We start from the raw sequence: 144179 nt of genomic DNA, 5'->3' as shown, positions 1-144179 counted from the left end.
CAAGTTGATTATTACAGAAATGAGTACCCCGATCACTTATTAAAGCTTTCGGTGTTCCAAACCTTGCAAAAAGACGTTTTAAAAAGTTGACTACAACTCGTGCATCGTTAGTTGGGAGAGCTTGTGCTTCCGCCCATTTAGATACATAATCAATGGCTACGAGTATATATAAATTATTATGAGATTTTGGAAATGGACCCATAAAGTCAATACCCCAAATGTCAAATACTTCACATACTTGGATGACATTTTGCGGCATTTCATCACGTTGACTTATTTTTCCGGCCCTTTGACCTGCATCACAGGATTTGCAAAGAAGGTGTGCGTCTTTGTAAATTGTAGGCCAATAGAATCCAGCTTCATAAACTTTTCTTGCTGTTAGTTGAGGCCCATAATGCCCTCCTGTTGGTCCTGTGTGACAATGGTTTAATATTTTACTAGCTTCATCTCCAAATACACATCGGCGTATTATTCCATCGGGACAACTTTTAAACAAATGTGGATCTTCCCAGAAATAGTGTTTTATATCACTGAAGAATTTCTTTCGTCTTTGGTACGATAATCCTTTTTCAAGGAATCCACAAACTAAGTAGTTTGCATAGTCTGCAAACCATGGGATTTCTTTATAATCTATCTTCAATAGATATTCATCAGGAAAGTTGTCTTGTATGGACGATTCATTTAGAACTTCTAATTCGGGATTTTCAAGACGAGAAAGATGATCAGCGGCGAGATTTTCTGCTCCTCTTTTATCTCTGATTTCAATATCAAACTCTTGTAAGAGTAAGATCCAACGGATTAATCTTGGTTTAGCATCTTGTTTTGAAAATAGGTATCTAAGAGCAGAATGGTCGGTATAGACCACCGTTTTTGCTAGAACGAGATATGATCGAAATTTGTCAAAAGCAAAGACAATAGCAAGGAGTTCTTTTTCAGTAGTTGTATAGTTTGTTTGTGCTCCTTGTAATGTCTTACTAGCATAATATATAGGTTGAAATCGTTTTTCAATCCTTTGTCCTAAAACGGCTCCCATTGCAAAATCACTTGCATCGCACATTAGTTCAAATGGTAGATTCCAATTTGGTGTTATCATGATCGGTGCATTAGTGAGTTTCTCTTTAAGAATATTAAAAGATTTGATACATTCATCTGAAAAGATGAATGGCGCATCCTTTTCTAGGAGTTTATTCATAGGAGTGGCAATTTTAGAAAAATCTTTTATGAAACGTCGGTAAAAACCGGCATGCCCTAGAAAACTCCTAACTCCTCTAACATTTGTGGGATGTGGAAGTTTAACAATTACATCTACTTTAGCTCTATCCACTTCAATTCCTTCTTTTGAAATTTTATGTCCAAGAACGATGCCTTCTTTAACCATGAAATGGCATTTCTCCCAATTAAGTACTAGATTTGATTTTTCGCATCTAATTAGCATTCGTTCCAGATTAACTAGACATGATTTAAATGTATCACCGAAGACTGAAAAGTCATCCATGAATACTTCCATGCATTCTTCTATCATGTCATGAAAAATCGCCATCATGCACCTTTGAAAGGTTGCAGGGGCGTTACAAAGTCCAAATGGCATGCGTTTGTTAGCAAAAGTACCATAAGGGCACGTGAATGTGGTTTTCTCTTGATCCTCGGGTGCTATTGGAATTTGAAAATATCCGGAAAATCCATCTAGAAAACAATAGTAACTATTTCCGGCTAATCTTTCCAACATTTGATCTATGAAAGGTAAGGGAAAGTGATCTTTTATGGTGGCGTCATTTAATTTTCTATAATCAATACATACACGCCATCCTGTTACAGTCCTAGTAGGAATAAGCTCATTTTTCTCATTTATAATGACAGTCATGCCACCCTTCTTAGGTACGCATTGAACTGGGCTTACCCATGGACTATCAGAAATTGGATATATCAAACCTGCATCTAGCAGTTTAATAATTTCCTTTTTAACAACATCTTGCATATTAGGATTTAGTCTTCGTTGGCATTGCACATACGTTTTATGACCTTCTTCCATAAGGATTTTATGTGTGCAATACGAAGGACTTATTCCTTTAATATCATGAATCTTCCATGCAATGGCTGGTTTATGAGCTTTCAACACAGAAATGAGTTGTGATTTCTCATTTTCAGTAAGAGAAGACGATATTATTACAGGTAATTCAGATTCACCATGTAAATAAGCGTATTCCAAATGGTTTGGAAGTGGCTTTAACTCTAATTTCGGAGGTTCTTCTATCGATGATTTATATCGATATCTGTCTTCTTCTTTTAGCATTTGAATTTCTTCTGTTGTTGGTTCATATCCATTAGCTATAAGTGTAGCTAACATTTCAGCTTCATCAATTGGTTCATTACCTTCTCCTAAAGAACATTCTCCTGTTCCTTGTAATTCTGGAAATTCTTCTAATAATTCTGCATGTGCATCTATAGTTTGAATATAATAACATGTATCATCTGCAGATTGTGGTTGTTGCATTGCTCTATCAACTGAAAAGGTAACACTCTCATCCTCTATACTTAGGGTCAGTTTCTTACCGAACACGTCTATCATTGCTTTAGCCGTGTTTAAGAATGGTCTTCCTAATATGAGAGGAACTTGAGAATCTTCTTCCATGTCCAAAACAACAAAATCTACTGGAAATACTAAAGTACCAACTTTAACTAGCATGTTCTCCATTATCCCTCTAGGATATTTTATTGATCTATCGGCTAGTTGTATGCTTATTCTGGTTGGTTTCAATTCTCCAAGGTCTAGTTTAGCGTATAGTGAATACGGCATTAGATTTATACTAGCACCTAAGTCTGCCAATGCTTCTATTGAACTAAGACTACCCAGAAAACATGGAATTGTGAAACTTCCTGGATCAGATAATTTTTCTGGTATCTTATTCAACAGCACTGCTGAACAATTAGCATTCATAGTGACAGCCGAGAGTTCTTCCATTTTCTTTCTATTTGTGATTAGATCTTTCAAGAATTTAGCATATCTAGGCATTCCTGAAATCACATCAATGAAAGGAAGATTTACATTTATCTGTTTAAACATATCCAAGAATTTGGATTGCTCGGCTTCAAGTTTCTCTTTCTTCATTTTACTCGGATAAGGAAGTGGTGGTTGGTATGGTTTAACATAAGGTTTATCCTTAACTGTGTTATCTTCATTAACCTTTTCAACTACCGGTTCTTTTTCCTTATCTTGATCAGGTTGTGGTTCTTGTGGAGTAGGAATAGTTTCATCAGAAGTTACAGGTATTTCAGGTGGTTTAAGTGTTGTACCACTTCTTGTGGTAATAGCTTTAGCTGTTTCATTCCGGGGGTTAGCATTTGTATCACTAGGTAAACTTCCCGGTTTTCTTTCACCTATTAACCTTGCTAGGTTACTTACTTCTTGTTCCAGATTTTGAATAGAAGCTTGTTGATTTCTAAATGCTTGAGCATTTTGTTCATTAGTTTGTTTTTGAGATGTGAAAAATTGCGTTTGAGTTTCAACTAGCTTCGTCATCATATCTTCTAAATTCGGCTTTTTATCATCGGTTTGTTGTGGTGGTTTGTTTTGAAAATTCGGTCTTTGCTAATTGTAAGTATTATTGGATACTTGTTGATTGCTAGGACCTTGTTGGTTATTGTATGGAATATTTCGGTTATAATTCTGGTTTTGATTGTAAATCGGTCTTGGCGGTTGATAATTATTCTGATAATTATTTCCAGGCCTTTGGTTTATGTATGAAATATTCTCTCTTTGTTCCATTGTTAATTCAATACTGAGACAATCTTTTGTCAAATGTGGTCCTCCACACTGCTCACAACTAATTCGTATAGCATGAATATCTTTAGTCATCTTTTCCATTCGTCTCTCGAAAGCATCTATCTTTGCCGAAATGGAATCTAAGTCATGGCTAGAATCGGCTCTAGCTGCTTTAGATGATCTAATGATATCTTTTTCTTGGTGCCACTCATGTGAGTGGGAAGCAGTATTATCAATAATTTTGTAAGCATCAGTTTCAGTTTTCTTCATAATAGAACCACCAGCTGCTATATCTATGTCTTTTCTTGTAGTGATGTCGCATCCTTGGTAGAATATTTGTACTATTTGGCAGGTGTCTAAACCATGTTGCGGACATCCTCTTAACAACTTTCCATATCTTGTCCACGCCTCATATAGAGTTTCATTTGGTTTCTGTGTGAACGTAACAATTTCTGCTTGAAGTCTTACGGCTTTAGATGCAGGAAAAAATTGTTTAAGAAATTTGTCAACTAAAACGTCCCATGTATCGATCGCCCCTTCAGGTAACGATTCCAACCAATCTTTGGCTTCTCCCTTTAAAGTCCAGGGAAATAACATGAGATATATCTGTTCATCCTCCACTTCTCGGATTTTAAATAGTGTGCAGATCCTATTAAAGGTACGTAGATGTTCATTTGGATCTTCCTTCGGCGCACCACTAAACTGGCATTGATTAGTCACCATGTGTAGAATTTGTCCTTTGATTTCATAATCTGGCGCATTAATGTCTGGATGAGTAATTGCGTGACCTTGGCCAGTGCGTTTAGCTCTCATTCGGTCTTCCATACTTAAAGGTTCCAGATTCTCCATAATTGAATTTGTTGAATCGGTATCACTAGATGATTCTGATTTAATGGTTCGTTCCTCAACAATCTCTGTTTGAATGATTGGTGGTTCCGGAGGAAAGTTTAATGGTTCAGGATCTACGAACCGTTCCTGAATATTTTCCGGATTCTCAATTGTGAGGTCGGGTTCAAAAAATGGATTATCGGAAATTTGAACTGAAGTACTTGGTCGACTGGATGACGATTCTAAAGAAAAATCAACGGCGGTTATATTTGTTAAACGATGTCTTGATCGAGTTACAGGTGGTGAACGTACAAAAGGTGATGAACGTCTTGCTCGGTGCATTCACTGAATATCCTATTAGTTTTAAAAAAGAAAGAAAAATTATAATAAGTTATCCAATCAATAGACTTTTCTGATTTTGCCCACGTTTCGAATAGCCAAAAGATGCAGCAGAGGGGCAGGATTCGTTTGGTCTCAATATAATTGAGGACTGTTTGGCTCCAATAACCCGGTCCACGTACAAATCCAACTATTACTACGAACCAGAAAATTTTGATGTCTATTAATTTAACCACTTAAAATAAATTTTCGTAATTTTAAGAAATTTAGATAAGAAGTAGAAAAAATTCTAAGTCCTAAAAACTAGAATGGCGAGAAATAAGAGAGAAAAAGAGTTCGTCGCAAAAGGTCGAAAAAGAAAAATGGTTGAAAAATAAAAGGTGTCGGAAAAATAAAAGAAACTTATAAAAACTTAAAAATACTTAACTAATTTAACCTTATTACTACAACTAACTTAAAATTATAGTCGCAAATTGAAATTACTAATTGGAATGATAATTGGTACATAGTAAAAGGTCTAAAAATATTAAAGCTTACAAGGAAAAACTAAATCCCAAATGGAAATAACTTATGTAACAACCCAAACCAAACCACGACAATTCCCGTTAAATTTCACAACATAAAAAAAATTTTCTGGTGCAGTTCATTTGCGCGGCGCGCCAGGTGGGTGCGCGGCGCGCCAAACCACCTGGACAGCCCGCTGTCCCCGGAAGTCAATTTAACGAAAATGTTTGACTAGTTCCCGACATTTTTAGCCAAAACGCTTTTAACCATAAATTCATATATATAAAACTAGCACGTTTAATTAATAAAATTGAGTTTACGAAGCGGGTCCCACAACGACCCATTTTACCACCTTAAGTACCGAAATACAATATTTGACCAAAAGACTTTTAATACAACAAAGCCGAGCATGGCGATTGGGAATACGCTACCCAATCCTAAATGATCCAAAAGTAAGTCACTAAAGCAACTATGCACGTCTTCTAGTCCTCGCGCTTACCCGAGCCACCAATCCACATGCGATCTATAAAAAGAGTCAACAACGAGAGGGTAAGCTAACGCTTAGTGAATGATAATATACTACATACATATATATGCATAAAATGGACACGCCACATAAATAAACAAATACCGCATACCGGAGCGTCCAAGCCTAAAGGCAAGCTAATCTAAGTATACCATACGATCACTAAGCAACAAGCTAATAATACCATCAATAAGGTAAGTTCACCAACGTCAATGTGAACAACGCCAATAACTACCCCCGGAGGGTTAACTACATCACGACAACACAACATTAATCACGAATTAGCAATTCGACAATCATGCAACATATCGTGCATATACCAATAACCGCAAGTCCACAATAGCTAGCAATACCAAAAGCATATAGTTCATAATTAAATATGCCAATACATAACTCATACAACCATGGTTAACCAAGTACACAAGAGAACGGTACATGAAAGTCCGTTGGATGTTCATAACATCCACTAGTGTTACTTACACACCGCGTAATCACTAGTCCCCCGGGTGATGTCTTAAACACCGCGACTAACTCACCCTTACAACAATGTGGCGTCTTAAACACCGCGACGAATCCACACTTCATTCAATACAATGAGTGGTGTCTTGAACACCGCGACACTTCCACTCCCATGACATTGTGGTGTCTTAAACACCGCGACAATACCACAAGTCAATTACACAATGAGTAGTGTCTTAAACACCGCGACAATACTACTCGTCAATTCCACAATGAGTAGTGTCTTAAACACCGCGACAATACTACTCGTCAATTCCACAATGAGTAGTGCTTTAAACACCGCGACAATACTACTCGTTTCATAGAACGTGGTGTCTTAAACAACGCGACAATACCACATTCGTACAACACAATTAAATACATTACATACATACACGCATAATTATTCCACTCACAACCACGTGTGATAACGTACACCCAAAATGTGTACTTTGCCAAAGGTAGTCAACCAAAACGCACAACCGTGCCAATTGGACCTATGCACAAGTCCATCAAATCCACCTATATGTGAAGTGAGCTCTATAGCCGAGAATCACTTCACCCGACCCGCACCCATCCTACACATACATATGCATATAGGATATTAACACTCACCTTGAAGTCTTGATGAAAGCTTCCAAATAATCTGCAACTCGCCAATGGAAAATACCTATTCCATTATCATAATTACAACAATACACTTAGAATGGATTCACAAATCAACCCAAATTGACACTTAGTGCAAATTTGACCCAAATGCACTTCCAAGTACAAAACGCGCCCAAAATTAACCAATAATCACTAACACAAGTGAGAATGGTCTTAATACGCCAATTAAACCCGATCATAGGTGTTAAACACCTATCTTGCCCAAAATGACACTTAAACCCTAGTTTGACCCATAAGAAGTCAATATCACGCTATTAGCAAGTTTTGACACCAAAACATATTTAACTCGGTTTAACACTTCAACTTAATCCATTTTAAGTTTATAAACTTTGTTAAATCGCCAATTGGGTCATAATCACCACCAAACCCTAATTTGACCCAAAGTCAAAGTTAGTCAACCAAATAACCCTAAATAGGTTTCAATACTTCCACAATCACAAAACCTAGTGATTAAACCCAATTTCAAGTTCTAAACATAACCAATTTGTTCACCAAACCGAAATCCACCAACAATAACAATAAACCCGATTACTAGCATCACTAAAGTCACTTCATGAGTCTAAATGGGTTTATCAACAAATCAAGTTCAAACCCTAACTTTGAATAGCAAAATCAACAATGAAATTCGGAGTTAGAACTTACCAATACCGCCAAAATGATGCCGTTGACGAGTGGAACAACTTTGATACCCGAGCTTTGGTGAGAATCCAACTCCTTCTTCTCCAAATCAAGCTCTCTCTCACTAAAAGTGGGTTTCTCTCACTAGGGTTTGAAGAGAGTGTTTGTGGTGGGTGAGAATGTGATCCAAACTGATCAAAGGATCAGTTTTGATGACCCCAAACCGTCCCCAAGTGAAAAGACCAAAGTACCCTTCATTTAAAGCCTTTAAAAAGGCTGAAAATTGCTTCTGACCCATTCGGCGCGCCGCGCCACATTGTGGAGCGCCGCTCCACTCTGCAGGTCAGATTTCAGAAACTTGTTTTGGCCATAACTTTTTGACCGTAGCTCCGTTTTCGATGAATCAAATATCGTTGGAAACGTAATAAGATTTTCTTTCCAATGGTAAGGCTTTGAAACATCAACACAAACTTTATTTGGGGTTGAAAAGGTACGTACACACCTTGTACCTCAAACAACGTCCAGTTTTCCTTCGACGGTCGAGCAAGCAACACCTACATGTTGTGCACACTCCATACACACATAGTACACCTTAAATACATTATGTACAATAAATATTTGGGTCTTACAACTCTCCCCCACTTAGAATCGATCACGTCCTCGTGATCCTCGTCACTTAACCAAACGGACCACACTCCACGGTCCTCAACATAAGTCCCAATCCGACTTTTCTAAGCAATTCTTCCCGACGAATCGCCTTCCACAACTAAATCGTCATCCACGATTTTTCTCAAATCCACAATCCGAGCACTAAAACTATACTCATTCCCTCGCATCGGGAAACTCATCCCATCTCTAACCGAGATATCACTCCTCTAGCGTACCATTACCAAGTACCGTGCTAAAGCAACCAAGTCTCAACCTAAGGTCAACAACCCGAAACGATGAAGACCGAACCAAACGAATCCTTACGGATAACACCAATCACTAAACATCCCTTGTAGCGCATAATACAACCAATACGCAACTACCGTAACATCATAAGCGAACGACTAGAACCGCTAGCGTCCAATCGACTATAACAACTTAAAACCCTAGGCGTACAAAATCGACCATTGTCACGCCCGTAACGACATGTGAGCGAAATACGGCTATCGCATCAGTAATCACACAATACGGTCCTCACGATCCCACCATAGGAGTATAAAACAACTGATAGATCACTCAACACCGGATGAAGTCAGCGGACCCGAAAGTCATGCTTCACCGATATAACAATACCTCATGATGAAGTCAGCGGACCCCGAAAGTCATGCTTCACCACTATAACAATACCTCACACAACGAGTAGTGCAACATCGCGCTCCGCTACACTATAGTGAACCCTAACGGATACCGCTAACCGTCTACACTATCGAGCAAGAACCACCTATATCAAACATAGGCACAAAACAATATTTCTCTAGAAGAGAATCCGATACGCACATCCCTTAACCGAGGGATTTCACCTTGCTTGCCAAAACACGTCCATTATCTCTCGAAGAGATTCACCAAACTTACCACCTCGGTGGTAATTTACAAATCCAATATCATCAGTACCAATGAGCCAAAAATTGTACTCTACCACCAATTGACCAAAACTAGGTCTCGACCAAATTTCCGGATCTAACAAAAGCATCATCCGAAATCTCACACTAAAACCTCCTCGTGCGGGAGTGCCACTCCCTCACTTGGAACTACGTTCCATATCCACAACTCGTACAACCGTACAATGCTACCAAAGGTAGACTTTACAAACAATTGGGTTCACACGACCCGTTACCATACCTTGCTCCAAACCTTGAGCACACGAAGGACTTGACCAATCCTTAAACACTTCGAACGAAAAGTGTACCACAAATACCCAAACTATACCCTCGCAATCATCCAATTTCATTAGTTTGTCAAATTCCACCTAGTCACTCATGTATCTAAGGGTTTTACTCCGGTACCCTAAGTACAATGCAACCACAACCATAACCTAGTCGGAGTCGAACACCACGCTAGTGGGTATAAAAGAGGCACCTAATGTCGCGTCATAATGACTCCATTACCAACATACATCGAGATTTCAAACACTCGATCTCAAGGGTTCCAATCACCCGGCGAACCTCATGGTTCATCACTTCAACATAAAAGCGAACACGCGCTTAACAATCGGACACCAAAACCATTTCCGTGGCTTGGTAGAAACATTTCCCAAACAATAAGGAATGCTTGGTTGCACCAAGTCTTACGCCCTTCACCAATCAATTAAAACGTCACCATAGGGTACTTCCATTAGGAACGTCACCCATAACAACAATATGCACAAACCAAGGCATTTAACAACTCACTTCCAAACGGCACTCGATAAACAATCAAAAGACATATTTATTAAAATGAAACGTGCCTTAACGTCTCCTCGCCGTACCCGTCCCCGCTAACTTAGGACGTTCCGACTTACGATGTCCTTCTTTTTGGCAATTAAAGCACACCATACTACCACCCTTTGGTACCGAACATTCCCAATATTTGTGACCCCTCACGCCACAATTGTAACACCTAGGCGCACTAGAATCCGATATACCCGTCCGTGTACCACCCGTGCTCACGCTCGGACCCTTAGTCCTCTTACTCGGAGCACCATAAGAAACAACCCTTATCTCCCTTGAAGGTTCACCCTTCTTCGATCGTGTATGCGACTCGAAACCCCTAGCCAAGTCGAATAATTCCGAAAACGATTTCGCTTGACCACGACTAATTTTACTTTTCAAGTCGTCATTCAAAGTCCAATAGAAATCCCCCATTAACAAACGATCACTTCCCAAATACTCCGGACAAAAACGAGCCTTCGCCATAAAGGTCGTCTTGAGAGTACTCAAATCCATAGATCCTTGTCGCAAGTTTCGCAACTCATTACGCAATTCCCACAAATCGGCCGAAGTCCGGAACTCCTCGAAGAATTCCTCCTTAAACTCGTCCCACGATAAGACCATAGACGTTTCACCACCAACAAGATCAATCTTACCATCCAACCAATCCCTTGCCCTACCCCGCAACAAACTAGTTGCGAGCCTCGTCTTCTTCTCGGGAGGGCAATCAATCGTGCGAAAACGCCCTTCGACATCCGAAATCCAAGTTGTGCTTACCAATGGATCCGGTTTCCCGTCGTACATCGGTGGTTTAGTCCTCATGAAGCTCTTAAGATAACGCTTCATTTCGCCACTACTTTGAAGTTTGGAATACTTCCTATCCATTTCTTCTCGAAACGCTCTCATTTGCTCCGCAACGGCGGCCGCAACTCTAGCGTTAAACTCCACGTTATTCGCCTCGATCTCATTTCGCGTCGTCAATCTCAAAATGCAAAACGATTAGATCACGAACGTATAAAATCGCACGCACAACTCCGTCCCATCTTGCTAAACACTCGTCGTACATCACTCGTTAGACGTGATTTGCACCCGTAATAAGGTTTGCAAGTTCTTATTACGCACGCACGCCGCATCGACTTGTTAGTACAACGACCGTCTCGCTCGATCACATAAACAAACACATCAAGATTCTACGCGATACAAACATACGCGAGAATTATTTTCACAACACAAATAACATATTAATAATATCCGCATTACTAATACAAATGTTAGTCAACCTATAACAAGGCACTAACTAAACCTATTCCTGACCCGTAATCCTACAAGTCCCGCAACAAAGTAAGCACACACAAAGTCTAAGTCTAGGCACCTATCTCAAGTCACCTAAATCCCTTAGACCATGCTCTGATACCACTTGTAACAACCCAAACCAAACCACGACAATTCCCGTTAAATTTCACAACATAAAAAAAATTTTCTGGTGCAGTTCATTTGCGCGGCGCGCCAGGTGGGTGCGCGGCGCGCCAAACCACCTGGACAGCCCGCTGTCCCCGGAAGTCAATTTAACGAAAATGTTTGACTAGTTCCCGACATTTTTAGCCAAAACGCTTTTAACCATAAATTCATATATATAAAACTAGCACGTTTAATTAATAAAATTGAGTTTACGAAGCGGGTCCCACAACGACCCATTTTACCACCTTAAGTACCGAAATACAATATTTGACCAAAAGACTTTTAATACAACAAAGCCGAGCATGGCGATTGGGAATACGCTACCCAATCCTAAATGATCCAAAAGTAAGTCACTAAAGCAACTATGCACGTCTTCTAGTCCTCGCGCTTACCCGAGCCACCAATCCACATGCGATCTATAAAAAGAGTCAACAACGAGAGGGTAAGCTAACGCTTAGTGAATGATAATATACTACATACATATATATGCATAAAATGGACACGCCACATAAATAAACAAATACCGCATACCGGAGCGTCCAAGCCTAAAGGCAAGCTAATCTAAGTATACCATACGATCACTAAGCAATAAGCTAATAATACCATCAATAAGGTAAGTTCACCAACGTCAATGTGAACAACGCCAATAACTACCCCCGGAGGGTTAACTACATCACGACAACACAACATTAATCACGAATTAGCAATTCGACAATCATGCAACATATCGTGCATATACCAATAACCGCAAGTCCACAATAGCTAGCAATACCAAAAGCATATAGTTCATAATTAAATATGCCAATACATAACTCATACAACCATGGTTAACCAAGTACACAAGAGAACGGTACATGAAAGTCCGTTGGATGTTCATAACATCCACTAGTGTTACTTACACACCGCGTAATCACTAGTCCCCCGGGTGATGTCTTAAACACCGCGACTAACTCACCCTTACAACAATGTGGCGTCTTAAACACCGCGACGAATCCACACTTCATTCAATACAATGAGTGGTGTCTTGAACACCGCGACACTTCCACTCCCATGACATTGTGGTGTCTTAAACACCGCGACAATACCACAAGTCAATTACACAATGAGTAGTGTCTTAAACACCGCGACAATACTACTCGTCAATTCCACAATGAGTAGTGTCTTAAACACCGCGACAATACTACTCGTCAATTCCACAATGAGTAGTGTCTTAAACACCGCGACAATACTACTCGTTTCATAGAACGTGGTGTCTTAAACAACGCGACAATACCACATTCGTACAACACAATTAAATACATTACATACATACACGCATAATTATTCCACTCACAACCACGTGTGATAACGTACACCCAAAATGTGTACTTTGCCAAAGGTAGTCAACCAAAACGCACAACCGTGCCAATTGGACCTATGCACAAGTCCATCAAATCCACCTATATGTGAAGTGAGCTCTATAGCCGAGAATCACTTCACCCGACCCGCACCCATCCTACACATACATATGCATATAGGATATTAACACTCACCTTGAAGTCTTGATGAAAGCTTCCAAATAATCTGCAACTCGCCAATGGAAAATACCTATTCCATTATCATAATTACAACAATACACTTAGAATGGATTCACAAATCAACCCAAATTGACACTTAGTGCAAATTTGACCCAAATGCACTTCCAAGTACAAAACGCGCCCAAAATTAACCAATAATCACTAACACAAGTGAGAATGGTCTTAATACGCCAATTAAACCCGATCATAGGTGTTAAACACCTATCTTGCCCAAAATGACACTTAAACCCTAGTTTGACCCATAAGAAGTCAATATCACGCTATTAGCAAGTTTTGACACCAAAACATATTTAACTCGGTTTAACACTTCAACTTAATCCATTTTAAGTTTATAAACTTTGTTAAATCGCCAATTGGGTCATAATCACCACCAAACCCTAATTTGACCCAAAGTCAAAGTTAGTCAACCAAATAACCCTAAATAGGTTTCAATACTTCCACAATCACAAAACCTAGTGATTAAACCCAATTTCAAGTTCTAAACATAACCAATTTGTTCACCAAACCGAAATCCACCAACAATAACAATAAACCCGATTACTAGCATCACTAAAGTCACTTCATGAGTCTAAATGGGTTTATCAACAAATCAAGTTCAAACCCTAACTTTGAATAGCAAAATCAACAATGAAATTCGGAGTTAGAACTTACCAATACCGCCAAAATGATGCCGTTGACGAGTGGAACAACTTTGATACCCGAGCTTTGGTGAGAATCCAACTCTTTCTTCTCCAAATCAAGCTCTCTCTCACTAAAAGTGGGTTTCTCTCACTAGGGTTTGAAGAGAGTGTTTGCGGTGGGTGAGAATGTGATCCAAACTGATCAAAGGATCAGTTTTGATGACCCCAAACCGTCCCCAAGTGAAAAGACCAAAGTACCCTTCATTTAAAGCCTTTAAAAAGGCTGAAAATTGCTTCTGACCCATTCGGCGCGCCGCGCCACATTGTGGAGCGCCGCTCCACTCTGCAGGTCAGATTTCAGAAACTTGTTTTGGCCATAACTTTTTGACCGTAGCTCCGTTTTCGATGAATCAAATATCGTTGGAAACGTAATAAGATTTTCTTTCCAATGGTAAGGCTTTGAAACATCAACACAAACTTTATTTGGGGTTGAAAAGGTACGTACACACCTTGTACCTCAAACAACGTCCAGTTTTCCTTCGACGGTCGAGCAAGCAACACCTACATGTTGTGCACACTCCATACACACATAGTACACCTTAAATACATTATGTACAATAAATATTTGGGTCTTACAACTTAAAAAGAAACTAAAACTTCAAAAGGCGTCGCAAAATTCTAAAGCACCTAAATCTTAGTCTAAAGAAAAAGCACTTAAGGAATTCTACGGCAAAGCCTAAAAATCTAGGAGTAAAAATAACTATAGCAAAAACTAAGTTTAAAATTAAATATGAGAGAAAAATTCAAATATTACGCTACAACGATTAAAAAGGGACAAAATATAAAAATATACAAAAAGTTGTAAAAAGTACAATTTTTATAAAAATATTATTTTTATATTATTTATTTTATAAAACTACTAATTTTACAATTTAATAAAACTAATTAATACTACATAAAACAAATTAAATAAAAATAAAAAGTAAATCTAAAAATAAAACTAATTATAATAATAATACATAATTAGGGTTTAATAATAATTAAAATTAATAATTTCCGTAATTAATGCTGAATTAGGGCTTCCTGTGCGCGTGTCAGATGATCTACGCGAGTTGCGGCAATTAAAGAAGAAAACCCCGCGAGTCGCGGGGTTCAGAATTTCAGCTGACAGATTTATCTTTTTACGCGTTTTTCTTTATTTATTTTTTTTTTATTTTCTGTTTATTTTATTTATATCTGTTTTCTGTTTTTTAATTAAATAAAAGATATTAAAACTTATATTTTTATAAACTAAAATAAAAATAAAGAAACTTATAAAACTTAAATATTTAACAAAATCTTAAAAATACTTATATTTTTGTTTTTCTTTTTATATTTTTCGAATAATTAAAACGTATTTTTACAAAAACGACTTTTAATAAAAGTAACTAAAAATCTTTTTTTTTTTATATTAGCGTTGCGCTTCCGGCGTTTAAGAGTGTCCCCGGCAGCGGCGCCAAAAATACTTGATGTTATGCGAGGTGTATATAAAATAGTTATTATTTTACTAGGAAATACTATTAAATACGATACAATTTTACACAAGATATTTATTTATTTATAGAATGGATATACTTAAACCTTGCTACAACACTTATAGGCAGTGTACCTAATCGTACAGTAGTGTAGTTTTTAGTAAGTCCGGTTCGTTCCACAGGGAAATCTTTAAACAAAGCTCAACGCTATATTAGTTTACTTTTATAAAAATACAAATATATATATAAGTAATATTATTATTATAAAGGGGGGTTTTTACCGTTTAATGACCGGTTTGTCGATTTTAAAACTTTAGTCGCAGTTAAAACCTAATGTAAAATATAAAATAAATACAAGACTTAAATTAAAGTGTAAAGTAAATAACGATAATGAAATTGCGAATAATAAAAAATGCGATAAAATAAAATTGCGATAATTAAAAAGTACGATAATTAAAAGTGCAATTAAATAACAATAAATAAAAGTGCGATAATTAGAAGTGCAATTAAATATAAAATAAAGGAAATTAAATATGAAATAAAAGAATTATGCTTATTTAAACTTCCGTAATCATGATGTTTGACGTGTTGATTTTAGTTTTATGCCCATGGGTTAATTGTCCTTTGTCCTGGATTATTTAATATGTCCGTCTGGTTTTTGTCCATAACAGTCCATCAGTCATAAATATAAATTGCAAGTGTCCTTGTCAAATTATTATTATACCCGAAGATAAATATTCCAACTAATTGGGGATTCGAATTGTAACAAGGTTTTAATACTTTGTTTAATGAATACACCAGGTTATCGACTGCGTGTAAACCAAGGTTTTACTACTTTGTTAACAATTACACCAATTACCCTTGAATGTAATTTCACCCCTGTTTTAATTATTCTAGTGGCTATTAATCCATTCCCGTGTCCGGTTAAATGAACGATTATTCGTACATATAAATACCCCGCCCATCGTGTCCGATCGAGTGTATATGGTAATTTATAGGGACGCCCAATTGTAAATCTTTATATTAACATTAACAAACTTTCATTTAGTTAAACAAATATAAAGCCCATTAATAGCCCATAGTCTAATTTCCACAAGTGTCGTTCTTTTGTCCAAACCCCAATTATGGTACAAAGCCCAATTACCCAATTTTAGTAATTAGCCCAACATCATGATTACTTCGTTTTAAATAAGCATAATAATAACTTAGCTACGAGACATTAATGTAAAAAGGTTGAACATAACTTACAATGATTAAAAATAGCGTAGCGTTACACGGACAGAATTTCGACTTACACCCTTACAACATTCGCTAACATACCCTTATTATTAGAATTATAATTAAAATTAAAATATAAATTATAAATATAAATATAAATTTTACGTATGAAGATAAAGAAAAAGATATGAAATTTGATCAGAATTCGGTTGGCTTTATAGCCAGAGTTGAAAATTGGGGCTCCGCGACTCGCGGCAAAAGCCTCTCCAAACTCCGCGACTCGCGGAGATAGAAATTACAGCTCAGTCCTTGGAGTTTTCTCTGCCGACGGTTTTTAATATATATATATAATATATATATAATTAATATAATTAATTATATATTATATTATATTTATATACATAGTTAACTTGTAATTTTTAGTCCGTTGCGTCGAGCGTTAAGAGTTGACTCTGGTCCCGGTTCCGGATTTTCGAACGTCCTCGCGTACAATTTTATATTTTGTACTTTACGTTTTGAATCTTGTACTCTTGTAATTTCGAGACGTTTCTTATCAATAATTGGAACCTTTTTAATTGTCTTTTGTACTTTTGAGCTTTTTGGTCGTTTGCGTCTTCAATTCGTCGAATCTGTCTTTTGTCTTCACCTTTTATTATTTAAACGAATATCTCTTGTAAATAGAACAATTGCAACTAAAAGCTTGTCTTTCTTTAGGAATAATGCTATGAAATATATGTTCGTTTTTAGCATTATCAATATACATATCTATATACTCATAATTGTTAGTGAATCGTCGAACACGGTCAAAGGGTAATTGATTACATGAATGTAGTTCCAAACTTTTTGAGATTCAACATTACAAATTCTGCTTATCGTGTCGGAAACATATAAAAGTTAGGTTTAAATTTGGTCGGAAATTTCCGGGTCGTCACACGGGGTGTTACAACTCTCCCCCACTTAGATTCGATCACGTCCTCGTGATCCTAGTCACTTAACCAATCCGAACCTACACCTTACTCATTAACCCGAAGGTTAATCCACTAACTAAAACCACACTTGCACGCATTCCGAGCCGTGCAATACACACACCATCCGAAGTCTATAACGATCACTTAGGATACGCGAAATCGCCACGTATTCTTCCAACTTCTCTAGGCAATTCTTATCAAAGAGTCACCTTAACCGCTAAATCGTCGCCCGCGATTTATTAAAATCCATAAATCCGAGCACAAGAACTTGCTCAATCCCTCGCATCGGGAAAAACTCAACCAATCTCGTACCGAGATATCAACTCCTAGCGTACCATATCAAGTACATCGCTAGTAACAACCACATACCACAATAAAGTCAACACCCAAACCGATGAAGACCGAAATGAAAGTGAATCCTAACGGATAACACATACCACTTAACACCCTTTGTAGTGCGCAACACGACAAATACGCAACTACCGCAAACACGTGAGCAAAATACGACTATTGCATCACAATTCACATCAACATGGCCGAAACAACCCGAGCCTAAACACATATGGAGGATGGTCGAAGCAACCCGAACCTTAGTGAATTCGCAACAACCCGAAATTCACCAACCCAATCCATATTTCCCACAACAAAATGACCGCACAACCCGAGTCATTGTGAATACGCGCAAACCGATATTCACTACCTCCACCACATAGTATAACCGAGGATGTCCATACAACCCGAGCCTTAGTGAATCCGAACTACCCGACATTCACTACCTCAAACTATGAGTCCAACCAACATGGACAATCGTACTACCCGAAATATTGTGAATACGAACAACCCGATATTCACGTCCCAAATCACAACGCAATGAATGGTACTCCCATTCCCCATCGGTACTCGAATTTCCCGATAACGTTATATCATGCCGATATAACACTATTCTCAATACAAACGTCCATTAGTGTACTTAACACCGCTTAACACTAATCCCCCGGGTGATTTCTTAAACACCGCGACTAACTCACCCCATGACGATGTGGTGTCTTAAACACCGCGACTATCTCACATTTCACGCTTCACAAATAAATACATTATATACGTACACGCATAATTATTCTACTCACGAATCATATACACACGCGAACATCGCTATCACAATCGAGCAAGAACCACCTATATCGCACATAGGCTCAAAACAATAGTTCTCTAGAAGAGAATCCGACACACACATCCCTTAACCGGGAATCCCACCTTGCTCGTCAAACACATCCATTTATCTCCCAACGAGATTCACCATATTACCACCGCGGTGATAATTCAAATCCAAAACCTTAAGTACAAATTACCCGAAATTGTACTCTACCACAAATCGACCAAATCTTGGTCTCGACACTAATTCTGGATTTACTATGAGCATTATCCAAAATCTCACACTAAAACCACCTCGTGCGGGAGTGTAACTCCCCCACTTAGAACTACGTTCCATAACCGCATTGCCGTGGCAACATCATCCATGATAATTACCACTCTCTGACATACGTGGTCAATCTCTCCATTGGTCATAACACTCGAATTCTCATGAATTCCTTTCGCACACTAGGAATTGACGCACACCGTCCCCCGTTGGCTTTATTTAAACAACGACACAAAACCAATACAACACGCACCTTGTACAACCGTACAATGCTATCGAAAGGTAGACCTTTCTTCAATTGGGTTCACACGACCCATCACCACATCTTGCTCCAATCTTGAGCACACGAAGGATTTTAACCGATCCTTGAACACTTCGATCAAAAAGCGTACCACAATTACATAAACTCTGCTCTCGCAATCATCCAATTGCTATAGTTTGTCAAATTTCCCACCTAGTCACTCATGTGCCTAAGGGTTTCTCTCCGGTACCCTAAGTACAATGTAACCGCAACACCATCGGAGTCGGACACCACGCTAGTAGGTATGAAAGAGGCACCTATCTTTGCGTTCCGTATGAAATGTCCTGTTCATATTTATTATAAACGTTCCATATTAATTGATTTCGTTGCGAGGTTTTGGCCTCTATATGAGACGTTTTTCAAAGACTGCATTCATTTTAAAACAAACCATAACCTTTATTTCATCAATAAAGGTTTAAAAAGCTTTACGTAGATTATCAAATAATGATAATCTAAAATATCCTGTTTACACGCGACCATTAGATAATGGTTTACAATACAAATATGTTACAACGAAATAAGTTTCTTGAATGCAGTTTTTACACAATATCATACAAGCATGGACTCCAAATCTCGTCCTTATTTAAGTATGCGACAGCGGAAGCTCTTAATAATCACCTGAGAATAAACATGCTTAAAACGTCAACAAAAATGTTGGTGAGTTATAGGTTTAACCTATATATTATCAAATCATAATAATAGACCACAAGATTTCATATTTCAATACACATCCCATACATAGAGATAAAAATCATTCATATGGTGAACACCTGGTAACCGACATTAACAAGATGCATATTTAAGAATATCCCCATCATTCCGGGACACCCTTCGGATATGATATAAATTTCGAAGTACTAAAGCATCCGGTACTTTGGATGGGGTTTGTTAGGCCCAATAGATCTATCTTTAGGATTCGCGTCAATTAGGGTGTCTGTTCCCTAATTCTTAGATTACCAGACTTAATAAAAAGGGGCATATTCAATTTCGATAATTCAACCATAGAATGTAGTTTCACGTACTTGAGTCTATTTTGTAAATCATTTATAAAACCTGCATGTATTCTCATCCCAAAAATATTAGATTTTAAAAGTGGGACTATAACTCACTTTCACAGATTTTTTACTTCGTCGGGAAGTAAGACTTAGCCACTGGTCGATTCACGAACCTATAACAAATATGTACATATATATCAAAGTATGTTCAAAATATATTTACAACACTTTTAATACATTTTGATGTTTTAAGTTTATTAAGTCAGCTGTCCTTGTTAGTAACCTACAACTAGTTGTCCACAGTTAGATGTACAGAAATAAATCGATATATATTATCTTGAATCAATCCACGACCCAGTGTATACATATCTCAGCATTGATCACAACTCAAACTATATATATTTTGGAATCAACCTCAACCCTGTATAGCTAACTCCAACATTCACATATAGAGTTTCTATGGTTGTTCTGAAATATATATAGATGTGTCGACATGATAGGTCGAAACATTGTATACGTGTCTATGGTATCTCAAGATTACATAATATACAATACAAGTTGATTAAGTTATGGTTGGAATAGATTTGTTACCAATTTTCACGTAGCTAAAATGAGTAGTTTTTACCAATTTTGTTTTGATCGCCATTTCTTCGTTTCTAATCCGTTTTGAGTGATTTAAGCGGCCACGGTTTCGTATTGAACTTGAATTTATGAAACTAAACAGAAAAGGTATAGGTTTATAGTTGGAAATACAAGTTACAAGTCGTTTTTGAAAGAGGTAGTCATTTTCGTCGAAAGAACGACATCTTGATGACTGTTTTGAAAAACATACTTTCACTTTGAGTTTAACCATCATTTTTGGATATGGTTTCATGTTCATAAGAAAAATCATTTTCCCAGAAGTATAGCTTTTAAATCAAAGTTTTTCATAGTTTTTAATTATCCAAACCAAAACAGCCCCCGGTTGTAACTACGACGACGTAAATCCGATTTTATGGTGTTTATCATGTTTCCGGGTTTTAAATAATTAAGTTAGCATATTATATAGATATAGATCATGTGTATATTTGATTTTAAAAGTGTAGTTAGAAGGATTAACTTTATTTGCGAACAAGTTTAGAATTAACTAAACTATGTTCTAGTGATTACTAGTTTACCACTTCGAATATGATAGCTTTTTATGTATGAATCGAATGATGTTATGAACATCATTACTACCTTAAGTTCCTTGGATAAACCTACTGAAAAATAAAAAAATGGATCTAGCTTCAACAGATCCTTGGATGGCTCGAAGTTCTTGAAGCAGAATCATGACACGAAAACAAGTTCAAGTAAGATCATCACTTGAAATAAGATTGTTATAGTTATAGAAATTGAACCAAAGTTTGAATATGATTATTACCTTGTATTAGAATGATAACCTACTGTAAGAAACAAAGATTTCTTGAGGTTGGATGATCACCTTACAAGATTGGAAGTGAGCTAGCAAACTTGAAAGTATTCTTGATTTTATGTAACTAGAACTTGTAGAATTTATGAAGAACACTTAGAACTTGAAGTTAGAACTTGAGAGAGATCAATTAGATGAATAAAATTGAAGAATGAAAGTGTTTGTAGGTGTTTTTGGTCGCTGGTGTATGGATTAGATATAAAGGATATGTAATTTTGTTTTCATGTAAATAAGTCATGAATGATTACTCATATTTTTGTAATTTTATGAGATATTTCATGCTAGTTGCCAAATGATGGTTTCCACATGTGTTAGGTGACTCACATGGGCTGCTAAGAGCTGATCATTGGAGTGTATATACCAATAGTACATACATCTAAAAGCTGTGTATTGTACGAGTACGAATACGGGTGCATACGAGTAGAATTGTTGATGAAACTGAACGAGGATGTAATTGTAAGCATTTTTGTTAAGTAGAAGTATTTTGATAAGTGTCTTGAAGTCTTTAAAAAGTGTATGAATACATATTAAAACACTACATGTATATACATTTTAACTGAGTCGTTAAGTCATCGTTAGTCATTACATGTAAGTGTTGTTTTGAGACCTTTAGGTTAACGATCTTGTTAAATGTTGTTAACCCAAAGTTTATAATATCAAATGAGATTTTAAATTATTATATTATCATGATATTATGATATATTAATATATCTTAATATGATATATACATTTAAATATCGTTACAACGATAATCGTTACATATATGTCTCGTTTCGAAATCCTTAAGTTGGTAGTCTTGTTTTTACTTATGTAGTTCATTGTTAATACACTTAATGATATATTTAATTATCATATTATCATGTTATATATAATATAAAAATGTATTAATATGCTTCATATATATTTATTAAGACGTGGTTATAACGATAATCGTTATATGTATCGTTTCGAGTTTCATACGTCAATAGTCTCCTTTTTAAGTATATAACTTATTGTTACTATTTTTAATGAGATACTTGATGATCATTATATCATGTTAAACATATATATTTATTCATTTATATATCATCATGTCATATACAACTTATAGCGTTCGTGAATCATTAGTCAAACTGGGTAATCAGACGTTTACAAAATTTCCGTTTCAATTAACCAAGTCTTAACAAGTTTGATTGCTTAATATGTTGGAAACATTTAATCATGTAAATATAGTTTTTATTAAACATATAATCATAGAAAGGTTCGGAAAAGTTCGGGTCACTACAGTACCTACCCGTTAAATAAATTTCGTCCCGAAATTTTAAGCGATTGGAGGTGTTGGCTCATCTTCTGGAAATAAGTGCGGGTACTTCTTCTTCATCTGATCTTTTCATTCCCAGGTGAACTCAGGTCCTCTACGAGCATTCCATCGAACCTTAACAATCGGTATCTTGTTTTGTTTAAGTCTCTTAACCTCACGATCCATTATTTCAACGGGTTCTTCAATGAATTGAAGTTTTTCATTGATTTGGATTTCGTCCAACGGAATAGTGAGATCTTCTTTAGCAAAACATTTCTTTAAATTCGAGACGTGGAAAGTGTTATGTACAACCGCGAGTTGTTGAGGTAACTCAAGTCGGTAAGCTACTGGTCCGACACGATCAATAATCTTGAATGGTCCAATATACCTTGGATTTAATTTCCCTCGTTTACCAAATCGAACAACACCTTTCCAAGGTGCAACCTTAAGCATGGCCATCTCTCCAATTTCAAATTCTATATCTTTTCTTTTAATGTCGGCGTAGCTCTTTTGTCGACTTTGGGCGGTTTTCAACCGTGTTGAATTTGGATGATCTTCTCAGTAGTTTCTTGTATTATCTCCGGACCCGTAATCTGTCTATCCCCCACTTCACTCCAACAAATCGGAGACCTGCACTTTCTACCATAAAGTGCTTCAAACGGAGCCATCTCAATGCTTGAATGGTAGCTATTGTTGTAGGAAAATTCTGCTAACGGTAGATGTCGATCCCAATTGTTTCCAAAATCAATAACACATGCTCGTAGCATGTCTTCAAGTGTTTGTATCATCCTTTCACTCTGCCCATTAGTTTGTGGATGATAGGTAGTACTCATGTCTAGACGAGTTCCTAATGCTTGCTGTAATGTCTGCCAGAATCTTGAAATAAATCTGCCATCCCTATCAGAGATAATAGAGATTGGTATTCCATGTCTGGAGACGACTTCCTTCAAATACAGTCGTGCTAACTTCTCCATCTTGTCATCTTCTCTTATTGGCAGGAAGTGTGCTAATTTGGTGAGACGATCAACTATTACCCAAATAGTATCAAAACCACTTGCAGTCCTTGACAATTTAGTGATGAAATCCATGGTAATGTTTTTCCATTTCCATTCCGGGATTTCGGGTTATTGAAGTAGACCTGATGGTTTCTGATGCTCTGCTTTGACCTTAGAACACGTCAAACATTCCCCTACGTATTTAGCAACATCGGCTTTCATACCTGGCCACCAAAAATGTTTCTTGAGATCCTTGTATATCTTCCCCGTTCCAGGATGTATTGAGTATCTGGTTTTATGAGCTTCTCTAAGTACCATTTCTCTCATATCTCCAAATTTTGGTACCCAAATCCTTTCAGCCCTATACCGGGTTCCATCTTCTCGAATATTAAGATGCTTCTCCGATCCTTTGGGTATTTCATTCTTTAAATTTCCCTCTTTTAAAACTCCTTGTTGCGCCTCCTTTATTTGAGTAGTAAGGTTATTGTGAATCATTATATTCATAGATTTTACTCGAATGGGTTCTCTGTCCTTTCTACTCAAGGCATCGGCTACCACATTTGCCTTCCCCGGGTGGTAACGAATCTCAAAGTCGTAATCATTCAACAATTCAATCCACCTACGCTGCCTCATGTTCAGTTGTTTCTGATTAAATATGTGTTGAAGACTTTTGTGGTCGGTATATATAATACTTTTGACCCCATATAAGTAGTGCCTCCAAGTCTTTAATGCAAAAACAACCGCGCCTAATTCCAAATCATGCGTCATATAATTTTGCTCGTGAATCTTCAATTGTCTAGACGCATAAGCAATTACCTTCATTCGTTGCATTAATACACAACCGAAACCTTGCTTTGAGGCGTCACAATATATCACAAAATCATCATTCCCTTCAGGCAATGACAATATAGGTGCCGTAGTTAGCTTTTCCTTTAATAACTGAAATGCCTTCTCTTGTTCATTCTTCCATTCAAATTTCTTCCCTTTATGCGTTAATGCAGTCAAGGGTTTTGCTATTTTGGAGAAATCTTGGAAGAATCTTCTGTAGTAACCAGCCAATCCTAAAAATTGACGTATATGCTTCGGAGTTTTTGGGGTTTCCCACTTTTCAACGGTTTCGATCTTTGCCAGGTCTACCTGGATACCTTCTTTGTTCACTTTGTGACCGAGGAATTGAACTTCTTCCAACCAAAATGCACACTTTGAAAACTTAGCGTATAGTTTTTCTTTCCTCAATACTTCTAGCACTTTTCTCAAATGTTCTTCGTGCTCTTGATCATTCTTTGAGTAAATAAGTATGTCATCGATGAAAACAATGACAAACTTGTTAAGATATGGCCCACACACTCGGTTCATAAGGTCCATGAACACAGCTGTTGCGTTAGTTAATCCAAATGGCATAACCATAAACTCGTAATGACCATAACGAGTCCTAAAAGCAGTTTTTGGAATATCATCCTCCTTTACTCGCATTTGATGATATCCAGAACGTAAATTGATCTTCGAATAAACCGACGAGCCTTGTAGTTGATCAAATAAGTCGTCAATTCTCGGCAGTGGATAACGGTTTTTGATGGTAAGTTTGTTCAACTCTCTGTAGTCAATACACAACCTAAATGTACCATCTTTCTTCTTGACAAACAAAACAGGAGCTCTCCATGGTGATGTGCTTGGTCAAATGAAACCACATTCTAATAGTTCTTGCAGTTGGCTTTGCAGTTCTTTCATCTCGCTGGGTGCGAGTCTGTAAGCAGCACGAGCTATTGGTGCAGATCCTGGTACAAGATCTATTTGAAATTCAACAGATCGATGTGGAGGTAGTCCCGGTAATTCTTTCGGAAATACATCGGGAAATTCTTTTGCGACAAAAACATCATTGATGCTCTTTTCTTCAGTTTGTACTTTCTTGACATGTGCTAGAACAGCATAGCAACCTTTTCTTATTAGTTTTTGTGCCTTCAAATTACTAATAAGATGTAGCTTCGTGTTGCCCTTTTCTCCGTACACCATTAAGGGTTCTCCTTCTTCTAGTACAATGCGAATTGAATTTTTTATAACATACGATCTCTGCTTTCACCTTCTTCAGCCAGTCCATGCCAACTATTACATCAAAACTCCCTAACTCTACTGGTATCAAATCAATCTTAAATATTTCGCTACCCAGTTTAATTTCTCAATTCCGGCATATATAATCTGCTGAAATTAATTTATCGTTTGCTAATTCGAGTAAAAATTTACTATCCAACGGCGTCAATGGATAACTTAATTTAGCAAAAAAATCTCTACTCATATAGCTTCTATTCGCACCCGAATCAAATAAAACGTAAGCAGATTTATTGTCAATAAGAAACGTACCCGTAACAAGCTCCGGGTCTTCCTGTGCCTCTGCCGCATTAATATTGAAAACTCTTCCACGGCCTTGTCCATTCGTGTTCTCCTAGTTCGGGCAATTTCTAATAATGTGGCCCGGTTTTCCACATTTATAACAAACTACATTGGCATAACTTGCTCCGACACTACTTGCTCCACCATTACTCGTTCCGACACCATTTGTTCCTTTCGTTCTGTTAACCCCTGGTCCGTAGACCTCACACTTCGCCGCGCTATGACCATTTCTTTTACACTTGTTGCAAAATTTGGTGCAGAACCCCGAGTGATACTTTTCACACCTTTGGCATAGCTGCTTCTGATTATTGTTGTTGTTGCAGTTGTTATTGTTGTTGGGATGATTGTTGTAGTTGTTGTTGTTGTTGTTGTTGTTATTGTTGTTGTTGTTGGGCTGTTTGTTGTAGTTGCGATTGTTGGGATAGTTGTTGCGATTATTGTTGTAATTGCTGTTGTTGTTGTGTTGGTGATTCTTATCACCGTTTTCCTCCCACTTTCTTTTGACTTGCTTCACATTGGCCTCTTCAGCCGCCTGTTCTTTAATTCTTTCCTCAATCTGGTTCACTAGTTTGTGAGCCATTCTACATGCCTGTTGTATGGAGGCGGGTTCGTGTGAACTTATATCTTCTTGGATTCTTTCCGGTAATCCTTTCACAAACGCGTCGATCTTCTCTTCCTCATCTTCGAACGCTCCCGGACACAATAGGCACAATTATGTGAATCGTCTTTCATACGTGGTAATATCAAATCCTTGGGTTTGTAACCCTCTAAGTTCTGTCTTGAGCTTATTGACCTCGGTTCTGGGACGGTACTTCTCGTTCATCAAGTGCTTGAATGCTGACCACGGTAGTGCGTAAGCATCATCTTGTCCCACTTGCTCTAGATAGGTATTCCACCATGTTAACGCAGTACCTGTGAAGGTATGCGTAGCGTACTTCACTTTGTACTCTTCAGTACACTTACTTATGGCAAACACCGATTCGACCTTCTCGGTCCACCGTTTCAATCCGATCGGTCCTTCGGTTCCATCAAATTCCAAAGGTTTGCAGGCAGTGAATTCTTTGTAGGTGCATCCTACACGATTTCCTGTACTGCTAGATCCAAGGTTATTGTTGGTATGTAGCGCAGCCTGTACTGCGGCTATGTTTGAAGCAAGAAAGGCACGAAATTCCTCTTCGCTCATATTCAAGGTGTGTCGAGTAGTTGGTGCCATTTCCTTCAAAATAGTCAAATGAAACAAGTTAATCATACAGAATATTAAGAGTAGTCAATAGTATCTCGTAGCATAATATGAACTCATTTATAAAAGCTTTTTCTTCATATTAGCGTTTTATAAGTTTAAATTCGGGTAGTACCTACCCGTTAAGTTCATACTTAGTAGCTAATATACAATTCAACTACTACAATTCTATATGAAAAACTGATTATAATAATATTTCGCGTTCAAACTTTTACACAATATTTTACAAACTTACAATACCGCTTATTTTACATATAGCATGAAATATAGCACACAATAAATTTGATACAAGATGGTTGTGAAGATAATTCTAGCTAGTACACAAGTCGTTCAGCAAAGGCAATAAAGACACGTAATTCATACGTCCAGAAACAAGTCATGCATTCTGGTTTTACTAGGACTACTTCCCATCCTTGGTCTTGTGGAACATAACCGTTATGGTCGTTGATAAGATAGCGTGTTGTAACGTCGTCAAAGGGACGAGGGTTACGTAATGTCCAACAGTCCCGTAACAATCTAAAAACCTCATTTCTTACCCCAATTACCGACTCCGTCACTTGTGGTAACGTTTTGTTTAATAGTTGTAGCCCGATGTTCTTGTTCTCACTTTGGTGAGAAGCGAACATTACTAATCCGTAAGCATAACATGCTTCTTTATGTTGCATGTTAGCCGCTTTTTCTAAATCACGAAGTCCAATATTCGGATATATTGAGTCAAAATAATTTCTTAACCCATTGCGTAAAATAGCATTTGGGTTCCCCGCAATATATGCGTCAAAGTAAACACATCGTAACTTATGGATTTCCCAATGTGATATCCCCCATCTTTCGAACGAAAGCCTTTTATAAACCAAGGCATTCTTGGAACGTTCTTCGAATGTCTTACAAACTGATCTCGCCTTAAATAGTTGTGCCGAAGAATTCTGACCGACTCTAGACAAGATTTCATCAATCATGTCTCCGGGTAGGTCTCTTAAAATATTGGGTTGTCTATCCATTTTGTGTTTTTATACTGTAAAATAGACAAGAGTTAGATTTAAAAAAAAATACTTATTAATACAAGCAATTTTTACATATATCATAAAGCATAAGCACACTATATTACATATATTACACCACACGAATACAACTATCTTATTCCGACTCGCTTGTTTCTTCTTCTTCGGTTTTGGTTCGTTTTGCCAAGTTTCTAGGGATATATTATGTTCCCCTAATACGAGCCGTCGTTTTCCACATTGGTTTAGAAAAACCTGGTGGTTTAGAGGTTCACGGGTCATTGTTACAACTTAAGGACTTCGGGGGTTGACGATACATATAAAGTTCATCGGGGTTGGAATTAGATTTCTCTATTTTTATGCCCTTTCCCTTATTATTTTCTTTTGCCTTTTTAAATTCAGTTGGGGTAATTTCTATAACATCATCGGAATTCTTGTCGGAATCCGATTCATCGGAGAATTGGTAATCCTCCCAATATTTTTCTTCCTTGGCGGAAACACCATTGACCATAATTAACCTTGGTCGGTTGGTTGAGGATTTTCTTTTACTTAACCGTTTTATTATTTCCCCCACCGGTTCTATTTCTTCATCCGGTTCCGATTCTTCTTCCGGTTCCGATTCTTCTTCTGGTTCCGACTCTTCTTCCGGTTCCTCTTCGGGAACTTGTGAATCAGTCCACGAATCATTCCAATTTACATTTGACTCTTCATTATTATTAGGTGAGTCAATGGGACTTGTTCTAGAGGTAGACATCTATCACATAATATCAAACACGTTAAGAGATTAATATATCACATAATATTCACATGTTAAAAATATATAGTTTCCAACAAAAATGTTAAGCAATCATTTTTAAAGAAAACACGGTCGAAGTCCAGACTCACTAATGCATCCTAACAAACTCGATAAGACACACTAATGCAAATTTTCTGGTTCTCTAAGACCAACGCTCTGATACCAACTGAAATGTCCTGTTCATATTGATTATAAATGTTCCATATTAATTGATTTCGTTGCGAGGTTTTGACCTCTATATGAGACGTTTTTCAAAGACTGCATTCATTTTAAAACAAACCATAACCTTTATTTCATCAATAAAGGTTTAAAAAGCTTTACATAGATTATCAAATAATGATAATCTAAAATATCCTGTTTACACGTGACCATTAGATAATGGTTTACAATACAAATATGTTACAACGAAATAAGTTTCTTGAATGCAGTTTTTACACAATATCATACAAGCATGGACTCCAAATCTCGTCCTTATTTAAGTATGCGACAGCGGAAGCTCTTAATAATCACCTGAGAATAAACATGCTTAAAACGTCAACAAAAATGTTGGCGAGTTATAGGTTTAACCTATATATTATCAAATCATAATAATAGACCACAATATTTCATATTTCAATACACATCCCATACATAGAGATAAAAATCATTCATATGGTGAACACCTGGTAACCGACATTAACAAGATGCATATTTAAGAATATCCCCATCATTCCGGGACACCCTTCGGATATGATATAAATTTCGAAGTACTAAAGCATCCGGTACTTTGGATGGGGTTTGTTAGGCCCAATAGATCTATCTTTAGGATTCGCGTCAATTAGGGTGTCTGTTCCCTAATTCTTAGATTACCAGACTTAATAAAAAGGGGCATATTCGATTTCGATAATTCAACCATAGAATGTAGTTTCACGTACTTGTGTCTATTTTGTAAATCATTTATAAAACCTGCATGTATTCTCATCCCAAAAATATTAGATTTTAAAAGTGGGACTATAACTCACTTTCACAGATTTTTTACTTCGTTGGGAAGTAAGACTTGGCCACTGGTCGATTCACGAACCTATAACAAATATGTACATATATATCAAAGTATGTTCAAAATATATTTACAACACTTTTAATACATTTTGATGTTTTAAGTTTATTAAGTCAGCTGTCCTTGTTAGTAACCTACAACTAGTTGTCAACAGTTAGATGTACAGAAATAAATCGATATATATTATCTTGAATCAATCCACGACCCAGTGTATACATATCTCAGTATTGATCACAACTCAAACTGTATATATTTTGGAATCAACCTCAACCCTGTATAGCTAACTCCAACATTCACATATAGAGTGTCTAAAGTTGTTCTGAAATATATATAGATGTGTCGACATGATAGGTCGAAACATTGTATACGTGTCTATGGTATCTCAAGTTTACATAATATACAATACAAGTTGATTAAGTTATGGTTGAAATAGATTTGTTACCAATTTTCACGTAGCTAAAATGAGTAGTTTTTACCAATTTTGTTTTGCTCGCCATTTCTTCGTTTCTAATCCGTTTTGAGTGATTTAAGCGGCCACGATTTCGTATTGAACTTGACTTTATGAAACTAAACAGAAAAGGTATATTTTTATAGTTGGAAATACAAGTTACAAGTCGTTTTTGAAAGAGGTAGTCATTTCTGTCGAAAGAACGACATCTTGATGACTGTTTTGAAAAACATACTTTCACTTTGAGTTTAACCATGATTTTTGGATATGGTTTCATGTTCATAAGAAAAATCATTTTCCCAGAAGTATAGCTTTTAAATCAAAGTTTTTCATAGTTTTTAGTTATCCTAACCAAAACAGCCCCCGGTTGTAACTACGACGACGTAAATCCAGTTTTATGGTGTTTATCGTGTTTCCGGGTTTTAAATCATTAAGTTAGCATATCATATAGATATAGATCATGTGTATAGTTGATTTTAAAAGTGTAGTTAGAAGGATTAACTTTATTTGCGAACAAGTTTAGAATTAACTAAACTATGTTCTTGTGATTACTAGTTTACCACTTCGAATATGATAGCTTTTTATGTATGAATCGAATGATGTTATGAACATCATTACTACCTTAAGTTCCTTGGATAAACCTACTGGAAAATAGAAAAATGGATCTAGCTTCAACGGATCCTTGGATGGCTCGAAGTTCTTGAAGCAGAATCATGACACGAAAACAAGTTCAAGTAAGATCATCACTTGAAATAAGATTGTTATAGTTATAGAAATTGAACCAAAGTTTGAATATGATTATTACCTTGTATTAGAATGATAACCTACTGTAAGAAACAAAGATTTCTTAAGGTTGGATGATCACCTTACAAGATTGGAAGTGAGCTAGCAAACTTGTAAGTATTCTTGATTTTATGTAACTAGAACTTGTAGAATTTATGAAGAACACTTAGAACTTGAAGTTAGAACTTGAGAGAGATCAATTAGATGAAGAAAATTGAAGAATGAAAGTGTTTGTAGGTGTTTTTGGTCGTTGGTGTATGGATTAGATATAAAGGATATGTAATTTTGTTTTCATGTAAATAAGTCATGAATGATTACTCATATTTTTGTAATTTTATGAGATATTTCATGCTAGTTTCCAAATGATGGTTCCCACATGTGTTAGGTGACTCACATGGGCTGCTAAGAGCTGATCATTGGAGTGTATATACCAAGAGTACATACATCTAAAAGCTGTGTATTGTACGAGTACGAATACGGGTGCATACGAGTAGAATTGTTGATGAAACTGAACGAAGATGTAATTGTAAGCATTTTTGTTAAGTAGAAGTATTTTGATAAGTGTCTTGAAGTCTTTAAAAAGTTTATGAATACATATTAAAACACTACATGTATATACATTTTAACTGAGTCGTTAAGTCATCGTTAGTCGTTACATGTAAGTGTTGTTTTGAGACCTTTAGGTTAACGATCTTGTTAAATGTTGTTAACCCAAAGTTTATAATATCAAATGAGATTTTAAATTATTATATTATCATGTTATTATGATATATTAATATATCTTAATATGATATATACATTTAAATGTCATTATGTAACACCCCGTTTTCCCCGTATATGATTTATAGGTGTATGGTGTACGTACGATAGGCGTATGAAGGGTTTGAGACATGTTCGGGTGTTAAAGTCTTGTGTATGAGACAAGGAGTCAGATCACGCCTTGTGTCGCGGCGCGACAAAGGAGGCCGCGGCGCGGCAAACAACTGAAATCTGGATCAGAAGTTGGACAAAAAGGGATCCCAGAACTAGTTAAATGTCGCGGCGCGACAACTTAGGCCGCGACGCGGCATACTGGGCAAACTGGTGCCGGATCCTTGTAAATTTAAATGAAGTTCAAGGGCATTTTGGTCTTTTCACGTTTGAGCCAGATTTGAGGCTTTAACCTCATCCACCCATTTCATTTCTCATTTTAATTTCCCTTTTTCTTTCATTTTCTCTCAAGAAAACTCAAACACCCAAGTGATTCAAGTGGGATTTTGGAAAGGAAGAAGCGGGTTTTGATCTTTGGCGTAGTTGACAAGTGTGTTCTCCTCGTTCTTAGCTACGCGGTGATACTAGTGGTAAGCTCTAACTCCGAAATTCATTTTTGTGTTCTTCATTCAATTTTGGGGCTTTTGATTGTATGATTCATAGATAGAACTCATTTAGTTGTTAATTGGATATTAACACCAATATTCGGATTTATTGTGGTTAATGTCGGGTTTTGGGTTGGTTAATGATTTAACCTTGTTTAAGACTTGTAAATGGTGTATAATCACTAGCATTAGTGATTATTGGTGTTTTGGAGACGTTTAGGGTTCTTGGAGTTGACTAGTTTTGACTAGAGTCAAAATTAGGGTTTGTTGATGATTATGACCCCGAATGTCGATCCGATGAGGTTTATAAACTTAAAATGGATTAAGTTGAAGTATAAAACCGAGTTAACTATGGTTTGATGTCAAAACTTGTAATTGGTGAGATTTTGACTTTATGGGTCAAAATTAGGGTTTATGGACGATTTTAAGAACGATAAGTGTTTAACACTTGTGTTTGGGTTTAATTGGCATATTAGGACCATTATCACTTATGTTAGTGATTATTGGTTAGATTGGGCACGGTTTGTGCTTGGAAGTGCAATTGGGTCGAAATTGCACTAAGTGTCGAATTGGGTTGGTTTGTAAATCCATCCTAATTGTGTTGTGGCATTTATGATAATGGAATAGGTACATTCCTTCGGCGAGTTGCGGATTATTCGGAAACGTTCATCAAGGCGACAAGGTGAGTGTTAATATCCTATATGCATATGTATGTGTAGGATGGGTGCGGGTCGGGTGAAGTGATTCTCGGCTATAGAGCTCACTTCACATATAGGTGGATTTGATGGACTTTTGTATGAGTCCAATTGGCACGGTTGTGCATTTTGGTTGACCTCCTTTTGGCAAGGCGTACACTTGTGTGTACGTTATCACATGTATTGTGATGTGGTTTTGGATAACCCCGATGTGGTGGATTTTATAATCCCGTGACCGTGGGTTTTGATGTTGAGAAGTGAATCGCGTGTAGTTCGGATTCACGATGACTCGTGTAGTTCGGTCATCTTATTGAGGTAGTAATCTCGTGTGGTTTCGGATTACTAAGGCTCGTGTAGTTCGGCCAACCTCGATGTTGTAAAGATAGTAATCTCGTGTGGTTTCGGATTACTAAGGCTCGTGTAGTTCGGCCAATCTTCATTGTGGTGTTCGGTATTCGGTAATGGGTTAAGGGGTTAACCTTATTCGTTTATATATTGTTATATATATATATTGTTGTATTGTCGTGATGTAGCTAACCCTCCGGGTGTAGCTTCTTGGCGTTGTTCACATCGTCGTTGGTGAACTTATATTTGTTGATGCATATTTAGCTTGTTGCTTAGTGATCGTACGGTATGCTTAGATTAGCTTGCCTTTATGCTTGGATGCTTCGGTATGCGGTAATTGATATTGGTGTGGCGTGTCCATTTTATACATATATATGTATGTAGTATATTATCATTCACTAAGCGTTAGCTTACCCTCTCGTTGTTGATATTTTTATAGGTTCGCATGCTTGGCGGCTCGGGTAAGCTTGGGAATTAGAGATCTCGGCTAGGTTGCTTTAGAAGATCTTGCTTTTGGACTCGATTAGGATTTGGGTAGCGTAGTCCCAAATCACCATGCTCGGTTTTGTGTAAACATAACTAGTCGGGTCATAATGATTATAACTGGTTTACGATTTAATTAATGAACCATTGTATTAAGGAGTTTAAATTATTAATGTATGTTTTAAGTTCGATGAACTTACTTTGGTAACAAATATGTTTTGGAATTAGTGTAATGGGACCTAAAGTATTATTTAACGCATATTAAAAAGGAAAAATTTTTATGGGCCGGTTTTAATACGGGTTGGGTTGTTTCAAGTGGTATCAGAGCATGGTCTAAGGGATTTAGGTGACTTGAGATAGGTGCCTAGACTTAGACTTTTGTGTGTGCTTATTTGTTGCGGGACTTGTAGGTGTACGGGTCGGAATGGGTTATAGTTAGTGCCTTGTTTATAGGTGGACTAACGTTTATATTAGTAATGCGGATATTATTAATATATTTTTGTGTTGTGGTGTAATTCTTGCGTGTGTTTATATCGCGTAGGATTTCTGTTGTGTTGGTTATATCATCGAGCGAGGCGGTCGTTGTACTAACAAGTTGATACAGCGTGCGTGCGTAATAAGGACTTGCAAACCTTATTACGGGTGCAAATCGTGTCTAACAAGTGATGTACGACGAGTGTTTAGCAAGATGGGGCGGTGTGGTGCGTGTGATTTTATACGTTCGTGATCTAATCACTTTGCATTCCTTAGAATGGCGACGGGAGGTGGGATCGAGACGAACGAGTTGGAGTTTAACGCTAGAGTTGCGGCCGCCGTTGCGGAGCAAATGAGTGCGTTTCGAGAAGAAATGGATAGAAAGTATTCCGAATTTCGAAATAGCGGAGAAATGGAGCATTGTCTTAAGAGCTTCATGAGGACTAAACCTCCGATGTATGACGGGAAACCGGATCCTTTGGTAAGCACCACATGGATTTCGGATGTCGAAGGGTGTTTTCGTACTATTGAATGCCCTCCCGAGAAGAAGACGAGACTCGCTACTAGCTTGTTGCGGGGTAGAGCGAGGGATTGGTTGGATGGTAAGATTGATCTTGTCGGTGGTGAGCCGTTTATGGCTTTATCGTGGGACGAATTTAAGAAGGAATTCTTCGAGGAGTTCCGGACTTCAGCCGATTTGTGGGAGTTGCGTAATGAGTTGCAAAATTTGCGACAAGGATCTATGGATTTGAATACTCTCAAGACGACCTTTATGGCGAAGGCTCGTTTTTGCCCGGAGTATTTGGGGAATGATCGTTTGTTGATGGGGGATTTCTATCGGACCTTGAATGACGACTTGAAGAGTAAAATTAGCCGAGGTCAAGCGAAATCGTTTTCAGAATTTTTCGACTTGGCTAGAGGTTTTGAGTCGTATTCACGATCAAAGAAGGGTGAACCTTCAAGTGAGAGAAGGGTTGTTTCGTATGGTGCTCCAAGTAAGAGGACTAAGGGTCCGAGTGTGAGCACGGGTGGTACGCGGACGAGTATTTCGGACTCTAGTGCGCCTAGGTGTTACAATTGTGGCGTGAGGGGTCACAAGTCGTGGGAATGTTCGGTACCAAAGGGTGATGGCATGGTGTGTTTCATTTGCCAAGATGAAGGACATCGTAAGTCGGAATGTCCCAAGTTAGCGAGGACAGGTGCGGCAAGGAGACGTTAAGGTACGTTTCGTTTTAATAAATATGTCCTTTGATTATTTATTATGTGCCGTTGAGTTTGAGTTGATTAAATGCCTTGTGTTGTGCATATTGTTGTTATGGGTGACGTTCCTAATGGAAGTACCATATGGTGACGTTTTTTGGTTGTCGGGCGAAGGGCGTAAGACTTGGTGCCACCAAGCATTCCTTAGTAATTGGGAAGCGTTTCTACCAAACCACGGGAATGGGTTTTGGTGTTCGGTTGTTAAACGCGTGTTCTTTTTTGTGTTGAAGTTGATGAACCATGAGGTTCGTCGGGTGGTTGGAACCCTTGAAATCGAGTGTTTTGAATCTCGATGTATGTTGGTAATGGAGTTTATATGACGCGACATTAGGTGCCTCTTTTATACCTACTAGCGTGGTGTTCAACTCCGATTGTGTTGCGGTTACATTGTACTTAGGGTACCGAAGTGAAACCCTTAAGTACATGAGTGACTAGGTTGAGATTGACAAACTAAAGCAATTGGATGATTGCGAGGGTGTGATTTGTGTAATTGTAGTACACTTTTCGTTCGAAGTGTTGAGGATTGGTTGAAATTCTTCGTGTGCTCAAGGTTGGAGCAAGATATGGTGATGGGTCGTGTGAACCCAATTATTGGTAAAGTCTACCTTTGGTAGCATGGTACGGTTGTACATGATGCGGTTATGGAACGTAGTTCCAAGTGGGGGAGTTACACTCCCGCACGAGGAGGTTTTAGTGTGAGATTTCGGATGAAGCTTTTAGTAGGTCCGAAATTTGTGTCGGGACCTAGTTTTGGTCGACTTGTGGCAGAGTACAATTTCGGTTAAGTTGTACTTATGATTTTGGATTTGAAATATCACCGAGGTGGTAATGTGGTAAATCTCGTTGAGGGATGATGGACATGTTTGACGAGCAAGGTGAAATCCCTCGGTTAAGGGATGTGCGTGTCGGGTTCTCTCTTGGGGAATTGTTGTTTTGTGCCTATGTGCGATATGGGCGGTTCTTGCTCGTTTGTGTTGGCGTTGTGTATGCGTACGTATGGTGATGGTTAGTGTTATCCGTTAGGATTCACTATAGTGTAGCAGTGCGCGATGTTGCACTACTCGTTGATCGAGGCCAAAAGAGCGTGTGTTGATGGTTAGTGTATTCCGTTAGGATGCACTATGGTGTAGCAGTGCGCGATGTTACACTACTCGTCGTGATGGAGGCCAAAGAGCGTGTGTGATGGGAGTAGTGTTATATCCGCATGGTATAACATTATCGGGAAATGCGAGTACCGGTGGGAAATGCGAGTACCATTCCTGTGTTGAGTTTTGGAGGTGGATCACGTGTAGTTCGGATTCACGATGACGCGTGTAGTTCGGTCATCTTATTGTGTAAGTGAGTCGCGTGTAGTTCGGATTCACAAATGACTCGTGTGGTTTCGATCATTGTATTGAGGAGTGAGTCTCGTGTAGTTCGGATTCACAAATGACTCGTGTAGTTCGGTCATTCCTTTGGGATAGTGACTCTCGTGTAGTTCGGATTCATTATGGCGCGTGTAGTTCGGCCATTCCCGATTGTTGTTGTGGTGAAGGTAGTGAGTCGCGTGTAGTTCGGATTCACTAAGGCGCGTGTGTTTTCGGTCAGCCTTCTTGATGTTTGATCTATTGGTTGTTTGATACACCAATGGTGGGGTCGTAAGGACCATGTTGCGGGAACTATCGGTTGTTTTATACGCCGATGGTGGGGTTGCGAGGACCATGTTGTACGTTTAGTGATGTGTTAGCCGTGTTTCGCTCACATGTTGTTACGGGTGTGACGATAGTCGATTTTGTACACCTTTGGATTAGCGTAGCCATAGTCGTTTTGGGCGCTATCGGTTTTAGCCGTTTGATATGATATTACGGTAGTTGCGTATTGGTCGTGTTGCGCACTACAAAGGATGTTTAGTAATTGGTATTATCCGTAAGGATTCGTTTGGTTCAGTCTTCATCGTTTCGGATGGTTGACCTTAGGTTTAGACTTGGTTGCTTCTAGCGTTGTACTCGGTAAGGGTATGCTAAGGGGTTGATATTTCGGTACGAGATTGGTTGAGTTTTCCCGATGTTAGGGAATGAGCATGGTTTTAGTGCTCGGATTGGTGATTTGATAAATCGCGGGTGACGATTTTAGTTGTTAAAGACGATTCATTGGGAAGAATTGCCTAGGAAAGTCGGTTTGAGACTTATGATTGAGGACCGTTGAGTGGGTCCGGATTGATTAAGTGGTGAAGATCACGAGGACGTGATCGAGTCTAAGTGGGGGAGAGTTGTAACACCCCGTTTTCCCCGTATATGATTTATAGGTGTATGGTGTACGTACGATAGGCGTATGAAGGGTTTGGGACATGTTCGGGTGTTAAAGTCTTGTGTATGAGACAAGGAGTCAGATCACGCCTTGTGTTGCGGCGCGACAAAGGAGGCCGTGGCGCGGCAAACAACTGAAATCTGGATCAGAAGTTGGACAAAAAGTGATCCCAGAACTAGTCAAATGTCGCGGCGCGACAACTTAGGCCGCGGCGCGGCATACTGGGCAAACTGGTGCCGGATCCTTGTAAATTTAAATGAAGTTCAAGGGCATTTTGGTCTTTTCATGTTTGAGCCAGATTTGAGGCTTTAACCTCATCCACCCATTTCATTTCTCATTTTAATTTCCCTTTTTCTTTCATTTTCTCTCAAGAAAACTCAAACACCCAAGTGATTCAAGTGGGATTTTGGAAAGGAAGAAGCGGGTTTTGATCTTTGGCGTAGTTGACAAGTGTGTTCTCCTCGTTCTTAGCTACGCGGTGATACTAGTGGTAAGCTCTAACTCCGAAATTCATTTTTGTGTTCTTCATTCAATTTTGGGGCTTTTGATTGTATGATTCATAGATAGAACTCATTTAGTTGTTAATTGGAGATTAACACCAATATTCGGATTTATTGTGGTTAATGTCGGGTTTTGGGTTGGTTAATGATTTAACCTTGTTTAAGACTTGTAAATGGTGTATAATCACTAGCATTAGTGATTATTGGTGTTTTGGAGACGTTTAGGGTTCTTGGAGTTGACTAGTTTTGACTAGAGTCAAAATTAGGGTTTGTTGATGATTATGACCCCGAATGTCGATCCGATGAGGTTTATAAACTTAAAATGGATTAAGTTGAAGTATAAAACCGAGTTAACTATGGTTTGATGTCAAAACTTGTAATTGGTGAGATTTTGACTTTATGGGTCAAAATTAGGGTTTATGGACGATTTTAAGAACGATAAGTGTTTAACACTTGTGTTTGGGTTTAATTGGCATATTAGGACCATTATCACTTATGTTAGTGATTATTGGTTAGATTGGGCACGGTTTGTGCTTGGAAGTGCAATTGGGTCGAAATTGCACTAAGTGTCGAATTGGGTTGGTTTGTAAATCCATCCTAATTGTGTTGTGGCATTTATGATAATGGAATAGGTACATTCCTTCGGCGAGTTGCGGATTATTCGGAAACGTTCATCAAGGCGACAAGGTGAGTGTTAATATCCTATATGCATATGTATGTGTAGGATGGGTGCGGGTCGGGTGAAGTGATTCTCGGCTATAGAGCTCACTTCACATATAGGTGGATTTGATGGACTTTTGTATGAGTCCAATTGGCACGGTTGTGCGTTTTGGTTGACCTCCTTTTGGCGAGGCGTACACTTGTGTGTACGTTATCACAAGTATTGTGATGTGGTTTTGGATAACCCCGATGTGGTGGATTTTATAATCCCGTGACCGTGGGTTTTGATGTTGAGAAGTGAATCGCGTGTAGTTCGGATTCACGATGACTCGTGTAGTTCGGTCATCTTATTGAGGTAGTAATCTCGTGTGGTTTCGGATTACTAAGGCTCGTGTAGTTCGGCCAACCTCGATGTTGTAAAGATACTAATCTCGTGTGGTTTCGGATTACTAAGGCTCGTGTAGTTCGGCCAATCTTCATTGTGGTGTTCGGTATTCGGTAATGGGTTAAGGGGTTAACCTTATTCGTTTATATATTGTTATATATATATATATTGTTGTATTGTCGTGATGTAGCTAACCCTCCGGGTGTAGCTTCTTGGCGTTGTTCACATCGTCGTTGGTGAACTTATATTTGTTGATGCATATTTAGCTTGTTGCTTAGTGATCGTACGGTATGCTTAGATTAGCTTGCCTTTATGCTTGGATGCTTCGGTATGCGGTAATTGATATTGGTGTGGCGTGTCCATTTTATACATATATATGTATGTAGTATATTATCATTCACTAAGCGTTAGCTTACCCTCTCGTTGTTGATATTTTTATAGGTTCGCATGCTTGGCGGCTCGGGTAAGCTTGGGAATTAGAGATCTCGGCTAGGTTGCTTTAGAAGATCTTGCTTTTGGACTCGATTAGGATTTGGGTAGCGTAGTCCCAAATCACGATGCTCGGTTTTGTGTAAACGTAACTAGTCGGGTCATAATGATTATAACTGGTTTACGATTTAATTAATGAACCATTGTATTAAGGAGTTTAAATTATTAATGTATGTTTTAAGTTCGATGAACTTACTTTGGTAACAAATATGTTTTGGAATTAGTGTAATGGGACCTAAAGTATTATTTAACGCATATTAAAAAGGAAAAATTTTTATGGGCCGGTTTTAATACGGGTTGGGTTGTTTCACATTACAACGATAATCGTTACATATATGTCTCGTTTCGAAATCCTTAAGTTGGTAGTCTTGTTTTTACTTATGTAGTTCATTGTTAATACACTTAATGATATATTTAATTATCATATTATCATGTTATATATAATATAACAATGTATTAATATGCTTCATATATATTTAGTAAGACGTGGTTATAACGATAATCGTTATATGTATCGTTTCGAGTTTCATACGTCAATAGTCTCCTTTTTAAGTATATAACTTATTGTTACTATTTTTAATGAGATACTAGATGATCATTATATCATGTTAAACATATATATTTATTCATTTATATATCATCATGTCATATACAACTTATAGCGTTCGTGAATCATTAGTCAAACTGGGTATCAGACGTTTACAAAATTTCCTTTTCAATTAACCAAGTCTTAACAAGTTTGATTGCTTAACATGTTGGAAACATTTAATCATGTAAATATAGTTTTCATTAAACATATAATCATAGAAAGGTTTAGAAAAGTTCGGGTCACTACACCGTAGACTCCATTACCAACATTCATCGAGATCCAAGACACTCGATCTCAAGGGTTCGATTCCACCCGACGAACCTCACGGTTTACCGTCTTCAACACAAAAGCGAACACGCGCTCATAACCGAACACCAAAGCCCATTCCCATGGCTTGGTAGAAACATTTCCCAACACTAAGGAATACTTGGTTGCACCAAGTCTTACGCCCTTCACCCGTCAATTCAAACGCCACCATAGGGTAATTCCATTTGGAACATCACCCATAACAATAACATGCACAACACAATACATCTAACAACCCGAACGCATCGGTACATAAGTAAATATTCAAAGGACATTGATAATGTTAAAAACGAACATATATTTCATTGCATTACACCTCAAGAAAGACAAGCTTTTAGTTGCAATTGTTCTATTTACAAGTGATATTCGTTTAAATAATAAAAGGTGAAGACAAAAGACAGATTCGACGAATTGAAGACGCAAACGACCAAAAAGCTCAAAAGTACAAAGTACAATCAAAGAGGTTCCAATTATTGATGAGAAACGTCTCAAAATTACAAGAGTACAAGATTCGAAACGCAAAATACAAGATATTAAATTGTACGCAAGGACGTTCGAAAATCCGAAACCGGGACCAGAGTCAACTCTCAACGCTCGACGCAACGGACTAAAAATTACAAGTCAACTATGCACATGAATATAATATAATATATAATTAATTCTTAAAATTAATATATATAATATATTATATTATAAAAACCGTCGGCAGAAGAAAACAACAACATGTGAGCCTCCCCAGCTGGCCATGCGATCGCATGGCCTGGAGGAGCAAAACTCATGCGATCGCATGAGCCCCTTTTCCAGCACACATGCCTATAAAATTCGCAGTTTGGTGAACATCAAACACATCTTTTTCCTTCTTCTTACTCAACGTATAATATATATATTATAATTTTAATTTTAATTCTAATAATAAGGGTATGTTAGCGAATGTTGTAAGGGTGTAAGTCGAAATTCTGTCCGTGTAACGCTATGCTATTTTTAATCATTGTAAGTTATGTTCGACCTTTTTACATTAATGTCTCGTAGCTAAGTTATTATTATGCTTATTTAAAACAAAGTAATCATGATGTTGGGCTAATTACTAAAATTGGGTAATTGGACTTTGTACCTTAATTGGGGTTTGGACAAAAGAACGACACTTGTGGAAATTAGACTATGGGCTATTAATGGGCTTTATATTTGTTTAACTAAATGATAGTTTGTTAATTTTAATATAAAGATTTACAATTGGACGTCCCTATAAATAACCATATACACTCGATCGGACACGATGGGCAGGATATTTATATGTACGAATAATCGTTCATTTAACCGGACACGGGAATGAATTAATAGTCTATGGAATTATTAAAACAGGGGTGAAATTATGTACAAGGACACTTGACATAATTGATAACAAAGTATTAAAACCTTGGGTTACACGCAGTCGATATCCTGGTGTAATTATTAAACAAAGTATTAAAACCTTGTTATAGTTTAAGTCCCCAATTAGTTGGAATATTTGACTTCGGGTATAAGGATAATTTGACGAGGACACTCGCACTTTATATTTATGACTGATGGACTGTTATGGACAAAAACCAGACGGACATATTGAATAATCCAGGACAAAGAACAATTAACCCATGGGAATAAACTAAAATCAACACGTCAAACATCATGATTACGGAAGTTTAAATAAGCATAATTCCTTTATTTTCATATTTAATTGCACTTCTAATTATTGCACTTTTATTTATTGTCATTGTATTTAATTGCACTTTTAATTTTCGTACTCTTTAATTATCGTAATTTTATTTTATCGCACTTTTATTTATAGCAATTTCATTATCGTTATTTACTTTACGCTTTAAATTAAGTCTTTTATTTATTTAATATTTTACATTAGGTTTTAACTGCGACTAAAGTTTTAAAAATCGACAAACCGGTCATTAAACGGTAAAAAACCCCCTTTTTATAATAATAATATTACTTATATATATATTTGTATTTTTATAAATTAAAACTAATATAGCGTTAAGCTTGTTTAAGTGTATCCCTGTGGAACGAACCGGACTTACTAAAAACTACACTGCTGTACGATTAGGTACACTGCCTATAAGTGTTGTAGCAAGGTTTAGGTATATCCATTCTATAAATAAATAAATATCTTGTGTAAAATTGTATCGTATTTAATAGTTTTTCCTAGTAAAATATAAGCTATTTCATATACACCTCAACGCACATCAAGTATTTTTGGCGCCGCTGCCGGGGAACATTCTTGCTTAAACGCCGGAAGCGCAACGCTAATTTAAAAAAAAGATTTTTTTTAATTTTTAGTTTACTTTTATAAAAATAAGTTTTTGTAAAAATACGTTTTAAATATTCAAAAATATAAAAAGAAAAACAAAAATATAAATATTTTTAAGAGTTTGTTAAATATATAAGTTCTATAAAAGTTTCTTTATCTTTATTTTATAAAAAAAATAAGTTTTATTTAATTTATATAAATATATTATAATTATATAAAACAGAAAATTTAAAACAGAAAACTAAAAAAAAAAATATTAAAACTCGAGGCCCGTACTGTAGCAGCCCGTAACCTGGCCCAAAACCCTGGCTCATGCGATCGCATGAGCCCGAAGGCAATCTCTCATGCGATCGCATGAGTGTGTCTGACACGCCAACAGGAAACCCTATTCTGCATTAATTACGGAGTATATATTATTATTATTATCTAAACCCTAATTAGGGTTGTTTTTTTATATTAATATTTAGTTTAAGTTTTTATTAATTAATTTATATATTTAGTTTAATTAGTTTTAATAAATTACAAAATTAAAAGTTTTATAAAATAAATAATATAAAAATAATATTTTTATAAAAATTGTACTTTTTACAACTTTAAATATATTTTTATATTTTGTACCCCTTTTTATCGTTTTAGCGTAATTTTTGTATTTTTTGCTCGTATTTAATTTTAAGATATAGTTTTTACCATAGTTATTTTTACTTCTAGATTTTTAAGATTTGCCGTAAAATCCCTTAAGTGCTTTTTCTTTAGACTAAGATCTAGGTGCTTTAGAATTATGCGACGCATTTTTAAGTTTTAGTACCTTTTTAAGTTATTGCCATTTGAGATATAGTAGTTCTTTTAAGCTTTAATATTTTTTTTAGACTCAACTTTTAATTTTTAGTTTATTAGTTCCTTTTTAAGTTTCGACGCGCTACTTTCTTATTTTTATTTTTCGACGCCTATTATTTTTCGCCTTTTTTATTTTTCGACGTTTTTCGACGCGCTCTTTTTCTTTCTTATTTCTCGCCATTCTAGTTTTAGGACATAGAATTTTCTACTTCTTCTCTAAATTTCTTTAAATTCCGAAAATTTATTTTAAGTGGTTAAATTGATAGACATCAAAATTTTCTGGTTCGTAGTAATAGTTGGATTTGTACGTGGACCGGGTTATTGGAGCCAAACAGTACTCAATTATATTGAGACCAAACGAATCCTGCCCCTCTGCTGCATCTTTTGGCTATTCGAAACGTGGGCAAAATCAGAAAAGTCTATTAATTTGATAACTTATATAATTTTTCTTTCTTTTTAAAAACTAATAGGATATTCAGTGAATGCACCGAGCAAAACGTTCACCACCTTTTGTACGTTCACCACCTGTAACCAGATCAAGACATCTAGCAAATATTGTCGCCGTTGATTTTTCTTTAAAATCGTCATCCAGTCGACCAAGTACTCCAATTCAAATTTCCGATAATCCATTTTTTGAACCCGACCTCACAATTGAGAATCCGGAGAATATTCAGGGACAATTCATAGATCCTGAACCACTAATCTTTCCTCCGGAACCACCAATCATTCAAACAGAGGTTGTTGAGGAACCAACCATTAAATCAGAATCCTCTAGTGATTCAGATTCAACAAATTCAATCATGGAGAATCTGGAACCTTTAAGTATGGAAGACCAAATGAGAGCTAAACGCACTGGCCAAGGTTACGCAATTACTCAACCAGACATTAAAGCGCCAGATTATGAAATCAAAGGACAAATTCTACACATGGTGACTAATCAATGCCAATTTAGTGGTGCGCCGAAGGAAAATCCAAATGAACATCTTCGTACCTTTAATAGGATCTGCACTCTATTTAAAATAAGAGAAGTGGAGGATGAACAAATATATCTCATGTTATTTCCGTGGACTTTAAAGGGAGAAGCCAAAGATTGGTTGGAATCGTTACCTGAAGGGGCGATTGATACATGGGACGTTTTAGTTGAAAATTTTCTTAAACAATTCTTTCCGGCATCTAAAGCCGTAAGACTTCAAGGAGAAATTGTTACGTTCACACAGAAACCAAATGAAACTCTATATGAGGCATGTACCAGATTTGGAAAGTTATTGAGAGGATGTCCGCAACATGGTTTAGACACCTGTCAAATAGTACAAATATTCTACCAATGATGTGACATCACTACAAGGAAAGAGATAGACATAGGAGCTGGTGGTTCCATTATGAAGAAAACAGAAACTGATGCTTATAAAATTATTGATAACACTGCTTCCCACTCACATGAGTGGCACCAAGAAAAAGATATCGTTAGATCATCTAAAGCAGCTAGAGCCGATTGTAGCCGTGACTTAGATTCCATTTCCGCAAAAATAGATGCTGTCGAGAGACGAATGGAAAAGATGACTAAAGATATCCACTCAATACGAATTAGTTGTGAGCAGTGTGGAGGACCACATTTGACAAAAGATTGTCTCAGCATTGAACTAACAATGGAACAAAGAGAGAATGTTTCATACATAAACCAAAGGCCTGGAAATAATTATCAGAATAATTATCAACCGCCAAGACCGACCTACAATCGAAACCAAAATTATAATCGAAATGTTCCATACAACAACCAACAAGGTCCTAGTAATCAACAAGTATCCAATAATACATACAACCAGCAAAGACCTAATTTTCAAAACAAACCACCACAAACTGATGATAAAAAGCCGAATTTAGAAGATATGATGACGAAGCTAGTTGAATCTCAAACTCAGTTTTTCACATCTCAGAAACAAACCAATGAACAAAATGCTCAAGCATTTAGAAATCAACAAGCTTCTATTCAAAATTAGGAACAAGAAGTAAGTAACCTAGCAAGGTTAATAGGTGAAAGAAAACTGGGAAGTTTACCTAGTGATACAAATGCTAACCCCCGGAATGAAACAGCTAAAGCCATTACCACAAGAAGTGGTATTACACTTACACCACCTGAAATACCTGTAATTTCTGATGAAGCTATTCCTACTCCACAAGAACCACAACCTGAACAAGATAAGGAAAAAGAACCGGTAGTTGAAAAGGTTAATGAAGATAACACAGTTAAGGCTAAACCTTATGTTAAACCATACCAACCACCACTTCCTTACCCGAGTAAAATGAGAAAAGAGAGACTTGAAGCCGAGCAATCCAAATTCTTGGATATGTTTAAACAGATAAATGTATATCTTCCTTTCATTGATGTGATTTCAGGAATGCCTAGATATGCTAAATTTCTGAAAGATCTAATCACAAATAGAAAGAAAATGAAAGAACTCTCGGCTGTTACTATGAATGCTAATTGTTCTGCAGTGCTGTTGAATAAGATACCAGAAAAATTATCTGATCCAGGAAGTTTCACAATTCCATGTTTTCTGGGTAGTCTTAGTTCAATAGAAGCATTGGCAGACTTAGGTGCTAGTATAAATCTAATGCCGTATTCACTATACGCTAAACTAGACCTTGGAGAATTGAAACCAACAAGAATAAGTATACAACTAGCCGATAGATCAATAAAATATCCTAGAGGGATAATGGAGAACATGCTAGTTAAAATTGGTACTTTAGTATTTCCAGTAGATTTTGTTATCCTGGACATGGAAGAAGATTCTCAAGTACCTCTCATATTAGGAAGACCATTCTTAAACACGGCTAAAGCAATAATAGACGTGTTCGGTAAGAAACTGACCCTAAGTATAGAGACGAGAGTGTTACCTTTTCAGTTGATAGAGCAATGTAACAACCGCAATCTACAGATGATACATGTTATTATATTCAAACTATAGATTCACATGCAGAATTGTTAGAAGAATTTCCAGAATTATAAGGAACAGGAGAATGTTCTTTAGGAGAAGGTACTGAACCAATTGATGAAACTGAAATGTTAACTACACTTATGGCTAATGGATATGAACCAACAACAGAAGAAATTCAAATGCTAAACGAAGAAGACAGATATCGATATAAATCATCGATAGAAGAACCTCCGACATTAGAGTTAAAGCCACTTCCAAACCATTTGGAATATGCTTATTTACATGGTGAATCTGAATTACCTGTAATAATATCGTCTTCTCTTACTGAAAATGAAAAATCTCAACTCATTTCTGTGTTAAAAGCTCATAAACCAGCTATTGCATGGAAGATTCATGATATTAAAGGAATAAGTCCTTCTTATTGTACACATAAAATCCTTATGGAAGAAGGTCATAAAACATATGTGCAACGCCAAAGAAGACTAAATCCTAATATGCAAGATGTTGTTAAGAAAGAAATTATTAAACTACTTGATGCATGTTTAATTTATCCCATTTCTGATAGTCCATGGGTAAGCCCAGTTCAATGCGTACCTAAGATGGGTGGCATGACTGTCATCACAAATGAGAAAAATGAGCTTATTCCTACTAGGACTGTAACAGGATGGCGTGTTTGTATTGATTATAGAAAATTAAATGACTCCACCAGAAAAGATCACTTTCCCTTACGTTTTATTGATCAAATGTTGGAAAGATTAGCCGAAAATAGTTACTATTGTTTTCTTGATGGTTTTTCCGGATATTTTCAAATTCCAATAGCACCCGAGGATCAAGAGAAAACCACATTCACGTGCCCTTATGGTACTTTTGCTTACAAACGCATGCCATTTGGACTTTGCAACGCCCCTGCAACCTTTCAAAGGTGCATGATGGCGATTTTTCACGACATGATAGAAGAATGCATGAAAGTTTTCATGGATGAATTTTCAGTCTTCGGTGATACATTTGAATCATGTTTAGTTAATCTTGAACGAATGCTTATTAGATGCGAACAATCAAATCTAGTTCTTAATTGGGAGAAATGCCATTTCATGGTTAAAGACGGCATCGTTCTTGGACATAAAATTTTAAAGGAAGGAATTGAAGTGGATAGAGCTAAAGTAGATGTAATTGCTAAACTTCCACATCCCACCAATGTTAGAGGAGTTAGGAGTTTTCTAGGGCATGCCGGTTTTTACCGACGTTTCATAAAAGATTTTTTTAAAATTACCACTCCTATGAATAAACTCCTAGAAAAGGATGCTCCATTTATCTTTTCAGATGAATGTATTAAATCTTTTAATATTCTTAAAGAAAAACTCACTAATGCGCCGATCATGATAACACCAAATTGGAATTTACCGTTTGAACTTATGTGCGATGCAAGTGATTTTGCAATGGGAGCCGTTTTAGGACAAAGGCTTGAAAAACGATTTCAACCTATTTATTATGCTAGTAAGACGTTACAAGGAGCACAAACAAATTACACAACTACTGAAAAAGAACTCCTTGCTATTGTCTTTGCTTTTGACAAATTTCGTTCATATCTCGTTCTAGCTAAAACGGTGGTCTATACCAACCATTCTGCTCTTAGATACCTATTTTTGAAACAAGATGCCAAACCAAGATTAATCCGTTGGATCTTACTCTTACAAGAGTTCGATATTGAAATCCGAGACAAAAAGGGAGCAGAAAATCTCGCCGCTGATCATCTTTCTCGTCTTGAAAATCCTGAATTAGAAGTTCTAAATGAATCAGCCGTACAAGACAACTTTCCTGATGAATATCTATTGAAGATAGATTATAATGAAATTCCATGGTTTGCAGAGTATGCAAACTACTTAGTATGTGGATTCCTTGAAAAAGGATTATCGTACCAAAAACGAAAGAAATTCTTTAGTGATATAAAACGCTATTTCTGGGAAGATCCACATTTGTTTAAAAGTTGTCCCGATGGAATAATACGCCGATGTGTATTCGGAGATGAAGGTAGTAAAATCTTAAACCATTGTCACACAGGACCAACAGGAGGGCATTATGGGCCTCAACTAACAGCAAGAAAAGTTTTCGATGCTGGATTCTATTGTCCTACAATTTTCAAAGACGCATACCTTCTTTGCAAATCCCGTGATGCTTGTCAAAGGGCCGGAAAAATAAGTCAACGTGATGAAATGCCACAAAATGTCATTCAAGTATGTGAAGTATTTGACATTTGGTGTATTGACTTTATGGGTACATTTCCAAAATCTCATAATAATCTATATATTCTCTTTGCCATTGATTATGTATCTAAATGGGCGAAAGCACAAGCTCTCCCAACTAACGATGCACGAGTTGTATTCAACTTTTTAAAACGTCTTTTTGCACGGTTCGGAACACCGAAAGCTTTAATAAGTGATCGGGGAACTCATTTCTGTAATAATCAACTTGAGAAAGTTCTTAAAAGATATGGAGTAACTAATAAAATCTCCACTGCTTATCATCCACAAACAAGTGGACAAGTTGAAAATACCAACCTAGCTTTAAAACGTATTCTAGAGAAAACCTTAGGATCAATGTTTGGATCATTTAGCTACCTAAGGTTAATGGTCACAGAGTTAAACATTACATAAATAGTCCAATGGAAGTCGACAATGAAGTTAATCACAATTTCGACACCACTGCTAACTAAGTGTGGGGAGAATCAAGTCTTTAAAGGATAATATGTATTTCTGTTAGAGTTAGATTTTCTGTTTTCGTGTAGTTCTCGAGAATGGAACCCGAATGGTCTTTCCCTAGCAGACCCTAAAGAACTAGTCTTCTCCCCTCATTCTGAATTTTTATTTTTTTAGGTTTTGCGAGATGAAGACTTCCTGTGAATTAAACCATGGTCTAATGCTACACGCTTTGATCACTAAACGTAATAATGACACCCTTCCAAGTGAAATAGTATCATTAATCAGAGGTAAATTGGACGGAGTAAGAAAAGAATCCAGATGCGAAAATAATAAGTTACAATTTGGTAAAGGAAAATCAAAATCCGCAGTGAAAAGGAGAGCTCGACACCTGTCACAAATGCGGAAAATGGTCACACGAAGGAAAATGTTCGACGAATCAGACATATTCCAATACCGAATTTGTTACTTTATGCAGAGATGGACCGTTCATAGGTAAGTATGTACAGTTTTTATTTTTATTTTTATTTTTAACCTTTTGATAATAAACGCTAAATCGTTCGCTATAAAGTATTAAATTGGTATTCAATAAAATTAGGTCTTGCGACCGAAATTATTGATATCATACAAAAATTTACTACATCACTGCGAAATTTACCGTTTATTCGTAAGGTATAAATATCTTTAATCAATCAACCCAAAATATTTCAAAAATTCGTCATGAGTTAAACTAGGTCATGGAACCGAAATTACTTTACCGAAAAGAGGGGCGTATATTTTTGATAATATTTGATTGATTAAAGTGGGATAAAAGACCAAAAAGATTTTTAATTTTATTTTTACTTTGTTTTTAAAATTAATATATAAATATTAAATTAATATTGTAAACTTCTTTAAAATTGTAAATATTTGGAAAATTAATATTTATAATATAAGTTTGTATGTATAAAAACAAAATATAAGTTTAGTGTGAATTTTTAAATTTTATTAATATGAATTTTTAATTTTATGCATCTTAAATTTAAGTTTGGTGTGAATTTAAAAACAAAAATTTACTTTATTTTGCTAAATTAAAAATATGATTTTTAAAATTCGTCGTGAGTTGAAGACTAGGTCGTTGAACCGAAATTGCTTTACCCGAGGGAGGGACGAGAACTTTTATTATCATTATTTTTAATCTTATTGAATTAAAGTATACCAAAAACATTAAAAAAAAATCTTTACTTTTAAAACCACGCTTTAAATTGACAAATTTTAAAATTTTGTCGAGGGACGGACTAGGACATCGATCCGAAACGCCCTCACTCCTAAAAAGAAACAAAATTTTAATTTTTAATTAACTCTATGTTTTATTAAAGTATAAGGTTTTTATAAAAAAAAAAAACAATTTTCACTGTACCCGGACCCCCATGCGATCGCATGGGGTTTACACTTCAACTCCATACGATCTCATGGAGCTGAAAATCAGGACAGATAGAAAAAGAACCAGCGAGCTGTTCTTCAACCACAACACACACACATACACGAAACTCTCTCAAAACTTCACCAAATTTTACCAAATTTTCACCGTAATTCGTCAAATTTCTTGCTCTAATCATGCCTAGATTCGTATTCTTCAGCAAAAAGGTAAAAATTACACCCCTAAACTCATAAATTTGCTAGTTTTTGTGAAAATTACCAATATTTTACCTAATGCAATTTTGTTAATTTCTAGTGTAATTAGTGTTAAATTGTTAGTATTTTATGCATGTATAACCAAGATTGATGCTATTTAACATGATTTGAAGCCGAAAACTTCAAAATTTTTAGAAATCTAGGGTTTGTGTTCTTGAGCAATTTGGGGCTTTTTGATATAAACAGGTTATGGCCGATTTTTGTCATGAATTATTGCTAAATTGAGTAGTGTAACATGTTTAGGTAGCTAAATGATCCAAACATTGATCCTAAACATGATTTTTGAAGATTAAAGTGGACTTTTTAGGTGCAAAATTCATGAACATGATTAATTTAATATATTTGCCATTTGAAACTTGTTTAATTGCTAGTAATGACTATTTTGACATGTTATTTGAGTTAAATGCTTATGAACTTTGTCTACATTTTCATATGTGCTTATTTGAAAAAGTGTAGAATTGTAAAAATTATGAAAATGCGTATAAGTTTAAGTTTGATTTAACATGTTATTGTGGTTAATACAAGTTGTTATTTTGCTAACACTAATGCATATTTGAATGCACAAATTTTGTGTTTAATGTGTTTTGCAGAAAGCCGATACTGGAGGTTCAGGATCATCATCATCTAGACGAGCTGCTCCAGCTCAAGAACCAGAACCAGAAATGCAATACGAGCCAGAACCCGAACAAGTACCACAACAGGAACAACAACACCAGCCTGATCAACATGTGCCTTATTATGATCCACTACAGTTACCTAATGAATTCATAGTATTTTCGATGCATCCGCCTGTAGAATACCCAACGATTCCTGAACACACGTTGCATCATAATCTGAGATTCGATAGACGATGGAGAGATTACCCGGCATATCAAAGTAATAAATTTAAATTGGTAACAAAAGAGGTAGAGGTGCCGAGGGTAATTGATTGGAATCCTTTGGAAACGGTCCATCTAGCTGATCGTGTTAGACAGCATTTGATTCAAAGGTATGGCAGTTCTTCTATTACAGATTGGGAACGTCTTTTCACCATTCGTAGACATGTATATAAGGAATGGTGTGTTGAGCTGATGAGTACTATAGCGTTAAATGTAGATGTAGATAGGTTAGATGATAGAAGTTTTCTTAGATTTATCCTTAGCGGTAGGATGTACAGAATGTCCATGATGGACATGGCCAGGGCATTACAGATTTACACTCCTAGTGAATTTCTACTACCCGATTGTATGAATTTGATTTATCGTGGTGAAAGGGTAGATAGGAATTTTTACGCGAACGCCGTTTGGAGGCGTATGTCAAACTATAATGTTTTTACACTGGGAGAAAAACACTCCTACTTACATATTAACAAAGCCGAGCTTCGTGTAATTCATAGATTTTTGGCTAACTCGATTACACAGAGAGGTTACAATAAGGAGAAAATGACCTTACATGATTTATTTTACCTAAAGTGTATTCGAGACCCGAGAAGCTTTGTTAATATCCCTTACTGTGTTGGTTTTTATTTATCTAAAATGGTAGAAGGAATGCAGGATGGGAGTATAACAGGAGGAGGTATTTTTGTTACTCTCATTGGAGAGTATTTAGGTGTTGATAGGAACCAAGGGGGTCCATTACAGGTTTGTAGAGAACTGTGATGACCCGGGAATTTCCGACCAAATTTAAACTTAATCTTATATGATTTCGACACGATAACCAAAGTTTGTAATGTTGAAGTCTCAAAAACTTTGAACTGTGTTTATGTATACATTTGACCTTTGACTAATCCCGATGATTCACGAACATTTGTGTATAAATATATATATATATATATATATATATATATATATATATATATATATATATATATATATATATATATATATATATATATACTATATATACAATTAATGTTAGATGTATATTGTAATATGTCTAAAAGATATAAATAGATAAATTATTCAGATATATAAAATAAGTGTTACATAATTAATGAAATGTAAGGTTAATATACTAAATTAAATTACAAGTTAGAATATAATTTTCATAACAATATTATTACTACTTTCATCACTAGTGTTATTAATACTATTATTGTTACAATAATAAATATTAAAGTTCTAAAGAGATGGTTATAAAAAAAATATTAAATATAAATATTAGTTTTATAATAATGACTAAGATTATAAATTTGTTGTAATTCAAATATTATTAGTTATTATTACTAATATTATTTTCATAATTATTATTACTATTATCATTAAAAATCATTATTATTATTATAGTTATCATTAGTATTAATTATTACTAAACCTGTTATTTTTATTAAAGAGATCCTTATTGTTAGTATTAATATTACCATATTATTATTATTATTCATCCTTATCAATAATATTATTATAAATATTATTAGTATTGTAATTATTATTATTACTAATAACATAGTTATATGTATAAGTATTAGAAACATTATTATCATTAATATTATTATCATTATTATTTTATTATTACTAATATTAAAAGTATTATTATTATTATTACTAATATTATTAATATATTTATATTTATTAATTATTAATATGAATTATATATAAATTATAAAAAAAAGGAAAAGAAACAGATACGTAAAGCAGAATCTGTTTCACCTCACTATCAGATTTATTTTTTTGTTTTCTATCTCTGATCTTGTTATTTGTCAAAGATCAATCCAATACAGTTAAATTCCAAAATCCGTTTCCCATCCCTTTCTGCTTTTTTATTTTTTTTTTATATATTTCCTTATTACTTTTCTTGAGTGATTCTGTCGATTATACCTGGTTATATAACGAACGATTCTTTATAATATTAGATAAGTTATGCAATGTACCACTACCATTATCAATTTTAAACCCCTTAGCTGTAGCTGATGAATTTTAAACCGAATACACAGAAATAAAGCAAAACCGTCCCTGTTCTTCAACTTTTTGGTAAGATTTTGATTTCGTATCATATTTAAAAATCTATAAATACAGAGTTGTTTGAAATATCCTACTCAATCTATCTGGAAAGTTTCAATCTTCAATTCATTAAATTGAGATCGAATTTTGAGGTCAATGTTTTAAAATCAAAAAGTCAAAATTTGTTCTTCAGCCAAATTCTATTTTTCTGTTTAAAAATAAATTAAATTAATGGTTCCTTTAGTTTCTAGGAGGGATTTGAGATATATTTCATGTTATGCTCGTGGTCTAAAACACTCTAGATTCGAAAATGGATTTTGAGTCAAGGTCGTGTTCATCAAATGGCTGTACAGCCATTTTTTTTTTTTTTATAAATTCAACTCAGTCACAACCTGATTGTTTACACCTTAGTTTCATATTCAAATTAAAACTTTAATCTAGCTTTTGTCAAATGTTGAGAGTCCCTGGTCAATTAGTTTTAAATAGATGAAGAAGAAGGAAGTTTAAGCAGAATGAATTAAATAAAATTTGAATCTATACTAAAACAGAAATGCGAGATTAGAGGGATTGGTTAAGGCATGTGTCGGGTGTTCGAAAGGTCACGGGTTCAAGTCTCGTATGGGACAATCCTTTTGGAAAAGGCTTTAAAGAGGGTATACTTTCTTAATTTCATTTTTATTATTAGTAATTATTATGATTATTATTAATGTTATTTGTATTATAAATATAATTATTATTGTTATCATTATAAGCATTATTATTGTTAGAATTTGTATTATAATTAGCATTATAGTTGGTGTTACAAGTATCATAAATGTTGTTATTATTATAAGTATGATATTATTATTAAATTTAAAACTATAATATTATTATCATGGATAGGATTATTATTATTATTAGTATGAAAATAATACAAATTATTATTTTCATAAATATTAATATCGGTATCACCTTATAAATATTAGTATTATTATTATAATTAAAATTTGTAATATCATTATTATCATTATTATCATTATTATTGTTATATGAACCATCTTAATATTATCACTTTTATTATTATTATTAAGATTATCATTATTAGTGCTATTATGATTAAAATTTATTATCACTACTAATAATTTATTTAAAGTTATTGTTAAAATAAAAAGTATTATGATTATTAATAATATCAATATCATTATTATTATTAAAAGTATTATGTATATAAAAACAGGAGTTTAAAAATATTATTATTAAAATTATAAGTATATATTAACTATATTAACAAATTATTTTAGAAATATTCATATATAACAATTTAGGTATCTTTAATATAACATTAGACAGATATACATATATATTAAAATATGAATATAATTATATAAATAATAATCATTTGAATGTATATACAACTTAAAAATATATTTTATTAAGATAAAAATGGTATAACTAATAAGTTATATATATATATACTCATTTGATTACGATTATATGTATTAATGAATATACAAATTATATAGGTTCGTGAATCCGAGGCCAACCCTGCATAGTTCAGTATTGTCATATGTATTTTTACTACAAAATGCAGTATTGTGAGTTTCATTACTCCCTTTTTAAATGCTTTTGCAATATATATTTTTTGGACTGAGAATACATGCGCTGTTTTTATAACTGTTTTACGAAATACACACAAGTAATCGAAACTACATTCTATGGCTGGATTATTAAACTGAATATGCCCCTTTTTAGTTTGGTAATCTAAGAATTAGGGAACAGACACCCTAATTGACGCGAATCCTAAAGATAGATCTATCGGGCCCAACAAGCCCCATCCAAAGTACCGGATGCTTTAGTACTTCGAAATTTTATATCATGTCCGAAGGAGGATCCCGGAATGATGGGGATATTCTTATATGCATATTGTGAATGTCGGTTACCAGGTATTCAATCCATATGAATGATATTTTTGTCTCTATGCATGGGACGTATGTTTATGAGAAATGGAAATATGAAATCTTGTGGTCTATTAAAATTATGAAATGATTATTTATGTTAAACTAATGAACTCACCAACCTTTTGGTTGACACTTTAAAGCATGTTTATTCTCAGGTACGAAAGAAATCTTCCGCTGTACATTTGCTCATTTTAAAGATATTACTTGAAGTCATTCATGACATATTTCAAAAGACGTTGCATTCGAGTAGTTGAGTTCATCAAGATTATTATTAAGTCAATTATAGTTAGATATATTATGAAATGATATGCATGCCTGTCAACTTTTGATGTAATGAAAGATTGTCTTTTCAAAAACGAATGCAATGTTTGTAAAATGTATCATATATAGGTCAAGTACCTCGCGATGTAATCAACTGTTGTGAATCGTTTATAATCGATATGGACGTCATCCGGATGGATTAGGATGGGTCCTTTCAGTTGGTATCAGAGCGATGATCTTAGCGAACCAGGTCTACATTAGTGTGTCTAACTGATAGTCGTTAGAATGCATTAGTGAGTCTGGACTTCGACTGTGTCTGCATGTCAAAAGTTTTGCTTATCATTTTGTCGGAAATTATCTGCTTATCATCCTTAGGAAATTACCTGCTCATTATTCTTAGTCTAGACACATCTTATTGCATTGACTGCATGAATAGTGTATAGACAAAAATTCATATCTTAGAGTATCTGACAATTCATATCTTAGCGTATCTGTTACTGTAGACCTTGCCTGATATCTCTCGTAAATTTCTCCTTAATTTAAGGGATCCTGGTACTATATATATCTATGTAAATTATGCATTGAGAATACCATCCAACTATCAATTACCATTACTAAACTCTTCATATCAAAAATCTTTCCTGAGATAGCGTAAGATGGCCTCTACGAATCGACCAAGTTCCTCTGACTCCGAAGACAGCGTGACAGGAGCACATCAATCAATCAACTATCGTGATTACTGGAGAAAATGGGGGTAGGTTCACGACATACTCACCCTATGGAGAAGGGAAGAAGGTATTTCGTATCATGAACCGAATCTACCACCTAACCTTGGAGTACTCGACCCGCTCACCGGTGAACCTGTTCGCAACACCGTTTATACCCTTTTTGCCAGAATTTTTCGTCTTGAGACTACCATTAATGGAACTAGAGAAGATATCCGATCTCTACCTCACACTGATAACCAACCAGGGTTAGTGGAAGAAGTTAAAGAACTCCGAGCTCGAGTGTTAACTTTAGAGAGCACGGTACACAATTTGCAAGCATCAGCCGTATCACCAACACCAGTAACATCACCAACCTTAGCACCAACAGCATTAGTACCACCAACAACAACATCCGCATCACCAGCTTCGACATCTCATTCTGTACCTCGAGTATAATCATCGTTCTACGTATCGTTCTATCTATGTTATTTTCGTTCGACATAGCAATTATGTAATCTCTAATGCTTTAGAAGATTATATATTCTTGTTCTAATGGTAAATCAAATGGGATTAATAGCACATTAACTCATTAAATCCGTGATTATACCTGAAGAAAATATATGTATATATGTTTTCATAAAGTTTGTAATTAAAAATTCTTTCATACAAACTGTTAATGATGAAAATATTTTAACGGGTAGGTAATACCCGAGGAATATTTAAGATTTCACATTAATAAATTATACTGTACATTCTTCAAATCTGATTCAACAGTCATTTCCTATCCTACTTACATTCACAGATATATGAATCCGTTCACCACAGAATAACCATTTCCATTCAAATTTCATATTGGGATTTTTACCTATCAGAATCCAACAAGTGGCATAATGAAGAAAACATTTGACGGAATAAAATTTGTTAGAAACAAACAGATTAACTATGAGAAATTTTGTTAAGAATCCACGCTAACAAAAATCTTAGCTAACTGTTCCTAGCTAACTGTGGACTAATCAACTGAGGACTACCAACAGTGGACAATTAAAATGAATTAAAATATTGATTATAACATATGAAACAGAACAATTCTTCAAGTTTGCCACTTGATTTCATCTTAAACCCCATTTGTATCTTGACAATTACACTCTGCGTTCAAACCTTTCATGATTCTTGAAAACACCTCAATCGATAGGATGAATCAACCACACTTTATCTACAGAAGGAAAGATTTATGCATAAAGTTATATACCTGAGAAACTTTCGGCAAATGAGTAAAAGTTTAATACGTAGCCGCGTTAGATCCTTTGGCATTTATTACCAAAAATAATTTTGTGATCCCTTTTCAAAGTAGCCAATTTTGTCACAGCTCCAGCAAGTCAACTTCGACTTTTCATTCGAAGTAGCTTTACTATAATCCTGATATATATACGATTACCCTTTTGATACCGGAGAATTCTTTTATATTCCACCATATTACCAGCAAACGTACCAACAACCTCGTTGATTCTTGGGTTAGGTCTCTCTGACAAATCATTATATTATTTCATTGAAACCCTATCATATACTCATCTGCATTTTGTAACGAGAACTGCCAAACCAATTACCAGGAATCAGCAATCAGTACTTTGAAAACTCACAGCATATCTACATCAACAGTTATATGTATGACATTTATCTCTTAGAATTATGATCTCTCATTCTGAAATTCTGAAAAGCACTCAGTCACAAATCAATATTATGAATGTTGAAAAAGTTGAATTAAGCAACAGAAACCATAGACAACCGTAAATGACCTTAATCATCGGAAGTTTGTTGATAAAGAATAGTATGTTGGAAAAGCTCATAAACGTTGGAACTGGAAACGGATTGAGCTAACCATGAAGGAGACCAAGGACAAATACAAGGACCATACCCTATATTCAAAGAATCCAGATAATTCTGGATCCGTTGAAATCTTTAGAGAATATCTTGCTCCGAAGTCATGTTAAAATCTTGCGGAAAATCTTTCTCCATCAACCATCGAACTTAGAAATTCCAAAATATCATCATCAATATCTTCGATATTTCTGAGGATATTTTCATAAATATTCTCGTCCGAAATTATATACCTCTTCGTGCTTCCTGTGTTTCATTATATTGGAAACTTCTGTAAAATCTAAGTTTAATTTATGAATAAATTCAGGAGAAATGTAAAGAAATTGATGCATGAATTAGTATAATATAATGACACTTGATCAACGTGATTATATTACAGTAAGTCATGCTGAGTTTCTAATGAAATGTGATGATTCACAGATCATAACGTCATCATGTGCCATGTTACATGACTCTTTCATTCTGCTTAACTTCTGAACATATCAAGAAAGTATATTCTTGATAGTTCTATTCTCAATGATTCTAATAATTTGACAAATCAAATCGTACGATTTCATTCTTTCTTGGTTAGAACATTAAGTTCATTCGAAACTCCGTACATACGAATTCTGGACCGTTGCTCACTTTACTAGAGGTCGGGAAGCGAATAAAAAGGCAAAGAGCTCCGATATATAAGTGAAAATATAAAGCCTAATGACAACACGGAGGTTACAAACCGTAGATATTAATACGAATAGCAATATAAAGACACAGTAGAATTAAGAATAGTATCATCCCTAGGTAATAGTAGAAATAAATAGATTCTTCTGGTGGAAGATTAAAAAGAAGGATGATAGAAAGGATAATTAGGAAAATATCAATGATTAGAACTGGATGAAGCATTTTCATAATCTTTTAGAAGTAAGAATTAAGAATGAAAGTATAGAAAGTATAGGAATGGTGAAAATAATGGAACGGAAAAAGTTTAATTTATAATGGGAATATCAGACAGTGTAACGATGCAGATCACCGTATTTAATTATAGAGATCTTAATTTCCTTACTCGCCGAAGAGTCAAATATGTTAGATTTCGAAGATTTTCTTTAAATCCTTTGAATTTCGGAATTCAATCAAGACGACGTCAAAAGTTAAGACGAACCTTATTTTTCTAAATTCAACCCTGACTCTGTCAAAAGTTAAGATGAATCTTTACTTTCCTATTTCACTCTTTGGTGATAGCTTCATTCGTACGCTTCGAATAATCGAATTATTTTTATCCATATTACTCAATGGTGATAAAACTCAATTTATCAACTCATATTCGTCATGAAAACATTTTTATTGTTAGCCATGACCATTTCACTCAAATTTCGGGACGAAATTTCTTTAACGGGTAGGTACTGTGATGACCCGGGAATTTCCGACCAAATTTAAACTTAATCTTATATGATTTTGACACGATAACCAAAGTTTGTAATGTTGAAGTCTCAAAAACTTTGAACTGTGTTCATGTATACATTTGACATTTGACTAATCCCGATGATTCACGAACATTTGTGTATATATATATATATATATATATATATATGTACTATATATACAATTAATGTTAGATGTATATTGTAATATGTCTAAAAGATATAAATAGATAAATTATTCAGATATATAAAATAAGTGTTACATAATTAATGAAATGTAAGGTTAATATACTAAATTAAATTACAAGTTAGAATATAATTTTCATAACAATATTATTACTACTTTCATCACTAGTGTTATTAATACTATTATTGTTACAATAATAAATATTAAAGTTCTAAAGAGATGGTTATAAAAAAAATATTAAATATAAATATTAGTTTTATAATAATGACTAAGATTATAAATTAGTTGTAATTCAAATATTATTAGTTATTATTACTAATATTATTTTCATAATTATTATTACTATTATCATTAAATATTAAAGAGATCCTTATTGTTAGTATTAATATTACCATATTATTATTATTATTCATCCTTATCAATATTATTATTATAAATATTATTAGTATTGTAATTATTATTATTACTAATAACATAGTTATATGTATAAGTATTAGAAACATTATTATCATTAATATTATTATTATTATTATTTTATTATTACTAATATTAAAAGTATTATTATTATTACTATTATTATTAATATATTTATATTTATTAATTATTAATATGAATTATATATAAATTATAAATAAAAAAAGGAAAAGAAACAGATACGTAAAGCAGAATCTGTTTCACCTCACTATCAAATTTATTTTTTTGTTTTCTATCTCTGATCTTGTTATTTGTCAAAGATCAATCCAATACAGTTGAATTCCAAAATCCGTTTCCCATCCCTTTCTGCTTTTTTTATTTTTTTTATATATTTCCTTATTACTTTTCCTGAGTGATTCTGTCGATTATACCTGGTTATATAATGAACGATTCTTTATAATATTAGACAAGTTATGCAATGTACCACTACCATTATCAATTTTAAACCCCTTAGCTGTAGCTGATGAATTTTAAACCGAATACACAGAAAATAAAGCAAAATCGTCCCCGTTCTTCAACTTTTTGGTAAGATTTTGATTTCGTATCATATTTAAAAATCTATAAATACAGAGTTGTTTGAAATATCCTACTCAATCTATATGGAAATTTTCAATCTTCAATTCATTAAATTGAGATCGAATTTTGAGGTCAATGTTTTAAAATCAAAAAGTCAAAATTTGTTCTTCGGCCAAATTCTATTTTTCTGTTTAAATATAAATTAAATTAATGGCTCCTTTAGTTTCTAGGAGGGATTTGAGATATATTTCATGTTATGCTCGTGGTCTAAAACACTCGAGATTCGAAAATGGATTTTGAGTCAAGGTCGTGTTCATCAAATGGCTGTACAGCCATTTTTTTTTTATAAATTCAACTCAGTCACAACCTGATTGTTTACACCTTAGTTTCATATTCAAATTAAAACTTTAATCTAGCTTTTGTCAAATGTTGAGAGTCCCTGGTCGATCAGTTTTAAATAGATGAAGAAGAAGGAAGTTTAAGCAGAATGAATTAAATAAAATTTGAATCTATACTAAAACAGAAATGCGAGATTAGAGGGATTGGTTAAGGCATGTGTCGGGTGTTCGAAAGGTCACGGGTTCGAGTCTCGTATGGGACAATCCTTTTGGAAAAGGCTTTAAAGAGGGTATACTTTCTTAATTTCATTTTTATTATTAGTAATTATTATGATTATTATTAATGTTATTTGTATTATAAATATAATTATTATTGTTATCATTATAAGCATTATTATTGTTAGAATTTGTATTATAATTTGGATTATAGTTGGTGTTACAAGTATCATAAATGTTGTTATTATTATAAGTATGATATTATTATTAAATTTAAAACTATAATATTATTATCACGGATAGGATTATTATTATTATTAGTATGAAAATAATACAAATTATTATTTTCATAAATATTAATATCGGTATCACCTTATAAATATTAGTATTATTATTATAATTAAAATTTGTAATATCATTATTATCATTATTATCATTATTATTGTTATATGAACCATCTTAATATTATCACTTTTATTATTATTATTAAGATTTTCATTATTAGTGCTATTATGATTAAAATTTATTAACACTACTAATAATTTATTTAAAGTTATTGTTAAAATAAAAAGTATTATGATTATTAATAATATCAATATCATTATTATTATTAAAAGTATTATGTATATAAAAACAGGAGTTTAAAAATATTATTATTAAAATTATAAGTATATATTAACTATATTAACAAATTATTTTAGAAATATTCATATATAACAATTTAGGTATCTTTAATATAACATTAGACAGATATACATATATATTAAAATATGAATATAATTATATAAATAATAATCATTTGAATGTATATAAAACTTAAAAATATATTTTATTAAGATAAAAATGGTATAACTAATAAGTTATATATATATACTCATTTGATTACGATTATATGTATTAATGAATATACAAATTATATAGGTTCGTGAATCCGAGGCCAACCCTGCATAGTTCAGTATTGTCATATGTATTTTTACTACAAAATACAGTATTGTGAGTTTCATTACTCCCTTTTTAAATGCTTTTGCAATATATATTTTTGGGACTGAGAATACATGCGCTGCTTTTATAACTGTTTTACGAAATACACACAAGTAATCGAAACTACATTCTATGGCTGGATTATTAAACTGAATATGCCCCTTTTTAGTCTGGTAATCTAAGAATTAGGGAACAGACACCCTAATTGACGCGAATCCTAAAGATAGATCTATCGGGCCCAACAAGCCCCATCCAAAGTACCGGATACTTTAGTACTTCGAAATTTTATATCATGTCCGAAGGAGGATCCCGGAATGATGGGGATATTCTTATATGCATATTGTGAATGTCGGTTACCAGGTGTTCAATCCATATGAATGATATTTTTGTCTCTATGCATGGGACGTATGTTTATGAGAAATGGAAATATGAAATCTTATGGTCTATTAAAATTATGAAATGATTATTTATGTTAAACTAATGAACTCACCAACCTTTTGGTTGACACTTTAAAGGATGTTTATTCTAAGGTACGAAAGAAATCTTCCGTTGTGCATTTGCTCATTTTAAAGATATTACTTGGAGTCATTCATGACATATTTCAATAGACGTTGCATTCGAGTAGTTGAGTTCATCAAGATTATTATTAAGTCAATTATAGTTAGATATATTATGAAATGATATGCATGCCTGTCAACTTTTGATGTAATGAAAGATTGTCTTTTCAAAAACGAATGCAATGTTTGTAAAATGTATCATATAGAGGTCAAGTACCTCGCGATGTAATCAACTGTTGTGAATCGTTTATAATCGATATGGACGTCGTCCGGGTGGATTGGGATGGGTCCTTTCAAGAACAGGATGAGACCATAGGATTGCGAGTTTATGCGGGTGCTAAGGTATTGAAGAGTAGACGCAACCAGGCAGTTCCCTATGAAGGTAATCATCCTCAGGTAGAGAGAGGCTCAGATGAGGAAATGGAGGAAGTGGAAGACATTAGGGATGTCTTTCGAGATGCTATTCTTGACGTCCACGTTCGTATAAATGAGGAAGCAATGACGAACGCGGTCAGACATAGTATGTACGAGCAGTGGAACTCCGAGCGAGTATACGAGGACTATAGGCGACGCCAACACGATAGCTGGTTAGTTCATCAGTACCAAATCATGAGCCAGCTATCATATCAGGTACCAAATAACTACGTGCCTACTCGACCTGCTCATTTTCCACCACACAGCCCCGACATCCGACCACCCTTTAGCCGGTATGACTATAACCAAGCCTATCAGAACACCTATAACCAACAATGGAACCCACCTGACGAGATGAACTGGAACCCCTATCCAGACTGATTTGGTTCCATTGGTTATTTTTATGATTTTTATGTTTTTATCTTTTTACTTATTCATGTTTAAACTTATGTTATTGGATATATTTATGTAATTTTTATCATTTTTATTATTATTGTGTACTAATATTTCACATTTAGGATTTGAAAGTGGGATATTAAGTCCCATTTCAAATTATCATGCATGTTTATATTTATATTGTATGTATATTGTCAATTGTACAAAACAGGGTAAAACAGCGCATTTTCAAAGACTGGCATTAAGTTCAGTAAAAGCTAGTACTTTTGACGACAAAACGAAAAACAAATGTGATGAAACAACAAGACTGAATGAACAAATAATGTGCACCATTTATCATTCAGTAAACAAACGCCAATATGTTTGGAAATTTTGGTAAAATTTAATTATTTTTCTACGCTAATCACCCTCAATAATTTAAATTGTTACCGATTTCTTACAAATGAGGGCATTGCAAGATCTTAAGTGTGGGAATGGGTTAAATTATTTCGAATTTTAAAAATTTTTGATTGAAACACTTGGTTACCATTAAAAATACTAGTAATGTAGTAGTTGTATTAGAATCTAGTGCTCTCTGATAACAAAGAACAGCCCTAGTCTTATATACTGACTACCCACTTCTAGTAAAATTTTTCAAAATTTTCAATTAAATGAATTCAAAATCATGTTTATACATATTTATGAACGATAAAACTAGGTGTTAACACCGAAATTATTGTTACCTCGGAAAGGACATAAATTGAGAAACAAACCAAAATGTTAGAATTCATTTAAAATGAAATAGAGGACAATAAAAAGGCAAATAAAAGAAAATAAAAGCCAAGTGTGGGAAAATTTACCAAGTTATTTAAAACATAAGTCACATATTTTTGTGACAAATAACTGAAGATACTTTTGTTTTGGACGATTTTAATCAGTTTTACCCGATTTACTGTAATATATTTGAAAGAAAGATGGATCTACACGATGAATTAATTCCATCATTAAAAGGAAGTAAAGTCTTCCAAAAAAGAAACGCGCTTCTTGATTTAGGTCATGAAGTTGTCGTCCAGACCAGCTGTAGGTTGACGAAAAATCTAGAAAAGTCATCTCTAAAATCAGCAGGAAATCCACGGACCTCAGCATCAAACAGGGTAGCCAAGTGGTTAGACTTATCCTAACCATGAGAGGATCTATCTCGTAAAATTGGGAGGACGCCGTGCAAATTAGCAGGATAAGACTAATGAATCAGATCCCCAGAAAAGGATAATCTCCTTAAAGATCAAAAATCAGCTTTTAAGCCTGATATTACTCAATCTTAGAGATTGACCTTAAAGATTGAGAATTACAAACTCATGGAATTCGATGATATCTAAACTCGAGCTTGAACGAGAAAATATTTTGATCAAATTAAAACCGATTTGTTTTCTGAAAACCCATTTTTAATGCGTTCATTACCATTGAACGTAAAATCCTAGGAATTCACCTGGAATTCATTAGGTCACCTGAACCAAATCGGGTATCAACCGTAAGAACGGTGGTTGCATAGCATGGTCAAAGATAGGACCTTGTGCCAGACCGAAAAATTATAAGGGTGAGCTTTACTATTGCTCCTACCAAGGATAGTAATTGCATCCGACACATTATAGACCATAATTAAAAGCATGTCAGGGGACATTGCCTTAACAGTTGCTTGTTTAACGCTTTCCTTTACAACCGGACGGTAGTTTATCGAAAGGTAATATACGGAGCAAGTATACTGGACTTGTTGCTTTCCCAATACAAGGTTAGCAAGTGGGTGACACAAAACCTTAAGTTTTGAGCTAAAAAATTCAAATATGAAACCCACCAAACCCACAAAAAGAATTTGCAAACACCGGTGAAGGGTTATCCCGAAAAACTTATCTGGGGTAAAAGCTAGATTTAAATTTCAAAAGATCAAATGTTTTCATAAAGATCCAATTTCCTTAATGGTTCTAAACTTTTATAGTCATGTGGGACTGTAACCACATCGTTACTACCATTGTCTATACCGCCGTATAGAAATCACTGATGTACAAAGTGTGAAGAATAAAGAAGTGATTCTAGTATATTTCAAGACTATATTGCTTGAGGACAAGCAACGCTCAAGTGTGGGAATATTTGATAATGCTAAAAACGAACATATATTTCATAGCATTATCCCTCAAGAAAGACAAGCTTTTAGTTGCAATTGTTCTATTTACAAGTGATATTCGTTTAAATAATAAAAGGTGAAGACAAAAGACAGATTCGACGAATTAAAGACGCAAACGACTAAAAAGCTCAAAAGTACAAAGTACAATCAAAGAGGTTCCAATTATTGATGAGAAACGTCTCAAAATTACAAGAGTACAAGATTCGAAACGCAAAATACAAAATATTAAATTGTAAGCAAGGACGTTCGAAAATCCAGAACCGAGACCAGAGTCAACTCTCAACGCTCGATGCAACGGACTAAAAATTACAAGTCAACTATGTACATGAATATAATATAATATATAATTAATTCTTAAAATTAATATATATAATATATTATATTATAAAAACCGTCGGCAGGAGAAAACAACAACATGTGAGCCTCCCCAGCTGGCCATGTGATCGCATGGCCTGGAGGAGCAAAACTCATGCAATCGCATGAGCCCCTTTTCCAGCCCACATGCCTATAAAATTCGCAGTTTGGTGAACATCAAACACATCTTTTTCCTTCTTCTTACTCAACGTATAATATATATGTATTATAATTTTAATTTTAATTTTAATTTTAATTCTAATAATAAGGGTATGTTAGCGAATGTTGTAAGGGTGTAAGTCGAAATTCTGTCCGTGTAACGCTACGCTATTTTTAATCATTGTAAGTTATGTTCAACCTTTTTACATTAATGTCTCATAGCTAAGTTATTATTATGCTTATTTAAAACAAAGTAATCATGATGTTTGGCTAATTACTAAAATTGGGTAATTGGACTTTGTACCATAATTGGGGTTTGGACAAAAGAACGACACTTGTGGAAATTAGACTATGGGCTATTAATGGGCTTTATATTTGTTTAACTAAATGATAGTTTGTTAATTTTAATATAAAGATTTACAATTGGACGTCCCTATAAATAACCATATACACTCGATTGGACACGATGGGCGGGATATTTATATGTACGAATAATCGTTCATTTAACCGGACACGGGAATGGATTAATAGTCTATGGAATTATTAAAACAGGGATGAAATTATGTACAAGGACACTTGACATAATTGATAACAAAGTATTAAAATCTTAGGTTACACGCAGTCGATATCCTGGTATAATTATTAAACAAAGTATTAAAACCTTGTTACAGTTTAAGTCCCCAATTAGTTGGAATATTTGACTTCGAGTATAAGGATAATTTGCCGAGGACTCTCGCACTTTATATTTATGACTGATGGACTGTTATGGACAAAAACCAGACGGACATATTGAATAATCCAGGACAAAGAACAATTAACCCATGGGAATAAACTAAAATCAACACGTCAAACATCATGATTACGGAAGTTTAAATAAGCATAATTCCTTTATTTTCATATCTAATTGCACTTCTAATTATTGCACTTTTATTTATTGTCATTGTATTTAATTGCACTTTTAATTTTCGTACTCTTTAGTTATCGTAATTTTATTTTATCGCACTTTTATTTATAGCAATTTCATTATCGTTATTTACTTTACTCTTTAAATTAAGTCTTTTATTTATTTAATAATTTACATTAGGTTTTAACTGCGACTAAAGTTTTAAAAATCGACAAACCGGTCATTAAACGGTAAAAAACCCCCTTTTTATAATAATAATATTACTTATATATATATTTGTATTTTTATAAATTAAAACTAATATAGCGTTAAGCTTGTTTAAGTGTATCCCTGTGGAACGAACCGGACTTACTAAAAACTACACTACTGTACGATTAGGTACACTGCCTATAAGTGTTGTAGCAAGGTTTAGGTATATCCATTCTATAAATAAATAAATATCTTGTGTAAAATTGTATCGTATTTAATAGTTTTTCCTAGTAAAATATAAGCTATTTCATATACACCTCTACGCACATCAGACATATTTATTAAAATGAAACGTACCTTAACGTCTCCTTGTGGCATTCGCCGCCGCCAACTCGGGATAATCCGGCTTGCGATGTCCCTCCTTATGATAATAGTAGCACATCCCGTCATCACTTCTCGGCATTGTGCACTCCCATAACTTGTGGCCCCTAACACCACAATTGAAACATCTAGGTGCACGAGAATCCATCGTGCCTTTACCCACATTACCCGTACTCGCACTTGCACCCTTATTTTTCTTACTTGGGGCCCCGTACGAATCAACCCTTCTCTTACTTGAAGGCTCACACATCTTTGATCGCGAATATCATTCGAACCCCTAGCCACCGCGAATAACTCTACAAATGACTTCGATTGACCCCTGCTAATTTTATTCTTCAAGTCATCATTCAGGGTTCGATAGAAATCTTCCATCAACATACGATCATTTCTCATATACTCTGGGCAAAAACGAGCCTTTGCCATAAAGGTCATCTTGAGAGTATTCAAATCCATAGATCCTTGTCACAAATTTCGTAACTCATCATGCAATTCCATTAAGTCAGCTCCAGTCTGGAACTCCTCGAAGAATTCCTCCTTAAATTCGTCCCACGATAACGCCATAAACGGCTCACCACCGACAAGATCAATCTTACCGTCTAACCAATCCTTCGCCCTACCCCGTAACAAGCTAGTAGCGAGTCTTGTCATCTTCTCGGGAGGGCAATTAATAGTACGAAAACACCCTTCGACATTGTAGTGACCCGAACTTTTCCATGTTATATATTAAATGAAAACTATATTTGTATGATTAAATGTTTCCAACATGTTAAGCAATCAAACTTGTCAAGACTTGATTATTTGAAATGTGCTTCATATAGACAATTGACCACCCAAGTTGACCGGCGATTCACGAACGTTAAAAATTTGTAAAAACTACATGATGATATATATATGGATATATATATATGGTTAACATGAGACTATGATAAGTAAGCATCTCACTAAGTATATTAACAATGAGTGATATACATAAAAATGAGTTTATTGAATTAAGAAACTCGAAACGATATATATAATGATTATCGTTATAACAACGTCTTACTAAATACATATGAATCATATTAAGATATTGATACACTATGTTTAACATGATAAAATGATAATTAAGTATATCATTAAGTGTGTTAACAATGAACTACATATGTAAAACAATACTACTAACTTAAGAATTTCGAAACGAGGCATATATGTAACGATTATCATTGTAACGACATTTTAATGTATATATATCATATTAAGATATATTCATACATTATAATATCATGATAATGTAATAATTTAACATCTCATTTAAGTATAATAACAATGAATTAATTACATTTAACAAGATCGTTAACTTAAAGGTCTTAAAACAACACTTACATGTAATGACTAACGGTGACTTAATGACTCAGTTAAAATGTATATACATGTAGTGTATTAAGATGTATTAATACACTTTTTAAAGACTTCAAGACATATATCAAAGTATTTCTACTTAGCAAAAATGCTCAAAATTACATTCTCATTCGTTTCCATCAACAATTCTACTCGTGTACACCCGTATTTGTACTCGTACAATACACAGCTTCTAGATGTATTTACTATTGGTATATACACCTTTAATCATTCATTCCTAGCAGCCATCTTAGAGTCAAAAACATGTGGAACCATTATTTAACAACTTGTATGACTAATGAGATAAAAACAAACTTAAGGATCTTTTTTTTCTTTATAACAAGTAATTTCGTTTTTATGGTTTCACCCCATTTTTCCATTCCATTTTCTCATACTTACACTCCAAATTCTCTCTCTAAATACTCCTAACATCATACTTGATCATCTCCAAGCATTTTCACCATCTATTAGCTTCAATTACAAGCTTTAATCATCATAAAAACAACCATTCAAGAACACTTCAAGAAATCTTTCTAGCTTACTTCCAATCTTGCAAATCCATTTCAAGTGATCATCCAATCTCAAGAAATCTTTCTTATTTACAGTAAGATATCTTTCTAATTCAAGGTAATACTCATATTCAAACTTTGATTCAATTTCTATAACTATAACAATCTTATTTCGAGTGGAAACCTTACTTGAACTTGTTTTCGTGTCATGATTCTGCTTCAAGAACTTTCAAGCCATCCAAGGATCCTTTGAAGCTAGATCCATTTTTCTCTTTTCTAGTAGGTTTATCCATAAAACTTGAGGTAGTAATGATGTTCATAACATCATTCGATTCATACATATAAAGCTATCTTATTCAAAGGGTTAAACTTGTAATCACTAGAACATAGTTTAGTTAATTCTAAACTTGTTCGCAAATAGAAGTTAATCCTTCTAAACTTGACTTTGAAAATCAACGAAACACATGTTCTATATCTATATGATATACTAACTTAATGATTTAAAACCTGGAAACACGAAAAACACCGTAAAACCGGACATACGACGTCGTAGTAACACCGCGGGCTGTTTTGGGTTTGATAACTAAAACCTATGATAAACTTTGATTTAAAAGTTGTTCTTCTGGGAAAATAATTTTTCTTATGAACATGAAACTATATCCAAAAATCATGGTTAAACTCAAAGTAGAAGTATGTTTTTCAAAATGGTCATCAAGACGTCGTTCTTTCGACTGAAATGACTAACTCTTACAAAAATGACTTGTAACTTATATTTTCGACTATAAAACTATACCTTTTATGTTTATATTCATAAAATAGAGTTCAATATGAAACCATAGCAATTTAATTCACTCAAAACGGATTTAAAACGAAGAAGTTATGGGTAAAACAAGATTGGATATTTTTTGATTGTTGTAGCTACGGGAAATATTGTAACAAATCTATATTAATCATATCCTAGCTAACTCATATTGTATTATATATGTATTCTAATATATTATGTAATCTTGGGATACCATAGACACATATGCAAATGTTTTGACATATCATATCGACCCATGTATATATATTATTTGGAACAACCATAGACACTCTATATGCAGTAATGTTGGAGTTAGCTATACAGGGTTGAGGTTGATTCTAAAAATATATATACTTTGGTTTGTGATCTAGCCTGAGACGTGTATACACTGGGTCATAGATTGATTCAAGATAATATATATCTATTTATTTCTGTACATCTAACTGTGGACAACTAGTTGTAGGTTACTAACGAGGACAGCTACCTTAATAAACTTAAAACAGTAAAACGTATTAAAAATGTTGTAAATATATTTTGAACATACTTTGATATATATGTACATATTTGTTATAGGTTCGTGAATCGACCAGTGGTCAAGTCTTACTTCCCGACGAAGTAAAAATCTGTGAAAGTGAGTTATAGTCCAATTTTTAAAATCTAATATTTTTAGGATAAGAATACATGCAGTTTTATAAATGTTTTACAAAATAGACACAAGTATGCGAAACTACATTCTATGGTTGGATTATTAAACCGAATATCGCCCTTCACGTCTAGTAGCCTAAGAATTAGGGAAATGGCCCCTAATTGACGTGAATCCTAAAGATAGATCTATTGGGCTTAACAACCCCCATTCAGGTTATGGATGGTTTAGTACTTCGAGATTATTATACAGACAAGAGGTTCTGTTTTGGGGATATTCTATGCATTAAGTTAACGTCGGTTACCAGGTGTTCAACATATGAATGATTTTTATGCACTTGTGAGTGTAATGATATTTATGAAAATGAGAAATCTTGTGGTCTATTATTATGATTTGATAATATATAGGTTAAACCTATAACTCACCAACATTTTTGTTGACGTTTTAAGCATGTTTATTCTCAGGTGATTATTAAGAGCTTCCGCTGTTGCATACTAAAATAAGGACAAGATTTGGAGTCCATGCTTGTATGATATTGTGTAAAAACTGCATTCAAGAAACTTACTTTGATGTAATATATTTTTATTGTAAACCATTATATAATGGTCGTGTGTAAACGGTATATTTTAGATTATCATTATTTGATAATCTACGTAATACTTTTTAAACCTTTATCGATAAAATAAAGGTTATAGTTGTTATAAAAATGAATGCAGTCTTTGAAAAACGTCTGATATAGGGGTCAAAACCTCGCGACGAAATCAATTAATATGGAACGTTTATAATCAATATAAACGGGACATTTCAGTTGGTATCCGAGCGTTGGTCTTAGAGAACCAGAAAATTTGCATTAGTGTGTCTTATCGAGTTTGTTAGGTTGCATTAGTGAGTCTGGACTTCGATCGTGTTTTCTTTAAAAATGATTGCTTAACATTTTTGTTGGAAACTATATATTATTAACATGTAAATATTATGTGATATATTAATCTCTTAACGTGTTTGATATTGTGTGATAGATGTCTACCTCTAGCACAAATCCCATTGACTCACCTAATAATAATGAAGAGTCGAATATATATTGGGAAGATTCACAAATTTCTGAAGAACTGGAAGAAGAAGAAGAACTGGAAGAAGAAGAACCGGAAGAAGAAGAACCGGAAGAAGAGGAACCGGAAGAAGAAGAGGTTCCGGAGGGGGAAATATTAGGAACCACAGAAAAACGGTCAAATAAAAGAAAATCCTCAACCAATGGACCAAAGTTAATAATGGTCAATGGTGTTTCCGCTAAGGAAGCAAAATATTGGGAAGATTACCAATTCTCCGATGAATCGAATCCCGATGAGGATTCCGATGATGTTATAGAAATTACCCCGACCCAATTTAAAGAGGCAAAAGAAAATAATAAGGGAAAAGGTATAAAAATAGAGAAACCTGATTCCAACCCCGATGAACTTTATATGTATCGGCAACATCCGTATTTTCTAAATTGTAACAATAACCCGGGAACCTCTAAACCACCAGGTTTTTCTAAACCATTGTGGAAAATGACAGCTCGTATTAGGGGAGCACCATATATCCCTAGAAAATTAGCGAAACGAACTAAGTCCGAAGAAGAAGAAACAAGCGAGTCGAAATAAAGGGTTGTAATCATGCGGTTTAATATATGTAATATAAGTATGCTTGTACTTTTATGTTGTATGTAAAAAAAAAATTGCTTGTATTATTTGATAATTATCTTTTACAAATCTAATCCTCGTCTGTTTTACAGTATAAAAATACTATGGACGTTAAGGATAGACAACTAAAAATTTTAGAAGACCTACCCGGGGACATGATTGATGAAATCTTGTCTAAAGTTGGTCAGAATTCGTTGGCACAATTATTTACGGCGAAATTAGTTTGTAGAACATTTGATGAAAATTCCAAGAATGCCTTAGTTTATAAAAGGCTTTCCTTTGAAAGTTAGGGTATATCACATTGGAGAGACCATAAGCTACACCGTGTTTTCTTTAAAGCATTAAATGCAGGGAACCCAAGTGCAATTTTACGCTATGGATTAAGAACCTATTTTGACTCAACTTATCCCAACATAGGACTTCGTGAATTAGAAAGAGCTTCTAACATGTAACATAAAGAAGCATGTTATGCTTATGGGTTAGTGATGTTCGCTTCTCACCAAAGTGAGAAAAAGAACATCGGATTACAACTATTAAACAAAACATTCCCACAAGTAACGGACTCAGTAGTTGGGGTGAGAAACAAGGTTTTTAGATTGTTACGGGCTGTTGGGCATTACGAAACCCTCGTCCCTTTGACGATGTTACAACATGCTGTCTTATCAACGGCCACAACGGTTATGTTCCACAAAACCAAGGATGGGAAGTAGTCTTAGTAAAACCAGAATGCATGATTTGTTTCTGGACTTATGAACTACGTGTTTTTATTGCCTTTGTTGAATGATTTGCGTATTAACTAGGATTGTCATCGAAACTGCTTTGTATCAATGTTATTGTGTGCTATATCTTATGCTATATAGCGGTATTGTAAGTTTGTAAAATATTGTGTAATAGTTTGAACGCGAAATATTATTATAATCAGTTTTTCATATAGAATTGTAGTGGTTGAATTGTATAGTAGCTACTAAGTATGAACTTAACGGGTAGGTACTACCCGAATGGAAAAAAAAAACTATAAAACGCTAATATGAAGAAAAAGCTTTTATAAATAAGTTCATATTATGCTACGAAATACTATTGACTACTCTTGATATTCTATATGATTAACTAAATTCTTTTGGCTATTTTTGAAGGAAATGGCACCAACTACTCGACACACCCTGAATATGAGCGAGGAGGAATTCCGTGCTTTCCTTGCAGCAAACATAGCCGCAGTACAGGCTGCGATGCAAAATAACAATAACTCTGAATCCAGCAATGGAACTAACGTCACGAGAACTCGTGTAGGATGCTCCTACAAAGAATTCACTGCCTGTAAACCTTTGGAATTCGATGGAACCGAGGGTCCAATCGGATTAAAACGGTGGACTGAGAAGGTTGAATCGGTGTTTGCCATAAGCAAGTGCACTGAAGAAGACAAAGTAAAGTACGCTACGCATACCTTCACGGGTACTGCGTTAACATGGTGGAACACTTATCTAGAACAGGTGGGACAAGATGCTGCTTACGCACTACCGTGGTCAGCATTCAAACACTTAATGAACGAGCAGTACCATCCTAGAAACGAGGTCAATAAGCTCAAGGTAGAGCTTAGAGGGTTACGAACACAAGGGTTTGATATTACCATGTACGAACGACAATTCACAGAGTTGTGCCTATTGTGTCCAGGAGCGTTCGAAGATGAAGAAGATTCGACGCATTTGTAAAAGGGTTACCGGAAAGGATCCAAGAGGATATAAGTTGTAATGACCCGGAATTTTCTGACCAAATTATACTTATGAGATTAATATTTACATAAATTAAACCATACCAACATGATAAGCAATCCAAATTGTTGAGACTTGTGTTTTTTAAAAGAGTTTTACACAACGTTTGACCGTCCAATATGACCGATGATATCACGAACTATATAACATACGATAATTATACGTTTGTGTATATATATGTATTTATATATATTTAACATGATCTAAGGATGGTTTAACATCTCATTGTGTACTAATGACAATGAGTTATAAGTATATTTTGAAACTACTAACTTAAGTTTTCAAAACGATAACTATACGTAACATTCTTTGATATATATACTTATAATCTATAATGCTTATACATGTATCGTATATATAATGTATTTAATCACGTTTTAAGGACTTAAATACATAAAACAATATAAGTATATTCACAAAAGATAGCTATATTTGAATTCTCGTTCCGTTTCCTCAAGATTTCTATACGTATATCTAGGGTATATGTACCCGTATCATACCCAGCTTCTATACGTATTTACTATTGGTATATACACATCAAATCAACATCCTAATCAACATTATTACTGCCCTAGATATGAGGTAACTAGGATTTGTCAAGTAGTATGAATTATTAGTAAGAAAACAAAATTAGGAATCCTTTTCTTTTTTTATAAACTAAAAACGTTTTTATAAATGAACACCATTTCTTCACTCCATTTTCTCATACCTACACCCTCATTTCTCTCTAAAAATACTCCTAACTTCATACTTGATCATCTCCAAGCATTTTCCCCATTATTTAGCTTCAATTATAAGCCTTAAACACCATAAGAAAACTCTTTCAAGAACATATCAAAATAACCACCCATTTGAAGAAGTTTACTTCCAACCTTTTGATCTAACTCCACCACTCTTTGATTCCAAGATTATTTCTTATCTTTTGCAGTAACTTTGTCCAAGTAACTTGAGGTAGTAACCTTGTTCATAATCTTATTCAATTCATATTCATATAGCTATCTTATTTTGTGGTATAAAATTTTAACAACAAGAACATAGTTTGAATGATTTCAAACTTGTTTGCAAACTAAATAGATCCTTATAACTTGACTTTTAAAACACTTCAAGACCTGTAATATATCATAATGATATGCTAACCTAACAAGATATAACTTGGTTTTACAAAGAACATCTTAAAAACTGAATCTACGTCGTCGGAGTGCAACCGGGGGCTGTTTTGGGTTGAATAATTAAAAACCATCTTGAACTTTGAATTGGAAGTTCATGTTCTGGAAAAATGATATTTCTTATGAATATGTTAACACATAAAAATTTCATGGTTTAACTCAAAGTGTAAGTATTTTTAGAAAAATGATCATTAAATGTTGTTTTTATGATGGAAAATGATCACTTTCATAAGTTTCACCAAAGTTTGACCTATAACCTATGATTTTGAATACAAACTAAGGTATTTTCAGTTCATATTCTTAAAATTTGACTCGATCCAAGGAAGTGGCAAGTTGAACCAATAAAAACGGAGTTGTAATGAAGAAACTACGACTAAAACAAGATTGGGTATCCGAAGCTAGTTTAGCTACGAAAATATTTGGAGAAAAAGTAAATTAATCAAATCTTTTCTAATTAATATGATATTTTATATATAATTACTTATGATTTGATTTTATATATTTCAGGACCACCCGTAAACAACACGAGAAGATTAATCATAAGACCTCATGATTGTATGCAACACGTCATTTGACAACACGGTACTTTATGTACGCAACACGTCATTTGACAACATGGTACCATGGGTCGAGATTAATTCTGATCAATATGAATACGATGGGGTCTTTATTTATTTTATTTAAGCAACTAATTGTGGACCACTAACATCGGACTGCTAACTACGGACTAAGAAAATATTAAAAGTATTAAAAGTATATATATATGTAACGATTACTTAAAAAGAAAATATGTTGATATATTATATATATGGTTAGGTTCGTGATATCTATCAGAGACCAAGTCGAATTAAATACCTTCAAGGCAAAAGTGAGTTTCATTTGCTCCCTTTTTAATTGCTTTTGCAATATATATTTTTGGGCTGAGAATACATGCGCTGCTTTTATAAATGTTTACAAAATAGACACAAGTACTTAAAAATATATTCTACGTTGATTTGTACCACTGACATATTTCTCTGTAGCTTGGTAACTACTATTTACATGGGTATTGTAAACGCGAATCCTGTTGATAGATCTATCGGGCCTGACAACCCCAACCGGACTGAACGACCAGTATTCAACGGTTGCACAGTACTTCGTTTTGGTGACTACACTTGGTACGGTGTAGTGAGATTTCATAATAAAGGGAATATGCGACGTTGATTAAATGTTAAGTATGGTTACCAAGTGCTCAACCACTTAGAATGCTTTGCATACACTTGCGAGTGTATTATGTTTATGATTATGAAATCTTGTGGTCTATTAACATATTGAAATGATTGTTTATCTTATGATAAACCTATGAACTCACCAACCTTTTGGTTGACACTTTAAAGCATATTTATTCTCAGGTACGAATTAAGTCTTCCGCTGTGCATTTGCTCAATATAAGGACATTACTTGGAGCAGATCATCGCAATGGGACCAAATGTTGATGACTTCGTCCAGGTGGATTAGGATGGGTCCTTTCAGTTGGTATCAGAGCGGTGGTCGTAGCGAACCAGGTCTTGCATTAGTGTGTCTAACTAGTAGTTGTTAGGATGCATTAATGAGTCTGGACTTCGACCGTGTCTACATGTCAAAAGTTTTGCTTATCATTTCTAGTCAGAAATCATCTGCTTATCATCCTTAGGAAATTACCTGCTTATCATTCATAAGTCTAGACACATTTTACTGCATTTACTGCATTGATAGTGTATAGACGAATTCTTATCTTAGCATACCTGTTATTGCGAACTTTGACTGATACCTTTTCAAAGATTCTCCGTAATTTACGGGATTTTGGTATTATATATACATATGTAAATTATGTATTGAAGAGTACCAAATCTAACTCCTATAATCTATTCCATACCAAAAATTCATTTTCCCCATTATACAAGATGGATTCCGCATCTAGTTCGAATTCTTCAGATTTCGACAGTTATGCCGATATGGATTTCCATTCGGGCTCCGAAAGCAGCGTCACCGGAATGGATCAACCAATTTCCCATCATCTATTCTGGATGAATTGAGGATGGGTTCGTAATATACTAAATCACCGGTGACAAGAAGAAGGTGATCCATTCCATCCACCAAATTGCCCTCTTGGCGATGAACCTGATGCACTTACCGGCGAACCTATTCGAAACACCATTTTCTCTCTCATTTTTAGAGTATCTCTTCACGATTATATACTATCCCATATTACAAATCTTGTTCATTCGCTCGCTCCAACCTCCAATCATCCCGGTGTACTAGCAGAAGTTAACGAACTTCGCGCTCGCGTGACGGCTTTGGAGAACATGGTGCGAAGGTTGCAAACACCAGCAGCAGCACCAGCAGCATAATCAGCACCACCATCAATAACATCAACAATACCATCATCACCACTAACAAACAACATCCGCATCACACGTCTCGACATCATAATCTGTCCCACAAACATCAACATCATGCGCACCATAGATACCAAGGAGTACCAACAATAATGAACGATTAAGTATTGATCCATAACTTCATTGATATTCTGCGAAGAATATGTGGTTTCAAAAAGTTTTAGAGATTTCTTATTCTAGCTCAAACAGAAAAGCAAATGAGATTAATATCATATTAACTCATTAAATTCATGATTTCATCTGAATAAAATATATATGTATATATGTTTTCATAAAGATTGTAATTAAAAGTTCTTTTGTACAAAATATTAATGGTGAATTTTTTTTTTAACGGGTAGGTAATACCCGAGGAATAATTAGATTTCATCTTAATAAGTTACATTGTACATTCGTCGAAGCTGATTCAAAAGTCATTTACTATCCTACTTACAACCACCGATATACGTATCCGTTCACCGAAGAATAACCATTTTCATTCAATTTCATATTTGGATTTTGACTTCCCAGAAATCAACAATTGGCATATGAAGAAAACATATGACAAAATAAAATCTGTTAGAAACAAACAAATTAACTATGAAAAATTTTGTTAAGAATCCACGCTAACTGTTCCAGCTAACTGTTCCTAGCTAACTGATTACATTTTATTTATCGCAGTTTATTTATCGCAATTTAATTATCGCACTTTTATTTATTGTCATTTAATTTCTGTAATTATTTTAAGCACTTTAAATATCGGGACACGTATACAATGTTTTGACATATCATATCGACGCATCTATATATATTATTTGGAATCACCATAGACACTCTATATGCAGTAATGATCGAGTTCTCTATACAGGGTTGAGGTTGATTCTACAATAATATATATAGTTTGAGTTGTGATCGAGTCTGAAAGGTATACGGGTCACGACACGTATTAATTAATTCGTATATTATATATTAAACTATATATGAATTATTGGACTGTTACTGTGGACTATCGACTGTGGACTAATGACATTGGACAATTAAAATGAATTAAAATATTGATTATAACATATGAAACTAAACATTTCTTCAAGATTGCCACTTGATTTCATCTTAAACCTCATTGTATCTCGACGATTACAATCAGCGTTCAAATCTATCATGATTCTTAAAAACACCTCAATCGAGAGGATAAACCAACCGCACTTCATCTAAGGAAGAAAAGATTGATGCATATAGTTATGCACCTGAAAAACCCTCGGAAACTGAGTAAACGTTTGACACGTATCTGCTCTAGTTTCTTTGACATTGTTATTACCGAACATCGTTTTGCAATCCCTTTCCAAAGTAGCTAATTTTGTCACAGCTCCAGCAAGTCAACTCCGAATTTTCATCCGAAACAACTTTATTATAACCGCGATATATATGCGTACTCTTTATTGTTACTGGGGAACCTTTTATATTCCACAATATTACCATCAGCGATTAATCATTCTAAAAAACACAATTCTCCTGAAACTACCTCGGTTTGATAACCGATGACCCAGATCAGTTAACTTTGAAAATTCTGACGAAGCAGCATGTTGTAGATGATCTTAATGGCCAAAAGTTTGATGATAAAGAAAGGAGTGTTAGGAACGCTCGATAGAAAATTTAGTACCGAAAAGCGGATTATGCGAAACTATGAAGAAAGCCGTGGACAAATCACAAAGAATAAGTTTGCCTTCAAAGAATCCAAATGATTCTGTGCCTGCTGAAATCGTTAGCAAACATCTTATTTCTCATTCAAAACCTTCACAGACAAATCTTCTTCATCATCCATTGATATTAGAAATTCTAAGATATTCTCGTATGTTCTATTATAAATATCCTCCATATTTCTGGCGATATTTTCACAACTATTCTTATCTGAGATCATTTATCTCTCCGTAATATCTGCAACATAAAAGAAACTGTGTTAGTTTCTAAATTCTGAAACCTTCGAGTTTAAAATATGAATGTTTTGAAGTAGTGTTGGGAACTGAAGCATGGATTAGTATAATATAATGACACCTGATCAACGTCATTATATTATAGTAAGTCATGCTGAGTTTCTAATGAAGCATGATGATTCACAGTACCGTCATCATGTGCCATTTACATGACTCTTACATTCTATCTAATCTCTAAACATATCAAGAGAATATTTTTCTGGATGACTCGGTCTTCTCCAGGGTATTCTGGTAATTTAACAAATCAAAATCGTTCTATTACCATTTTCTTCTTAGAGCATTAGCTATGTTCATTCTGAATTTCATATCTACAAATTCCGGACCATTACTCGCTTGACTCGAAGTCGGGAAGAGAAAACGAAAGCATGAAGCTCCGAAAAATAATGAAGAATATAAACTCCGATAATAACCTCGAAATTACAAACCGTGTATATCGATGCAGATAGCAATATAGAGACACGGGAGAATTAGAAACACTATAAACACAAGAGTATAGTAGAAGTAAATAGATTCTTTTGGTGGTAGATGAAAAAGAAGAATGACAGATATAAAAGTTAGGAGTATATCAAGAATCAGGACTGGATGGAGCATATTGATGAATGCTTTAAAGTAAGAATAAAGGGAGAAAGAATAGAAGGTGTGAGTCGTGGAAAATAAGGAAACGAAGGGGTGAATTTATAGTGAAATATCCGACAGAGCAATCGAAACAGATTATTGCATATAATCAAAGAAGATTCTGATTTCCTTAATCACCAAAGAACCAGATCTTCTTACGTAAGATTCTCTTTAAATCCCTTAAATCCCGGAAATCAATCATAACTACGTCATCGGTTAAGACGAATATATTTTACTCATCTCACTCTTTTACGATAGTCTCATTTATATTCTTCGCATAATCGAATCGTTTTATCTACATTACTCAATGATGATAAAACTCCATTATCACCTTATATTTGTCATGAAAACCTTCTTATTGTTATCCATAACAACCTCTATCAAATTTCGGGGACGAAATTTCTTTAACGGGTAGGTACTGTAATGACCCGGAATTTTCCTACCAAATTATACTTATGAGATTAATATTTACATAAATTAAACCATACCAACATGATAAGCAATCCAAATTGTTGAGACTTGTGTTTTTGAAAAGAGTTTTACACAACGTTTGACCGTCCAATATGACCGATGATATCACGAACTATATAACATACGATAATTATACGTTTGTGTATATATATGTATTTATATATATTTAATATGATCTAAGGATGGTTTAACATCTCATTGTGTACTAATGACAATGAGTTATAAGTATATTTTGAAACTACTAACTTAAGTTTTCAAAACGATAACTATACGTAACATTCTTTGATATATATATACTTATAATCTATAATGCTTATACATGTATCGTATATATAATGTATTTAATCACGTTTTAAGGACTTAAATACATAAAACAATATAAGTATATTCACAAAAGATAGCTATATTTGAATTCTCGTTCCGTTTCCTCAAGATTTCTATACGTATATCTAGGGTATATGTACCCGTACCATACCCAGCTTCTATACGTATTTACTATTGGTATATACACATCAAATCAACATCCTAATCAACATTATTACTGCCCTAGATATGAGGTAACTAGGATTTGTCAAGTAGTATGAATTATTAGTAAGAAAACAAAATTAGGAATCCTTTTCTTTCTTTATAAACTAAAAACGTTTTTATAAATGAACACCATTTCTTCACTCCATTTTCTCATACCTACACCCTCATTTCTCTCTCAAAATACTCCTAACTTCATACTTGATCATCTCCAAGCATTTTCCCCATTATTTAGCTTCAATTATAAGCCTTAAACACCATAAGAAAACTCTTTCAGGAACATATCAAAATAACCACCCATTTGAAGAAGTTTACTTCCAACCTTTTGATCTAACTCCACCACTCTTTGATTCCAAGATTATTTCTTATCTTTTGCAGTAACTTTGTCCAAGTAACTTGAGGTAGTAACCTTGTTCATAATCTTATTCAATTCATATTCATATAGCTATCTTATTTTGTGGTATAAAATTTTAACAACAACAACATAGTTTGAATGATTTCAAACTTTTTCGCAAACTAAATAGATCCTTATAACTTGACTTTTAAAACACTTCAAGACCTGTAATATATCATAATGATATGCTAACCTAACAAGATATAACTTGGTTTTACAAAGAACATTTTAAAAATGAATCTACGTCGTCGGAGTGCAACCGGGGGCTGTTTTGGGTTGGATAATTAAAAACCATCTTGAACTTTGAATTGGAAGTTCATGTTCTGGAAAAATGATATTTCTTATAAATATGTTAACACATAAAAATTTTATGGTTTAACTCAAAGTGTAAGTATTTTTAGAAAAATGATCATTAAATGTTGTTTTTATGATGGAAAATGATCACTTTCATAAGTTTCACCAAAGTTTGACCTATAACCTATGATTTCGAATACAAACTAAGGTATTTTCAGTTCATATTCTTAAAATTTGACTCGATCCAAGGAAGTGGCAAGTTGAACCAATAAAAACAGAGTTGTAATGAAGAAACTACGACTAAAACAAGATTGGGTATCCGAAGCTAGTTTAGCTACGAAAATATTTGGAGAAAAAGTAAATTAATCATATCTTTTCTAATTAATATGATATTTTATATATAATTACTTATGATTTGATTTTATATATTTCAAGACCACCCGTAAACAACACGAGAAGATTAATCATAAGACCTCATGATTGTATGCAACACGTCATTTGACAACACGGTACTTTATGTACGCAACACGTCATTTGACAACATGATACCATGGGTCGAGATTAATTCTGATCAATATGAATACGATGGGGTCTTTATTTATTTTATTTAAGCAACTAATTGTGAACCACTAACATCGGACTGCTAACTACGGACTAAGAAAATATTAAAAGTATTAAAAGTATATATATATGTAACGATTACTTAAAAAGAAAATATTTTGATATATTATATATATGGTTAGGTTCGTGATATCTATCGGAGACCAAGTCGAATTAAATACCTTCAAGGCAAAAGTGAGTTTCATTTGCTCCCTTTTTAATTGCTTTTGCAATATATATTTTTGGGCTGAGAATACATGCGCTGCTTTTATAAATGTTTACAAAATAGACACAAGTACTTAAAAATATATTCTACGTTGAGTTGTACCACTGGCATATTTCTCTGTAGCTTGGTAACTACTATTTACATGGGTATTGTAAACGCGAATCCTGTTGATAGATCTATCGAGCCTGACAACCCCAACCGGACTGGACGACCAGTATTCAACGGTTGCACAGTACTTCGTTTTGGTGACTACACTTGGTACGGTGTAGTGAGATTTCATAATAAAGGGAATATGCGACGTTGATTAAATGTTAAGTATGGTTACCAAGTGCTCAACCACTTAGAATGCTTTACATACACTTGCGAGTGTATTATGTTTATGATTATGAAATCTTGTGGTCTATTAACATATTGAAATGATTTTTTATCTTATGATAAACCTATGAACTCACCAACCTTTTGGTTGACACTTTAAAGCATGTTTATTCTCAGGTACGAATTAAGTCTTCCGCTGTGCATTTGCTCAATATAAGGACATTACTTGGAGCCGATCATCGCAATGGGACCAAATGTTGATGACTTCGTCCTGGTGGATTAGGACGGGTCCTTTCATAAGTTCACACGAGCCCGCCTCCATACAAAAGGCAAGTCGAATGGTTCATAAACTTATAAATCAAATTGAGGAAAGGATTAAAGAACAGGCGGCCGAAGAAGTCAATACGAAACAAGTCAAGAGGAAATGGGAAGAATCCAGTGACAAGGGTCACAATTTCAATAATCAACCCGACAATCACAACTACAATCGCACCAATTTTTGCAACAACAAACGCAACAACAACAACCACCCCAGCAACAACTACAACAACCGTTTTAACAATAATAACAACCGCAACAACAACAATCCCAACAATAACAACAAGAGGCAGAAATTCTGCCAGAGATGTGAAGGATACCTTCCAACTGAGATCTGTACAGCAGTGTGTACTAAGTGTAATAGAAAGGGCCATGGTGCGACAAAGTGCGAAATCTACGGATCAATGGCTAAGGGAACAAATAATGCCGGAACAAGTTATGCCGACATTACCTGTTTCGGATGCGGGAAGAAGGGTCATTACAAAAATATGTATCCAAATTAGGGGGATAATAAGGGACAAGGCCGAGGAAGAGTCTTCAATATTAATGCGGTTGAAGCGCAGGAAGACCCGGAGCTTGTTACGGGTACGTTTCTTATTGACAATACATCTGCTTATGTTTTATTTGATTCGGGTGCGGATAGAAGCTATATGAGTAAGAATTTCTGTGCTAAATTAAGTTATCCATTTACGCCTTTGGATAATAAGTTTATACTAGAATTAGCAAACGGTAAATTAATTGCAGCAGATAATATATGTCGGAATCGAGAAATTAAATTAGGTAGCGAAACGTTTAATATTGATTTGATACCAGTAGAGTTAGGGAGTTTTGATGTGATAATCGGCATGGACTGGTTGAAAGAGGTGAACGCAGAGATCGTATGTTACAAAAATGCAATTCGCATTGTACGAGATGAAGAAAACCATTAATGGTGTACGGAGAAAAGAGAAACGCGAAGCTAAATCTTATTAGTAATTTGAAGACGCAAAAGCTAATAAGAAAGGGTTGCTATGCTATTCTAGCACACGTTGAGAAAGTACAAACTGAAGAAAAGAGCATCAATGATGTTCCCGTCGCAAAAGAATTTCCCGATGTATTTTCGAAAGAATTACCGGGATTACCTCTACACCGATCCGTTGAATTTCTAATAGATCTTGTACCGGGAGCTGCACCAATAGCTCGTGCTCCATACAGACTCGCACCCAGCAAAATGTTTAACGCCCCGTCCTAATCCATCCGGACGAAGTCCATATCGATTATAAACGATTCACAACAGTGGAATACATCGCGAGGTACTTGACCTCTATATGATACATTTTACAAAAATTGCATTCGTTTTTGAAAAGACAAACTTTCATTTCATCGAAAGTTGATAGGCTTGCATACCATTTCATAATATATCCAACTATAATTGACTTGAAAATAATCTTGATGAATTCGACGACTCGAATGCAACATCTTTTGAAATATGCCATGAATGACTCCAAGTAATATCTATAAAATGAGCAAATACACAGCGGAAGATTTCTTTCGTACCTGAGAATAAACATGCTTTAAAGTGTCAACTAAAAGGTTGGTGAGTTCATTAGTTTAACATAAATAATCATTCCATAATTTTAATAGACCACAAGATTTCATATTTCCATTTCTCATAAACCTACGTCCCATGCATAGAGACAAAAATATCATTCATATGGATTGAACACCTGGTAACCGAAATTCACAATATACATATTAGAATATCCCCATCATTCCGGGATCCTGCTTCGGACATGATATAAATTTCGAAGTACTAAAGCATCCGGTACTTTGGATGGGGCTTGTTGGGCCCGATAGATCTATCTTTAGAGTTCGCGTCAATTAGGGTGTCTGTTCCCTAATTCTTAGATTACCAGACTTAATAAAAAGGGGCATATTCAGTTTCGATCATTCAACCATAGAACGTAATTTCGATTACTTGTGTCTATTTCGTAAAACAGTTATAAAAGTTGCGCATGTATTCTCAGCCCAAAAATATAAAGGGTAAAAAGGTAAATGAAACTCACAATACTGTATTTTGTAGTAAAAATACATATGACGACATTGAACAATGCATGGTTGGCCTCGAATTCACGAACCTATATCAAGTATTAACACATTATAGTATAAATCAATTAAGTTTATATATTTGTTATGTATTAATTATTCTTATAATATATTATGATACTTATTTGATATTTAATTAATGTTATATCAATAATATTAGTTGAAACATAATTTTATATAATATTAGTATATTTTATGTAATAATATATTTACATATATATCTTTTGTTTTGCAAAATTAATAATTGTAGAAATATCTGACTAAGGATAATAATAATAATATTAATAATAATAATAATTTTTAAAAGTATAAAACTACCTTAGGAGTCAGTTTTAAAAAGATTGCACCAAGCCGGGCTCGAACCCGAGACCTCTCGCTCACTCATCAACACCCTTAACCATTCCTCCATTTCAGTTTTTCTGATTTATAATACAAACCCAAATACTTATCTATTACATGTTTCAACCCACTTCATCTTCTTCACCAAAATAGATAGTTTAGATAGACGATTCCTAACAAGACTGCATTATTACATTTTGGAAATTCATTCGAAATCAAAATATGGTGAAAAAGATGAATGTACAGAGTGTCGAGCTTATTTTGTGATTTTTTATGTTTTTTTTAATGAATTGCAGAATAATTCTTTTATAGAGTGACTGCATTGATCCTAATTGAGTTGTGAAATGGACATCTAACAGATTACAGACAGAAAACAAAATTTGAAAAAGTTGGATTGAAATGGGTAACGGAATGGTACTAGTTCTTGCATTTTTTTTTTTAGATTAATATTAATAATTAATAAATATATTAATAATAATAATAATAATAATAATAATAATAATAATAATAATAATAATAATAATAATAATAATAATAATCATCATCATCATCATCATCATCATCATCATTATATCCATAATAATAATAAGTAATAATGATACAAAAATCATAAAAAATGATAATAATATTATTAATGATAAAAAAAATAATGGTTTCTTTAATAATAATATCTAATTCACGGAGTATTATATTGTGTCCTGATAATGCTAAAAACGAACATATATTTCATAGCATTATTCCTCAAGAAAGACAAGCTTTTAGTTGCAATTGTTCTATTTACAAGTGATATTCGTTTAAATAATAAAAGGTGAAGACAAAAGACAGATTCGACGAATTAAAGACGCAAACGACCAAAAAGCTCAAAAGTACAAAAGACAATCAAAGAGGTTCCAATTATTGATAAGAAACGTCTCGAAATTACAAGAGTACAAGATTCAAAACGCAAAGTACAAGATATTAAATTGTACGCAAGGACGTTCGAAAATCCGGAACCGGGACCAGAGTCAACTCTCAACGCTCGACGCAACGGACTAAAAATTACAAGTCAACTATGCACATAAATATAATATAATATTTAAATAATTCTTATAATTATTTAATATATTATATTTATATTTAAAACCGTCGGTAAACAAAGAGCCAAGCTTGTGTGAGCTGTAAAAGTAAACTCCGCGACTCGCGGAGTTTGAAGGCCAAAATGGCCGCGAGTCGCGAAACCCAAATTTCAGAAACTCCCTATAAAGCTCGCGCATTCTGATCGTAAAAAAATATCATATATCTCTCTCTCTCTCAATATATCGTAAATATTTATATTTATATTTTAATTTTAATTTTAATTTTAATTTTAATTATAATTCTAATAATAAGGGTATGTTAGCGAATATTGTAAGGGTGTAAGTCGAAATTCTGTCCGTGTAACGCTACGCTATTTTTAATCATTGTAAGTTATGTTCAACCTTTTTACATTAATGTCTCGTAGCTAAGTTATTATTATGCTTATTTAAAACGAAGTAATCATGATGTTGGGCTAATTACTAAAATTGGGTAATTGGGCTTTGTACCATAATTGGGGTTTGGACAAAAGAACGACACTTGTGGAAATTAGACTATGAGCTATTAATGGGCTTTATATTTGTTTAACTAAATGATAGTTTGTTAATGTTAATATAAAGATTTACAATTGGGCGTCCCTATAAATTACCATATACACTCGATCGGACACGATGGGCGGGGTATTTATATGTACGAATAATCGTTCATTTAACCGGACACGGGAATGAATTAATAGTCACTAGAATAATTAAAACAGGGGTGAAATTATGTACAAGGACACTTGGTATAATTGATAACAAAATATTAAAACCTTGGGTTACACTCAGTCGACATCCTGGTGTAATTATTAAACAAAGTATTAAAATCTTGTTACAGTTAGTCCCCAATTAGTTGGAATATTTAACTTCGGGTATAAGGATAATTTGACGAGGACACTCGCACTTTATATTTATGACTGATGGACTGTTATGGACAAAAACCAGACGGACATATTAAATAATCCAGGACAAAGGACAATTAACCCATGGGCATAAAACTAAAATCAACACGTCAAACATCATGATTACGGAAGTTTAAATAAGCATAATTCTTTTATTTCATATTTAATTTCCTTTATTTTATATTTAATTGCACTTCTAATTATCGCATATTTATTTATTGTTATTGTATTTAATTGCACTTTTAATTATCGTACTTTTTAATTATCGCAAGTTTATTTTATCGTGTCATAACCCGACCTTAACCATAAGGACGAATACAATAACATATGATTTCATCGCGAGGTATTGACCTCTATATGCGACATTTTTCAAAACCTGCATTCGTTTTTACAATACAAACCATAGCTTTTATTACAAATACAAGGTTTAAACAACTTAATAATGATTATCGTTTAGCGATAATCTTAGACTTACAAACTTTACATGTGATAATTACAATACAACCTCCAACATATTTTACATTACAAATCCTCCGATATGCAGTTTTATTTTTGACACAAATATGCATACTCAAGATCTTGCTTAAATTCAACATGTTGCAGCGGAAGCTTTTAGTTATCACCTGAGAATAAACATGCTTAAAACGTCAACATAAAGTTGGTGAGATATAGGTTTAAAGCCTGCAGCGTTATGAATATAGACCACAAGATTTCATATATAAACGTTTTAATAAAAATATTCTAAGTTGTTGAGCACTTGATAACCATACTTAACATTTAATCAACGTCGCATATTCCCTTTATTATGAAATCTTACTACACCGTACCAAGTGTAGTCACTGAAACGAAGTACTGTGCAACCGTTGAATACTGGTCGTCCAGTCCGGTTGGGGTTGTCAGGCCCGATAGATCTATCAACAGGATTCGCGTTTACAATACCTCATGTAAATAGTAGTTACCAAGTTACAGGGAAGTATGCCAGTGGTACAACTCAACGTAGAATATATATTTGTAATCACTTGTGTCCATAACGTAAATCATAAAATACATGTATTCTAATCCCGAAATATTTAGAGTTTAAAAGTGGGACTATATACTCACTTTTGTCTTGAAGGTATTTAACTCGACTTGGTCTCCGATAGATATCATGAACCTAACCATATATATAATATATCAACATATTTTCTTTTCAAGTAATCGTTATATATATATATATATATATATATATATATATATATATATATATATATATATATATATATATATATATATATATATATATATATATATATATATATATATATATATATATATATATATATATATATATATATATATATATATATATATATATATATACTTTTAATACTTTTAATATTTTCTTAGTCCGTAGTTAGCAGTCCGATGTTAGTGGTCCACAATTAGTTGCTTAAATAAAATAAATAAAGACCCCATCGTATTCGTGTTGATCAGAATTAATCTTCACCCATGGTACCATGTTGTCAAATGACGTGTTGCGTACATAAAGTACCGTGTTGTCAAATGACGTGTTGCGTACAATCATGAGGTCTTATGATTAATCTTCTCGTGTTGTTTACGGGTGGTCCTGAAATATATAAAATAAAATCATAAGTAAATATATATTAAATATTATGTTAATTAGCCAAGATATGATTAATCTGATTTTGTCATAATATGATATATTACAGGTCTTGAAGTGTTATTAAAAATCAAATTAGAAGGATCTATTTAGTTTGCGAACAAGTTTGAAATCACTCAAACTATGTTCTTGTTGTTAAAATTTTATAACACAAAATAAGATAGCTATATAAATATGAATCGAATAAGGTTATGAATAAGATTACTACCTCAAGTTACTTGGACAAAGCTACTGGAAAAGGTAAGAAAAATCTTGGAATCAAAAGAGTGGTGGAGTGGGATTGAAAGATTGGAAGTAATCTCCTTGAAATCGGATGACTATATTGATACGTTCTTGAGTAGGTAAATGAAGAGAGATTAGGGAGTGAATTAACTTGAAAGAAAATTGGAAATGAAATTGTATGTGTGTGTGTGCAAAATAGCATGATTATGGGATGGATATATAGGAGATTTAGTTTGTTTTCTTGCACAAAAGTCACACATGAGGTTAAATGGCTGGTTCCCACATGTAACATCATGTCTAGTGGCTGATCATTGAAGTTTATTGTTGGTATATACCAATAGTAAATACGTATAGAAGCTGGGTATGATATGGTTACATATACCCTAGATATACTTGTAGAAATTTTGAGGAATCGGAACGAGAATTCAAATATGGACGGGTTTATAACTGTAAAAGAGGCTCAAAACTGGGCTTTTATTTTTGGGTCAAACCAGGCCAAAATAAAATTTTAAGACATTTTTAATAAAGCAATGTTAACCCAAAAAAAAATTTCCAAGCTGACCTGGCAGCTCGACCCCAGCCAGTGGCTCTGACCCTTGGACCCCGCCAGGGGTTGCCACCCCTTGGACCCCGCTTATCGGGGGCGCTGCCCCCGAACCCCCGTCATAATCAAGATAAGTTCAAACAAGTGTGCACTCCACACTTCCCCAAACTTGTTCGATATTTATCAAGATTATTTTGGTTACAAATTAATCCCATTACACTTAAATCATATTGGTGACATAGATCACCAACACATTATAGATTGTAAGTATATATGTCAAAGAACGTTACATATAGTTATCGTTTTGAAAACTTAAGTTTGTGGTCTCAAAGTATACTTATAACTCATTATTGTTAGTTCACAATGAAATGTTAAACCATCCTTAAATCATGTTAAATATGTATAGATATGTACATATACATAATCGTATAATTATCGTGTGTTATATAGTTCGTGATATCATCGGTCAAATTGGACGGTCAAACGTTGTGTGAAACTCTTTTCAAAAACATAATTCTCAACAGTTTGGATTGCTTATCATGTTGGTAAGGTTTATTTTATGTAAATATTAATCTCATAAGTATAAAACGATCGGAAAATCCGGGTCGTTACAGTACCTACCCGTTAAAGAAATTTCGTCCCGAAATTTTAAAGTTGTACCTATTTTGCGTTGTCTGGAAACAAATGTGGATACTTTTGTTTCATCTGATCCTCTCGTTCCCAAGTAAACTCGGGACCCCTTCGAGCATTCCAACGAACCTTGACGATTGGTATGTTGCTCTGCTTGAGTTGTTTAACTTCACGGTCCATGATTTCGACTGGTTCTTCTATGAATTGCAGTTTCTCGTCGACTTGGATTTCTTCAAGAGAAATGGTGAGATCTTCCTTTGCAAGACACTTCTTGAGGTTTGAGACGTGAAATGAATTATGTACCCCAGCGATTTGTTGTGGTAACTCGAGTCGATAAGCTACCGGTCTGATGCGTTCGATGATCTTGAACGGGCCTACATACCTTAGGTTCAGTTTACCCCTTTTTCCAAAACGTATTACACCTTTCCAAGGTGACACCTTTAGCATAACCATGTCACCGATCTGAAACTCTAATGGTTTCCTTCGTACATCGGCGTAGCTCTTTTGGCGACTACGGGCTATTTTCAATCTCTCCTTGATTTGCACTATCTTCTCAGTAGTTTCATGAATGATCTCGGGACCAGTTAATTGTCGATCTCCTACTTCATTCCAACAGATAGGGGATCTACACTTCCTTCCATACAGTGCTTCGAATGGTGCAGCTTTAATGCTCGCATGATAACTATTATTATACGAGAATTCTGCTAATGGTAGATATTTATCCCATCCATTTCCAAAATCGATCACACATGCCCTGAGCATGTCTTCAAGAGTCTGAATTGTTCTTTCACTCTGCCCGTCAGTTTGCGGATGGTATGCGGTGCTCATATCCAAACGGGTTCCCAGGGCCTCCTGTAGTGATTGCCAAAACTTTGATGTAAATCTACTATCACGATCGGATATAATGGAAATAGGTATTCCATGCATTGAAACAATTTCCTTTATGTATAATCGTAATAGTTTCTCCATTCTATCCGTTTCCTTTATAGGCAAGAAATGTGCAGATTTGGTGAGACGATCAACTATTACCCAAATGGTGTCATAACCCCAGGCAGTCTTAGGTAACTTTGTGATGAAATCCATGGTAATACCATCCCATTTCCATTCTGGGATTTCTGGTTGTTGAAGTAACCCTGACGGCTTCTGATGTTCTGCTTTGACTTTGGAACAAGTTAAACATTCCCCAACATATGTTGCAACATCTGTCTTTAAATTAGGCCACCAATAATGCGTCTTAAGATCTTGATACATCTTTTCAACTCCAGGATGTATCGAGTATCTTGTCTTATGTGCCTCATTCAATATCAACTTCCTTAATCCACCCAACTTCGGTACCCAAATACGGTTTGCAAAATATCGAATTCCGTCTTCCCGCATAACGAGTTGCTTCTCATACTTCTTCATTATTTCATTTCCTATGTTTTCTTTAGTAAGAGCTTCTCGTTGAGCCTCTTTGATTTGTGAGTTGAGATTCATGCGAATTTTTATGTTCATTGCTCGTACTCGAATTGGTTCCCGTTCCTTTCTGCTTAGAGCGTCGGCTACTACATTCGCTTTCCTGGGATGATAGCGAATCTCACAATCATAGTCGTTTATCAGCTCGACCCACCTACGTTGCCTCATTTTCAGCTGTTTCTGATCAAAAATATGTTGAAGGCTTTTATGATCAGTAAACACAGTGCATTTAACTCCATATAAATAGTGTCTCCATATCTTCAATGCAAACACTACTGCCCCCAATTCTAGATCATGCGTCATATAATTCCGCTCGTGAATCTTCAATTGTCGAGATGCGTATGCAATAACTTTCTTTCGTTGCATAAGGACGCAACCAAAACCTTGTCGCGAAGCGTCACAATATATCTCAAAATCATCGTTCCCTTCAGGTAACGATAAAATAGGTGCCGTGGTCAACTTCTTCTTGAGTAATTGAAATGCACTCTCCTGCTCAACGGTCCATTCGTACTTCTTCCCTTTTTGTGTTAACGCTGTCAATGGTTTAGCTATTCGGGAAAAATCTTGAATAAACCTTCTATAATAACCGGCTAAACCCAAAAATTGGCGTATCTGGGTTGGTGTCTTAGGAGTCTTCCATTTTTCAATTGCCTCAATTTTAGCTGGATCAACCTGAATTCCTTTGCTACTAACAACGTGGCCAAGAAATTGCACTTCTTTCAACCAAAATGCACACTTAGAAAATTTGGCGTATAACTGTTCTTTTCTTAACAATTCTAATACCAACCTTAAATGCTGCTCATGCTCTTGCTCACTCTTGGAATAGATAAGAATATCGTCAATGAAAACGATAACAAACTTATCTAAATACGGACTACAAACTCGATTCATGAGGTCCATGAATATAGCTGGTGCATTAGTCAACCCAAACGGCATGACCAAAAATTCATAATGACCGTAGCGTGTCCGAAAAGCAGTTTTCGGAATATCTTCTTCTTTGACATGTAATTGATGATAGCCCGATCTTAAGTCGATTTTCGAGTACACACATGATCCTTGTAATTGATCAAATAAGTCATCAATTCTCGATAGTGGATACCGATTCTTGATAGTTAACTTATTTAATTCACGATAATCTATACACATTCGGAAAGATCCATCTTTCTTCTTGACGAATAAAATTGGAGCTCCCCACGGTGAAGTGCTCGGTCGAATGAAACCGCGGTCCAGTAATTCTTGTAACTGGCTTTGTAACTCTTTCATCTCAGATGGTGCAAGTCTATATGGAGCACGAGCCACTGGTGCAGCTCCTGGTACTAGATCTATTTGAAATTCTACAGATCTAAATGGAGGTAATCCCGGCAACTCTTCCGGAAATACTTCAGGAAAATCTCTTGCCACAGGCACGTCGTTGATGCTCTTTACTTTTTCCTTCGTTTCGACTTTATTAACATGTGCTAGGATAGCATAGCACCCTTTCTTCAAGCACTTTTGAGCTTTCAAACAACTAATGAGTTTTAGCTTTGAGTTACCCTTCTCTCCATAAATCATTAATGGCGTTCTATCCTTACGAGGAATGCGAATTGCCTTCTTGGCGCACACAACTTCAGCTCCTATTTTGGACATCCAGTCCATGCCGACTATTACATCAAAACTTCCTAATTCTACGGGTATCAAATCAATCTTAAATGTTTCTCCGGCTAAATTTATTTTACAATCACGGCAAATTTTATCGGCTTTAATTAGTTTACCATTAGCTAACTCAATCATGTACTTAGCATCTACAGGTAATGATGAACAATTCAATTTAGCGTGAAAGTCTCTACACACGTAACTTCTATCGGCACCAGTATCAAATATAATAGATGCGGATAAGTTATTAATGGTAAACGTACCCGTAACAAGCTCCGGGTCTTCATACGCCTCCCTAGCATTAATAACAAATGCTCTTCCACGTGCAGATCCGTTATTCTTCTCTGGATTCGGGCACTGACTCTTATAATGACCCTGTTTCCCACACCCATAACAAGTAACAGTGGCCAAGGCAGTTCTATTTGCATTGGTGGCAGGAGTCTTGGTACCGTTTGTATTTGTAGCGGGAACCCTACAATCTTCAGCAAGATGACCTTTTAGATTACAATTGTTGCACACCACATTACAATAACCAGAGTGATGTTTGTGGCATCTGTTACATAAAGGATTTCGTCCCTTGTAACCTGAGTTCAAACCGCTACCCGCACCTTGCGTGGTTTCTTGTTTCTTGTTGGATTGTTGATGATTACCTTCCCACTTTCTTTTGTTTCCCGATGTCTTGACATCAGTGTTCTTATCCAGAATAATCTGGTCCATCAACTCGTTCGCCATGGTGATAGCTTCATGAATAGTCTTGGGTTTGGATGCTGTAACATTTGCCTTGACCTTTTTAGGCAAACCGTCTTTGTACAGTTCAATCTTCCGTTCTTCGGTTGGTACCAATTCGGGACATAGCAAAGCTAATTCCATGAATCGCTGATTGTAGGTGATGAGTTCAGTACCAACAGCTTTCAGGCTTCGTAATTCAGCTTCCAACTTCCTAACCTCGTTCCTTGGACAATATTCGTTGATTAGCATTGTTTTAAATTCTTCCCAAGTAGTATCATAAGCTACATCTCCTCCTACGGCCTTCACATAGTTTTTCCACCACGTGAGTGCACTATCTTGTAGGGTACATGATGCATACTTGGTCATGTCCTTCTCAATACAACCACTGATTTTAAACACAGACTCAATCTTTTCGATCCACCGGGTTAAACCAACCGGTCCTTCTGTTCCACTGAATGATGAGGGCTTGCAACCTTGAAAAGTTTTGTAAGTGCACCCCACACAAGGATTTGGGTTAACTGCAGCACCTCTTGCAGCCTCGACCCATAACATTCTGTCGTTCACTCGCTGATTAATGAGTTCCTGGATTTCTTGTTCCGTCATTCGGTTCAATCGCGCCATAATCTTCAACAAGAATGAAAAAAAATAATTATTCACATGGAATATTATAGATGTAGTATGTATTTACAGTACATCGTAGCTTATTAATAATATGAACCAGTTATTATTATAAAAGCCTTTTCTTCTTATTAGCGTTTTATAATTATATCTAGGGTAGTACCTACCCGTTAAAGTTCATACTTAATAGCTTAGTACGAAAATCAATTACTACCACCCAAATAATACTTAACCATGGAAAATTATTGCATTTCACACTTCACTATTTTACATATGCTTATCTTACCTCAAACATTAAGCAAACCACACTAGTAATATTATACAAAACATTATATGATCCCATGGTTTAAAACAACAGCGCATCATTTAACCCAAAGCGTTTGTGTTCAAAGAAATCGCTTAAAGGTTATCCTGGTTGTCTCCCTGCGTTTTGGCTGAGGAACCGAAGAACTGGATGTCGGGATAAAACTAATAGGAATAGCGGGAATAGGTGTGGAAGTATCTGGTGGAGTTGGTGCCACAACATCCTCTCTAGACTCGGGATTTAGATTTTCCATTTCAGTAGCCTTTCGTTTCTTTCCTCGTTCGAACTTGTCTTTCGTAATTTCCTGTATTTCTTCCTCCTCAGGATCACTTTCCGGTTCCTCTTCAATTGATTCATCCGGAACTTGTGAGTCTTCCCCAAAGGTATCGTTTTCATCATCAGATAGATTAATGACTGGAACACCATCTGAAGAGTCTGGTTCGGAGTCGCTGAATGTGATAATAAGTTCTAAACCAGACATCTATCACATAACAACTAGCACGTTAATACCACATAATATTTATATATTAATTTTTAACCAACAAGGATAAGCAATAGTTTTCAAAATCAAACACGGTCAAAGTCCAGACTCATTAATGCATCCTAACAAACTCGATAAGACACACTAATGCAAATTCTCTGGTTCTCTAAGACCAACGCTCTGATACCACATGTGATAACCCGACCTTAACCATAAGGACGAATACAATAACATATGATTTCATCGCGAGGTATTGACCTCTATATGCGACACTTTTCAAAACCTGCATTCGTTTTTACAATACAAACCATAGCTTTTATTACAAATACAAGGTTTAAACAACTTAATAATGATTATCGTTTAGCGATAATCTTAGACTTACAAACTTTACATGTGATAATAACAATACAACCTCCAACATATTTTACATTACAAATCCTCCGATATGCAGTTTTATTTTTGACACAAATATGCATACTCAAGATCTTGCTTAAATTCAACATGTTGCAGCGGAAGCTTTTAGTTATCACCTGAGAATAAACATGCTTAAAACGTCAACATAAAGTTGGTGAGATATAGGTTTAAAGCCGGCAGCGTTATGAATATAGACCACAAGATTTCATATATAAACGTTTTAATAAAAATATTCTAAGTTGTTGAGCACTTGATAACCATACTTAACATTTAATCAACGTCGCATATTCCCTTTATTATGAAATCTTACTACACCGTACCAAGTGTAGTCACTGAAACGAAGTACTGTGCAACCGTTGAATACTGGTCGTCCAGTCCGGTTGGGGTTGTCAGGCCCGATAGATCTATCAACAGGATTCGCGTTTACAATACCTCATGTAAATAGTAGTTACCAAGTTACAGGGAAGTATGCCAGTGGTACAACTCAACGTAGAATATATATTTGTAATCACTTGTGTCCATAACGTAAATCATAAAATACATGTATTCTCATCCCGAAATATTTAGAGTTTAAAAGTGGGACTATATACTCACTTTTGTCTTGAAGGTATTTAACTCGAACTAGTTTGAAGGTATTTAGAGTTTAAAAGTTTGCGAACAAGTTTGAAATCACTCAAACTATGTTCTTGTTGTTAAAATTTTATAACACAAAATAAGATAGTTATATAAATATGAATCGAATAAGGTTATGAATAAGGTTACTACCTCAAGTTACTTGGACAAAGCTATTGGAAAAGGTAAGAAAAATCTTGGAATCAAAAGAGTGGTGGAGTGGGATTGAAAGATTGGAAGTAATCTCCTTGAAATCGGATGACTATATTGATACGTTCTTGAGTAGGTAAATGAAGAGAGATTAGGGAGTGAATTAACTTGAAAGAAAATTGGAAATGAAATTGTATGTGTGTGTGTGTGCAAAATAGCATGATTATGGGATGGATATATAGGAGATTTAGTTTGTTTTCTTGCACAAAAGTCACACATGAGGTTAAATGGCTGGTTCCCACATGTAACATCATGTCTAGTGGCTGATCATTGAAGTTTATTGTTGGTATATACCAATAGTAAATACGTATAGAAGCTGGGTATGATACGGTTACATATACCCTAGATATACTTGTAGAAATTTTGAGGAATCGGAACGAGAATTCAAATATGGACGGGTTTATAACTGTAAAAGAGGCTCAAAACTGGGCTTTTATTTTTGGGTCAAACCGGGCCAAAATAAAATTTTAAGACATTTTTAATAAAGCAATGTTAACCCCAGCCAGTGGCTCTACCCCTTAGACCCCGCCAGGGGTTGCCACCCCTTGGACCCCGCTTATCGGGGGCGCTGCCCCCGAACCCCCGTCATAATCAAGATAAGTTCAAACAAGTGTGCACTCCACACTTCCCCAAACTTGTTCGATATTTATCAAGATTATTTTGGTTACAAATTAATCCCATTACACTTAAATCATATTGGTGACATAGATCACCAACACATTATAGATTGTAAGTATATATGTCAAAGAACGTTACATATAGTTATCGTTTTGAAAACTTAAGTTTGTGGTCTCAAAGTATACTTATAACTCATTGTTGTTAGTTCACAATGAAATATTAAACCATCCTTAAATCATGTTAAATATGTATAGATATGTACATATACATAATCGTATAATTATCGTGTGTTATATAGTTCGTGATATCATCGGTCAAATTGGACGGTCAAACGTTGTGTGAAACTCTTTTCAAAAACATAATTCTCAACAGTTTGGATTGCTTATCATGTTGGTAAGGTTTATTTTATGTAAATATTAATCTCATAAGTATAAAACGATCGGAAAATCCGGGTCGTTACATATCGCACTTTTATTATTCGCAATTTCATTATCGTTATTTACTTTATGCTTTAATTTAAGTCTTGTATTTATTTTTAATATTTTACATTTGGTTCTAACTGCGACTAAAGTTTTAAAATCGACAAACCGGTCATTAAACGGTAAAAACCCCCCTTTATAATAATAATATTACTTATATTTGTATTTTTATAAAAGTAAACCTGACACGCTGACAGAAACCCTAATTCAGTATTAATTACGAGTAATTATTAATAATTATTATTTTAAACCCTAATTAATTATTATTATTATAATTAGTTTTATTATAATTAGTTTTACTTTTTATTTAATTTGTTTTATTTAGTTAAATTAGTTTAATTAAATTGTAAAATTAGTAGTTTTATTAAATAAATAATATAAAAATAATATTTTTATAAAAATTGTAATTTTTACAACTTTTTGTATATTTTTATATTTTGTCCCTTTTTAATCGTTTTAGCGTAATATTTGTATTTTTAGCTCATATTTAGTTTTAAACTTAGATTTTGCCATAGTATTTTTATTTCTAGATTTTTAGGCTTTGCCGTAAAATCCCTTAAGTACTTTTTCTTTAGACTAAGATTTAGGTGCTTTAGAATTTTGCGACGCCTTTTTAAGTTTTAGTTTTTTTTTTTAAGTTATTTCCATTTGGGATATAGTTTTTCTTGTAAGCTTTAATATTTTTAGACACCTTTTACCTATGTATCAATTATCATTCCAATTAGTAATTTCAATTTGCGATTATAATTTTAAGTTTGTTGTAGTAATAAGGTTAGGTTAGTCAAGTACTTTTAAGTTTTATAAGTTTCTTTAATTTTTCTGTCACCTTTTATTTTTCAACCATTTTTCTTTTTCAACCTTTTTCCGACGAACTCTTTTTCTTTCTTATTTCTCGCTTTTCTAGTTTTTAGGACATAGATTTTTATTCTACTTCTTATCTAATTTTCTTAAAATTGCGAAAATTTATTTTAAGTGGTTAAATTGATAGACATCAAAATTTTCTGGTTCGTAGTAATAGTTGGATTTGTACGTGGACCGGGTTATTGGAGCCAAACAGTCCTCAATTATATTGAGACCAAACGAATCCTGCCCCTCTGCTGCATCTTTTGGCAATTCAAAACGTGGGCAAAATCAGAAAAGTCTATTAATTGGATAACTTATTATAATTTTTCTTTCCTTTTAAAAACTAATAGGATATTCAGTGAATGCACCGAGCAAGACGATCACCACCTTTTGTACGTTCACCACCTGTAACTAGATCAAGACATTTAGCAAATATAACCGCCGTTGATTTTTCTTTAGAATCGTCATCCAGTCGACCAAGTACTTCAGTTCAAATTTCCGATAATCCATTTTTTGAACCCGACCTCACAATTGAGAATCCGGAGAATATTCAGGAACGGTTCGTAGATCCTGAACCACTAAACTTTCCTCCGGAACCACCAATCATTCAAACAGAGATTGTTGAGGAACGAACCATTAAATCAGAATCCTCTAGTGATTCCGATTCAACAAATTCAATTATGGAGAATCTGGAACCTTTAAGTATGGAAGACCGAATGAGAGCTAAACGCACTGGCCAAGGTCACGCAATTACTCATCCAGACATTAATGCGCCAGATTATGAAATCAAAGGACAAATTCTACACATGGTGACTAATAAATGCCAATTTAGTGGTGCACCGAAGAAAGATCCAAATGAACATCTACGTACCTTTAATAGGATCTGCACACTATTTAAAATCCGAGAAGTGGGGGATGAACTGTCATAACCCGTCCTTAACTATAAGAACGCGTTAGATAACGTATGATTTCATTGCGAGGTATTGACCTCTATATGAGACATTTTTGAAAGAAAACTGCATATATTATACATTACAAACCATAACCATTATTTTTGTTACAAGCTTAAGACAATAAAAAGAAGATTAACGTTTAGCGATAATCTTCGACTTACAAACTTTACAAATGATGACAACAACACGGTTTCTAGCATATTTTACAATACAACATCTCGGATATGCAGTTTTATTTTTGACACAAACATGCGTACGCAAGATCCTGGTTAGATCCAACATGATGCAGCTGAAGCTTTAGAAATCACCTGAGAATAGACATGTTTAAAAGGTCAACATAAAGTTGGTGAGATATAGGTTTAATGCCGGCAGCAATATATATATAGACCACAAGATTTCGTATATAACCAGTTTAATAAAAGTATTCTAAGTGGTTGAGCACTTGGTAACCATACTTAACATTTTCACGTCGCATATTCCCTTTAATATGAAATCTTACTACACCGTACCAAGTGTAGTCACAAAACAAAGTACTGTGCAACCGTTGAATACTGGTCGTCCAGTCCGGTTGGGGTTGTCAGGCCCGATAGATCTATCAACAGGATTCGCGTTTACAATACCGCTGTAAATATTAGTTACCAAGCTACAGGGAAGTATGCCAGTGGTACAACTCAACGTAGAACATATTTTTCAGTTACTTGTGTCCATATCGTAAAACATAAAATACATGTATTCTCATCCCGAAATATTTAGAGTTTAAAAGTGGGACTATATACTCACTCTTGTCTTGATGATATAAATAATTTGACTCGGTCTTCCGGTTGATATCACGAACCTATCCATATATAATATATCAATATGTTTTCATTTTTAAACAAACGTTATAAATATATACTTGTTATACTTTTAATACTTTGAATAATTCCTTAGTCCGTAGTTAGCAGTCCGATGTTAGTAATTCAATTTTAATGGTTCATTTTTAGATGTTTAATATACCCGCAATGAAATAAATAAAACCCCCAACGAAATCAATAAAACCCCATCGTATATGTGTTGGTCGAGATTAATCTTGACCCATGGTACCGGTGTTGTCAAATGACGTGTTGCGTACATAAAGTACCGGTGTTGTCAAATGACGTGTTGCGTACAATCATGGGATCTTATGATTAATCTTCTCGTGTTGTTTACGGGTGATCCTGAACCATATAAAATTGAATTATAAGTACATATATATAAAATATCATGTTATCTTAGAAATATGTGATTTATATCATTTTTTTCCAATTGATCCCGTAGTTGAAATGATCTAGGATAACCAATTTTGTTTCGGTCATAGTTTCTTCGTTACAAATCCGTTTTCGTTGATTCAAATTGCCATCTTCTTGGATCGAGTTCTTCTTTAAGACTATGAACTGTAATTACCTTGGTTTGTATTCAAAATCATACGGCATAAGTGAAACATTAATGAAACATATGAAGTTAAACATTTTTGTTACAACAAAATCATTTAATGACCATTTTTCTAAAAATACTTATACTTTGAAAAACCAAGTTTTACCTTGTTAAATTAGCATATACATAAGTTATATTACAGGTCTTGAAGTATTTTAAAAGTTAAGTTAGAAGGATCTATTTAGTTTGCAAACAAGTTTGAAAACATTCAAACTATGTTCTTGTTGTTAAACTTTTGTACCACAAAATAAGATAGCTATATATATATGAATCGAATAAGGTTATGAACATAGATTCTACCTCAAGTTCCTTGGATGAAGTTGCTGTAAGAGAGGAATAAGAAGCTAGAATCAAAAGGGTGATAGAAGTGGATGAAAGATTGGAAGTAAGTTGGTATTCTTGGAGGGTTTTCTTGAAGTGTTTTTGTATGGTTTTCTTATGGTGTTTAACTAAGGTTTTTATGGCTAGATCTTTAAGGTTTCTTGCTGGATTGTTATGGAGTTTAAAGAGTAAGAACAAGTGTGTGTTTAGCTTAAGAAATTTGAAGTAGAAGTGAATCAAAATGAGGTGCCATGATGCCCTTTAAAAACGTGACAATGGGGGGGACAAGGACAAAAATTTCAAGTTATGATTTCATGTATCTAGCCTTATTTGCATCCAAATTCAATTACCTAGCTCTAAGGGCAGTAACAAGAGTAGGTTTGGTGGTGATTTGATGTGTATTTACTATTAGTAAATACGTATAAAAGCTAGGTATGATACGAGTATAAATACTCTAGGTATACGTATAGAAATTTTGTGAAAAATGGAATGAGAATTCAAATATAGCTATCTTTTGTGAATACACTTATATGGTTTTATGTATTTAAGTCTTTAAAAGTGATTAAATACATTACTTATACAATATATGTATAAACATTATATGTCTTAAGTATTTATGTCAAATAACGTTACGTATAGTTATCGTTTTGAAAACTTAAGTTAATAGTTTCAAAATACACATATAACTTGTTGTTATTAATATAAAATGAGATATTAAAACATTCTTTAATCATGTTAAATATGTATATATACATATATATACACAAACGTATAATTATCATATATTGTATAGTTCGTGATATCATCGGTCAAACTAGACGGTCAAACGTTGTGTAAAACTCTTTTCGGAAATATAAATCTCGACAATTTGGATTGCTTATCATGTTGGCAAGGTTTAATTTATGTAAATATTAATCTTATAAGTATAGAATGATCGAAAAAGTGCGGGTCGTTACATTACCTCCCCGTTAAATAAATTTCGTCCCGAAATTTTAAAATTGTACCTATTTTGCGTCATCGAGAAACAAATGCGGATACTTTCGTTTCATCTGATCCTCTCGTTCCCAAGTAAACTCGGGACCTCTTCTAGCATTCCAACGAACCTTAACAATCGGTATATTACTCTGTTTGAGCTGTTTAACTTCACGGTCCATGATTTCGATTGGTTCTTCGACGAATTGTAGTTTCTCGTCGACATGGATTTCTTCAAGAGGAATGGTGAGGTCTTCCTTTGCAAGACACTTCTTAAGGTTTGAGACGTGAAAGGTATTATGTACTCCAGCGAGTTGTTGCGGTAACTCGAGCCGATAAGCTACCGGTCCAATGCGTTCGATGATCTTAAACGGGCCTACGTACCTTGGGTTCAGTTTACCCCTTTTTCCAAAACGTATCACACCTTTCCAAGGTGACACCTTTAGCATAACCATGTCCCCGACCTGAAACTCTAATGGTTTCCTTCGGACATCGGCGTAGCTCTTTTGGCGACTGCGGGCTGTTTTCAATCTCTCCTTAATTTGCACTATCTTCTCAGTCGTTTCATGTATGATCTCGGGACCAGTTAATTGTCGATCTCCTACTTCATTCCAACAGATAGGAGATCTACACTTCCTTCCATACAATGCTTCGAATGGCGCAGCTCCAATGCTCGCATGATAACTATTATTATACGAGAATTCTGCTAACGGTAGATATTTATCCCATCCGTTTCCAAAATCGATCACACATGCCCTGAGCATGTCTTCGAGAGTCTGAATCGTTCTTTCACTCTGTCCATCGGTTTGTGGATGATATGCGGTACTCATATCCAACCGAGTTCCTAGTGCCTCCTGTAGTGATTGCCAAAATTTTGAAGTAAATCTACTATCACGATCGGATATAATGGAAATAGGTATTCCATGCCTTGAAACTATTTCCTTTATATATAATCGTAATAATTTCTCCATTCTATCTGTTTCCTTTATAGGCAAGAAATGTGCAGATTTGGTAAGACGATCAACAATTACCCAAATGGTGTCGTATCCCCAGGCAGTCTTTGGTAACTTCGTGATGAAATCCATGGTAATACCGTCCCATTTCCATTCTGGAATTTCTGGTTGTTGAAGTAACCCTGACGGCTTCTGGTGTTCTGCTTTGACCTTAGAACAAGTTAAACACTCCCCAACATATGTTGCAACGTCGGTCTTTAAATTAGGCCACCAATATCGTGTCTTAAGATCTTGATACATCTTTCCAACTCCAGGATGTATCGAATATCTTGTCTTATGTGCCTCGTTCAATATCAACTTCCTTAATCCACCCAACTTCGGTACCCAAATACGATTTGCAAAATATCGAATTCCATCTTCCCGCATAACGAGTTGCTTCGCATACTTCTTCATTATTTCATTTCCTATATTTTCTTTAGTAAGTGCTTCTCGTTGAACTTCTTTGATTTGTGAGTTGAGATTCATGCGAATTTTTATATTCATTGCTCGAACTCGAATTGGTTCTCGTTCCTTTCTGCTTAAAGCATCAGCCACCACGTTCGCCTTTCCGGGATGATAACGAATTTCACAATCATAGTCGTTTATTAACTCGACCCACCTACGTTGCCTCATGTTCAATTGTTTCTGATCAAAAATATGTTGAAGGCTTTTATGATCAGTAAACACAGTGAATTTAACCCCATACAAGTAGTGTCTCCACATCTTCAATGCAAACACGACTGCTCCCAATTCTAGATCATGCGTCGTATAATTCCGCTCGTGAATCTTCAATTGTCGGGATGCAAATGCAATTACTTTCTTTCGTTGCATAAGAACACAACCAAAACCTTGTCGCGAAGCGTCACAATATATTTCAAAATCATCGTTCCCTTCTGGTAACGATAAAATAGGCGCCGTAGTTAACTTCTTCTTTAGTATTTGAAATGCGTTCTCCTGCTCCGAGGTCCATTCGTATTTCTTCCCTTTTTGCGTTAACGCTGTCAACGGCTTAGCTATTCGGGAAAAATCTTGAATAAACCTTCTATAATAACCGGCTAAACCCAAAAATTGGCGTATCTGCGTTGGTGTCTTAGGAGTCTCCCATTTTTCAATAGCTTCAGTTTTTGCTGGATCAACCTGAATTCCTTCGCTATTAACAACGTGACCAAGAAATTGCACTTCTTTCAACCAGAAAGCACACTTAGAAAATTTAGCATAAAGTTGTTCTTTTCTCAACAACTCCAGTATCAACCTTAAATGCTCTTCATGCTCTTGCTCACTCTTGGAATAGATAAGAATATCATCAATGAAAACGATAACAAACTTATCTAAATACGGACTACAAACTCGATTCATGAGGTCCATGAATACAGCTGGCGCATTCGTCAATCCAAACGGCATAACCAAAAATTCGTAATGACCATAACGTGTCCGAAAAGCAGTTTTCGGAATATCCTCTTCTTTGACGCGTAGTTGATGATAGCCCGATCTTAAGTCGATTTTTGAATAAACACATGATCCTTACAATTGATCAAATAAGTCATCAATTCTCGGTAGTGGATACCGATTCTTGATAGTTAACTTATTTAATTCACGATAGTCTATACACATCCTAAAAGATCCATCTTTCTTCTTAACAAACAAAATTGGAGCTCCCCACGGTGAAATACTCGGTCGTATGAATCCACGGTCCAGTAATTCTTTTAACTGACTTTGAAGTTCTTTTAACTCGGACGGTGCAAGTCTATATGGAGCACGAGCCACTGGTGCAGCTCCTGGTACTAAATCTATTTGAAATTCTACCGATCTAAATGGAGGTAATCCCGGCAATTCTTCCGGAAAAACTTCAGGAAAATCTCTTGCCACAGGCACGTCGTTGATACACTTTTCTTTCTTTTCGACCTTATTAACATGTGCTAAAATAGCGTAACATCCCTTTTCTAAACACTTCTTGGCTTTCAAACAGCTAATGAGTTTTAGCTTTGAATTACCCTTCTCTCCATAAATCATCACCGGTATTTTATCCTTACCAGGAATACGAATTGCCTTCTTAGCACAAACAACTTCCGCTCCTATTTTGGACATCCAGTCCATGCCGACTATTACATCAAAACCTCCTAATTCTACGGGTATTAAGTCGATTTTAAACGTTTCTCCGGCTAGATTTATTTCACAACCACGACAAATTTTATCGGCTTTAATTAGTTTACCATTAGCTAACTCAATCAAGTACTTAGCATCCAGAGGTAATGATGAACAATTCAATTTAGTGTAAAAATTTCTACACACATAACTTCTATCGGCGCCAGTATCAAATAAAATAGATGCTGATAAGTTATTAATGGTAAACGTACCCGTAACAAGCTCCGGGTCTTCTCGTGCCTCTCTAGCATTAATAACAAACGCTCTTCCACGTGCAGGTCCGCCATTCTGATTCGGGCACTGGCTCTTATAATGACCTTGTTTTCCACACCCAAAACAAGTAATGTTAGCCAAAGCAGTTCTATTTGCGTTGGTGGCAGGAGTCTTGTTACCATTTGCATTTGTAACGAGAGCCTTACAATCTTCAGCAAGATGTCCCTGTCGATTGCATTTGGTGCACAACACACTACAGTAACCAAAGTGATGTTTGTGACAACGGTTGCATAAAGGACTTTGTCCTTTGTAACCAAAGCCTGAACCGCTACCCGCACCTTTCGGGGTTTCTGGTTTCTTAAAAGATTGCTGTTGGTAACCTCGATCATAATTTCCGTTCCACTTCCTTTTGTTACTCGATACCTTCACCTCAGTAGTGAATGCTTTCTTATCCAGAATGACCTGATCCATTAACTCGTTCGCCATGGTTATAGCTTCATGAATTGTCTTAGGTTTCGACGCCGTAACGTTTGCCTTGACCTTTCTGGGCAAACCACCTTTGTACATTTCAATCTTTCGTGCTTCGGTTGGAACCAATTCAGGACATAGTAAAACCAATTCCATGAATCGCTGATTGTAGTTGGTGATTTCAGTACCAACCACCTTCAAACTTCGTAACTCATCTTCTAACTTAATAACCTCATTCCTTGGACAATACTCGGTGATTATCATTGCTTTGAATTCTTCCCATGGAGTATCATAAGCTACATCTCCTCCTACCGCCTTCACATAATTCTTCCACCATGTGAGTGCACTATCTTGTAAAGTGCACGATGCAAACTTGGTCATGTCTTTTTCATCACAACCACTGATTTTGAACACAGTCTCCATCTTTTCTATCCATCGGGTTAAACCGATCGGTCCTTCCGTTCCACTGAATGATGAAGGTTTGCAAGCTTGGAAAGTTTTGTAAGTACATCCTACACGAGGATTTGGATTAACTGCAGCAGCTCTTGCAGCCTCAACCCATAACATTCTGTCGTTCACTCGCTGGTTGATGAGTTCCTCGAGTTCTTGTTCCGTCATTCGATTCAATCGCGCCATTTCCTAATGAAAGAAAATAATTATTCACATGGAATATTATAGATGTAGTGTGTATTTATAGTACATTTATAGCTTGTTAATAATATGAACCAGGTATTATTATAAAAGCCTTTTCTTCTTATTAGCGTTTTATAATTATATCTTGGGTAGTACCTACCCGTTAATGTTCATACTTAATAGCTTAGTACAGAATCAATTACTACAATCTAAATAATACTTAACCATGGAAAATTATTGCATTTCATACTTCGCTATTTTACATATGCTTACATCAAACTTTAAACAAACCACACTAATAATATTATACAAAACATTATGTGATTCCATGGTTTAATACGGTAGCGCATCATTTGGTCTATTTCCCAAAACATTTATGTCCAGGGAATCCCCCAACGCGAATCCTAGCTGTCTCCCTACGTTTTGGCTGAGGTGCCGAAGAACTAGATGCGGGGATAGCACTAATAGGAATAGCGGGGATAGGGGTGGTAGTGTTGAGTGGAATTGGTGCCACATCATTCTCATTAAACTCGGGATTTGGATTTTCTAATTCACTAGCTTTTCGTTTCTTTCCTAGTTCGAACTCGTCTTTTGTAATTTCCTGTATTTCTTCCTCGGGTTCACTTTCCTCCTCGGGTTCACTTTCCTCCTCGGGTTCACTTTCCTCCTCGGGTTCACTTTCCTCTTCGGGTTCACTTTCCGATATTTCTATAGTTGGTTCATCCGGAAATTGTGAGTCTTCCCCAAAAATACCACTTTCGTCATCGGATATGTTAATGACTGAAACACAATCTGAAGGTTCTGATTCGGAGTCGCTGAATGTGATAATAAGTTTCGAGCCCGACATCTATCACATAACAACTAACCCATTAGTACTTACATAATATTTACATATAAATTTTTAACCAACAGTGATAAGCAATGGTTTTTAAAATCAGACCCGGTCAAAGTCCAGACTTTACTAATGTATCCTAACGACTTCTTGGTTAGACACACTAATGCAAACCTGGTTCGCTAAGACCAACGCTCTGATACCACATGTCATAACCCGTCCTTAACTATAAGAACGCGTTAGATAACGTATGATTTCATTGCGAGGTATTGACCTCTATATGAGACATTTTTGAAAGAAAACTGCATATATTATACATTACAAACCATAACCATTATTTTTGTTACAAGCTTAAGACAATAAAAAGAAGATTAACGTTTAGCGATAATCTTCGACTTACAAACTTTACAAATGATGACAACAACACGGTTTCTAGCATATTTTACAATACAACATCTCGGATATGCAGTTTTATTTTTGACACAAACATGCGTACGCAAGATCCTGGTTAGATCCAACATGATGCAGCTGAAGCTTTAGAAATCACCTGAGAATAGACATGTTTAAAAGGTCAACATAAAGTTGGTGAGATATAGGTTTAATGCCGGCAGCAATATATATATAGACCACAAGATTTCGTATATAACCAGTTTAATAAAAGTATTCTAAGTGGTTGAGCACTTGGTAACCATACTTAACATTTTCACGTCGCATATTCCCTTTAATATGAAATCTTACTACACCGTACCAAGTGTAGTCACAAAACGAAGTACTGTGCAACCGTTGAATACTGGTCGTCCAGTCCGGTTGGGGTTGTCAGGCCCGATAGATCTATCAACAGGATTCGCGTTTACAATACCGCTGTAAATATTAGTTACCAAGCTACAGGGAAGTATGCCAGTGGTACAACTCAACGTAGAACATATTTTTCAGTTACTTGTGTCCATATCGTAAAACATAAAATACATGTATTCTCATCCCGAAATATTTAGAGTTTAAAAGTGGGACTATATACTCACTCTTGTCTTGATGATATAAATAATTTGACTCGGTCTTCCGGTTGATATCACGAACCTATCCATATATAATATATCAATATGTTTTCATTTTTAAACAAACGTTATAAATATATACTTGTTATACTTTTAATACTTTGAATAATTCCTTAGTCCGTAGTTAGCAGTCCGATGTTAGTAATTCAATTTTAATGGTTCATTTTTAGATGTTTAATATACCCGCAATGAAATAAATAAAACCCCCAACGAAATCAATAAAACCCCATCGTATATGTGTTGGTCGAGATTAATCTTGACCCATGGTACCGGTGTTGTCAAATGTCGTGTTGCGTACATAAAGTACCGGTGTTGTCAAATGACGTGTTGCGTACAATCATGGGATCTTATGATTAATCTTCTCGTGTTGTTTACGGGTGATCCTGAACCATATAAAATTGAATTATAAGTACATATATATAAAATATCATGTTATCTTAGAAATATGTGATTTATATCATTTTTTTCCAATTGATCCCGTAGTTGAAATGATCTAGGATAACCAATTTTGTTTCGGTCATAGTTTCTTCGTTACAAATCCGTTTTCGTTGATTCAAATTGCCATCTTCTTGGATCGAGTTCTTCTTTAAGACTATGAACTGTAATTACCTTGGTTTGTATTCAAAATCATACGGCATAAGTGAAACATTAATGAAACATATGAAGTTAAACATTTTTGTTACAACAAAATCATTTAATGACCATTTTTCTAAAAATACTTATACTTTGAAAAACCAAGTTTTACCTTGTTAAATTAGCATATACATAAGTTATATTACAGGTCTTGAAGTATTTTAAAAGTTAAGTTAGAAGGATCTATTTAGTTTGCAAACAAGTTTGAAAACATTCAAACTATGTTCTTGTTGTTAAACTTTTGTACCACAAAATAAGATAGCTATATATATATGAATCGAATAAGGTTATGAACATAGATTCTACCTCAAGTTCCTTGGATGAAGTTGCTGTAAGAGAGGAATAAGAAGCTAGAATCAAAAGGGTGATAGAAGTGGATGAAAGATTGGAAGTAAGTTGGTATTCTTGGAGGGTTTTCTTGAAGTGTTTTTGTATGGTTTTCTTATGGTGTTTAACTAAGGTTTTTATGGCTAGATCTTTAAGGTTTCTTGCTGGATTGTTATGGAGTTTAAAGAGTAAGAACAAGTGTGTGTTTAGCTTAAGAAATTTGAAGTAGAAGTGAATCAAAATGAGGTGCCATGATGCCCTTTAAAAACGTGACAATGGGGGGGACAAGGACAAAAATTTCAAGTTATGATTTCATGTATCTAGCCTTATTTGCATCCAAATTCAATTACCTAGCTCTAAGGGCAGTAACAAGAGTAGGTTTGGTGGTGATTTGATGTGTATTTACTATTAGTAAATACGTATAAAAGCTAGGTATGATACGAGTATAAATACTCTAGGTATACGTATAGAAATTTTGTGAAAAATGGAATGAGAATTCAAATATAGCTATCTTTTGTGAATACACTTATATGGTTTTATGTATTTAAGTCTTTAAAAGTGATTAAATACATTACTTATACAATATATGTATAAACATTATATGTCTTAAGTATTTATGTCAAATAACGTTACGTATAGTTATCGTTTTGAAAACTTAAGTTAATAGTTTCAAAATACACATATAACTTGTTGTTATTAATATAAAATGAGATATTAAAACATTCTTTAATCATGTTAAATATGTATATATACATATATATACACAAACGTATAATTATCATATATTGTATAGTTCGTGATATCATCGGTCAAACTAGACGGTCAAACGTTGTGTAAAACTCTTTTCGGAAATATAAATCTCGACAATTTGGATTGCTTATCATGTTGGCAAGGTTTAATTTATGTAAATATTAATCTTATAAGTATAGAATGATCGAAAAAGTGCGGGTCGTTACATGAACAGATATATCTCATGTTATTTCCCTGGACTTTAAAGGGAGAAGCCAAAGATTGGTTGGAATCGTTACCTGAAGGAGCGATCGATACATGGGACGTTTTAGTTGAAAATTTTCTTAAACAATTCTTTCCTGCATCTAAAGCCGTAAGACTTCAAGCAGAAATTGTTACGTTTACACAGAAACCGAATGAAACTCTATATGAGGCATGGACTAGATATGGAAAGTTGTTAAGAGGATGTCCGCAACATGGTTTAGACACCTGTCAAATAGTACAAATATTCTACCAAGGATGCGACATCACTACAAGGAAAGACATAGATATAGCAGCTGGTGGTTCTATTATGAAGAAAACCGAAACTGATGCTTACAAAATTATTGATAACACTGCTTCCCACTCACATGAGTGGCACCAAAAAAAAGATATCGTTAGATCATCTAAAGCAGCTAGAGCCGATTCTAGCCATGACTTAGATTCCATTTCTGCAAAGATAGATGCTGTCGAGAGACGAATGGAAAAGATGACTAAGGATATTCACTCAATACGAATTAGTTGTGAGCAGTGTGGAGGACCACATTTGACAAAAGATTGTCTCGGTATTGAATTAACAATGGAACAAAGAGAGAATATTTCATATATAAACCAAAGGCCTGGAAATAATTATCAGAATAATTATCAACCGCCAAGACCGATTTACAATCAAAACCAGAACTATAACCGAAATATTCCATACAACAACCAACAAGGTCCTAGCAATCAACAAGTATCCAATAATAATTACAATCAGCAAAGACCTAATTTTCAAAACAAACCACCACAACAAACCGATGATAAAAAGCCGAATTTAGAAGATATGATGAAGCTAGTTGAAACTCAAACGCAGTTTTTCACATCTCAAAAACAAACCAATGAACAAAATGCTCAAGCATTTAGAAATCAACAAGCTTCTATTCAAAATCTGGAACAAGAAGTAAGTAACCTAGCAAGGTTAATAGGTGAAAGAAAACCGGGAAGTCTACCTAGTGATACAAATGCTAACCCCCGGAATGAAACAGCTAAAGCCATTACCACAAGAAGTGGTACAAAACTTAAACCACCTGAAATACCTGTAACTTCTGATGAAGCTATTCCTACTCCACAAGAACCACAACCTGATCAAGATAAGGAAAAAGAACCGGTAGTTGAAAAGGTTAATGAAGATAACACAGTTAAGGCTAAACCTTATGTTAAACCATACCAACCACCACTTCCTTACCCGAGTAAAATGAAGAAAGAGAAACTTGAAGCCGAGCAATCCAAATTCTTGGATATGTTTAAACAGATAAATGTAAATCTTCCTTTCATTGATGTGATTTCAGGAATGCCTAGATATGCTAAATTCTTGAAAGATCTAATTTCAAATAGAAAGAAAATGGAAGAACTCTCGGCTGTTACTATGAATGCTAATTGTTCAGCAGTGCTGTTGAATAAGATACCGAAAAAACTATATGATCCAGGAAGTTTCACAATTCCATGTTTTCTGGGTAGTCTTAGTTCAATAGAAGCATTGGTAGACTTAGGTGCTAGTATAAATCTAATGCCGTATTCACTATACACTAAACTAGACCTTGGAGAATTGAAACCAACCAGAATAAGCATACAACTAGCCGATAGATCAATAAAATATCCTAGAGGGATAATGGAGAACATGCTAGTTAAAGTTGGTACTTTAGTATTTCCAGTAGATTTTGTTGTTCTGGACATGGAAGAAGATTCTCAAGTTCCTCTCATATTAGGAAGACCATTCTTAAACACGGCTAAAGCAATGATAGACGTGTTCGGTAAGAAATTGACCCTAAGTATAGAGGATGAGAGTGTTACCTTTTCAGTTGATAGAGCAATGCAACAACCGCAATCTGCAGATGATACATGTTATTATATTCAAACTATAGATGCACATGCAGAATTATTAGAAGAATTTCCAGAATTACAAGGAACAGGAGAATGTTCTTTAGGAGAAGGTAATGAACCAATTGATGAAGCTGAAATGTTAGCTACACTTATAGCTAATGGATATGAACCAACAACAGAAGAAATTCAAATGCTAAAAGAAGAAGACAGATATCGATATAAATCATCGATAGAAGAACCTCCGAAATTAGAGTTAAAGCCACTTCCAAACCATTTGGAATACGCTTATTTACATGGTGAATCTGAATTACCTGTAATAATATCGTCTTCTCTTACTGAAAATGAGAAATCACAACTCATTTCTGTGTTGAAAGCTCATAAACCAGCCATTGCATGGAAGATTCATGATATTAAAGGAATAAGTCCTTCGTATTGCACACATAAAATCCTTATGGAAGAAGGTCATAAAACGTATGTGCAACGCCAACGAAGACTAAATCCTAATATGCAAGATGTAGTTAAGAAAGAGATTATTAAACTGCTAGATGCAGGTCTAATTTATCCAATCTCTGATAGTCCATGGGTAAGCCCAGTTCAATGCGTACCTAAGAAGGGTGGCATGACTGTCATTACAAATGAGAAAAATAAGCTTATTCCTACTAGGACTGTAACAGGATGGCGTGTATGTATTGATTATAGAAAATTAAATGACGCCACCAGAAAAGATCACTTTCCCTTACCTTTCGTAGATCAAATGTTGGAAAGATTAGCCGGAAATAGTTACTATTGTTTTCTAGATGGATTTTCCGGATATTTTCAAATTCCAATAGCACCCGAAGATCAAGAGAAAACCACATTCACGTGCCCTTATGGTACTTTTGCTTACAAACGCATGCCATTTGGACTTTGCAACGCCCCTGCAACCTTTCAAAGGTGTATGATGGCGATTTTTCACGACATGATAGAAGAATGCATGGAAGTATTCATGGATGACTATTCAGTCTTCGGTGATACATTTGAATCGTGTCTAGTTAATCTGGAACGAATGCTTCTTAGATGCGAACAATCAAATCTAGTATTTATTGGGAGAAATGCCATTTCATGGTTAAAGAAGGCATCGTTCTTGGACATAAAATTTCAAAAGAAGGAATTGAAGTGGATAGAGCTAAAGTAGATGTAATTGCTAAACTTCCACATCCTACCAATGTTAGAGGAGTTAGGAGTTTTCTAGGGCATGCCGGTTTTTACCGACGTTTCATAAAAGATTTTTCAAAAATTGCCACTCCTATGAATAAACTCCTAGAAAAGGATGCTCCATTCATCTTTTCAGATGAGTGTATCAAATCTTTTAATATTCTTAAAGAAAAACTCACTAATGCGCCTATCATGATCACACCAAATTGGAATCTACCATTTGAACTAATGTGCGATGCAAGTGATTTTGCAATGGGAGCCGTTTTAGGACAAAGGATTGAAAAACGATTTCAACCTATATATTATGCTAGTAAGACGTTACAAGGAGCACAAACGAACTATACAACTACTGAAAAAGAATTCCTTGCTATTGTCTTTGCTTTTGACAAATTTCGATCATATCTCGTTCTAGCAAAAACGGTGGTCTATACCGACCATTCTGCTCTTAGATACCTATTTTCAAAACAAGATGCTAAACCAAGATTAATCCGTTGGATCTTACTCTTACAAGAGTTTGATATTGAAATCCGAGATAAAAGAGGAGCAGAAAATCTCGCCGCTGATCATCTTTCACGTCTTGAAAATCCCGAATTAGAAGTTATAAATGAATTGGCCATACAAGACAACTTTCCTGATGAATATCTATTGAAGATAGATTATAAAGAAATTCCATGGTTTGCAGACTATGCAAACTACTTAGTTTGTGGATTCCTTGAAAAAGGATTATCGTACCAAAAACGAAAGAAATTCTTCAGTGATATAAAATACTATTTTTGGGAAGATCCACATTTGTTTAAAAGTTGTCCTGACGGAATAATACGCCGATGTGTATTTGGAGATGAAGCTAGTAAAGTTTTAAACCATTGTCACACAGGACCAACAGGAGGGCATTATGGGCCTCAACTAACAGCAAGAAAAGTTTATGATGCTGGATTCTATTGGCCTACAATTTACAAAGACGCACACCTTCTTTGCAAATCCTGTGATGCATGTCAAAGGGCCGAAAAAATAAGTCAACGTGATGAAATGCCACAAAATGTCATCCAAGTATGTGAAGTATTTGACATTTGGGGTATTGACTTTATGGGTCCATTTCTAAAATCTCATAATAATCTATATATACTCGTAGCCATTGATTATGTATCTAAATGGGCGGAAGCACAAGCTCTCCCAACTAACGATGCACGAGTTGTAGTCAACTTTTTAAAACGTCTTTTTGCAAGGTTTGGAACACCGAAAGCTTTAATAAGTGATCGGGGTACTCATTTATGTAATAATCAACTTGAGAAAGTTCTTAAAAGATATGGAGTAACTCATAAAATCTCCACCGCATATCATCCACAAACAAGTGGACAAGTTGAAAATACCAACCGAGCTTTAAAACGTATTCTAGAGAAAACCGTAGGATCAAATCCGAAGGAATGGTCCATTAAATTGGAGGATGCACTCTGGGCTTTTAGAACAGCCTACAAAACTCCAATTAGAACCACACCTTTTAGACTTGTTTATGGAAAAGCATGTCATCTTCCAATAGAAATTGAACACAAAGCATTTTGGGCTTTGAAAACATGTAATCTTGATTTACATGAAGCTGGACGTCTACGATTAAGTCAACTAAACGAATTAGAAGAATTAAGACATGAAGCATACGAAAATTCGTTAATCTATAAAGAAAGAACGAAGAAATGGCATGATAAAAGAATCAGAAGTTCAAAAGAATTTAAAGAAGGAGACAGAGTTCTTCTTTTCAATTCACGATTCAAGCTATTTCCTGGAAAATTGAAATCAAGATGGTCTGGACCATTCATAGTCAAAAGAGTTTTCCCATACGGAACGATAGAATTAATAAATTCAAATGGGATTGAATTTAAAGTTAATGGTCACAGAGTTAAACATTACATACATGATCCGATGGAAGTCGACAACGAAGTTAATCACAATTTCGACACCACAGCTAACTAAGTGGGGGAGAATCAAGTCTTTAAAGGATAATATGTATTTCTGTTAGAGTTAGATTGTCTGTTTTCGTGTAGTTCTCGAAAATGGAACCCGAATGGTCTTTCCATAGCAGACCCTAAAGAACTAGTCTTCTCCCCCCATTCTGAATTTTTATTTTTTTTAGGTTTTTACAAAATGAAGACTGCCTGTGAACTAAACCATGGTCTAATGCTACACGCTTTGATCACTAAACGTAATAATGACATACTACCGAGTGAATTAGTATCAGTAATCAGAGAAAGAATGGACGGAGTTAGAAAAGAATCCAGATGCGAAGATAATAAGTTACAATTTGGTAAAGGAATATCAAAATCCGCAGCGAAAAGAAGAGCACGACACCTAGAAAGATGTCACAAATGCGGAAAATGGTCACATGGAGGTAAATGTTCAAATAATCAAATCTATTCAAATACCGAATTTGTTACTTTATGCAGAGACGGACCGTTCATATGTTTAGAAGAAAAGACACTGAATGCTCGAGGTTACGCCTATGTAGCCATGGAAAACCAATTAAACTGACTATCTTATGAATGGGATAGATCATATAACTAAGAAATCTATTTCACAGGTAAGTCTGTATAGTTTTTATTTTATTTTATTTTTAACCTTTTGATAATAAACGCTAATTTGTTCGCTAAAAAGTATTAAATTGGTATTGAATAAAATTAGGTTTGTCGACCGAAATTATTGATATCATTCAAAAATTTATTACATCACTGCGAAATTTAACGTTTATTCTTAAGGTATAAATATCTTTAATTAATCAACCCAAAATATTTCAAAAATTCGTCATGAGTTAAATTAGGTCTTGGAACCGAAATTACTTTACCGAAAAGAGGGGCGTATATTTTTGATAATATTTGATTGATTAAAGTGGGATAAAAAGCCAAAAAGATTTTTAATTTTATTTTTACCATGTTTTTAAAATTAATATTTAAATCTTAAATTAATATTTTAAACTTTGTAAAAACAATATATTTAAAATTGTAAATATTTAAAAAATTAATATAAGTTTGGTGTGAATTTATAATATGAATTTTTAAATTAAGTTTGGTGTGAATTTTTAATTTTTAAAATATGAATTTTTAATTTTATGCATTTCAAATTTTAAGTTTGGTGTGAATTTTTAATATTAATTTTGAATTTTATATTTAAGTTGTGTGAATTTAAAAACAAAAATTTACTTTATCTCATTAAGTTAAAAATATGATTTTTAAAATTCGTCGTAAATTGAAGACTAGGTCATTGAACCGAAATTGCTTTACCCGAGGGAGGGACGAGAACTTTTATTATCATTATTTTTAATCTTATTGAATTAAAGTATGCCAAAAACATTGAAAAAACCCAAAAAATCTTAGCTTTTAAAACAATCGCAACAAAAAGACAAATTTTAAAATTTTGTCAAGGGACGGACTAGGACATCGATCCGAAACGACCTCGTCCTAAATAACAAGGGAAACAAAATTTTAAAATTAAGTACTTAATTGTTTTATAAGTTAATGATTATAAAAAAAAAAAAATAGCAAACTCCGCGACTCGCGGAGTTTGAAGGCTTAAATGCCGCGAGTCGCGGGAGGACCGAAAATCAGAAAAAAATAAAGAGCTGGAACAGATCAGTCCCAACCCACAAAACAAACAAATACTGCGAACATAAAAAAATACACCCTAAAATCACAATTTTTAACCGTTAATCACCAAAATTTTTAATAAAATCATGTTGAGAAGGATGCTATCTAGGAATTACTCAAGAAAAACGGTAAATTTCTACACCTAAACACCATTTAATCCGAAATTTGGTGTTCTTGAGCAATTTTTTTCCCAATTTGATTTTGATGCTTTTTAGTGTAATTAGGCTTAAATTGTTTATGTATTATGCTTGTATAACCTAGATTGATGCTGTTTAACATGATTAGAAGCCTTAAACTTCAAATTTTGAATAATCTAGGGTTTGTGTTCTTGAGCAAATTTGGGGCTTTTTGATATAAACAGGTTATGGCCGATTTTTGTCATGAATTGTTGCTAAATTAAGTAGTGTAACATGTCTAGGTAATTAAATGATCCAAACTTTGAGCCTAAACATGATTTTGAGAATTAAAGTGGACTTTTTCAAGTCTAAAATTCATGAACTTGATTTTTGAAAGATAATGCCATTTGAAACTTGTTTAATTGCTAGTAATGATTATTTTGACATGTTATTTGAGTTGAATGCTTATGAACTTGGCGAACATTTTCGTATATGCTTATTTGAAAAAGTGTAGATTTGATGAAAATATGAAAATAAGCTTAAGTTTGATATAAATTGATCATGTCATTGTAATTATTTTGATTGATGATTTTGCTGACACTAATGTATATTTGGATGCACAAAAATTGTGTTTGATGTGTTTTGCAGACTGAAAGGGGTGAATCTTCATCCCAAGCTCGCAATGCTCCTGCTGAGAATGCGAAACAACAGGAGGTGGATAACTACTACAAGCAGGATATACCTCATCCGGTCATGACATTTTCTGATATGCACTTGGAAGAGTTGCACCCGAACCTGAGATTTGACAGACTTTGGATAGATTATCCAAAATATCAAAGGGGTTTGCATACTCTTCATTCTAAGGTCGTTGAGGTACCGAGGGTCATAGAATGGGGACCCTTAGAAGCTGTAGAATTGGCCGGGCCAATTAGGGAATTACTTGTACAGAGGTATGGTAATTCTACTTTTAATGACTGGGTACGTTTATTCACCATGCGTAGACCTGTATATAAAGTATGGTGTGAAGAATTGTTGTGTAGTATAGAGTTGAATGATCGGGTAGCTAGTTTAACCGATTGTTCTTTTATTAGATTTTTGTTAGGCGGTTCGATGCGCCACATGTCTTTACTAGACATGGCTCAGGCTTTATGTATATATACGCCTGAGGAGTTAGCATCTGCCGATTGTAGAGGGTTGATACTAAACGGTAGAAAGATAGATGAAAATTTTGATACACACGGTGTGTGGAGTCAAATGACAAGCCATCACCATTTCAAAGGGGGAAATTACTCTTATTTGGATATAGATAGAGCCGAATTAAGAGTGATTCATAGGTTTTTAGCTAATTCGATTACACAAAGGGGTAAGAACAAGGAAAAAGTAAATGAACAGGATTTGTTTTACCATATGTGTATTCGAGACCCACAAAGCGCTGTAAGTATACCGTATTGTGTGGGTTATTATTTATCAGCTATGGTTCGGGGGATGAGACCACATAGCATAATAGGAGGTGGTATTTTTATTACTTTGATTGGTGAATATCTCGGTGTGGATATAAGTCGGGGGGGGGATTATTAGTAGAAGAACCAGAACCCCGCGATACTATAGGTTTAAATGTATACCATGGTACGAAAGTTTTGAAGAGGCGAAATAACGCCGCAGTACAATACCATGGTAGACATCCACAGGTTGAGAGAAACCAACAGCAAGGTAATGTAGGAGGGGGGAATGAGATGCAAGAAATGCAAAGGTTTATAGCTTCTCAGGAGTACGAAAATGCTAGACAGAGAGCATTTGAAGATTGGCAAGTTCATCAGAACCAAATCATAGCTCATTGCCAACATATAGGTAGAAACTATATTCCTACACCGAAACCCATCTTCCCTCCCTGGTCTATAGAGATGCAGCCACCGTATCCTACGTATAACCCTGCCGAAGCATTCTATAGCACCTATGGTTATGCCTGGAACCCCTATTGGTATCAATATCATCCCTAGTCTACTTATTATTTTTTTTATTTTATAATTTGTAATGATTGATACGTCTAATACTTTCGTTAATATTGTAATCATTTTTATAATTGTCTAACTTTTATTCTTAGATTTTAATAATTTTTGAATGTGGGGTAATATACCAAACTTCAAAAATATGTATATATGTTTGCAGTTTATCTTATGTACACAACAGGGTAAAACAACGCATTTTCAAAGACTGGCATTAAGTTCAGCAAAAGCAACTAATTTTGACGACAAGATGCAAAATATATGTGAAATAACAACAAGACGGAATGAACAAATGATGTGCACCATTTATCATTCAGCAAACAAACGCCAATATATTTGGAAACTTTGGTAAAAATTTAATCATTTTCACACAAATCACCCTCAATAATTTAAATTATTACTGATTTCTTGCAAATGAGGGCATTGCAAGATCTTAAGTGTGGGAAGGGGTTAAATTCTTTCGGATTTTAAAATTTTTTACTTTATACACTTGGTTACCATTAAAAATACTAGTAAAGCAGTAGTTGTATTAGAATCTAGTGCTCTCTGATAATAAAGAACAGCCCTAGTCTTATATACTGACTACCCAATTCTAGTAAAATTTTTCAAAATTTTCAATTAAATGAACTCAAAATCATGTTTATACATATTTATGAACGATAAAACTAGGTTTTAACACCGAAATTATTGTTACCTCGGAAAGGACATAAATTGAGAAACAAACCAAAATGTTAAAATTCATTTAAAATGGAATATAGGACGATAAAAAGGAAAATAAAAGCCAAGTATGGGAAAATTTACCAAGTTATCTTAAACATATGTCACATATATCTGTAACAAATAACTGAAAATACTTTTGCTTTAGACTAAACTAAATTGTTTTACCCAATGAAAGAAAAGAAGAGATGGATCTACACGATGAATCAATTCCATCATTAAAAGGAAGTAAAGTCTTCCGAAAAAGAAACGCGCTTCTTGATTTAGGTCATGAAGTTGTCGTCCAGAGCAGCTGTAGGTTGACGAAAAATCTAGAAAAGTCATCACTAAAAGCAGCAGGAAATCCACGGACCTCAGCATTAAACAGGGTAGCCAAGTGGTCAGATTTATCTTAACCATGAGAAGGATTTATCTCGTAAAATGGGGGGGCACCATGCAAATTAGCTGGATAAGACTAATGAATCATATCCCCAGAAAGGATAATCTCCTTAAAGATTAAAAATCAGCTTTTAAGCCTGATATTACTCAATCCTAGAGATTGACCTTAAAGATTGAGAATTCAAACTCATGGAATTCAATGATATCTAAACTCGAGCTTGAACGAGAAAATATTTTGATCAAAATTACAAACCGATTTGTTTTCTGAAAACCCTATTTTCAAAGCGTTCATTACCATTGAACGTAAAATCCTAGGAATTCACCTGGAATTCATTAGGTCACCTGAACCAAATCGGGTGTCAACCGTAAGAACGGTGGTTGCATAGTGGTCAAAGACAGGACCTTGTGCCAGACCGAAAAATCATAAGGGTGAGTTTTACTATTGCTCCTACCAAGGATAGTAATTGCGTTCGACACGTTATAGACCATAATTAAAAGCATGTCAGGGGACATTGCCTTAACAGTTGCTTGTTCAACGCTTTCCTTTACAACCGGACAGTAGTTTACCGAAAGGTAATATACGGAGCAAGTAAACTGGACGTGTTGCTTCCCAAATACAAGGTTAGCAAGTGGGTGACACAAAACCGCAAGTTTTGAGCTAAAATTTTCAAATCTGAAACCCACTAAACCCACAAAAATATTTTGCAAACACCGGTAAAGGGTTATTCCGGAAAACTTATCTAGGGTAAAAACTAGATTTAATTTTCAAAAGATCAAATGTTTTCATAAAGATCCAATTTCCTTAATGGATCTAAATTTTTATAGTCATGTGGGACTGTAAACCATATCGTTACTACCATTGTTTATACCACCGTATAGAAATCACTGATGTACAATGTGTGAAGAATAAAGAAGTGATTCTGGTATTTCAAGACGATATTGCTTGAGGACAAGCAACGCTTAAGTGTGGGAATATTTGATAATGCTAAAAACGAACATATATTTCATAGCATTATTCCTCAAGAAAGACAAGCTTTTAGTTGCAATTGTTCTATTTACAAGTGATATTCGTTTAAATAATAAAAGGTGAAGACAAAAGACAGATTCGACGAATTGAAGACGCAAACGACCAAAAAGCTCAAAAGTACAAAAGACAATCAAAGAGGTTCCAATTATTGATAAGAAACGTCTCGAAATTACAAGAGTACAAGATTCAAAAACGCAAAGTACAAGATATTAAATTGTACGCAAGGACGTTCGAAAATCCGGAACCGGGACCAGAGTCAACTCTCAACGCTCGACGCAACGGACTAAAAATTACAAGTCAACTATGCACATAAATATAATATAATATTTAAATAATTCTTATAATTATTTAATATATTATATTTATATTTAAAACCGTCGGCAAACAAAGAGCCAAGCTTGTGTGAGCTGTAAAAGTAAACTCCGCGACTCGTGGAGTTTGAAGGCCAAAATGGCCGCGAGTCGCGGAACCCCAATTTCAGAAACTCCCTATAAAGCTCGCGCATTCTGATCGTAAAAAAAATATCATATATCTCTCTCTCTCAATATATCGTAAATATTTATATTTATATTTTAATTTTAATTTTAATTTTAATTATAATTCTAATAATAAGGGTATGTTAGCGAATATTGTAAGGGTGTAAGTCGAAATTCTGTCCGTGTAATGCTACGCTATTTTTAATCATTGTAAGTTATGTTCAACCTTTTTACATTAATGTCTCGTAGCTAAGTTATTAATATGCTTATTTAAAACAAAGTAATCATGATGTTGGGCTAATTACTAAAATTGGGTAATTGGGCTTTGTACCATAATTGGGGTTTGGACAAAAGAACGACACTTGTGGAAATTAGACTATGAGCTATTAATGGGCTTTATATTTGTTTAACTAAATGATAGTTTGTTAATGTTAATATAAAGATTTACAATTGGGCGTCCCTATAATGTTTATATTTGTTTAACTAAATGATAGTTTGTAAATCTTTATATTAACATTAACAAACTATCATTTAGTTAAACAAATATAAAGCCCATTAATAGCTCATAGTCTAATTTCCACAAGTGTCGTTCTTTTGTCCAAACCCCAATTATGGTACAAAGCCCAATTACCCAATTTTAGTAATTAGCCCAACATCATGATTACTTCGTTTTAAATAAGCATAATAATAACTTAGCTACGAGACATTAATGTAAAAAGGTTGAACATAACTTACAATGATTAAAAATAGCGTAGCGTTACACGGACAGAATTTCGACTTACACCCTTACAATATTCGCTAACATACCCTTATTATTAGAATTATAATTAAAATTAAAATTAAAATTAAAATATAAATATAAATATTTACGATATATTGAGAGAGAGAGAGAGATATGATATTTTTTTACGATCAGAATGCGCGAGCTTTATAGGGAGTTTCTGAAATTGGGGTTCCGCGACTCGCGGCCATTTTAGCCTTCAAACTCTGCGAGTCGCGGAGTTTACTTTTACAGCTCACACAAGCTTGGCTCTTTGTTTACCGACGCTTTTAAATATAAATATAATATATTAAATAATTATAAGAATTATTTAAATATTATATTATATTTATGTGCATAGTTGACTTGTAATTTTTAGTCCGTTGCGTCGAGCGTTGAGAGTTGACTCTGGTCCCGGTTCCGGATTTTCGAACGTCCTTGCGTACAATTTAATATCTTGTACTTTGCGTTTTTGAATCTTGTACTCTTGTAATTTCGAGACGTTTCTTATCAATAATTGGAACCTCTTTGATTGTCTTTTGTACTTTTGAGCTTTTTGGTCGTTTGCGTCTTCAATTCGTCGAATCTGTCTTTTGTCTTCACCTTTTATTATTTAAACGAATATCACTTGTAAATAGAACAATTGCAACTAAAAGCTTGTCTTTCTTGAGGAATAATGCTATGAAATATATGTTCGTTTTTAGCATTATCAAATATTCCCACACTTAAGCGTTGCTTGTCCTCAAGCAATATCGTCTTGAAATACCAGAATCACTTCTTTATTCTTCACACTTTGTACATCAGTGATTTTTATACGGTGGTATAAACAATGGTAGTAACGATATGGTTTACAGTCCCACATGACTATAAAAATTTAGATCCATTAAGGAAACTGGATCTTTATGAAAACATTTGATCTTTTGAAAATTAAATCTAGTTTTTACCCTAGATAAGTTTTCCGGAATAACCCTTTACCGGTGTTTGCAAAATATTTTTGTGGGTTTAGTGGGTTTCAGATTTGAAAATTTTAGCTCAAAACTTGCGGTTTTGTGTCACCCACTTGCTAACCTTGTATTTGGGAAGCAACACGTCCAGTTTACTTGCTCCGTATATTACCTTTCGGTAAACTACCGTCCGGTTGTAAAGGAAAGCGTTGAACAAGCAACTGTTAAGGCAATGTCCCCTGACATGCTTTTAATTATGGTCTATAATGTGTCGGACGCAATTACTATCCTTGGTAGGAGCAATAGTAAAGCTCACCCTTATGATTTTTCGGTCTGGCACAAGGTCCTGTCTTTGACCACTATGCAACCACCGTTCTTACGGTTGACACCCGATTTAGTTCAGGTGACCTAATGAATTCCAGGTGAATTCCTAGGATTTTACGTTCAATGGTAATGAACGCTTTGAAAATAGGGTTTTCAGAAAACAAATCGGTTTGTAATTTTGATCAAAATATTTTCTCGTTCAAGCTCGAGTTTAGATATCATCGAATTCCATGAGTTTGAATTCTCAATCTTTAAGGTAAATCTCTAGGATTGAGTAATATTAGGCTTAAAAGCTGATTTTTAATCTTTAAGGAGATTATCCTTTCTGGGGATCTGATTCATTAGTCTTATCCAGCTAATTTGCATGGTGCCCCCCCATTTTATGAGATAAATCCTTCTCATGGTTAGGATAAATCTGACCACTTGGCTACCCTGTTTAATGCTGAGGTCCGTGGATTTCCTGCTGATTTTAGTGATGAGTTTTCTAGATTTTTCGTCAACCTACAGCTGGTCTGGACGACAACTTCATGACCTAAATCAAGAAGCGCGTTTCTTTTTCGGAAGACTTTACTTCCTTTTAATGATGGAATTGATTCATCGTGTAGATCCATCTCTTCTTTTCTTTCATCGGGTAAAACAATTTAGTTTAGTCTAAAGCAAAATTATTTTCAGTTATTTGTTACAGATATATGTGACATATGTTTAAGATAACTTGGTAAATTTTCCCACACTTGGCTTTTATTTTCCTTTTTATCGTCCTCTATTCCATTTTAAATGAATTTTAACATTTTGGTTTGTTTCTCAATTTATGTCCTTTCCGAGGTAACAATAATTTCGGTGTTAAAACCTAGTTTTATCGTTCATAAATATGTATAAACATGATTTTGAGTTCATTTAATTGAAAATTTTGAAAAATTTTACTAGAATTGGGTAGTCAGTATATAAGACTAGGGCTGTTCTTTATTATCAGAGAGCACTAGATTCTAATACAACTACTGCTTTACTAGTATTTTTAATGGTAACCAAGTGTATAAAGTAAAAAATTTTAAAATCCGAAAGAATTTAACCCCTTCCCACACTTAAGATCTTGCAATGCCCTCATTTGCAAGAAATCAGTAATAATTTAAATTATTGAGGGTGATTTGTGTGAAAATGATTAAATTTTTACCAAAGTTTCCAAATATATTGGCGTTTGTTTGCTGAATGATAAATGGTGCACATCATTTGTTCATTCCGTCTTGTTGTTATTTCACATATATTTTGCATCTTGTCGTCAAAATTAGTTGCTTTTGCTGAACTTAATGCCAGTCTTTGAAAATGCGTTGTTTTACCCTGTTGTGTACATAAGATAAACTGCAAACATATATACATATTTTTGAAGTTTGGTATATTACCCCACATTCAAAAATTATTAAAATCTAAGAATAAAAGTTAGACAATTATAAAAATGATTACAATATTAACGAAAGTATTAGACGTATCAATCATTATAAATTACAAAATAAAAAAAATAATAAGTAGACTAGGGATGATATTGATACCAATAGGGGTTCCAGGCATAACCATAGGTGCTATAGAATGCTTCGGCAGGGTTATACGTAGGATACGGTGGCTGCATCTCTATAGACCAGGGAGGGAAGATGGGTTTCGGTGTAGGAATATAGTTTCTACCTATATGTTGGCAATGAGCTATGATTTGGTTCTGATGAACTTGCCAATCTTCAAATGCTCTCTGTCTAGCATTTTCGTACTCCTGAGAAGCTATAAACCTTTTCATTTCTTGCATCTCATTCCCCCCTCCTACATTACCTTGCTGTTGGTTTCTCTCAACCTGTGGATGTCTACCATGGTATTGTACTGCGGCGTTATTTCGCCTCTTCAAAACTTTCGCACCATGGTATACATTTAAACCTATAGTATCGCGGGGTTCTGGTTCTTCTACTAATAATCCCCCCCGACTTATATCCACACCGAGATATTCACCAATCAAAGTAATAAAAATACCACCTCCTATTATGCTATGTGGTCTCATCCCCCGAACCATAGCTGATAAATAATAACCCACACAATACGGTATACTTACAGCGCTTTGTGGGTCTCGAATACACATATGGTAAAACAAATCCTGTTCATTTACTTTTTCCTTGTTCTTACCCCTTTGTGTAATCGAATTAGCTAAAAACCTATGAATCACTCTTAATTCGGCTCTATCTATATCCAAATAAGAGTAATTTCCCCCTTTGAAACGGTGATGGCTTGTCATTTGACTCCACACACCGTGTGTATCAAAATTTTCATCTATCTTTCTACCATTTAGTATCAACCCTCTACAATCGGCAGATGCTAACTCCTCAGGCGTATATATACGTAAAGCCTGAGCCATGTCTAGTAAAGACATGTGGCGCATCGAACCGCCTAACAAAAATCTAATAAAAGAACGATCGGTTAAACTAGCTACCCGATCATTCAGCTCTATACTACACAACAATTCTTCACACCATACTTTATATACAGGTCTACGCATGGTGAATAAACGTACCCAGTCATTAAAAGTAGAATTACCATACCTCTGTACAAGTAATTCCCTAATTGGCCCGGCCAATTCTACAGCTTCTAAGGGTCCCCATTCTATGACCCTCGGTACCTCAACAACCTTATAATGAAGAGTATGCAAACCCCTTTGATATTTTGGATAATCTATCCAAAGTCTGTCAAATCTCAGGTTCGGGTGCAACTCTTCCAAGTGCATATCAGAAAATGTCATGACCGGATGAGGTATATCCTGCTTGTAGTAGTTATCCACCTCCTGTTGTTCCGCATTCTCAGCAGGAGCATTGCGAGCTTGGGATGAAGATTCACCCCTTTCAGTCTGCAAAACACATCAAACACAATTTTTGTGCATCCAAATATGCATTAGTGTCAGCAAAATCATCAATCAAAATAATTACAATGACATGATCAATTTATATCAAACTTAAGCTTATTTTCATATTTTCATCAAATCTACACTTTTTCAAATAAGCATATAAGAAAATGTTCGCCAAGTTCATAAGCATTCAACTCAAATAACATGTCAAAATAATCATTACTAGCAATTAAACAAGTTTCAAATGGCATTATCTTTCAAAAATCAAGTTCATGAATTTTAGACTTGAAAAAGTCCACTTTAATTCTCAAAATCATGTTTAGGCTCAAAGTTTGGATCATTTAATTACCTAGACATGTTACACTACTTAATTTAGCAACAATTCATGACAAAAATCGGCCATAACCTGTTTATATCAAAAAGCCCCAAATTTGCTCAAGAACACAAACCCAAGATTATTTGAAATTTGAAATTTAAAGTTTAAGGCTTCTAATCATGTTAAACAGCATCAATCTAGGTTATACAAGCATAATACATAAACAATTTAAGCCTAATTACACTAAAAAGCATCAAAATCAAATTGGGAAAAAAAATTGCTCAAGAACACCAAATTTCGGATTAAATGGTGTTTAGGTGTAGAAATTTACCGTTTTTCTTGAGTAATTCCTAGATAGCATCCTTCTCAACATGATTTTAGTAAAAAATTTGGTGATTAACGGTTAAAAATTGTGATTTTGGGGTGTATTTTTCGGGTTTTTGCGTGTTTATGTTCGCAGTATTTGTGTGTTTTGTGGGTTGGGACTGATCTGTTCCAGCTCTTTATTTTTTTCTGATTTTCGGTCCTCCCCCGACTCGCGGCATTTAAGCCTTCAAACTCCGCGAGTCGCGGAGTTTGCTATTTTTTTTTTTTAATCATTAACTTATAAAACAATTAAGTACTTAATTTTAAAATTTTGTTTCCCTTGTTATTTAGGACGAGGTCGTTTCGGATCGATGTCCTAGTCCGTCCCTCGACAAAATTTTAAAATTTGTCTTTTTGTAGCGATTGTTTTAAAAGCTAAGATTTTTTGGGTTTTTTCAATGTTTTTGGCATACTTTAATTCAATAAGATTAAAAATAATGATAATAAAAGTTCTCGTCCCTCCCTCGGGCAAAGCAATTTCGGTTCAACGACCTAGTCTTCAACCTACGACGAATTTTAAAAATCATATTTTTAACTTAATGAGATAAAGTAAATTTTTGTTTTTAAATTCACACAACTTAAATATAAAATTCAAAATTAATATTAAAAATTCACACCAAACTTAAAATTTGAAATGCATAAAATTAAAAATTCATATTTTAAAAATTAAAAATTCACACCAAACTTAATTTAAAAATTCATATTATAAATTCACACCAAACTTATATTAATTTTTCAAATATTTACAATTTTAAATATATTGTTTTTACAAAGTTTATAATATTAATTTAAGATTTAAATATTAATTTTAAAAACATGGTAAAAATAAAATTAAAAATCTTTTTGGCTTTTTATCCCACTTTAATCAATCAAATATTATCAAAAATATACGCCCCTCTTTTCGGTAAAGTAATTTCGGTTCCAAGACCTAATTTAACTCATGACGAATTTTTGAAATATTTTGGGTTGATTAATTAAAGATATTTATACCTTAAGAATAAACGTTAAATTTCGCAGTGATGTAATAAATTTTTGAATGATATCAATAATTTCGGTCGCCAAACCTAATTTTATTCAATACCAATTTAATACTTTTTAGCGAACAAATTAGCGTTTATTATCAAAAGGTTAAAAATAAAATAAAATAAAAACTATACAGACTTACCTGTGAAATAGATTTCTTAGTTATATGATCTATCCCATTCATAAGATAGTCGGTTTAATTGGTTTTCCATGGCTACATAGGCGTAACCTCGAGCATTCAGTGTCTTTTCTTCTAAACATATGAACGGTCCGTCTCTGCATAAAGTAACAAATTCGGTATTTGAATAGGTTTGATTATTCGAACATTTACCTCCATGTAACCATTTTCCGCATTTGTGCCATCTTTCTAGGTGTCGTGCTCTTCTTTTCACTGCGGATTTTGATTTTCCTTTACCAAATTGTAACTTATTATCTTCGCATCTGGATTCTTTTCTAACTCCGTCCATTCTTTCTCTGATTACTGACACTAATTCACTCGGTAGTATGTCATTATTACGTTTAGTGATCAAAGCGTGTAGCATTAGACCATGGTATAGTTCACAGGCAGTCTTCATTTTGTAAAAACCTAAAAAAAAATAAAAATTCAGAATGGGGGGAGAAGACTAGTTCTTTAGGGTCTGCTAGGGAAAGACCATTCGGGTTCCATTTTCGAGAACTACACGAAAACAGACAATCTAACTCTAACAGAAATACATATTATCCTTTAAAGACTTGATTCTCCCCACACTTAGTTAGCTGTGGTGTCGAAATTGTGATTAACTTCGTTGTCGACTTCCATCGGATCATGTATGTAATGTTTAACTCTGTGACCATTAACTTTAAATTCAATCCCATTTGAATTTATTAATTCTATCGTTCCGTATGGGAAAACTCTTTTGACTATGAATGGTCCAGATCATCTTGATTTCAATTTTCCAGGAAATAGCTTGAATCGTGAATTGAAAAGAAGAACTCTGTCTCCTTCTTTAAATTCTTTTGAACTTCTGATTCTTTTATCATGCCATTTCTTCGTTCTTTCTTTATAGATTAACGAATTTTCGTATGCTTCATGTCTTAGTTCTTCTAATTCATTTAGTTGACTTAATCGTAGACGTCCAGCTTCATGTAAATCAAGATTACATGTTTTCAAAGCCCAAAATGCTTTGTGTTCAATTTCTACTAGAAGATGACATGCTTTTCCATAAACAAGTCTAAAAGGTGTGGTTCCAATTGGAGTTTTGTAGGCTGTTCTAAAAGCCCAGAGTGCATCCTCTAATTTAATGGACCATTCCTTCGGATTTGATCCTACGGTTTTCTCTAGAATACGTTTTAAAGCTCGGTTGGTATTTTCAACTTGTCCACTTGTTTGTGGATGATATGCGGTGGAGATTTTATGAGTTACTCCATATCTTTTAAGAACTTTCTCAAGTTGATTATTACAGAAATGAGTACCCCGATCACTTATTAAAGCTTTCGGTGTTCCAAACCTTGCAAAAAGACGTTTTAAAAAGTTGACTACAACTCGTGCATCGTTAGTTGGGAGAGCTTGTGCTTCCGCCCATTTAGATACATAATCAATGGCTACGAGTATATATAGATTATTATGAGATTTTGTAAATGGACCCATAAAGTCAATACCCCAAATGTCAAATACTTCACATACTTGGATGACATTTTGTGGCATTTCATCACGTTGACTTATTTTTCCGGCCCTTTGACATGCATCACAGGATTTGCAAAGAAGGTGTGCGTCTTTGTAAATTGTAGGCCAATAGAATCCAGCATCATAAACTTTTCTTGCTGTTAGTTGAGGCCCATAATGCCCTCCTGTTGGTCCTGTCTGACAATGGTTTAAAATTTTACTAGCTTCATCTCCAAATACACATCGGCGTATTATTCCATCAGGACAACTTTTAAACAAATGTGGATCTTCCCAAAAATAGTGTTTTATATCACTGAAGAATTTCTTTCGTTTTTGGTACGATAATCCTTTTTCAAGGAATCCACAAACTAAGTAGTTTGCATAGTCTGCAAACCATGGAATTTCTTTATAATCTATCTTCAATAGATATTCATCAGGAAAGTTGTCTTGTATGGCCGATTCATTTAGAATTTCTAATTCGGGATTTTCAAGACGAGAAAGATGATCAGCGGCGAGATTTTCTGCTCCTCTTTTATCTCGGATTTCAATATCAAACTCTTGTAAGAGTAAGATCCAACGGATTAATCTTGGTTTAGCATCTTGTTTTGAAAATAGGTATCTAAGAGCAGAATGGTCGGTATAGACCACCGTTTTTGCTAGAACGAGATATGATCGAAATTTGTCAAAAGCAAAGACAATAGCAAGGAGTTCTTTTTCAGTAGTTGTATAGTTCATTTGTGATCCTTGTAACGTCTTACTAGCATAATATATAGGTTGAAATCGTTTTTCAATCCTTTGTCTTAAAACGGCTCCCATTGCAAAATCACTTGCATCGCACATTAGTTCAAATGGTAGATTCCAATTTGGTGTGATCATGATCGGCGCATTAGTGAGTTTTTCTTTAAGAATATTAAAAGATTTGATACACTCGTCTGAAAAGATGAATGGAGCATCCTTTTCTAGGAGTTTATTCATAGGAGTGGCAATTTTTGAAAAATCTTTTATGAAACGTCGGTAAAAACCGGCATGCCCTAGAAAACTCCTAACTCCTCTAACATTGGTAGGATGTGGAAGTTTAGCAATTACATCTACTTTAGCTCTATCCACTTCAATTCCTTCTTTTGAAATTTTATGTCCAAGAACGATGCCTTCTTTAACCATGAAATGGCATTTCTCCCAATTAAGTACTAGATTTGATTGTTCGCATCTAAGAAGCATTCGTTCCAGATTAACTAGACATGATTCAAATGTATCACCGAAGACTAAAAAGTCATCCATGAATACTTCCATGCATTCTTCTATCATGTCGTGAAAAATCGCCATCATACACCTTTGAAAGGTTGCAGGGGCGTTGCAAAGTCCAAATGGCATGCGTTTGTAAGCAAAAGTACCATAAGGGCACGTGAATGTGGTTTTCTCTTGATCTTCGGGTGCTATTGGAATTTGAAAATATCCGGAAAATCCATCTAGAAAACAATAGTAACTATTTCCGGCTAATCTTTCCAACATTTGATCTATGAAAGGTAAGGGAAAGTGATCTTTTCTGGTGGCGTCATTTAATTTTCTATAATCAATACATACATGCCATCCTGTTACAGTCCTAGTAGGAATAAGCTTATTTTTCTCATTTGTAATGACAGTCATGCCACCCTTCTTAGGTACGCATTGAACTGGGCTTACCCATGGACTATCAGAGATTGGATAAATTAGACCTGCATCTAGCAGTTTAATAATCTCTTTCTTAACTACATCTTGCATATTAGGATTTAGTCTTCGTTGGCGTTGCACATATGTTTTATGACCTTCTTCCATAAGGATTTTATGTGTGCAATACGAAGGACTTATTCCTTTAATATCATGAATCTTCCATGCAATGGCTGGTTTATGAGCTTTCAACACAGAAATGAGTTGTGATTTCTCATTTTCAGTAAGAGAAGACGATATTATTACAGGTAATTCAGATTCACCATGTAAATAAGCGTATTCCAAATGGTTTGGAAGTGGCTTTAACTCTAATTTCGGAGGTTCTTCTATCGATGATTTATATCGATATCTGTCTTCTTCTTTTAGCATTTGAATTTCTTCTGTTGTTGGTTCATATCCATTAGCTATAAGTGTAGCTAACATTTCAGCTTCATCAATTGGTTCATTACCTTCTCCTAAAGAACATTCTCCTGTTCCTTGTAATTCTGGAAATTCTTCTAATAATTCTGCATGTGCATCTATAGTTTGAATATAATAACATGTATCATCTGCAGATTGCGGTTGTTGCATTGCTCTATCAACTGAAAAGGTAACACTCTCATCCTCTATACTTAGGGTCAATTTCTTACCGAACACGTCTATCATTGCTTTAGCCGTGTTTAAGAATGGTCTTCCTAATATGAGAGGAACTTGAGAATCTTCTTCCATGTCCAGAACAACAAAATCTACTGGAAATACTAAAGTACCAACTTTAACTAGCATGTTCTCCATTATCCCTCTAGGATATTTTATTGATCTATCGGCTAGTTGTATGCTTATTCTGGTTGGTTTCAATTCTCCAAGGTCTAGTTTATTGTATAGTGAATACGGTATTAGATTTATACTAGCACCTAAGTCTGCCAATGCTTCTATTGAACTAAGACTACCCAGAAAACATGGAATTGTGAAACTTCCTGGATCAGATAGTTTTTCTGGTATCTTATTCAACAGCACTGCTGAACAATTAGCATTCATAGTAACAGCCGAGAGTTCTTCCATTTTCTTTCTATTTGAAATTAGATCTTTCAAGAATTTAGCATATCTAGGCTTTCCTGAAATCACATCAATGAAAGGAAGATTTACATTTATCTGTTAAAACATATCCAAGAATTTGGATTGCTCGGCTTCAAGTTTCTCTTTCTTCATTTTACTCGGGTAAGGAAGTGGTGGTTGGTATGGTTTAACATAAGGTTTAGCCTTAACTGTGTTATCTTCATTAACCTTTTCAACTACCGGTTCTTTTTCCTTATCTTGATCAGGTTGTGGTTCTTGTGGAGTAGGAATAGCTTCATCAGAAGTTACAGGTATTTCAGGTGGTTTAAGTTTTGTACCACTTCTTGTGGTAATGGCTTTAGCTGTTTCATTCCGGGGGTTAGCATTTGTATCACTAGGTAGACTTCCCGGTTTTCTTTCACCTATTAACCTTGCTAGGTTACTTACTTCTTGTTCCAGATTTTGAATAGAAGCTTATTGATTTCTAAATGCTTGAGCATTTTGTTCATTGGTTTGTTTTTGAGATGTGAAAAACTGCGTTTGAGTTTCAACTAGCTTCGTCATCATATCTTCTAAATTCGGCTTTTTATCATCGGTTTGTTGTGGTGGTTTGTTTTGAAAATTAGGTCTTTGCTGATTGTAATTATTATTGGATACTTGTTGATTGCTAGGACCTTGTTGGTTGTTGTATGGCATATTTCGGTTATAGTTCTGGTTTTGATTGTAAATCGGTCTTGGCGGTTGATAATTATTCTGATAATTATTTCCAGGCCTTTGGTTTATATATGAAATATTCTCTCTTTGTTCCATTGTTAATTCAATACTGAGACAATCTTTTGTCAAATGTGGTCCTCCACACTGCTCACAACTAATTCGTATTGAGTGAATATCCTTAGTCATCTTTTCCATTCGTCTCTCGACAGCATCTATCTTTGCAGAAATGGAATCTAAGTCATGGCTAGAATCGGCTCTAGCTGCTTTAGATGATCTAACGATATCTTTTTCTTGGTGCCACTCATGTGAGTGGGAAGCAGTGTTATCAATAATTTTGTAAGCATCAGTTTCGGTTTTCTTCATAATAGAACCACCAGCTGCTATATCTATGTCTTTCCTTATAGTGATGTCGCATCCTTGGTAGAATATTTGTACAATTTGACAGGTGTCTAAACCATGTTGCGGACATCCTCTTAATAACTTTCCATATCTAGTCCACGCCTCATATAGAGTTTCATTCGGCTTCTGTGTAAACGTAATAATTTCTGCTTGAAGTCTTACGGCTTTAGATGCAGGAAAGAATTGTTTAAGAAATTTGTCCACTAAAACATCCCATGTATCGATCGCTCCTTCAGGTAACGATTCCAACCAATCTTTGGCTTCTCCCTTTAAAGTCCAGGGAAATAACATGAGATATATCTGTTCATCCTCCACTTCTCGGATTTTAAATAGTGTGCAGATCCTATTAAAGGTACGTAAATGTTCATTTGGATCTTCCTTCGGCGCACCACTAAATTGGCATTGATTAGTCACCATGTGTAGAATTTGTCCTTTGATTTCATAATCTGGCGCATTAATGTCTGGATGAGTTATTGCGTGACCTTGGCCAGTGCGTTTAGCTCTCATTCGGTCTTCCATACTTAAAGGTTCCAGATTCTCCATAATTGAATTTGTTGAATCGGAATCACTAGAGGATTCTGATTTAATGGTTCGTTCCTCAACAATCTCTGTTTGAATGATTGGTGGTTCCGGAGGAAAGTTTAATGGTTCAGGATCTACGAACCGTTCCTGAATATTCTCCGGATTCTCAATTGTGAGGTCGGGTTCAAAAAATGGATTATCGGAAATTTGAACTGAAGTATTTGGTCGACTGGATGACGATTCTAAAGAAAAATCAACGGCGGTTATATTTGCTAAATGTCTTGATCTAGTTACAGGTGGTGAACGTACAAAAGGTGGTGATCGTCTTGCTCGGTGCATTCACTGAATATCCTATTAGTTTTTAAAAGGAAAGAAAAATTATAATAAGTTATCCAATTAATAGACTTTTCTGATTTTGCCCACGTTTCGAATAGCCAAAAGATGCAGCAGAGGGGCAGGATTCGTTTGGTCTCAATATAATTGAGGAATGTTTGGCTCCAATAACCCGGTCCACGTACAAATCTAACTATTACTACGAACCAGAAAATTTTGATGTCTATCAATTTAACCACTTAAAATAAATTTTCGTAATTTTAAGAAATTTAGATAAGAAGTAGAATAAAAATCTATGTCCTAAAACTAGAAAAGCGAGAAATAAGAAAGAAAAAGAGTTCGTCGGAAAAAGGTTGAAAAAGAAAAATGGTTGAAAAATAAAAGGTGACGGAAAAATTAAAGAAACTTATAAAACTTAAAAGTACATGACTAACCTAACCTTATTACTATAACTAACTTAAAATTATATTCACAAATTGAAATTACTAATTGGAATGATAATTGATACATAGGTAAAAGATGTCTAAAAATATTAAAGCTTACAGGAAAAACTAAATCCCAAATGGAAATAACTTAAAAAGAAACTAAAATTTAAAAAGGCGTCGCAAAATTCTAAAGCACCTAAATCTTAGTCTAAAGAAAAAACACTTAAGGAATTCTACGGCAAAGCCTAAAAATCTAGAAGTAAAAATAACTATGGCAAAAACTGAGTTCAAAACTAAAAACTAGCTAAAAATACAAATATTACGTTAAAACGATTGAAAAAAGACAAAATATAAAAATATACAAAAAGTTGCAAAAAGTACAATTTTTATAAAAATATTATTTTAATATTATTTATTTATTAAAACTACTAATTTTACAAATTAATTAAACTAATTAATACTAAATAATACAAATTAATTAAAACTTAAACTAAATTAATTAAATATTTAACCCTAATTACAAATTAATTAATAATAATTAATAATACTCCGTAATAAATGCAGGATTAGGGCTTCCTGTTGGTGTCAGGTCCCCTCCGCGAGTTGCGGTATTCAAGGCACCAAACCCCGCGACTCGCGGGGTTCAGAAATTCAACTGACAAGTTTTTTAAATTCAACGCGTTTTTCTTTATTTATTATTTTTTTTTAATTTTTTTCTGTTTATATAAAAAGAAAAAAATATGTGTATAATAAAAATTTATATTTAAAACTTAAATAAAAATAGAATTACTTTATAATTTTATAAATAAAAATCTTAAAACTAGATTTATATATATATTTTTTATATGTTTTTAAATAAAAACAAAATACTTAAATAAAACTTATATAAAAATAAAGAAACTTTATAAAACTTAAATATTTAACAAAATCTTAAAAATACATAAATATTTTTTTTATATTAGCGTTGCGCTTCCGGCTTTTAAAAGACTCCCCGGCAGCGGCGCCAAAAATACTTGATGTTATGCGAGGTGTATACGAAATAGCTTATATTTTTACATAAAATACTATTAAATACGATACAATTTTACACAAGATATTTATTTATTTATAGAATGGATATACTTAAACCTTGCTACAACACTTATAGGCAGTGTACCTAATCGTACAGTAGTGTAGTTTTTAGTAAGTCCGGTTCGTTCCACGGGGAATCTTTTTAAACAAAGCTTAACGCTATATTAGTTTACTTTTATAAAAATACAAATATAAGTAATATTATTATTATAAAGGGGGGTTTTTACCGTTTAATGACCGGTTTGTCGATTTTAAAACTTTAGTCGCAGTTAGAACCAAATGTAAAATATTAAAAATAAATACAAGACTTAAATTAAAGCATAAAGTAAATAACGATAATGAAATTGCGAATAATAAAAGTGCGATAAAATAAACTTGCGATAATTAAAAAGTACGATAATTAAAAGTGCAATTAAATACAATAACAATAAATAAAAATGCGATAATTAGAAGTGCAATTAAATATAAAATAAAGGAAATTAAATATGAAATAAAAGAATTATGCTTATTTAAACTTCCGTAATCATGATGTTTGACGTGTTGATTTTAGTTTTATGCCCATGGGTTAATTGTCCTTTGTCCTGGATTATTTAATATGTCCGTCTGGTTTTTGTCCATAACAGTCCATCAGTCATAAATATAAAGTGCGAGTGTCCTCGTCAAATTATCCTTATACCCGAAGTTAAATATTCCAACTAATTGGGGACTTAAACTGTAACAAGATTTTAATACTTTGTTTAATAATTACACCAGGATGTCGACTGAGTGTAACCCAAGGTTTTAATATTTTGTTATCAATTATACCAAGTGTCCTTGTACATAATTTCACCCCTGTTTTAATTATTCTAGTGACTATTAATTCATTCCCGTGTCCGGTTAAATGAACGATTATTCGTACATATAAATACCCCGCCCATCGTGTCCGATCGAGTGTATATGGTAATTTATAGGGACGCCCAATTGTAAATCTTTATATTAACATTAACAAACTATCATTTAGTTAAACAAATATAAAGCCCATTAATAGCTCATAGTCTAATTTCCACAAGTGTCGTTCTTTTGTCCAAACCCCAATTATGGTACAAAGCCCAATTACCCAATTTTAGTAATTAGCCCAACATCATGATTACTTCGTTTTAAATAAGCATAATAATAACTTAGCTACGAGACATTAATGTAAAAAGGTTGAACATAACTTACAATGATTAAAAATAGCGTAGCGTTACACGGACAGAATTTCGACTTACACCCTTACAATATTCGCTAACATACCCTTATTATTAGAATTATAATTAAAATTAAAATTAAAATTAAAATATATAAATATTTACGATATATTGAGAGAGAGAGAGATATATTGTGTGTATTAAATATTATATTAATACAATATTTGCGTGTTTATTTAAATACTTGTAGGTTGATGAAAAATCTAGAAAAGTCATCACTAAAATCAGCAGGAAATCCACGGACCTCAGCATTAAACAGGGTCGCCAAGTGGTCAGATTTATCCTAACCATGAGAAGGATTTATCTCGTACAATGGGGGGGCACCATGCAAATTAGCTGGATAAGACTAATGAATCAGATCCCCAGAAAGGATAATCTCCTTAAAGATTAAAAATCAGCTTCTAAGACTGATATTACTCAATCCTTGAGATTGACCTTAAAGATTGAGAATTACAAACTCATGGAATTCGATGATATCTAAACTCGAGCTTAAACGAGAAAATATTTTGATCAAAATTACAAACCGATTTGTTTTCTGAAAACCCTATTTTCAATGCGTTCATTACCATTGAACGTAAAATCCTAGGAATTCACCTGGAATTCATTAGGACACCTGAACTAAAACGGGTGTCAACCGTAAGAACGGTGGTTGCATAGTGGTCAAAGACAGGACCTTGTGCCATACCGAAAAATTATAAGGGTGAGCTTTACTATTGCTCCTACCAAGGATAGTAATTGCGTCCGACACGTTATAGACCATAATTAAAAGCATGTCAGGGGACATTGCCTTAACAGTTGCTTGTTCAACGCTTTCCTTTACAACCGGACGGTAGTTTACCGAAAGGTAATATACGGGACAAGTAAACTGGACGTGTTGCTTTCCAAATACAAGGTTAGCAAGTGGGTAACACAAAACCATAAGTTTTGAGCTAAAATTTTTAAATCTGAAACCCATCAAACCCACAAAAATATTTTGCAAACACCGGTAAAGGGTTATTCCGGAAAACTTATCTAGGGTAAAAACTAGATTTAATTTTCAAAAGATCAAATGTTTTCATAAAGATCCAGTTTCCTTAATGGATCTAAATTTTTATAGTCATGTGGGACTGTAAACCATATCGTTACTACCATTGTTTATACCACCGTATAGAAATCACTGATTTACAAAGTGTGAAGAATAAAGAAGTGATTCTAGTATTTCAAGATGATATTGCTTGAGGACAAGCAACGCTCAAGTGTGGGAATATTTGATAATGCTAAAAACGAACATATATTTCATAGCATTATTCCTCAAGAAAGACAAGCTTTTAGTTGCAATTGTTCTATTTACAAGTGATATTCGTTTAAATAATAAAAGGTGAAGACAAAAGACAGATTCGACGAATTGAAGACGCAAACGACCAAAAAGCTCAAAAGTACAAAAGACAATCAAAGAGGTTCCAATTATTGATAAGAAACGTCTCGAAATTACAAGAGTACAAGATTCAAAACGCAAAGTACAAGATATTAAATTGTACGCAAGGACGTTCGAAAATCCGGAACCGGGACCAGAGTCAACTCTCAACGCTCGACGCAACGGACTAAAAATTACAAGTCAACTATGCACATAAATATAATATAATATTTAAATAATTCTTATAATTATTTAATATATTATATTTATATTTAAAACCGTCGGTAAACAAAGATCCAAGCTTATGTGAGCTGTAAAAGTAAACTCCGCGACTCGCGGAGTTTGAAGGCCAAAATGGCCGCGAGGTGCGGAACCCCAATTTCAGAAACTCCCTATAAAGCTCGCGCATTCTGATCGTAAAAAAATATCATATATCTCTCTCTCTCAATATATCGTAAATATTTATATTTATATTTATATTTATATTTTAATTTTAATTATAATTCTAATAATAAGGGTATGTTAGCGAATATTGTAAGGGTGTAAGTCGAAATTCTGTCCGTGTAACGCTACGCTATTTTTAATCATTGTAAGTTATGTTCAACCTTTTTACATTAATGTCTCGTAGCTAAGTTATTATTATGCTTATTTAAAACGAAGTAATCATGATGTTGGACTAATTACTAAAATTGGGTAATTGGGCTTTGTACCATAATTGGGGTTTGGACAAAAGAACGACACTTGTGGAAATTAGACTATGAGCTATTAATGGGCTTTATATTTGTTTAACTAAATGATAGTTTGTTAATGTTAATAAAAAGATTTACAATTGGGCGTCCCTATAAATTACCATATACACTCGATCGGACACGATGGGAGGGGTATTTATATGTACGAATAATCGTTCATTTAACCGGACACGGGAATGAATTAATAGTCACTAGAATAATTAAAACAGGGGTGAAATTATGTACAAGGACACTTGGTATAATTGATAACAAAATATTAAAACCTTGGGTTACACTCAGTCGACATCCTGGTGTAATTATTAAACAAAGTATTAAAATCTTGTTACAGTTTAAGTCCCCAATTAGTTGGAATATTTAACTTCCGGTATAAGGATAATTTGACGAGGACACTCGCACTTTATATTTATGACTGATGGACTGTTATGGACAAAAACCAGACGGACATATTAAATAATCCAGGACAAAGGACAATTAACCCATGGGCATAAAACTAAAATCAACACGTCAAACATCATGATTACAGAAGTTTAAATAAGCATAATTCTTTTATTTCATATTTAATTTCCTTTATTTTATATTTAATTGCACTTCTAATTATCGCATTTTTATTTATTGTTATTGTATTTAATTGCACTTTTAATTATCGTACTTTTTAATTATCGCAAGTTTATTTTATCGCACTTTTATTATTCGCAATTTCATTATCGTTATTTACTTTATGCTTTAATTTAAGTCTTGTATTTATTTTTAATATTTTACATTTGGTTCTAACTGCGACTAAAGTTTTAAAATCGACAAACCGGTCATTAAACGGTAAAAACCCCCCTTTATAATAATAATATTACTTATATTTCTATTTTTATAAAAGTAAACTAATATAGCGTTAAGCTTTGTTTAAAAAGATTCTCCGTGGAACGAACCGGACTTACTAAAAACTACACTACTGTACGATTAGGTACACTGCCTATAAGTGTTGTAGCAAGGTTTAAGTATATCCATTCTATAAATAAATAAATATCTTGTGTAAAATTGTATCGTATTTAATAGTATTTTCTGTAAAATACTTGATGTTATGCGAGGTGTATACGAAATAGCTTATATTTTTACAAAAATGTATTAAATACACCTCACAAAATGCAATTGTTCTATTTACAAGTGATATTCGTTTAAATAATAAAAGGTGAAGACAAAAGACAGATTCGACGAATTGAAGACGCAAACGACCAAAAAGCTGAAAAGTACAAAAGACAATCAAAGAGGTTCCAATTATTGATAAGAAACGTCTCGAAATTACAAGAGTACAAGATTCAAAACGCAAAGTACAAGATATTAAATTGTACGCAAGGACGTTCGAAAATCCGGAACCGGGACCAGAGTCAACTCTCAACGCTCGACGCAACGGACTAAAAATTACAAGTCAACTATGCACATAAATATAATATAATATTTAAATAATTCTTATAATTATTTAATATATTATATTTATATTTAAAACCGTCGGTAAACAAAGAGCCAAGCTTGTGTGAGCTGTAAAAGTAAACTCCGCGACTCGCGGAGTTTGAAGGCCAAAATGGCCGCGAGTCGCGGAACCCCAATTTCAGAAACTCCCTATAAAGCTCGCGCATTCTGATCGTAAAAAAATATCATATATCTCTCTCTCTCTCAATATATCGTAAATATTTATATATTTTAATTTTAATTTTAATTTTAATTATAATTCTAATAATAAGGGTATGTTAGCGAATATTGTAAGGGTGTAAGTCGAAATTCTGTCCGTGTAACGCTACGCTATTTTTAATCATTGTAAGTTATGTTCAACCTTTTTACATTAATGTCTCGTAGCTAAGTTATTATTATGCTTATTTAAAAC

The sequence above is a fragment of the Rutidosis leptorrhynchoides genome, chromosome 1 (assembly GCF_046630445.1).
Source record: "Rutidosis leptorrhynchoides isolate AG116_Rl617_1_P2 chromosome 1, CSIRO_AGI_Rlap_v1, whole genome shotgun sequence".
In the NCBI taxonomy this organism is placed as follows: Eukaryota; Viridiplantae; Streptophyta; class Magnoliopsida; order Asterales; family Asteraceae; genus Rutidosis; species Rutidosis leptorrhynchoides.
This window is presented reverse-complemented; position numbering follows the sequence as displayed.